The sequence below is a fragment of the Chinchilla lanigera genome, unplaced genomic scaffold, assembly GCF_000276665.1.
Source record: "Chinchilla lanigera isolate Chin_1 unplaced genomic scaffold, ChiLan1.0 scaffold00060, whole genome shotgun sequence".
NCBI classification, from domain to species: Eukaryota; Metazoa; Chordata; class Mammalia; order Rodentia; family Chinchillidae; genus Chinchilla; species Chinchilla lanigera.
In genome coordinates, this window is record NW_004955461.1 from 3,761,824 (window position 1) to 3,906,002 (window position 144,179).

The following is a 144,179-nucleotide window of genomic DNA, read 5'->3' on the forward strand; positions in this document are numbered from 1 at the left end:
GTAGAAGAAGTTATGTTTAATATTTAAAATTAAGAAGAAATTAATTCCTGAAATGTGCATTTTTCCGAATTCACAAGCCAAAGCCAGAAATTGTAGTAGGAAAATGGGGAAGTGATCAGGCTATTTATAGATACTGACATATATATATACGTGACAGTCTGCAAAGGTACGCTTGAGCTCAGCAGAAATCATAGCAACAAACACTAAACAACAACATGACTGTGCTTTATGTGTATTAGAATGGTAAGGAATGGAAATAGTGGGACTCTCAGCTTTGTCAATATGGACAAAGTAATTTCTAATCATTACTGACAAAATAACAATTACGATTCTGAACAGCAACTATACAGTGTTAGGCAAAGTAAGTTTTTTTTCCTTTAACCCTCCCAATCCAAACCGGTGGTTCTAGATAAGAGGAATTCTTTATAAGGAACTATGTGCAAGCCTATTTTTTAGAGTGCTATATTTGGCAACAAGGAACTGAAGTCAATCAACATGAATCTCTAAGGAAACAAATGACAGATGCCTGTGAAGGAGCCATGGGCATTAGTAAGCAACACAAAGTAGATGTGTGTGACCACATAGACAGATTATCCCCGAAAGAGGATTGAGTTAGAAAAGGAAGATGAGTTAGAATGTAGTACAATTTCTGTAAATTAAAACACATATGTTTTATAAAACATAGATGATAGGAAATAGGAAGGTAGATCTTTTGCAAATGAGAAAGGGACCAAGAGCTGAAAGGAGGGGGAAGGGAAGAGAGGAAGATTTTAAAAAGAATTGAGAGGTGTTATGCACACATATCAACTCTCCATGAGGAATGTGATCATAATGTACTGCACACATGTCTAAATAAAAAAATGCAAAATGTACACTTACATAAAAGAATAGTGGATGTCATATAATGGGGTATTAATATTTAAGGACACATACTAAATGTTTTATTTTGGATGCTATAAACGGCCAAATGGGGCTGGTCACCAAAGTACTGGGGGAAAAAGTGCATTATCACCATTACCTGAAGGGCTAGGTCATGCCATTATGCTTCGGATGATTAGTTCAACTCTGCTTTTAAAATTTACCTTAAAAATAAAAAGAAAAGATCAAAGTTTGGCATATAAGCATTGCTATAATATAAAAAGTAGAAGCATTTCAAATTGTATTTCAAATTGTCTTCATATCATATATTACAATGTGCTAAAGACAATAACAAAGATTAAACATTTTTGACATGATGTTAAGTAGAAACATTATTCATTAACACTCTTGCATCTTTCTTTTAGTTTCAATCAATGTTCAAGAGGAATTTCAACTCTTATTGCCCCTGAATTGACTTCAGGTTGTAGTCATACCATTTGGAGATGTGTGTATTGGAGATGTGTGTATTTATAAGTAATAGACACATATACATGGGATATATATATGCAAAGGAGGCAGATGAAATGCACAAAAGAGTAAGTTGATTGTTTAAATGGGTATCTGAATGGTTTGCGCTATGACAGCAAAATTTTCACATCTGTGACTCAGTTCTGTCATTACTTATAAAGATTGTGCAAATTAACTGTTCTTGCTTTTATCAGGACATATCCTCTTCACAGACATTTTAGACTTCTCTCCAAGTTCTTCAGCTTGCTTTTGCCTTTGCTATTTGGTAAGACTGGTATCTCATTTCTCTAAAAGGGATTTTCAGTAACACTTTCCAAAGTGTTTCTCCGATGAAAGTCGTGTGTGAAGTAAGATCTTGGTTTTCTTTTCCACATAGAGTCAGCTGGATATCCAATATTTTCACATAGGTAGTAGGAGTTACTTTCTCAAATTGGAGGAAATATCACCATGAAAATGGAAGAGGTGATTTAAAATTAAAATTGTTTTCAGACTTTCTGGGCAAATAATCACACTAGGTGAGCTCAAAATCATATATATGTGTGAAATTAGCCTTTATTTACCTGAGAATTCGTTTTGTGGTATTTATTGAAAGATTCTTGAATGTGGAGGAAGCCATTAGCCTGAGAATTCGTTTTGTGGTATTTATTGAAAGATTCTTGAATGTGGAGGAAGCCATTAGCCTAATCACATTAATCATTTCCTTAGTTGAAAGATGAATAAATGTTTGGAATCAGTCTTCCCAAAAGAAACTGTAGGCCTCATATGCACATATGGTCAAGTATTAGTTTTATATTTAATGCTTTGCAAAATAAAGATTAGAGACACAGAAAAAGACAGACAGGGAGAATTATAGAAATGACATCCTGAAAATCCCCCCCAGTAGAAGTTTTAATGTGTAAAAACAGGAGAAAGTAGATGTCCAAGTTCCAGAAGAGAGAGAAAGAATTCATCCTCTACCTTTAGGTTTTGTTCAAGCCCCTAACATGTTGTATGGTGCCCACCCACACTTGTGAGAACAAATCATTTACCTTGATTACATTATAATCAGATTCAGATTATAATCTCTCTGGACATGCCTTCACCATTCTACACAAGTACAGTTCTTTAGCAAGTATCTGAACGTTGTTTACCCAGTCAGATTATTAATCCAATCCAACTGGCAATTAAGATTGGCTAGCACATCTTCTAATGTCCTGTTTAAAATTTATTATTTCATAGGGACTTGCTTTTATGATACTTCCCAGACAGATTGATACTCTCTGCTGTATTGTGGAGTATTTTACTTTTAAACAGTTTTAGTTCTTTCTGATGTAAAGAAATAGCACTGATTTTTTGCATGAGGATATACTAGGCATCCTTGTTGAGCTATTAACTCTATTGTCTTGCTTGTTTTGCCACTACTTTTTTAAGGTAGAAAAATATCAGTTTTAAAGATTATGTCTTCCCTTCCAATCCTAATTCCATGATATTTAGTTCTTTGCCTTTTAACGTAATTGGTGGTAAAAACTAGGCATTTATGTCCTAATTTGATGACAGAAGATTTATTGCCAAAATTTATCAATCATTTTCTTTGTTGTAGTTCATTTATTATATAATAATGCTAATCAAATTGAGGACATTCCTTTTACTCCTAGTGCATGTTTGTGTAACATTTTAATTTAATTATCAGTGATGTTAAAGGATGTTTTTTCATATTTGATTGCATCAAATATTGTTTTCTTTAGTCTCCATAATTTAACTACTGTGCGCTAATTTCACTGATAAGTTTTTTGATCCTCATACATGATTATAGTCTCATTTTGATGCATATTTAGCTGACATATTTTGAATTTATAAAACTACACAAATAAATCCAAAAGGCAAAAATTATAAATATAGCTAAAGCCAGACATGGGAGAATGTTCATGTAAGGAGATTTTACACACTGCTGGCTCATTGATGCACATATTCTAATAACTCATAAATCCCTTTCTTGGATATCCATCTCAAGAGATATACATAGAGTTTTATATATGATTCTGCTTGAAGCTGTTCACTGTAGCTTATTTGTATTTACAGAGAACTACAAGCCTCTGGGATATCCAAATGGCACTTGGGGAATAAATAAGGAAAATACTGTAGCTATACAACATGGAAAAGTTCTAAAGAGTTAAAAGTAAAGGATAAGGAAGGATTCTGGGGGAACTGCAGAACAGGAAGTACCTTCCATACAGCCAGCAGCTTTCATACAGTTCATAGGAGATAGGATGGGCAAAGTGATCTTGTCCTCCAAACACTGGAGACCATGTTTCGACTGCTGATTGTGGCTTCTGATCACAGAAATGCAGACAGCTACGCTTAAGACATTGTTATATATCTTTCCCATTGTTTCAAGGCCCTCCTTTCTGGCTCATATGACTTCCAGAAAGTTTAAAGGGCTAGTGCCTTTATCCATCTATTTATTTTTCTCTTTTTCCCCTATGAGGAACCAGGTATTGGAAAGCAGGATATTTAAAAGCAATTTTACATAAGGGAAAACTTATAAAGTCACTCTGCATGGCTAAGGATAGGACAAACTGAGAAAAGACCTGCGATTAATATCTCAAATATACACCTCATGCTGTCTTTGGTACAGCTGGCCTATAACAATGCAAACAGAAAGAAAAAGAAAACAAAAATAACAAAAAATCAGCACACAGAAAAGCATATGGTGTGTGTGTTTAGTTATTTTTCTCTCATTGCTGAGACAAAATACTCTACACCCAACATGAAAGAGGGAAAGGTTTAATTTGCTTACAGTTTGTGGAGGTCTAAGTCCATAATCAGCTGGCTCCAAGGCAGAGTGACACATGGCAGAGGGCAACAGTCATGGCAGTGGAAAACAGAACAAGCAGCAAGATGGAGAGAGGAAACAAGCCTCTTCTGGTCCCTTATATCATATCCAGTCTACTGTGATTACAGTGATGGTGCCAAACTAAGACATTCCCAGAAATAAAATCTGAAGAAATTCAGTACCGTGAGACTTGCCTTACAAGAAATGCTCAGGAAAGATGTGCATGTAGAAATGCAGGGTAAGTAGGAGTAATTCAGGCCATGTGAAGAAATAAAATTCTCAGTCAAAATAAGTACATAGGCAAGCTTAAAGATAGCCTTATTATAACAATGATGTCCAATTTCACTTATTGTGTGTGTTCTACATAATTGAAGAGACTAACTTTTAAAAAATAATTGGTCTAAAAGCTAAGAGTGTATGTTGGTTTACAACTCCACATTTTGTTTCCTACACAATTCAGGACACTGAAGCATTAGAAATTCATTCCTTTATCTTTCAGGACATATAATATATGACAATGTACATTTCTGGCATTAATAACTGAAAGGGGTGGAGGCAAAAGTCTTAAAAAGGTAGAGATTTGGGGTGTCATTGCAATTAAGCTGGCATAAATTTAATTAAATGCACTAGAACTTTAGGATATTAAAGTATAATCCTCTTGGTAAATAGTAAACACCTAAACAATGTATACAAGAAGAAATAAAGGAATTTAAACATTCACTACAAAAATAATCAAACAACTCAAAACTAAGAAGACAGTGGTGCAGTCCAAGGTCAAGGCACCTGCATGTTGGGGGTCTGATGAAGGCTGCTCTCCGCTACCCAGTTGGTGCCTTGTTTCTGAGTTCTCCAAAGAAGGTGAACGCTGTGTCTCTAAAAGGTAGAAGGGGATGAACGTTGTGTCCTTACAGGCTGAAGAAAAGAAAGGAACACTCACTCCTTCCAGCACTTTTAAAAGGACCCTAATCTTACCTATGAGGCTTTATCCTTATGAGTGAAACAACTCTAAAGTCTCCATTTCCAAATATAATCACATTAGCAATATAATTACAACATTTAATTCTGGGGGATTTTCCAACCATTATAACTTCTTAGATATAGTTCTTTATAGTAGTTTCATATATTTAATGGTTACTTAAAGGGTTTGCTGCATATCTTTGTCATGGTCTGTGTTCAGATCACATTATACCATTCACCTGTACTACACAACCTTCACCCATACACTTACACTTTCCCCTCTCAGAAAGTTCGCTTGTTTTTACATATTGCACAGTAACATGTGTTACACATGTCATAATATAATATGATTAATTTTCCTTTAAATAGCTTTATCATCTACAGAGATTTAGGTATGAAAAGAGTACATTTATCCAAGTAGTTAACATTTAGGCATTTATTTAATCTAGATATCCTTCTGGTATATTTTCACTCCACATTAATGGCTTCTTATCACATGTCTTGTGTAGAAATGTTGATTATATCCTTGCAGCTTTTTTATGTCTGAAATATCACATGGACATTTCACTTAGGCCTTTTCACTCAGTATATTTGACTTATATTTTGCACTTTAAAGATACTGTTCCATTGTCCTTGATCTGCACATTTTCTTAAAGGTGCCTGGAGGGGAAAGCAGTACACGTGGCTCATGGTCCCTGCATTCTGGGCCCTTCCCCTCAGTGAGCTCCGGCTTGGAAGAGCTGTGAGTCTTCATTAAGAAGAATGTGTGTGCAATGGAAGATTCCAATGTGCTGTCCTGGAAGCAAATTCCTTTCCTTTGGTCCTCTCAATACATAGTTCTACCATGCTCCAAGTGAGGTTTTTATTTTTAAATATATATTATGTTTTCATTTTTTCAGTATTCTAACAAGCCAGAATTTCATCTGGGGCTCAACAAAGGAATATGTTTCCAATGTTTGTGGAAATGATTGTTTTGCTGACCTGCCTGAAAGGTGGCACATAAAAATTTATTAGCCTGCTTCTTAAGGGATTTTCCATGGAAGTATTGAAAATGCAGGCTTTTCTGCTTCACATGCTGAACCTGAGTGTATCTCTACTTTCTCTCTCTTTCTCCTCCTCAATTCACGTGCACACACACACACACACACAGAAATTCATTTGCAAGAATGACCTAGAACTTTCTATCATCCTTTTGTACAAAGATTAGGGAATAAAGGCCTGAATTTGCTCAATTAATACTGAGGGTGGGAACTGAAACCAGTTTAATCTGTTATTACACATTATATTCAGAAGTAATTATTTTATTTGACTCTTATGTAAGTGTATGTGTGTATATGTGAATACTTGCATGTAGGTGTGTTTTAAAATATAGGTGCCAGTACTACACTATTTAAGTGTGGCAAAGCCAAGAGATCAAGAAATAAAACTTATTGTGATGCCAATGTCTGCCAGGTGTGCTGGTGCAGGCCCATGATCCTAGCATTATGGGAAGTTGAGGTAGAAGGAGTAAAAGTTTGAGTCTAGCCTGGGTAACTTAGTCAATAAAGAAGACCCTGCCTGAAAAAGAAATTTGAAGAGGCATAAGGATGTACTTCAATGAAGAGACCCTGATCTCCATGCCCACTACCAGGAAAAACAGAGTATCTTGTAGAACCTACAAAAGGAGCAACAGAAGTCATGGGGGCCACAAAGACAGTCAGCAAGGTTGATCAGTAGGCAGAGGGAGAAGCAGAAACTCTGTCAGGAGTCTTTTTTTAATTGTTTCTATGAGTAGGAGGCAGGTTGGTGGATTGTTAGCCACTTTGAATAATTTCAGTTGTTTTGGAATTTAAGAGCTGCCCCTACTGAATTTGTAACTGGCTTGAGAGTGACTAGGCCAGGGAAATAGAGGCCTGGATTGTAAGAACTGGATAAAGGATATGGTTGGGGGGTGGGCTCTAGATTGATTGGTTTTGATATAAGATGTACCCATAGGCAATTTGTTTGCTATGTTGAGGAATTAGAAAACTTGGGGAGTAAGAAAGTGCCCTAAATATCAAAGCATCAAAAATATAGAATAAAATATTGGAACTGATTATATATCTATATCTATATATAGATATCTGATTATATATCTATATATCCATATCTATATATATCTGTATATCCATATCTATATATATCTATATCTATATATCCATGTCTCTATATATCTATATATAGATATATATGCATAGATATAGATATATATATACACACACACACATTTGTAGGTATACATAGTTTTAGTTATATATGTATTTAGGATTAAAAGGTTGATTTTTTTCCAAAAGTGAAACAGCTCTCTTAACATGAGATTTAAATATGGGAGGCAGAAGAAGCAGGATCATAAATTGAAATCCAGCCTGAGTGACTTAACAACTTACCCAGAGATCCTGTCTCAAAAGGAAAATAATCTAGAAATATAGTTCAGTGTAAAGACCCTGAGTTCAGTCCTGAGCCCAAAACATGTGTGATTGGGGTGGGTAAGGGGTCCATCTTCATTTTCTCACATATGGATTTCCATTTTTTCCATTGCTGGCTGCTGAAAAGGCTATTTTTCTCCCATTGGATGGTCTTGGAACACTTGTTGAAAATCAGTTCACCATACATGCATGGTTATGTTTTTGGACTCTTAATTTAATTTTATTGATCTATAGGTCTTCACTTATTCCAGTACTACACTGTATTGATTACCTTTGTTTTGTGGTAAGTTTAGAAATCAGCAAGCATAATTCAACATCATTTTTCATACCCTTGAATTCTTTGTAAGTCCTTGTGAGCTTTAGAATCAAGTTAACAAATTATATAAAAAATCATCTAGGATTTTAATAAGAATTGGACTTGTTTTCTTGACAATATTAAGCTTTCTAACCCATAAACATGGGATTTCTTCCCAATAAATTAAACCTATTATGTTTTCTTTCAATTTGTTTGAAATTTTAAGGCATAGGCTTTACAAACATTTCGTTAAATTTATTTCTACATATTTTATTATATTGATGCTATTATAAATGGAGTTTTTGATCATTTCATTTTCAAATTATTTGCACATTAAATATCTAGAAATAATTAATTTCTGTATCTTGATCTTGTACCTTGCAATCTTATTAGATTTATGTATTGATTCTAACAGTTTTGTAGATGGTTCTCCAGTATGCTTTATATGCAAGATCAAACCACTTACAGATAGAGATATCTTTATTTATTTCATACTAGTGTATTTTATTTAATTTTCTTGCTTAATTGCTTTGGTTAACACCTTCAGTACAATGTTGAGTAGACATTGCAGGATAAGGCATCTTGTCTTCTGATTTTAGAAGGAAAGAACTCATGTTAGTTGAAATCATTTTGTAGACCTCCATCAAGTTAGGTATGTGCTGTTGTTTCATTTTTGGAGTGTTAAATTTAAAAAGGGTATTGGGTTTTAGAAGTTTTTCTGTATCTCTTTTATGCTGTCATTTATATAGAGTAGTATTCATTAAGTGATAAGTGAATTTTATATATGACTTAATGGACACATAAAATTAAAGTTAAATGAAGATATTCTTCATTAAAGTTCAAAAGAGAAAAATAAATGTTTATACCTAAATGGTTGTACTTCCTTAAATTTTACTTCACTTTATTGATAGTATATATAAATGGATTTAAATTTTGGAAATTTATACCTGTTCATTGAATAAAGCATCCTATAATAAATGTGAAACATCAACATATGCAAAATAACATTTGTTATTTTTTTGAAATAGGGGATACTTAACACGAAACCATTATGAAAGCAACAGTTTTCACCTCAATCCCACTCAAACTTACAAAGAGATGTTGACACTAAGATTCTGTTAAACCAGTTGACAGAAGGCTTGAATTCCAGCAGTAATAAGGTTATTGGCTTAGAAAAGAATGTGCTCCAGCTGCTATGATGAAATGTGGAACTTATGAAGAAACCTGGTAAAAGTATTTATTTTAACATACATTGTTGTTCACCCTTTCTTTACGGGGAGATGGCTTCTATCATTGTCCAAACAGAAAAGCACTTTGCTTATCTTAAGTAGCTAGCTGATATGAGATGAATCCAATTACAGTTTGAACTGCCTGCATTTTGCAGTCTAGAAAGACATGTCGCTCACAGTAGCACGGAGCATGGCCAGGGGAAGAAGTCTCTGTTTGCACTGGATAAAACCAAGACATTGTTTGAAGGGCTCGGCTGGTATCCATGTATCACTAGTGTTATAGGAAATGCGTATTTACTTTGTTTTCCATCCTTTTTCTTTTACTTTTTCTTTCCTCCTCTCTATCTCACTCATGCCTACTTTACCTCCCATTTTCCTTCCTTCTTTCTATATTTCACCTATCCTTTGATTTCCTTCTCTTTTTAAAACTTTTTCTGTCAACATTTAGCATCCCTAGCTTTGGGCTATACACCATGGGCAAGAAAAAGAAGAAAACCTTAATATTATCTTTTACTCTTGTTTTTCTACTTAGAAACAACAAGTATATACACAAGAGGAGAAATGACATCAGATACATATGTCCTCAACTAGAAAGTAGACACTAACTGGAAGGGGAATGGAGTGCATGGTAGAGAATGAGCGGTGAGGAATCAGAGCTGGGAAGGACTGCTAATCACTGAGGAGGAGGACAGCTGTACTTTTGAAAACAGGGACCTGGATTTGAGGAGGAACCTTCCCCTTTTCCTTTGCATGCTGCCTAAAAAGAATCTCAACTAAGTGAAATATTCTACTTTGTGAACTGGTAACTAGGGATAGAAATTCCCACTGTAAACAGGGTCACTGTATAATTTACTTTCTCTACTAAGAGGGTTTTTGGAGAGTGAAAGACGGTGGTCTTAATAATTGCACCAGGAAACAAGCATAAGCAGAGACTGCAGGGCACACCAAGATGAATGAATAACTTAAAGAACTATGATGGCTGATTTTTAAAAAATTGTTCTTTGGGACGTAGGGCTGGGGATCAAGAACTAGAATTGTATTTTTTGCCTTTCTATAAAAATATATAAAATTGTGTTATAGAATACATAGCATTATGTTTTGTACTTGTTTGGTTATATTTTTAAAAATTGGGTTCTATGAGAAATGATACTCTCTCAGAAGGCACCTTCTCTGCAGAGAGACCTTAAATGAATTACAGGCTGGTGAGCACAGGAAATACTACAAAGACCCTGTGGTGGGAATATTTTTAACATGTCCAAGAGAAGACAGAGACCAAAATCAGTGAAGAGAAGTGAATGAGGAAGAGAGTGATGGGCAGAACTAACTCACCCAAATCTGCTTTCTTTCCTCCCTTCAGCAAGCAATAAAACAGAAAAAGAGAATAAATGTATAGTATACCTTTCTACATCCAGAGTCCAGTGTTGCTCTTAAAGACTATATCCTGAGTGAGCTTGTTGAATTAAGTCTGCCTCAGTTTCATCAACATTATGGTGAAGAGGATAATATAACATACTTCAAGGCACCCTGAAGCCTAATTGCCTTCATACATGTAAGTTCAAATTGATAGCTGAGCATAGAGCATGTGTTTAAGTATCTCAAAACATTAGTACTTGATATTTTATTCATCAAATTAAAGAAAGCAGCTTTATCTAAAGAAGAAGCAAGACAAATCTTGTAGTTGATTTCATACCTGCCTTTGAATGCTTCTCCCACCACTGGCTCATTTTAGCACAGATATCCTTAATTTTAAAAGATAGTTTACATTCTGTATGAATACTCATTATTTTAGTAACCTGCCGTGAAGTTGCCCAAGGACAGACTACCACTACCAGCATCCCTTTTTGTTGGAGACAGAACATCTCTCAGCCACTAACTTGCCCTGGCTGGGATCAAACTTGTGATCCTCCTATGTCAGCCTCCCAAGTGGTTGGGATTGCAGGCATTCACCTGAATTCAATTTTTTTATGATTACACAGTACTGGTTTAGGTGTCTGAATTCTATAATTTGTAGGCATGGGTCTCAAGTGTGCCCCGGAAATATGTGGGATCTACCCAGAATTTTGTCTTTCAAATAAGAAACTCAAGACTTTCTTTGAAAAATAGTATAAGCAAAAGCAGAGGCAGCAACAACAGCCATAATAATAAATTGCTGCCAACATTCATTGGCCATGACCTTTGTGCCAGCCATCTACCTCACTGAGACCTTTGCTTTTTTGGATTTTTTGAGACAAGGTCTCGCTATGCAGTTTGGGCTGGTCTTGAGCTCACTTTGTAGCCCAGGCCGGTCTCGAACTCGAGAGGATCCTCCTGCCTCAGCCTCCCAAGTGCTAGGATTACAGGCGTGCACCACCACGCCTGGCTCTCACTGAGAACTTTCAAGATTTTACATTACTTGATTCTCAAAACAACCACATGAGCTTTGAGAGTTTTGGTAGTACAGATAAGACATGGGTATGACTGGATAGAATCCAAACCTAAGGCAGCCTCCAGTAGTGTGTGCAATGCTGCTTCAGCTGGGCAGAGGTGACCTAGGCCCTAGAATGTAGGGCCACAGCAGATATTTCAGACAGAGTCATCAAAGTCTCCTTTATCCCTTTAACTTACAAATCCTGCAGAAGTGACTTTTGCCTGATAAGTGAGAAGTCTGTCTTACAGTGATCTTTACTTTCCTAGTGCTTATGCCACTCACTGGGAATCAATCAGATGAATCAAGGCAGGAAAGAGCATCCTTCTCAGGTCACTGAACTGCCACAGATGACATTAAACCGGGATTGCGTGAGTGATATTCCTGTGACCCAATATGTGCAGTGAGCTGTTAATAAGATCTAACCTATTTCCAGAGCATGGCTTTCTATCCTGAGAATCTGTGCCTTGCTCAGCGATGGCAGGAACAGTACTCCTAATTCTAGTGCCAGCCTGAACTTGCTGCTGGTTAGGTGGCATCTAGCGCTCACCTCATTAGACCTTTACTGGATCCAGCAAGTTCATGGAAAGCCATGACAGAAAAAGAATGGCTTTGGACTTGCTACTGTGTAATTCTACTCTGCTGGCTATTTGGAGGTGACTAGCACACCTCGACTATTGAATTTCAGGAAAGTAAGGGCATTAAAACCAATCCAAGAAGGTGGCCCCATGTAATAGTGACAAGCAAGGAAGTGTGTTCTCTAAGGTCACTGGAGGTGGATTTGTGTCTCACTTTTGGAAGTTAACATCTACAGGACTGGCTACTCAAAATTTTTCCTTTGGTATCTAGAAATAGTGCTCAGGAAAGGACCAATTGGATCAATCTTCATTCTACATGTGGAAAGAATGAACTCACATACTAGAACCTCTTTATTGGTTGACTTAAACCCCACTCATAACCCCTTCTTCTCTAGCCACCTGCTAGGAAAGACAGTTATGTGATACATATTTGTCTAATGAAATAAAAGAAGACTTACTTTTGATGGGTTTCTAAAAACATTTATATCATACTGATAAAAATTCCTATATTTAGCTTCATTATACACACATATACAAAATTGTTCTCATTTACAGGAACATAGGTAAGTTTTATATCTAAACAACCAGTGTAAATGTAAATATGAGTAAGTACATTCATACATGAAAGTGATTATGAAAATTCTTGGCAGATAGTTAACACCACAAGAATATTATACTGGGATTACCATATATCATCATTACTATTAACTTTATTATTATTTTAAGTATGAAAATAAGACCTAAATGATGACAGTGGAGTGAAAAATGAAAAATGGCATTTATGACTCAGTTACCATTGTGAAATACATGACTTTGAACTTCTTGAAATATTAAACAAATAGCTTCCTGTATTTCCAAGCTACTGTAGTTAGCTATTGTGTTATCTCTGGTCAAATCAAATGTAGTCCTATATGATAGACGCAGCATAACATCTCTTAGTGCTTGTTTGTGTATCTAGTTTAGTCTGAACTAGTGGCTGACACTGAGACTCATGTGATAACATCTCCACCAAATGGTCAGCCATTCTCTGCCTGGACACATCCAGTGACTGGAAACTCAGCACCTCCAAGCCAGCCTTGTCTATCTTTGAGCAAATCTGACACCTAGAAAGACATTCTTTTCTGCTGAGGTCAATCTGTTTCCTGGATTTCAAGCATTGTCCACTTCAAAGAAAGAGCGTTTGTTGTCATGTGGTTAGTTTGAATGTGTGTGTTGGATACTGATGTGATGTGAAACACTGACATTCCTTTTTCACTCTTTACATGTGTTTGTCCACACCCTCCCCCATCTGTTCTGTACCATGACAGTACTGGGATGTCTCAGACAATTTCTTTCTACTTTCAGAGACCCAGCCCTAAGCTCAAGATAGTTTCTGTCCTGACGTTTAGAGGAGACTGATCTTTGTTTCCTTATGTAACTAAGCAAATATGCTTGCTTAATATCAATGTATAAATAGCCGTTAGTATTTTCTTCTCTAGTTAAGTTTTATAAATATCAATTGTTTTAATGCTGAGCAATAATATGAAGGTGAAAAATATGTTTATTCCATGGTGACTGACCCAATTCAAACTGACTTCCCTACAAATGAGAGAACTTGCATATAATTAAAAGAAACAATGTAATCTCAGAACAAGAGTCCAATGCTTAACTGTAGGAATTCATCTTCAGATGCACATTTGTAGTTACATTCATGATTGGGCATTAGTCCCCCCTCTTTCCTGTGACCCTTCATAAGAAATTGCTTCCCATAAATATGTATTGTATGAAAGAGTTCTGTATAGATATGGCTTTTATGGCACCCCATAATTGATGGATACCAGACTGTGAAGCACAAAGGCAGTTAGTCAGCTCCCCCACAAAAGTGTGCTGAACAAAGAGAGGGTGGAAAGTGTCCTGGGGAGATAGTAAAAACAGCAGTCTACTTCTTTTTGACAAGCGTATTGTGTTTTACAGGACTAATTGCTTGAATATTCTTTAGCATCGGTGCTTCTGGGCTGGTATAAAGTCTTGTCATTACCATGAGATCCTGTGTGGGTGTACAGAAAAGAAGTGGTAAGATAGGAAGAAATAAGAAAAGATCTCAAGGATTCCTTGAGGAAATGAGGCTAAGGTTTAGAGAACAAGCTCTACTGGACTTTCCACCCTGACAAATTCCATAAAAGACAATTAGGTTATCCTTTGGATGGACTCTCATAGAGGTGACACGGGGTGATGTTCGCTGCCAGGAATTGCTAGGCTTGCCTTGATGACTCTTTGTTCTTTACAAATATCATCAGAACTGGAACAGTGGTGTGTCTTCCTTCACGTGAGTAAATAGGGGCTGAGACATCAGGCAGGTCTCTGTCAAGGAGAAGAGCCTAAAAAGAATCTGTTCCCATCCTTTCCACATCCTGCTCCTAAATATGAAGGAATACCAAGATAACGTTGGTGCACTGCACTCCCATGCGCCAAATCCCAGGGAAGTTATAGATTTCATGGGAAAATAGAGTGGGTCAGAGCTTTACATTTGTAACAGTCAGCAAATGGGAAAGAACATGGGTTCCCCAGACAAACCTCTGATTTTCCCATTCCCTTCCCCAAAACTAAGTAATCATATAACTTTAGGTAAGTTCTAAAGGCTCCAATCTAAATTTTCTCCTCTGTCAGCAGATAATGAATGACATTTTCCTTTAGGTTGTTAAAAGAATAAACAATGATAATCTTAAGACTCTTAAACATTGGTGGCCATATAGTAAGTGTTTAATTAATATTATGTATTGTTATGTACGTGATATTTAACAAAGACCTCCGCTGTATCCAAAACAGTGCTAACATCTGGAAGCAAAATGCTGATCCAAACATACCAAACCCCAGAGTTCATTGAGCACCTAGTGTGGAGAAAATGTAATTTAAACAAATAATAATAACATGGTGCTATAAGGTTTCTTAAAGGTTAATCACGGCATATCTTGGAAATCAAAGAAGGGACATTGAGTCCCTTTAGGGTCTACTAGGACTTTCTGGAAGAAGTGATGTGTAGAAGGTTGCAAGTTGATATAAATCATTATGGTTTGTGCCTACATGTTCCCCTAAAGCCTCATGAAGTCATGGGGGTGTTCCGAAGTGAATCTAGAGTTTGTGACCATTTCGTGGTCCAATGCTGGGATAATGGGTGTGAGTGCTATACCTGCCCTAGGGTAGGTAACCTGCATACAATATAAGGCTCATCCCCTCTCTTCTTCTCCCTTTGTTTGTTGATTTGCTCTTTTCCTCCACCATGAACTCTTGTCCCTCTGCCATGTGCCACCCCACCTTAGAGCTAAGTGATTATATACTAAAACTTCTACAAACTCTGAGATGAATAAACCTTTCCTCTCTTAACTTCTGGCTATTGGGTATTTCATCTCAGCAGTGAGACAAGTAACTAAGGCAGAGGTGCTTGCATGCTGGACATGTGGAAGGTAAGTATTTCAGGCAGAGGTATTTCAAGCTTCCTTAGGAACCAGTAAGCAAGAGGAGATTACAGTAAGATGCAGCCGTAGAGGTATGTTAAGGAACAAAATGCAGTTCAGGGGTAGAGGCAAATCTTGTGTGGAAGAAAAGGCAAGAGAGAAGCCCGGATAAGTCAGGACAATGTCTGTCCCAATGTCACTGTGGAAATGCTTTTATGAGGAACTTGCTGATCAAATTTCTATTTTATAATGAAAGAGGAGAGGGGAGCAAATGAACAGTCCCTGTCTTTGTTCTCAGTTATCATGTCCTGTAAAGCTAGAAGAACATCTTTCCCATGCTTATTTCTAGAGGTCTTGGGCTCTAGGCCTTAGAGAGATAACAGGAGCTCATATCCAAACAGTCCTGGGCTCTAGGCCTTACAGAAATAATGGGAGCTCATACCCAAACAGGGAGGTTTGGGGTAGTGAGTGTTTCTTTCCACTCTCCATACCGCAGTGTCTGGCATTAGCAAGATAGCTGCTGCTCACTGCTTCTGGGCACAGGTTGTCTGAGGTCTGCTGTCCTCGCTTCTTCAGAAGCAGTAGCTGGGTTCACCAAAGACAGTGCTGGCCAGTGCTGAAGAGACCTTCTCACCCTCACTCTGCCCTGACTTGTGACAAGCACTAATTCCCTCTGCACAGTACTTCATAATTCCAATTTTCAAATTGTTTATGCTTCATTATATATATTTTTCCAAAAATGCTGTAAACATTCAGCAAATGTTTGTTGAATCTGCTTTGTTTAAAGAAATAAAAACAAAAACAATGACCCTGGGTTCAGGGCACCACAGCTTTAATTTTACCTCTGTCACTAACTAGATGTGACCTTACACGAACATTCCAAGATTCACATGCATTTGCTTCCTTAGAATGTAACTAGATGACTTATAAGGCTCTCTTCTCCCTTTTGTAGTCTAAATTTCATCTCTCAGTTTTAAAAACAAAGAAAGAAATGTCTAGAAGCACAGAGGGATTTTTATACTGTCCCCTTGTCGATTAATTATCCCAGGCACATCTAGAAGGAATCTTCATTGTTATCTAAATTAGCAAAATGATTCCACAGTACAAATCATAACGTGTTTTATTTTGAATGGTTAAGAATGAAAGCGCAGCATGATCCAGCTTTATGAGTTCAGTTGACATTAAAGTAAATATTTCAGTTCTTCCCTCAATCCCTTACCCTCTCCCCAGTTTGAGTCCATCAAGTGGATGAAGTAGCTTGCTCTAAAATTAGCTAGTGAGTCCCTTTCATCTTTTATTCTTTTGAAATGGGAATTAAATGCAAGCCTCAAGGAACTAAAAATCTAGTTTTTCTTCCACAAACTTGTGGAATGCCTGGACTTTTGCCTTTACCAGATCAACACACGAGTTTCTCAAGTGGCATACCACTTTTATCTCAAACCACCTCTTCTGAGGGAGGTTATTGAAAATGGATTGGACGAGATTGTGCGCTTCCAACCACATCACGTTTCTCTCTAGGGTTTCACATATCAGCTCATTGTAGCCAGCACATGTGGAGAGTCCTGTGTTGCCCTCATTGTGGGCTTATGCTGGAAAGAACATGAAGAACAGAACTGACAGAGCCAGCTGTGCATTCCTGGGCCAGGGCATGTGAGACTCTAATATGCACTTTCAAATGTAAATGCTGAGCCAGTCTGTTCTGTGGCTACCACAGAAGAGCCACCAATCAGGGCAGAGGAAAGGAAGCCAGCTTCTAAGCTCTGCCGCACATCTACACAACAGCTGCAGTTACTTGCACAGGGTGCAGGGAACAAAGCCTGTGTAGCAGAGGCACAATGTGATTTTAGGAACCCACTAGTCCAGTTCAGAATGAATTACTATGACATTATCAAGCAAGTGTGAAATGGTTCTCTAGAAAGTCTTTTTCTACTTAATGACCTTCTCATACATTCAGCAGCCCTGCTTGCCAAGCCGCTGGACACGGAACAGACACCTGTCCCCGTCACCAGTTCCTAGGGAGCACCATGAACCTTAGCATCAGCTATGAGTGACACTTGCAAAGCCTTTAATATCTAACCACTGGACTTGGAAATATGCGTTCAAAGATCAAATACTGATGCAGAACCATAAAGAAAGTACTATTTAAGAAACCTGTTTTGTCATCTGTTAATATGCACACACAATTCAATTATTATGGTTAGCATATGCACACTAATTTTAAATTTGTTTTAATTTTTATTTTTATTGGTACATGTTTGGTGTAGATAATGATTACATTCATCATAGAGAGTTGGTACATATATATAACATATCTTAATTTTTTAACATCTCCTTCCCTTTCTCTTCCTCCCCCTAAGTATAAATGTAAAAAATAAAGATAAAACACTTTAGGAAGGAATTTTTAGACATGGAAATTTTGAGAACTATGGTTACATAGACAAGGAGTTGAATGTTCCATCTGCCAATTATTCTCCTTGTACAGTCCCAGTGTGTTCTTCAATTTCTTTATTATAAATCACAGAGAGTTACTTTTAGTACTAGAGATAGCTCGTGAAAAGCACTAAGCACATTGACTAGCAAATAGCAGACACTTCATACATAACATAATTGTGATGACATCTCAGTTTGTTCTCTGGTTACATAAGGAAGTTGACCCAGGTGATCACTGAGACACTAAAGGCCATAATCTTAGAGAGCTCAGAAAAATGCAAATGTAAAAGCTGCTTTCCACCAGACACTGTTGCAAGGGGTACCATTCCTGTAAAGTCCACAGGACAGCCCTCCTAGTTGGCCCATGCTTGTTTAGTTGTTTGTCCTATCCAGACCTTTGAGTCATTCTCTCATGACCTCACCTTTTGTTCCTGGGAGGATGTTCACTATTATACATGTTCACTGAGGCAGCCGTGCATGAGTGGAACAGGACAGACCTTCTTAGGACCCAGTGGTGAGTGACATTGGATTTCATGGGGAGCATATCCAGCACCCCTATTCCAAGGCATTGGATAGATCCACTCCTCCTTTATACGGAGAGGCTGAATGTATAGCAAAGAACTCAGTCATTAATAGTCACACTCCACCCAAACTGGGATGTTTTAAATTATGGAGGAGGAAAGGATAAGGCTGAACACATTTATGTTATGTAACTTTTTTTCCAAAAGGATTAGCTGTACTGGAGACACACAGCTGTTCTTTCCACAAGTCTCTTCAGAGCAAGCTGCAGACAATGCTAAGAACAGAAAGCTTAAGACTAAATTCTACATTCCTCTCTTCCTGGCTGAAAATCGCTCTGCAAATTCCTGCCTTGAACAGGAAATATTCAACTGAGGAAGGGGGCTCATTGTCAGGTCTAATGGGTGCTTATCTCTCTCCTTGTATCTAACCATGACCTCCTTCCCTGTGGTTCTATAGCTAATCCACTTACTCACTTGCTTCCTAGGCCATTCATAGGTTCATCTCAGTTTCTTTCTGCTTTGTTTCTTCCCAGAGATATGTGGATTGTGATACTATAGTGTTAACATTTTAAAGCATGTTACACAGTATAGATGTTTCCGATGTCACATATCAACATTATATTTCCAGCTTTGCAATCATTTTCTTAATGATTCCCCTCTTCCAGTTGTTTAAGCCCTAGAACTCAGGAGTTAGGATGTCTCCTTAGGAAGCACACTAAAGCTTTCTTTTCAGGAGCTACAGCTGCCCATTCTTAGTTCTTGTGGCTTGAGGACTGATCTGTCCTACTTCCCATCATAGAAATTTGATCAGGTATAACAGACTTTATTCCAAATTTCTGGCTACATGGACCACTTCAGGATTAAACAAATGCCCCGGTGTGTATCAATCCAATGATACACAGACATGAAGTGCAGACTGGAGTGAGAATAAATAAATGGGGAAAAAGTTACCCATTTCTCATTGAAGTTTCCAAAAGGGAAGAACATAAGCCCATAGTTACTGGAAACTCTCATACTATTGATCCAGAAAGCTCACCTGATAATGAAGATAAATAACCAAGAACTGAACAGAGATAAATTCCTCAATACAACGTTCATTCAGGAAGCAATGACTCAGTGATAATAACTGCCATGTACTGTCCTCAGAAGCTGTATCAGTAAGGATTTACTTAACAAACAGATATAACACAAGATATACAAATGTATAAGAAATGACAAGATTGGCTTATGATGGTCAGCCACAGAATTGGATGCGGAAGTGCACAGAGGGTGTCTATATGCTTGAGACTGAAGGATTCAGTCCAAGGTCTGGAGCTCACTGCAGTGTTCCATGCAAGTCCGTATCAGCAGGCTGATGGGTCTGTAACAGAATGCTAAAGAGTCTACACCAAAAAGCTACAGGGTCCCAGACAGAAGCTAAACAGTCTGCACTAGGAGCCAGGAGACAACATTCAAGCTGAAGGCAAAGACTGGAACTCCTCAGAAGAACAAGGAATCATTCCCTCCTCATTTCCCTTTTATTGTGTGCAGGCTACCCACCCAGGGGGGAAGGGGTCCTTTACACCCATACCATCTCCATGCCGTCCTCTTGCACAGGGTTAGATGTTTACAAAGTAAGGACCCTGGCCCCCCACTGAATCACTTAGTTAAACTTCTAACCTTCTCAAGTTGTCACAATGAACAACATCCTAGAGAAGCAAGGGCATGTCTTCTACATCCTAGGATACAGGGATGCTGAGTTACTTAGTTAAGCTTCTAGACTTCTTATGGTGAAACAATATATCAACCATTACAGCAGTGGTACTTCAGCAGTGAGAAAAATCAATAACATCCATGCCTTCAAATCCTTGTACCCTAGAGGTAGAAGATTTCATATAGAGAGTAGACAGATTTTATATGAAGCATCAGAAAATATAGATAGATAATATATTGATGTCACATATTTTATGTAAATTGATATACATGTACACTGTTTATATAAAATGACTGCTATAATAGCAAAGAAAAAGCAAAAAAGGAGAACAATTTGGTGAAGACTCTTTCAATTCTTCTTTGGCAAAGAGGCTGGTGGGAGGTAATTGGATTATGGGTATATATCAGAATTAGAATATACAGGATTTTCCAACTAATTGTATGACAGATGTGAGTCCAAAAGAAAAGTTAAACTTTGTTTCTTCTTTTTTTAAATTTCTGTTCTTTATTAGGACATGGGTGCAGTACACCATGGTTATATTTATTGTGGGGAGTTAGTACATATACTCAATATACCTTAATACTTCTTGGGGGTCTCTTAATCCTCTTCTCCCTCCCTCTTTCTTCTAACTCTTTGCCCCATTCCCTTTGCAAAAACTTTATTTTCATTTTTTCTCTAACTCCTTATTTCTATACTTTTCCCTCCTTTCCTCTCCTCTTCCTTCCTCTCTGGTTCCCTCATCCATTTGAAATGGATTTCCCGACTTCCTATTTATCCATCTTCTATTTCTCTCTCTCTCTGTCTCTGTCTCTGTCTCTCTCTCTCAATTTTAAAGTTGTGCATCTGATTTATTCCACTTAATGTTTATGGTCTCAAGGTGCATCTATTTACCGACAAATGCTTCAAATTTATCTTTCTTTGTGGCAGAGTAGTACTCCATTGTGTATGAATACCACATTTTTAATCCACTCTTCTGTTGATGGACATGTAGTACATTTCTAAGATTTAGCTAGTATAAATTGAGCTGCTGCGCATGTATCCATGTACTGTGATGACTTTAACTTTTTTTGGAAGATACTGTCTTGGGAATAGTCGAGTCAAAGATAATTTCTATTTTTAGATTTTGAAGAACCCCCACACTATGATTTCTGTATTGGTTGTACTACTTACATTCCCATGAAGAATGCAGAAGAGTTATTTTCCCCAACATCCTCCTCAGCATTTGTCACCATTTTATTTGATTTCTTGGTGGCAGCCATTCCTAATTTGGGTCATGAGCTTAGAGTGAAGGGGAGTTGCTGTTTACTAAGATCATATACACCACAGAAGAATCAAGTTTGGATTAGGTTTAGCAATTGTAACTTCTTTTCTGATCATGTCTGCTGCTTACTCAGCATTCAAAATTGCTGGCCATTTCTTCTTCTTAAATATCTCCTGTACTATTCATATCCACCACACCCTCCTACTTTTTACCTATTTCTTCTCTGGCTGCCTATATTATGTCTGCTTGAATGGATTCTTTTCCTTTAATAACCTCTCATTAATGACCTGGATTCTCTTAGTTTTTAATGGTTTTGAAATTTCCTTCATGTACAAGGTTTGATATCAGGACTCTCCTGACAGCTATATATTTCTATCTCCCGTCCATTGTACCTTGGACATCTACTCCTACAAGTCCTACAGGCAGCTCAAACAGAACACTTTACTGAACAAGTTCACCATTTGAATATGCTTGTCTTCTCTTTTTACCTGTCTTTATAAAAGACACGATTCTTCAGCCAGTGGCCAGATCATCTGAGCTGTCCTTTTCCACTTACCATATTCATCTAAAACTAGAAAATCCAACCAATTCTATGTCCTTAAGGGATTGAATCTGTTTTTTTATTTCATTCTCTCCTTTCTTCCATAATAAAGTATTCAATGATCTCATCTCCTGGATTACCCACTTCTCATACAACTTCCATGTTGTTTTCAGAATGATATTTTAAAGAAACGGATCTGAACAAACCATTCCATTACTCAGAAGTATTGAGTGACCCTTTACATCTTTGGGGACCAAGTATGAAGTTGAAATTACTTATGATCTATTACTTATGAGTGAAAGTATCTCAGCACGACTGCTACCTACTGTTGGAGGGACCAAGACCTGGCATTTGTGTCAGAGCTCTCTTCTCCTTATAGAATTGGCCTTTATATAAGTTTGCTGAAAAGAAAGTGATGGTTTCCTACCTCTCATATGAATAACAAGGGATTTGTGTCTTTAATTGAGTTACATCATATTACAATAAAAGTGCTCCATATGCCAGCTGAAGGTACAGTATCAGCCTCACACTGTTCCTTACAGGGCCTCCGTGAGCAGTATCTCTGCTTTGCTGCTGATATCCCTGCCCCTGACATAGCAAATTCTGGTGATGGTGTGAATAAGGATAAATGCAGTTTCTAAACTGTAACTTACATAGGTCTAATTAATTCCATCCTTTGGTCACATTCTTACTATGCAGAACTGGAGGATGACCTTTCAAGATAGCCATTATTCAGTGTGAAATTTGGGCGCAGTTGTTCTTTCCATCATTGCTAGAGAATAACTTGACAAAGACTCTTTTCTTTCTTCTTTGAGTGCTTAAGCAAAGGCTTTGCAATGATTTGATAAATGAGTGAGACCTAACAGAGTATGGGAGGATAGCATTTGGACATGGGAGTGGGTAGAGAGTTACTGATGTCAACAATTGGCAGGAAATAATCTTCAGTATTATCTTCCACTATTTTTTTACAGCTAAGATTAGTTTTAGAATTATGTGTGAAAAATAATAACAAATTAATTTTGTACTTAACAACCAAATAACACATAAATGTAGTATACAATGTACCATTTATATTTTATCCAGTGGTAAGATTTTCCCACTGATACTTTAAATATTAAATTTTTCCTTTTATAAGAACTAAGCTGATTAAATCAAGTGAAATTTTATCCTTAATTTTAAAGGGCTAAGGCCATGATTTCCTGTTTGGTTATGCCTATAGGCTAAGTTTCTGGAAAGGTCTTTAAGATGACTATGTCTCTATTTGTGTGTGTATATGTGTGTCTATATGAATATATGGGAATGTATTTGTGTGTGCAGGAGTAAAGGGGAATGATGCTTCGAGCATTGCTTATAAGAGATAAAAATCAGATGAACTTTAAGTTTCCCTGGATCTTGAGAGTTTAATGAAACCTAAATTCCATTTTATCTCTCAAATCAGTAATGAATTCCTGGAGGGGTACCCTATACTTCTAAATACTGTTTATCTTTATGGGCAGAAGGTCAGAATATGACACTATTTTAAATGACTATTATAAGGATGAATGCCAATGCCTGTGACAAAAGAATTGCAATGGCCTTTTGCAGATGCCAAATGTCACTGTGTCCTCTAGGCTCTGCCTAACATCTGTGGGAGAAAGTGAGCATATCATTTGAGGGAGTAGAGCCAGACCAAGCCACTGCAATGTCAAATAGCATGCCTGACGAACAACCTTGCCTCATAGTTTGAGGAAGACAGGATGTAAGCTTCTCTCTATATCTGCCCTCAGTGCTCAGTGGAAAATGGACACTGTGAGCAAAATGGTAAACCATCCACAGTTAAGAGGGCTCTAAAAGAACAGTGTAGTATTCAAGAGAACAGAGATTCTGGTCTGAAATAGACCAGGGTTTTACTAGCTTTACTACTGGTCAGATGTTTCCTTTAGCAAGTTACCTTTAGTTGGGTTTCTTCATCTGGAAAAGCAGCCATGCAGTGATTTATTCAGCAATACTGAATATCTACTGTGTATCAGAAACTATGTCAGGTTCTGCACATTCCAGGATGAATAAAGCAGGGAACAGATGCATAAGCCAATCCTTATAATATAGGTATCCTATGTATCACAGTACACAAGAGCACTAGCTACCTATTCTATAGTTATCTGCACAAAAGGGTTTTCCATATTACAAAAGATATTGTAATGCAGGGCTATGATTTTATTCATCTTGATACTTCCAGTTACTTTTTCACCATTTGTTGATTGATTGTGATTCAATTCTGAAATCTCTGCTCTCTATGCATATGCCACATTTCTACTATGCTCATGATAATTTACTCACTTCTCTGAAGGAATATTATAACTCCCTCCTCTGAATAATTGTGGTTCAATAATGCAGTGCCACCAAATATGTTCAAATCCTTAGCCCCATTATCTGTGAATGTGACCTTGTTCAGAAACAATCTTTGACGCTATAACCAAATTGGTGTGAGGTCATACAAGATGTGGGTAGACCCCCAACCCAATAACTGGCAGAGGAGAGAGACTGGACAGAGATTGCCATGTGATAACAGAAGCAAAGGATGGGTAGAGGCCTCTCTCTTTCAAGATGGATTTTTTTCTCCAGGGAGTAGGTACCAGGAATCAAACTCAGGACCTTGCACTTGCCAGGCAAGCACTGTGCCACTAAGATATATCTGTGACTCTCCCATTCAAGAATGGCTAGAAAACACAAGAAGTTAGTGGAATCAAGGAAGGATCTTCCACTAGAAGCTTGAGGAAGAGCTTATCCCTGAGCTAACTCAATTTCTTCTAGCCTTCTGATCTGTATGAATAAATTTCTTATTTTAAACTGCTCCATTTGCAGTGTTTTTTGTTTTTTTTTTTTTTTTTTTTGTCTTTTCTTTTGGTACCAGGAATCGAACTCCCGACCTTGCGCTTGCTGGGCAGGCACTTTGCCTCTGAGCTAAATCCCCAGCCCCTGCAGCATCTTTTTATAGAAGTCTTAGGGAAACAAAACATCATTTCTCTCATTTGAACTGCATTAATCTCATCTTTAGGTGATGAAAGCCTACCTCTTCTTTGAGTTCCATCTCAAATATCACACTGAAGCTCATTTCACAGCAGCCTACCTATTGCAGAACCAAGTATCGCATGTCTTTCTTTTTTTTAAATTTACTGATATATATTGAAATCTTGGGGAATTGGCACATATGCATATGACATTTTAATAGTTTTTCCTTTCCCTCTCTGCCTTGTCCCAGACCCCTCCTTATCTCCACAAAATCTACCTTTCTGTCTCTTACTATTTTTCCTTTTTTTTCTCTTTAAATTATTTATATTTTGCATTTCTCATATAAAAAGAACCATATGATATTTAACCTTCTGTTTCTCACTAAGGTCTTAAGATGCGTATGTTTTTTGTATGAATAAGTATGAAAGACAACATATTAAAGTCGTATATGCATACCCATGTTTATAGCAGCATAGTTCATAATAGCTAAATTATGGAAGAGGCATATGAACCTATGAGTAAATGAATGGATTAAGAAAATGTGCCATATATACCCAATGGGGTACTTCCAAGCCATAAATCAACCCATATCACTTTTTATATCCCATATGTCTCCTTGCATTTATTTCATGTGTTTTTTACAATAATAATAATTAAAGAAAAACTAACAAACTTTCAAAATTATCTAAAATTATATCCACAGTAAACTTCTTGAGCTAGAAATATAAGTATTATCCTTATTCTACAATTAAGAAAGTGGCTGTACAAAAGGATTAACGATATAAATAAGGACACATAGCAGCTTTATATTCCAAACAAGGTGGGGCATCTGGCCTTCCTGGGTTTCCTCTGATGTTCTACCCACTTCTTTTGTTAGTCTTTACTCTTGGAAGGTTTGAACTCTGGGGTCATGCTCAGCTAATGGCAGAAACAGTGTGTGCAGTCATAATGCCCTTGAATTGTATGGATTTTTAATGGCTGGCCCCTTCTCAGGTTCCAGGATAGGCCTAGAAGTTAAAACTCATTGAAATCATTATGTCTGGCAAATAATATATACCCCGTGAGTTCTATTTGAGTAGATATGCTGAACTTACTGTTATTTCCATTCTAATCCTCCAGCCCTGCTCTACCTAAAACATCTGACCAGGCTAGCATCAGAGACTTCTTTCAGGAGAGAACCCAGTTACAATCCCCTGTAAGTAGAGGAAAAGAGGAATGGAGGACTCTCCCATTACATCCCTGCTGAGAGAAATGCTTACCTCCTCCCACCACACTGTCTATCAAAGAAACCTCAGCAGAGAACAGCAGCTAACCAGACAGTCTGTGTCTGTAATAGGGAGCCCATGCTGTCCCATTGTCCTTGAGCAGTCACCACTAAATAGCAAAAGAAGTGGCTGCCACATTTCAGAGGGAAAAGGGTCTTGAAGTTCTAGAAGTATTTGCAGCCTCTCCTGCTTCCATTCTCTGCTATAGAACAGTTGGAGAAGGATTAGGGACCAAAACAACTTTGTGCGCTGGCGCACATCATAGAAGACACCTGCTATCAGCAATCTCACAGATGAATCAATGCCTTTTTTCCAATTGGAAGCATCACAGATTGAAGTTAATCTCTTTGCCTATTGCTGTATTTTGAAAGCATCATAACTTTATCCATAGAATAACTGAAGTTTTAGCAAGATATTCTGCCTGATTCCTACTTTTTGAATCATTGATACACTCAGTTCACCCACTGGCCTGAGCGTGGACCCTACAAGAATGGCACATTTGTTCCCTCTTCCTAGGTCAGTCCAGTCTACATCTTCTGCTTTGTGTCTCACATATATCCTTACAAACTGCTGAAAGTTTGGTTTGGAGCAGTTCCCAGCACATGCTGATATCAATCTACACGTTTGCAGAGTGCTCTTCTCAGGCCCCACTGGAGGAGCATTAATGTGAACACAGTATTTGGATGGCTGCCTAGGAAGAGTGAACTGCATCCAGCATTCACCACATCAAACCTTGGCTTGTCATGTTAGACGCTAGCGACACTCAGAAAGTAAATTCTTAATTTTTCCCAGTAGAAACCACCAACTGCCCCCATCAGATACGAAGATGAAACAAGGGATTTTATTTTGGATTATGGTCTTGGTCAAATCCTTCCTGTCAAGGACTGGCATGTCATTTCGCCTTGCTTCCTCCAACTCACCATTCAGAGCTCTATTGACTGACAGTATCCCCCAAGAAAGCTTTCCTTACCCTTGGCCAGCACACGGTGTTGTGAGTGCTGACTCTTACACTTAATTCTGTAAACTCCACTGACTTGCAATTACTGCACCTATTTGCTTTTCTGACACTGTTGTGAGATTATGAGCAAAATGAGTTTTTTTAATCAGACCTGAATGTGCAAGCACCGCATTGTTTCACTAGTGTAAAACCTGAAAGAGTTAATTTAAACTAGGAGGTATGATAAACATTGTGAAATGATAGGAAAGTACTCAAGTGTAAAGGGCTACAGGGATGTGGGAAAAGATAAGGGAAAGAAGGAAAGTTTTGTAAGTATGTATATACAGGATAGTTATCATAGTTGTTCTACTGTTTTCTATTTCTTTGCTGAAAGAAACTGTCAGTGAGTCCTTGATTGATCAATATTGCATGTCTCTATCTGTTTTCCTGAGAAACCACTTTGAAGATATCAATATGTAATAGAACAAGCATTGTTAATTCCCTACCACTTTGTTTGTAACTCTGTATTGTCTGTACTGTTCTTTTGCTATTTTGGAAAAGGTTGTCTGTCTGTTAATGTTTTCCTCCTTTTATTTTTAAAATAAAAATAAAATGAGTTTTGTTGGTCTATCCAGGGCTATTTTTTGTTGGCCTCTCCAGGGCAGCTGAGAGCCTTCATATCTGATGTATTGTACCAGTCCCCCAACTGCTCTGGATGTTTTGGCACAGAACTTTGACAACTTTCTCTACAAGGTTCTGTTTGGACTAATAAAGCAACTTCTTATAGTTCCTGGGCTTTTGACAGCATGCATTATCAGTAACATTGCCTTAAATGAGGACAGGTTCTGTGGTTCAATTTATGTTCCAGAGCTCCCCTCAGAGAACCAGGCTGAGGTTAGACATTATCTGACTCTGCATTCCCAGATAATTCCTTTACTTCCTCTGTTTGGTTCTTCCCTACTGGCTTCTCCTGGATGTGTACATTCAGTCAACCACATCTATATAAATATCTGTATCAAGCTCCATTTCCAGGGAAGCTGAGCTAAATGAGCTAGATAATCTCATTTATTTCTCCTAACTCAAGAGGTAAGAATTATTCTAGTTGGTGAAATGGAAGTTTAGAAAAAGTAAATAATTTTGCAAGATGATCTAACAGTTACCTGCCACACACCCTGTGCTTCAATAATAGATATTGAATGAAATCATGATCTAAACTCCCCATTCATTCATCCAATTATCTTGACTCCCAAGGCCAGGCATTGGTCAATGGTAGAATGGGCAATCTGAAATCAACCATGATTTGGAAGCCAAATAGGCTCTCTGGGGAAATTTTTTTAAAGAAATCCAAACTGATTATGGAAATGATCATTAATAAATGAGTAAAATATGATACCAGCGAATTCTGGAAAAGAGAATAATATTAAAACTCTGACAGAAGATAGAGACATGGCCATAGGCACTGCAAACCACAAATGGCATTTGAGATTTCATGAAAGTCACAGCCAAGTCTGGAGAAGTCCCAGCCATGGAAAGCATGCCTAGGAAACTGAAATAGTATACAGATATTCCTCATTTAACAACCTGCTTGTTTAATGACTGTTCAAACTTACTGTACAGCTGAGGTGTACTATTCATACAATCTGCCACTTGGACTTACAAGCTGGATTTTTTGTAGAATACTGTACATCTTGATTATAGAGTCTCAATGTCTTGTTTTTTGTATGGTGTACTTCATCGATTCTCTACTGTAATCTGTAGTGATTGTACTGTACGTTATAATACTGTGTTCTGTTATGTGTTATAGTACTGCATGTAAGAATTATGCAAATAAAATTAAATTTAGTAAGTTGAAGTTTCCCTTGACTGTTTCTTTGTTCTGAATACTGTAGCACACATACTGTATAGAATTCCTCATTTAGTGACCAATTCACTTAACACAGGAACATTCAGTTGCAGAAATGGAACTCAGTCGTCAAATGAAGAAGGTCTATATCGGCATCAGACAAATCAAAAGAGATTGTGATTTTGTAAATGTCAGAGAACAAAACGAAGTTATCACTGTAGCAGCGGTGTTTAGTAGAATATATGCCAGTAGTAGGTGACAACAAATAGTTGTAAAACATACAACTTAATGAATGAAGCTTGTGTGATGAATTGAGACTGGGCATGGTCATGAGTTAAGGCAAGATTCTACTTACCAAAGCCCAATGACCCTTTACACAGATTCCTGAGCTGACCTGATTACTGAAGAGCTTCTTAGCTCCTGCATAAGGTCTGAAAGCTAGATCCACTTGGTGGATTCTATTCCAGCAAGTGAAGACTCTGCCTAGAGGCCTGGGCTAAGGAACTAAAGGAGCAGTTCCAACAACACATGAATTCTTTCTCTGGAACTCATCATAGTATATCTAACAATCTAAATGATGAGCCTGATGACGTCACAGAATGTTTTTGCTTCTTTATGATGGGTGATGAGTTACCTTGGGCCCTTTGCATAAAACAAATAGACTCAGCATTTCTCAACTAGCTGCAGATCCCAGATACATAGTCCTCTCCCATGGGATTAACCTTGTCAGCAACGTTGGTGTGGACTATGGCTACCTGGACCCCTGAGTGCTCAGCTCCTCTCAGCTTTGCTGAAGTCTTTCTGTATTTGATGGAACACTAGTCTCACGTTAACCCAAAGTTGGATTAGCAGCAGTCCCTCTGAACCTTTGCATTCATACAAATTCTCTATAGTGCTCTCTCTCATAACACTTATTTTCCTACATTAATACTCTCTCCTCTACCCTACCCATTTTCTTTCACTGTCACTATTGTCTGTCTTTTATCTCCCACTAGATATTCAAATCCTTAGGAAGACTGAAGTCATTTTGCCCTCCAACTGACACACTTGAAGCGCTGCATAAAATAATTCACTGTTTATTGGATGAGCAAATAATACAAAAATGCAAGAAGTTGTAGGTATGTAGTAATAGGACAGACCTACAAATTTTTTCCCATTGCTTTCTCTGAAGGTTATGACTTGTGTTTAGGGATATAGATGTCTTGGAATTAAAGAAATAGTTTAATAGAGATTCAGAAATGGAACAAAATTATTAAAGATAGAGGTGAAAACCAATAACGTGAACATCCAGAATTGATTAGGTTTATAAAACCTAATTATCTGATATGGTAATTATTTTAGCATTTCAGCTCATTTCCTTCAAAATTTTGTTGTTGGAATTCCCACAAACTAGGTGGTTTTCAAAAGAGTTGAATTATATGGAGCATAAGGTGAGGAAAAGTAAGAATAAAGCATTGGCTCAAGGTCAGATTTGTGGTGTCCTTAGTCACCCCAGTCAACATAATTGAAAATTTACTGGAAATTATGAAACAAATCATGTGTCACAAGGTATGCGACCACAATTAGTCCACAAATATTATTGTTGGTATCATGAATAAATATCCTGATCCTGGAGAAAAGCATATGAATTGAGATTTAGTCACATTCTTTGGAACCTTAAGTGAACTATGTGTGAAGAGACCAATTCTTTCTTGTGACCACAAAGGCCAAAGCCAGTGTCCCAAAATTAGTGTTTTTGCTGACATTGCTACAGCATTTCCTATGACTGCAGGATAGTTCTAAGGGCTTTTCACCCAGTAGTTCTTTATATCTTCATGGCCATCTGTTGTAAATCCTCCATTTTGCACAAAATGGGTGAAGAAATGTGCCCAAGGTCTCACAGCTCCTGGCAGGCAGGACCATGACTAACCCTGGGATGTGATGTTGAACAGACTACAAAATACTAATTTTGAGGGACTGTGGTTAGCTCCTAAGAACAGCTTACCTAGCTAAAATGTTAGTAGAAATTGTCACTCTCTCTCTCCAAGGATCCACAACCCTCTAGTGCTCTATTACATAGCTTTAGAGATGCGATCAACTTTCTTAGAGGATTTGGATACAAGTATGGCTTGGAAACACATGGATACAGCTGGGGAAAGCATTCCATTTTGACCATGGTTCCATGCTTTGGCTGAGATTATGAACTGAAAGTTTTACAGAATAGAATGTTTCTTCAAGATTGTGCTTCTTTATTCCATAAGAACATTACACTTATTGAACACTGATGAATACATGTAACAGGAAGTATATTAATTAAGCTGAGTTCTAATCTGTAAGGAATCAGGCACAGACACCAGATAAAAGCATGCTAAAAGGCAGAAGGGAACTTAGTTTAATGGAAGAATTTAATGGGCCAGCATGAGAAGACTGGTATGATATATGATCTGAGAGATAGGCAGGGATCATAAACTGTACACTTATTGACCAAAATAAGGAATTTGATGGAAAGTTCTGTAGGGGGTGTGTGTATGTATGTTGTGCACATGTATGAATATGTTTTAATAAACTCTTATACTCTGCATCTATTTCTATTTTTGATAAGTATGCAAATGTACAATAAATAATTCAACAAAAATGTATATGCTAATACTCCCTAAGAAGAGACATATTAAATACTATTCTCAGGGCTGGGGATTTAGCTCAGCGGCAAAAGCGCCTGCCTGGCAAGCTCAAGGTCGTGAGTTCGGTTCCCGGTACCGGAGAAAAATAAATAAATAAATAAATAAATACTATTCTCACTCCATTCTATTTCATGATTCCATTATTATACTTCTATTTCTCAGTTTTATTCCTCAATATATAATCTTTGAATTCAGTGGCTATAGTTACAATGTTTATCTTCATATAATACAAAGCATATATACGAGTTTTCAAACAATTATGAAACTATCTAAGGGTTTTTACATATTTGCATACAGAATACTACATTACATCATCTCCTATAACTATTTTTCCTCAATATTATCTTTGTAAATATTTGTGAGATGTACTGATATTCATATATATGTGTAGTCTATTATGTAGATATGCAACAATTTTTTCTCTATTGTAATAACTATTGGTACATTTATTGTTGTTGTTTTGATTCTTTAATTAATTAAATTTATTGGTACATTTTAGATATATATATATATAATAATCATAATCATCATACGGAATTTGTACCTGTATGTGATATATCTTGATTCTTCTTTTTCTCCAGTTCCCCTTCCATCCCTTCAACTACTCTTGCCCTCCTTATTTACAAAAGCTTTGTTTCCAATTTTCCTTGCTTTTTTGGCCTTATCTTCTGCCTTCCTTTCCTCCCCCTTCACCTCCCTAGGTCTCCTTCCCATTTGAACATTTACTTCCTATTTTACAATATATATTATACACTTCAGTCTTTATTTAAACTTTCAGTTTCTCACACCAAAGAAACTATGCAATATTTACACATGTGTGTTCGATTTCTTCACTTAAGAGTATGGTCTCTCATAAGTGAAATAAATCGGACCCACATGTGTAAACATCATATTGTCTCCTTGGTGTAGGAACCTGAAAGACTAGGTAAAACTCAAAACGTGCAAAAGATGATAGGAAAGGGAAAGAAATTGTTCCAAGGAAGGAAAGACTGGGATGAGGGAAAGAATAAAAAAAGAAGGAAGACAAAACATAAATATATATATGAATAGCTGTGATGACTGTATTGCTGTTGTCTGATGGTGTATTGAAATTAATACTTAATGCTCACAATGTTTTATGTTCTGATCGACTTTGCCTGCTTGTGTCTGGTGGTCTGAGCAACTGATTTGAAGGTAACAGTATGCAATGGAATTACAATGGTGAGCTCCTACCATCTTGTCTAGTGAAACTCTGTATTATCTCTAATGTTTTATTGAAGAATTATTTTCTTATTCTCTTCAATGGTTTGAGCAATCTTTCATTCCTACATCTGATAATCTGAGCAATGTAGTTGAGGATAGTGTTACACAAAGTAATAATCAGTGTTGATTTGTATTAATTTGTCTTGAGGCCCTGTATCACTTTGAATGTTCTTGTTTTGATTTGTTTATGTTAGTGATACTGGTATGCTGCTACTGTTCTATTTTTTTGTTTGTTTCTCGTGTACTACTCTCTTTAAAATTAAAAAAAAATATGTATAAATAAGAGTATGGTCTCAACTTTACCTAGAAATATCTCGTTTATCCTTCTTTATGGCTGAATAATGCTCCATTGTATAAAAGAACAACTTCTTATTTATCCACTCAAACTGATGACCATTTGGCTGTTTCCAAGACTAGCAGTTACAAACTTTGCTGCTATAAACATAGGAGTGCATATATCATGGTGATATGTTGTTTTTAATTCTTTTGGAAAGGTACCAAGGAGAGGAATAGCTGAGTTAAACTGATTCTCTAGTTTTAGTTTTCTGAGGATCTCCACACTGATTTCCACATTGGTTGCACCAGTCCACACTCCCACTAACAGTGGAGAAGTGTTCCTTTTTCCTCACAGCCCTACTAGTATTTGTTAGTGGTTGATTTCTTGATAACAACCATTGTTCTGGAGTGGGATCTTAGCATTGTTTTAATTTGCAAATTTAAATGACTAGTGATGGTAAACATTTTTTTCATATAGTTATTTGCCATTTCTATTTCTTTGTTTGAGGAGGATCTATTCATTTCAGATGCCTACTTGTGGAATCAGTTTTTTAACTGGGGCTTATAATTTTTTGTGTTGTTTACATATTTTAGATATTTGTCTGAGGAGCAACTGACAAAATTTTTTCCCACTTTGTGAGTTGTCTCTTCATTCTGTTAGTGATTTCTTTTGCTGCAAAATCACCTAGAAAAATCAGAAAAGAATGAAAAAATATTTTATTAGTTATTCCACAGAAAAAGGAATTATATCTAGAACACATAAAGAATTGAAAAAAATCAGACCCCTGTTTTCAGACTCAATCCAAAATTGGGCATCTGAGATGAATATGCACTTCTCAAGTGAAGAAATACAAATGGCAAATAAATGCATGAAAAAATATTCAACATCATTAGTCACTCAAGAGATGCAAATTAAAACATCAACATTTCGTCTCTAGAAAGAATGGCTAGTATCAAAAAGACAATGAATAACAAAAGCTGGGTGGGGACATGGGGAGAGGAAATGCTGCTCCACTGTTGGTGGGAGTGTAGAGTGCTGCAACTACACACAAAGAATTGGAAATCAATATGGAGATTACTCAAAAAGCTAGGCTAAAGGTCTCATTCAATCCAGCTATTCTCCTTCTATGTATTTTCCCAGAAGAATTAAAAATCATACCACAGCAATATATGTGCACCCATATTTATAGCAGCACAATTTTTAATAGCTAAATCTTGAAAACAACCCAAACACCCATCTACTGAGTAATAGAGAAAACAAATGTGGTCTTTTCGTGCAATGGAATACTACTCAGCCTTAAACAAGGATAAACTTGAGACTTTTATGAGTAAATCGATGCAACTTGAGACCATGATCATAAATGAAATAAATCAGACCTACATGTGTAAATATCGTATTGTCTGCCTGGTTTGCAAATTGAAAAAGTAAATACATTCCAAAATGTGCAATGGATATTGTGAAATGGGAAGAAGTTGTTCAGAATAGGATGTGGGAAAGGGGAAAGGAAGGAAAGGAAAAGGATAAAAAATGCCAGTTACATTTACTGCTAGTAATATTTAGTTCATTGAAAAGAAAAGTTTGTGCTAATATTGTTTACAGAATTTTTATGCCCATTTCTCTGCTTCTGAGTAATTACTGTGAAGATAACAATATGTAATGTAATTACTACTTATTATTCTCCTCTTATTCTGTTATGAAATTGTTCTACATTTTTTTATAAAAATAAAAAAGAAATACATTCTTATTTTAAAAAAATGAGATCATGGTTTTTGATTCTTTGTAATATTTCTTTGTGTTTGAGGTTTTATTCATAAAAATTTTATTACATCTATGTCTTCAAGAGTTTACCTATTCTATCTTCTAGCAGATGTAGTGTTTCTATTTTGATATATAGTTTTTTGATCCATTTTCATTTTAGTTTACTAAATAGTGAGAGATATGGGTCTACTTTTAGTCTTTGTCATGTGGAAAGTCAGTTTTCCAGCATGATTTACTTAAGAGTCTTTCTTCCGGTGAATGTGTTTAGCTCCTTTGCTGAGGATAAGGTCACTTAATGTGTCTCGAGTTATTGGAGTTATTTTGCATCTTATAATCTGTTCCATTGATATTGGGTCTGTTTTTTGTTTTTACCTGTACCATGATGTTTTTATCACAGTGGTCTTGTATTATAATTTCAAGTCAGGGATTGTGATGCCCCTTGCCTTGTCTATGTTGCCTAGAATTACTTTTGCTATTCTAGGTCTCTTCTGGTTCCAAATGAAATTTAGGATTGTTTTCTCTCTACAAAGTGTGCTACTGGTATTTTGACTGGGATTGCATCTGTTTAATAATTTTGCTTCACAATTTTAGAAATATGGCCATTTTCTTTATGTTGGTTCTAGTTACCCAAGAACAAGTGATATTTTCCATTTTCTGGTATCCTCTTCAATCTCCTTTTTTAGCGTACTGTTGTTTTCAAAATAAAGATTTTTTTCTTCCTTTCTTAGATTGATTCCTAAGTATTTCACTTTTTTTGATGCTATTGTGAGAGGTGTAGTTTCCCTAATTTCTCTCAGTTAGTATTTTATTTGTTTACAGGAATGCTATTGATATTTGACTGGTGGCTTTGTATCCACCTATGCTATTTATTTTAGTTATTAAATCTAGAAGTCTTTTGGTAGAGTTTATGTGGTCTTCTACATAGAGTATCATGTCATCAGCAAATAATGATAATTAAAGTTATCTAGTTGCTCTGGCTAATGTTTCCACAACTATATTGAATAAGAGTCATAGCATACATCCTTGTCTTGTTTCTGACTTTAGCATGAAATATTTCAATTGTAGACCATTTAGTAAGATGTTGGCCATTGGTTTGTCATAGATGACTTTTATCAGATTGAGATAAAGAAAATCTATTTATTTTTCAAATAAAATGTTCACTATTGCAAAACACTACTTCAATGAATGTGGCAGTATGTGTCCCATTGGTTGAAAGGTATTCTTAAATATTTTCAATATGCATAAATATAGTAATTCACCTGGGACTACTTTGAGGAACAAGACTTTCTTCAATAGCAGAAGGATGCATATCTAAGCTCACCAATAATACATTAGTCTGTGTACCATTAACTTTTTTCTCTGTCTGACTTATCAATTACTGAGAAAACATAAACACAATTCTACATTTGTGAGTGGGAAATTATGACGTCAACTCTGTCAATTTTTGCTCATATTTTGCTGTTTATATTTTATAATGTTAGATTAATTGAGATTTTAAATTTTTATATAACTAGTGATTTTCTCCCCTTACCACTCCATTGTCATTCACTCTGTCAGAGAGATATTTTAAGTAGGGAAGGCTATGATCCAAAGGTTTTATCATTACCCTGGCTGTGGGACGGAGAAGGGAATGTAGGAAGGAAGGAACAAAAGATTGTGATTAAACAGGAATCACCTGAAAGCATCTAGTAAAGAGATAATGAAACCTTGAACTAAGTTTTGTTTTCCTAAGTGAGGATGGCCTTAGATTTGTGATATGTTTCCAGTAGTCAAGATTTTCTCATTAGCTGAATATGAATGTGAGAAAAAAGAACTTTCGACTTGAGCAACTGACTGGAAGGAGGAGTGTCTTTGTCTTCTAAAATGAAGGTTTGACACAGTATTTTCCAGAAGTAACTGCACTGAGATCCCCAGGCTCTTTCCAACCTTGTCATCTCACAGGTGGACTCTATTGTTATCTTCAACCTGGTGTACGCTTTCTGACTTCTTTAGTTAGTATAATGTGGAACCATCAAAATGATTCCAGCCAATTTCTGAGGGTCTTTCTGGTTCTCGGTTCGATAAATCTGCCTGGAAACACAACCACCATGCTGTCAAATTTCATATTTGTGAAAAATGTATCAAATAGCTTGCAAATAATTGCTATTTTCAGTTTTCAACCTTTGGGGTTGTTTGCTGCAATAGACAACCAGAAAAGATATATGAAAAAATGCCTTTCAGAAAGAGCATTAGATAAAGAGAGTTGCCTTTGGACTTTATTAAATTTGAGACCCAGGATAGTCATTTTTTAAAAAGATTTCAACTGTGTTCAGTTGAACAAATGTCTAGAGTTTTATGGTATCATTAAACCTACAAGTGAAAATTTTGGAATTACTGGCATGCAGATGTTATTTAAATATTCAGGACGAGGTAAATTTATCATAGGAGTCTATTAGTAAGAAAGAAAATAATGTCATTGATTGCTATTTTTAGACTTAGGTTATTGTGATTATTGTAAGGTAATCTAGATTACCTTCGATTACCTGTGATTATTGATTCTCTAACCCATTGATTTTTCTACTCAATAAATATTTCAGCGCATTTTGTATATTTTTAACTCTGTTATGTTTCAGGCATGTTTCTGCCTATATGGGTTCATGTTTGCTACGGTTGTTGTATGAATTGGTTTCACTTCAAACTCACTTCATATAATAAGTTGGGTACTTCTAGACTTTTTTTCAATAATAACTCTACTTTCTATCACATTTTTACAAAGAGATTTACATTTTATTTTTATCTAGACTTGTCTATGTGTCTTATGCCTATCATGAATATGTGTACTAAATTTAGTTTAAGACCTCCTAGATGGTCCCACTGACCTGCTGATACATTTCATTCGTGAATGTATGTATCAACCCATTGAGCACCTGTCATTCAGTTTGGTAGAAGTAAGAGGATTCCTGTAGCTGCTGGAGAAGGAACACAAGGAGGTTGTGGACCAGAGGCATCCAGAGAGCTTCTTTGGGTTTGACTCTTTATGCTTTGATATTTCTCATAAATGTTCTAACTAAGAATGTAAAGATCAGTGAACTCAAGTGCACTTGAAAGAAGTGAATTCAATAGCACTAAGGGGTAAAATTCCCCAGCTTTCTGTAAGACCGGATCACTCCTAAGAAATCCAGTCTTTGGCCAGGTGTCATGTGCAGATGTCTTATAAAAGAATTCAGTTTAGTTTAATGTTTGGTACAACTAATGCTAATTGGAAGGATAAATGTCAGAATGCAAAGATATACCTTAGAAGTCCCAGGAAGCATTAGATGAATGAACTGTATTTTATATTCTTTTCACCATTTACCCTCATGTGTAGATGTACTGAACTCCATAATTTAGAAAAATAATTTTAAAAAGCTGAACACTTAGTCAAAGTTGTTAAAAATGATATCTATCTAGCATTTGCTATTATTCTTTAGGTATACTCTTTTATTAACTATCTAAAATAAGCCTGCAAGACAAAAGATGACAATGTTCTCATTCAAATGTAATACCTGTCTCCTGTACAACGTTCAAGCCAGGATTTAACAAACATAGCCCCTATGGCTTCAGAGGAGGGGCTTCTCACTCTCTTCTTCTAAAGGAAACCTTGAATCTTAGCACTCTCATCCTGGAAGGAAAGCCAAACACTCGGACATGAAGAGATTTTTTTTTTTCCAAGTCCAGTAAATAGCAGAGTCAGGATTTAAACTTGGTTCCATCTGGTTCCAAATCCAGGGATTTACCCATTCCCCCACTCCATATCAGCCATTTTTAATCCTCATCACTGTAAGCAGGAGTCATGTTCTTCCCCAGCAATACTGCTGGCCAGGACAGCAGGAGCTTCTGTCCACTCCAAAATACTGAGTGGAGACATTCCACCATTTCTTTACATCTGAGATATTCCCTTCTAGAAGAAAAATTGGAGATTTCGAAGAGTTACTTTGTTGCCCAGTGCTGGGTCTTTCTTATGGGATAGGCCAGCATGCAAATCATATACTCTTCTTGATGGGCAAGTTAACATTTCTGTGAGAAGAACACTGCAACCCTGCCGCTGTGCCTGTGTGGAGATTGGTCAGTGGAAGTCAGCAGAAAAGGAAAAGAGATTGTTATTTTGGTCACAATTCCAAACTGCTAATATTACTTTTTCAGTAACAATTTTTTCCCTTTACCTTATATCTTTTTCTGTGTTTCAGTTATTTCAACATACAGCGAAAGAGAAAGGCAACACCAGTTGTAGAGAAAAGTGTGGATTGGCCATTTCTAGAAAAACTTATCCCTCAGTATTTTCTAAAGTAGTAGAAAACTCATTTTCAAGACTCCAACTCTCTGCTTCCAGATATGTTGCATCTTCTAAGCTTCTTCTATACAGAAATTGTGGAGTCTGGAGAGGCAACTGGGAGAAAGTATTAATTACACAGACTGTACTACAAACTGCAATTTGATTACCATTCAGTTACAATCAAAACTCAAACATTTATGGATTACCTTAACCAATTTTCACCTACAAAGCTTATTGGACACTTCTGGAACAGATATAATGATCTGAACATTGACTTAAATCACAGTGCTAGCAAATCTGAGTGTGTTGGGAGAAAGTGTCAGGAATTGGATGAGGCACCGTATCAATGCCACCATCACTCATTTTAATTTCCATGAAATAGTTGATTTCCTTCATACCCGACATAATTCCTTCTAGGGTTCCTGAGCCTGAACGAATGTGCATGACCACTCCATGGCAAACACGCATCTGTCCAAAGAGAAGATGAGGAGCTAGTGAAATTAGACCGTGGCTCTCTAATTCCCCTTAAAAGCTGCCAGTGAATGAGAGCATCAGCTGTACCATATTGGGTTAAGTAGGCCTCTCTACACCAGGCGATGAGGCACATCCTGTAATAGGGATGACTCAGCATCAACAGGTGTCTGCTGGCTTTGCCAACCAACCGCCTGTTGCAATGGACTAGAGCAGCAGCACATTCTTGATACCTTGCAAGGACTGGGAAAAATAGCAGGTCTGTGTCTCTTCACAGAGGGCAGGGATTTGATTGAGGGCAGATGTGCAGGGCAGACCCGAGTGCATAAATGCATGTCCTCAAAGCCAGTACTGCCAACTGCCACACCAGCAGCCTGTTGGTTTTCACTCTCTAGTTCCATGGAATCTCTGAGTCAACATCAACTGTCAATGAAACTACTTATAGCAACACCATACAAATGCCAGAAATGTTACAAATCAGCTTTTCAAAATTCTTTTTTATTTTAACTGTGTATATAGTACCCCATAAACAACCTTGCATGCTATACAAGTTTTGATGTTATGATGTATATTATACAGAGAAATAAACCGAGGCTCAAAAACAATGAATTCTCAAAGTTACATAGTTCATCCAAGAAGAAGCAGGGAAGATCTGAGTTGCTTAGTTTTCAACCATGTATTTTTTCCTAATACTCTGAACTGCTAAATACATGATTAACATTTAATTTTCAGAGACTTTTGGGAGAATAGTTGAATTAAACTCTTCTGGAATTGATAGAATTGAAGAACAATAATCTCTTGATTTATTCACTTGGAGCAGTTAAAGAAAAAGAGATACAGATTACCTTACTCATACAGATATTGTTCTGGTCATCTATTAGCCATACACATTTCTCAGCTAGTATTGTGGAAATTACTTATGGTGTCTCAAATAATATGTATTAGTATGATCATATCCTTGTTCCTCCATCTTTAACTATAAAACATAATTACATTGCTTAGTTTTAGAAGTATATATATGTATATATAGCAAAATAGATATATAGATATATATATATATCTTTATATATATATGTATAGTTGGAGAGAAAGAGAGAAAGATTCCTATAGACCACAGGATAGATATATAGGTATAGAAATAGACGATGATATAAATATAGATTATAAAGATAGATACAGATAGATATAGATATAGATATAGACATAGATCCTGATAGGAGATCCAGAAATGCTTCTGTGACTCCATAATCATGAGAGCCCCCATATCATTTTATCTTTCTATTCTGCCATTCTACACTTCCATCTTCTCACAGTTTAAGCTGTTTAATTTTATCTTCACAATTCAGTCCCAATAAAAATATTCACGTAATATCCAATATAAAAGAGAAAGGATGCAGAAAAGATCATACCTATCTCCTTTATAGATATTTCCTGGTAGTTACACATAGGGGTTCTTATAACCTATTAGGCAGTGCTTACATGACCACACCTGTCTACAAGAGGCTTAAAGATGGGTCTACAACTTGGAAACCATAGGTCACACTACTATTGGAAAGGTTTATAACAGGGAGAGTTGGGGAGATTAGATCTTGGTCTACAAATAATGGTGGCTACACATCCTCTGGAGACTCAGTCTGTGTGAAATCAAATGGAAAATATAACACTGAAAAGTATAGGCAACACACAGTGAAAAGCATTTCCAAAAGCAGCAACACTGAGGCTAATTTCTTAGTGCTTTCAAAATATGATTCTCTGAAATAAATATTTTATGTTTTATTTCTTAACTCTCATTTACAAAGGCTCTTTAAGAGAGTCACTATTTACCTGGCAATTTTACCAGTAAAGAAACTAAGATATAAGCATATTAAATCCATTACCTAAGGCTTCACAACAAGAACACTACAGAGCTGGGATCCATATCAATGTCATTGTTATCAACTATTGCCTTGCATTAGCTTGAAGACAATCACATTTCTGTTATCAGAGAAACTCAATATGAGTCCTGTTTAATTTATAAAACCACAAGAAATGAAGTGACACGTGTGTTTTTTGTTTTTTCTTTGGTACCAGGAATTGAACTCAGGACCCTGAGCTTTCCAGGCAGGTGCTGTGCCTCTGAGCTGTATCCCTGGCAAGTGACATGTTTATGCTCACACAAACAACAAGTGGTCAAATGCTGCTTTTGACACAGTGCTTTCCATTATGCGCTCGTATGTGTGTATATATAAATATATATATATATATGCATTAATAATGTGACAGTCAATTTACAAACAAACAAACAAACCCTAAGAGCACAATAATTAAGGAAGAGAGGGAGACAAGATCTGCACAGGTCCTATGTTTGGCTATTTCTTGAGGCAGTGCTGGCTTTCTTTGTCTTCACTGAATTTGAACACATCATTGAGTGAATCACCGTGTTGCTGACATGCATGAAGCAGATCAAGTATTTTATTTGATTGATTACTCAATGACAGAATCATAAAGGTTCGGTTTGGTTGTCATTGTGAAACCAGGCAAAAAGAGGTTCATTGAGACACATAAACATGCCAGCATTACTCAAAATATAGTTCTCATTCATGCACAGAGAGAAGCGCATAAAAACGTCTGGGTTAGATATAGAGAAGAATATGGATTGTTTGGAAAGAGAAAGTATAGGATCTTTGCCTGAACACCAAGCTACCTGTTACATGGTAATTATTTTCAAATTTTGACTCATATGAAGAGTGGATTTGATATTATTTTCTGCTTTTAAGGGAGGAGATCTATATCTATATCTATACTATCTATTTCTACATCTGCAGCTATATCTATATAAGGGAGGGTATATATATGAAACCGTGATACTTAAGACTTGACTTTGCTATTCGGTAACTGTAGACACAAAGCTCTCACCATGATACCACAATTCCTTTCAGTAAATCAGATCACGCCTCATTCTCAGCTCATGACTGGAAAAAAAAGCTTATTCTTAGTGTTATCAGAATGTCACCCAAAAGATTCATAAGATCAGAGGCAGGGTTTTGGATAGGTGACTGGGTCAGGGGATCACTATACTCATCAGTGGATTAATCTGCTTATTAGTTCTGAGCGGGATGTGCTGTTAAGGGGTTGGGCTTGGGTGGAAGAGGAGGGCCATGGAGGAAAAACCTGGAAGGCTGTATTTCCTTACCAAGCTCCTTCTATCTCTCTCTGCTTCCTGGCTGCCAGGGCATGAACAGCTGTCCTTCCTTCAGGTCCTTCCATCGCAGCATTTCTGCATTGGAGCCAACTGGACATGGAATGAAATTCTTGAAACTATAGCCTAAACTATAGACCACAATAAGTCTCTCCTCTTTTAAATTTTGGGTGTCAGGTATTCTGTCCCAGGGAAGAAGAAAGTGACAAAGACATAGTGAAGCTTGAGTCTTCCAAAGTGATCCTCTGTTGAAAAGAGGAAGAAAAACACACTGAGTCCTAATGTAGTGTATTTCATTTTATATAACATAATCCCATTTAGTTATCCCACAACTCTAGATCATATATGTGATAACTCCCTACTTTACAGAGAAGAACATGGGGCTTCACAAGTGTTGCCCTATCTCTCATTATAATCTTTCACAAATTAACATTTCTGAAGATTTTTGGAGTAAATTTTTCTTGATGACTTGAGAAAGATAATTAATCCAGGAAACAAGAGCATTACTGAACTAAAGGCAGTGATGCAAACTGTGGAATACAAAGAAAAAGAGGGACATAAATACAAAGTAAGAAGTATACCTTAAAAATGTCTAATGCATGGAAGCATTTTATGAAACATATACATGTGTGATGGGCACATGAGTGTAGCAAAGGGTCAGAGAATATCGTAGAAGACAGTGGTTCACTTGACAATGTTTTTAAGAGAAGATATTTACAACATGGCTTACGTATCTGTAACTGGTTGACTAAAAATTATTAGTCTATCTATTTTGTTAGAGTACTAAGAAAAATCCAACTAGTTATACAAACTAGCTTTTCCCTCCTTTCTCATATTTTTGAACATTTCACTTGGATTCAGAAGTCCTACAAGCACTTATGTGTTAGGACCTTGCTGCAGTTTGCATCTAGATATCCCCCCAAAACCACTTGCAGCCATGGGTGTGTGTGGGCTTCTAGAGTTTATGATTGATTCATGGTCCAGTGTTGGGAATATAAGTGTGAGTGACACCGCCATTCCAGAGTGAGCAGCCTGCATACAATATAAGGGAGGGAAAGAAGCTTGCTCGCTGCTCCTCCCTTTTTGCTCTTGTTGCTTCTTGCTGTCCTCTGCGTCCATGAACTGTTGCCCTCTGCCACGTGCCACCCTGCCTTGGACCCAGCCAAGTATGGACTGAAACCTTCATAAACTGTCAGCTAAATAAACCTTTCCTTCCTTAATTTTAAGTGTCCGGTATTTTGTCTCAGCAACAAGACAGAAAAGTAACCAAGACAGCCATGTCCAACAGAAATGAAATTTAATCTCTTTCAATGGCTTGAACATATCATCCATTGTTGCTGCAGTTGAAAATGTTGACGTTAAAAATGGGTAATTGAGAATGGCAAGTGCCCATCACCCCAGCTATTTAGGAGACTGAGCTGAGAGAATTGTTTAAGCCCAGGAGTTTGAGAAGAACCAGAGAAAAAAGAATGTGTCATAAAAATGCTGCTTTTGCTTAATTTTTATTAATCAAGCAATCTATATTCATCATAGACAATAGTACTCAGTAGAACCAAATGAAGATAAATATAATGAGAAAAGAGTATACACACTCTAAATGTGACTGTCAAAAGATCGTAAAACTTGGGATATCAAAAAAAAAGCATTCATATTCACTTATTGACCCTTTAGTATTATTAAATCTGTTTTTCAAACTCAGCATTTCTGATATTTTGGGCCAGATAATTCTTCTCACATATAGGGCATAAAGTGTGGTCTTTGATCTTTCTGGCACCAAGGACCAGTTTCATGGAACACAATTTTTCCACAAATGAGGATGGTGGTGGTTTAAAGATGATTCAAGCACATTACTGGGCTATAAATACAGATGATCCTTTGCTTGCTAACCTACTTCTCACCTTATGGTGTTTGATGAAGTCTATAACCTAAGAGGTTCATGATATTATGTTTTATTTTTCCATTCCTTGTTTTTTAGAAAGAGATAGACTTGAATATATGCACAACTATGTTTACATATGGGCTGTTTACATTGTGGGCTGTGGACCCCAATTAGTATATTTAGCAATATCCCTGATTTTTATTCACTAAATGTCAGTAGCACGACTACCATGCTATAAAATGGAAACTGTTGGTAGACATTGTAAAACATGCCTTATGAGCCAAAACCCTTATTTGCAAACACTGGGTCGAAGTGCATCGTGTATAATTTTCTCAGAACACCAAAAAGTAACTGTTATTTTACCTTATTTTACAGGTAAAGAAACTGTTAGTAAAGAAAGCTTGGTAAGTTGGTGGTTCCTTCAGCAATTAAAGAGAATAATAAAGATGTAGACATAGCTGTGCATATATCCAAGTCTATCTCTCTCTAAAAACCCAAGAATGGAAAAATAAAACATAGTATCGTGAAACTTGCCTTTATCATTACCTTAAATACACATATGTTAGCCACATGTAGGAATACTCATTATTGATTACAAAATTCTTTGAGGAACATTTATGTCACTTCTTGCTTTGAGTATTACAAACATTCCAGTTAGCATTTTGCTGTATTGAGTGCATTTCTTTCTTCTTTGTTCCATCACTTAAAAGTTCATCAAGGAATGCAATATTCCCAGTGTAACATTTCCAGATGAAAAGGTGGTGATAATAATACAACAGGATAGATATCAGCCATAAGCAAGTATAATCTCAGGAAAACTGGTATACAGTATTAGTCATTTTCCTGTCCTTAGAACAAAAATACCTGACACCCAGAATTTAAAGGAAAAGGGGTTTATTTTGACTCATGTTTTCAGTCTGTTGTTGCCTGGGTCTAAGGCAGAAAGAGCATGGCAGAAGGGCAAGGCAGATGAAGGGGGCTTAATGGTTGGCAGCCAGGAAGTAAAGTGAAGATAGAAGCTCAAAAAAATGCACTTTTTCAGATCACTTCTGCAATGAGCCACCTCCAACCAGGCCCTATCTCCTAACAGAACATTCAGCTAATAGCTAATAGTCTAATAAACTCATGGATGGATAAACTCACTGATGAGTATAGGCCCCTATGATTTTATCACCCTCCAAACACACGAGAATTTGGAGGACAGCCTAGATCTACATCATAATATTCCACTCTGTGTTGGCTTTCAAAGTCTTAACCACAGTGCTGAGAAGTCCAAAATCTTCTCTGAGACTAAAGGCAAGTGGTAAGTTCTGAGTTCCTGATAAATCAAAAAGAAAATTCTGTGCACCCAACATAAGTGGTGCCCATAAACATTCCCATTCTGTAAGGGAGAAATAGAGGAATAGAAAAGATTCAGACATAGGCAAGATTTAAGCACAGCATGGAAAACATTAAATCCTGTCACTTATATTCAGTACCCAGACCAGACTGTGGTATGATGTGAGCTCCTAAGGACTTCTGTGATATCAGCCCTTTGACATTGGCAGTTGCAGCTCACATAGCCTTTCCCTTAAAAAGCATGTGATCCCTGCCTGCTATTTGCCTCAGTAAAAGTTCCAGTCTTAGCCTCTCCAATTCCTAGAGACCCCATTGTACTTCTGGCACCACTCTCATCTCACAGCTTCACGTATCACCAAGACAGAGTCACCAAGCAGAGACTGTGACCATGACATACACTTTTGCTTCTTATAGGACTTCCTCTGAAATATAAGTGAACCCTCTGTGACACCATAACTTGCATTCTGCATGACTGAAAAACCAGAAGCACATGGATGATATCAAGGTCAGCTACAAGCTTAAGTAGTTACCAAGCCTCATTAAACTAGGATGTAGTAACTTCTGAGTGGCTGTATGGATGAACTTGAGGATATACATCACTATGTGTTCCTAAATGAACAGGCATCCCATAGACCAATGATGATGAGCCTTTTAGAGACTGAGTGGCCAAACTGCAACCCAAAAGTCACATATTTATCACAGGGTGCCAACACTACAATTAAATCTGAATACTGAGATTTTAATTTAGAAAAAGACACACTCATATATTAAAGAAACAACCAGTACCAGAGCTTTTAATGATACAAAAAGCCCACTGTGACACATGTCACAACTTTGCCACCATTACCATATACTGTCCAATAAAAGTTTTATAGGTTTTCACCCTTGAGTCTGTAATGGGTGGATTCTGGCTGATTTCTGGGGTGTTCTGAAGCCATCTTTCTTCTTGTCCTTGTGCACAGTACTTGGTTTATTTTTAAGGCTAATCTACTTTAGCCACCATGCTCTCCTTCACTACATCTTTGTGGGTGATTCCTTCTAGAGAAACTGCTAACTTGTTAAATCATTCTGTTCTGCCATTTGTCTCTGGTTCTTACTGTAGATATGACTAAAAGCAGACAGAAATACCTATGGCACAACCTGAATGTTAGGCTATCTTGAAATATCTTCCACAAGATTGATTAATGATTACTTAATTGTTCACTCTTAATCTCAGTCCCATGTAAAAGTTCAGGACATGAGAAAAATGAAGACAAAATTTCTGCCAAGGTGTAACATACATGTTCTCTAGTCCAGCTGCCAGTGATGTCCTTGTTCAAAACTGAAACAACCTGATCCTGGACTCTACTGTCTACATTCTTATCAGAATTCTCCTATTCTGATATTCTGGTATGCTCCCGTCAACATCAGCTTAGAGTTTTCTAAGGCTTCTCTACCCAACATCTCCAATCTCCAATTTTCCCAAACTCCTCCCAGGAACCAGTTCCAAAGTATTCAATAAAATCCCCACTCCTTGTAGCAATATCTGTACCAGTCACTTTCCCTTTTATGCAACAAGATATCTAACACACAAAATTTAAAAGAAGAGAGGTTGCTTTAATTCATGGTTTCATTCCATGGTCATCTGGCTCTAAGGCAGAAACAAGATACCAGAGAGAGATGGCAGAGGAGGTGGTGCTCAATCAGTGGTAGCCAGGAAACAAAGACAGAAGGTAAGACCCTAGAACAATACATTTTTTCTGGTCCCATTGCCATTTATCCTCATCCAACCAGGCCCTACCTCCTCACAGTGAATTCAGCTACTACACTCATCAATGAGTGCATCTACTAATGGGTACAGCAGCTCCATATGACCATCACACTCCAATCACAAGAGACTTTTATAGAACCTTTTGGATCTCAACAATAACTGGCATGTATTTTTATCCATGTTTAAATCACTCTTCCAAAATTAGCATATACTACAAGAATTTTTTTCTACTATTTAGACTTTTTTTCTCTCTCCAAAGAGAACATAAAATTTTCCATAAATTCATCATGATCTTCCCAGAAAAGAGAACAATTTCTTCCCAAATAAGGAGTGTGGGAATCTACACTATAATTTTCAGACTCCAGACTCATGATTAAATACTGCTTCCTTTCAGAAGTTTCCAGAGATTTCCTGTTTCAGATAGGCTGAATTTATACATTCTATTTGCCTTTTTAAATTTACCATTTGTTGGGACAGACAACCTTATTTCTATTTTCAGGAGTCATTTTTATTATCTAATAATTATTGAATGCTCTATACTAGGCAGCATCCCAGATGTTAAAAATACAGTATACATAAAGTTTACCAGGCTCTAGTAGTCTGTGTACAAAATTCAGGTTTTAAAACATAAAATATTAAGTGTTCCTCTTCTACCAGTCTATTCTCACAAGACCTCAGTTGTTTGAGCTTTCAAGCCTCCATTGCCCTCTGCATAGAGTGATATATCTGCTCTCTTCCATCACCCCCTTCTTAAGGATAATATCTATGCATTAAAAAGCCAGCCAAAGCTTCTTTACTTCTGTGAACATATCAGTGTTGCCAAAGCACTATAATTTTGTCTTCTAATTGGTCCACATCCAGTAAGACATTTCTCATCCCCTGCTACAATGATTTGTTTACTTGTCTTCCTTGAGGATCAGAGACAGTGATCTTCATCTTTATGTTCCCTGAGGCCAGTGTCATTTTCAGTGTCATAGCAAAGGCCTCAGTGCACACTTCATAAATAAATGAGAGGAAGAAGGGCAATGTGTGAATATCCTTGGCTTTGCTCATTTACAGCTTTCAACATTCCTCCAAAGGACAGGGAGAGCAGAAAAGTCACTGAAGAATATTTGAGTCAGTATTAGAAAACTTACTGGATGGTAGGGACTATCTTGATTTTTCTTAGAGAGGAATTACATTCTAATGCCTCAGAGGACAAACAGAGATGCAGTCTATTCAACAGCATGGACTATGAAATTTAAGATGCACATGAAAGCTCAAGAAGTCTCCCTGCTGGTCATTGAATAGCATCTACATAGTTTTGAGCTTCCAGAAGAGTCTGCTTGGATAATGCCCATGAAGTTAAAAAATATGTGGTTAAGAGGAAATAAAGAAGCAAAAAGAAAGATATGAAGCTGATCAATACTCAATGTTCAAGTCATCTTGCAATTTTCATGTTTTATTGCCCTTGCCTACAACAGCGTAAGAAGCTTTCAGGCCAGCAACATGTAATTGATTCATCTATTTAACCTCATTGTTTTTCTCATTGCCTGATAGACCAAGTCCCTATTTAATGGTTGTGGAGTTTCATTATGGGTCTCATTTCTCTACAGGAATGTTCTGTGGCTACAGGACGACTAGACCAAAAGCTACCTTGGGTACTCTCAGTGTCTCCGATTTATGAAAAATGATCTACTTCCAAGTATGGGCTGGATGTAACTCATACTGACTTGTAAAAATCAGTTTTTAAATATAAATGAATGTTGTGAATCACCTGTAGAACCCAAACACCTTGAAATTGACCAAGGGGAGAGTGTTTAGAGGACAGAATTTCTCCAATATTATAAAGCAGGGAAATTCCTTATTCTTCACAGACTGCCATCTCCCCATCTCACCAGTGCCTCTTTCGGAGTCCCAGGGTCCATATTTAGGTTTACATAATCCTCTACTGGAGCCAAATCCTTATTAGCTCCAGGAACAGAAAACTAATATAGGTAATAATTAAGAGTTTAGGAAACAGAAAAGAAAAAACTCGTGTCTAAAATTGGGTTTAGTAAGGTACTTTTCTATGAGATGTATCAATTCAGGGTGTGTGGATAAAGAATACACACTTTAAACTGCGAATATATTCTGAGGATGAGTTTTTAAGTAGCTAGAAGCCCCAGTTTTATTATCTGTAACTCAAGCAAACCATTTCTTGAGCATACATTGTAAGCATATAGGAACATGTGTTGTTTTAGATCTGATGTTCATAGAGGCAGCTTTACCTTGAGTTTTGAGAGCATACGTTTTTAGAAAGGTAAATGCTATTATTTAGAAATGTTGTTTACTACCGTTTCAAATGTTGTAGAAGAGGAGGTAAGTGTGCTAACTACCCAGGAAGTATCTAGGGCAGCTCTGTAACTAAAAAATGTTCATTTTTTCCTGTAGTGAAATATATGAAGATTGCCACTCAACAAGACTAAGAAAGACTACAAATAACCCCAAGTGAATTCTGTTCAGATTTAGACAATGAATTAATCCACATCAAATTACAACAATACTTTCCATTTCCAGAAGCATATGTATTTTCAGTTGTAATTTGAGATCTGGGATGTACATTATGAATATTATTGTCAGTTGGCTACATTCAGTGCAATTATTTTGTACTGGATATTTTCTCGAGGATTCTGAATCAAAGAATCAAACTTTCTCCTAAATCACTACAATATTTTAAATACTTTACTTCTATCTCTTATTTTGGCTTTCACAAACAAAATTGATATAAATAATCTTTGTGGAACTCAAAAACCAAAGACAATTACGTACTGTAAACATGTACTAATGAAAAATTTAAAAAATAACCAGACAGATATGCTTAGTAAAAAGAACATTCATCTCTTAATGAGTCACTGAAATGTATTTTCAACTTTAGTAAAAAGTAATTTGGAGACTCATCATCAGCCCAAACTTCATGAAAAACTTTGTCTCCTTTTTCAAGGAACAAGAATTTACATTATGCGTTCTCCTCATCCTCAGGAAAAGACTAAAAGTATGCATTTATGATTCAAAGTGCCAAAACTTGAGATGACTTTTTCACATATTTCTATCATAAAATTTTTTGTTTCTTGTCATAAATTTAAATGAACAATTCCACTTTTACTAAAAAGATATCAGCCCAAATTTCTACATTCTGATTCTGTGAAACTTGATATCTGTTTTATGGTTTCTTAACAGGATGATTGCCAGGGCACTTCTAGAGTGGATATGATTATATTTGTTGATTGGGTTTGTTAATAATATACTTGCATTTGACCTCTACTAACACGAACATTAAAAAGTACATTGCAGACATTAATGATCCCAGATAGTCTGCCCATTAGAACATTAAGAAGCAGATCTGATTAAAGGGACTTGTACTCTGTACTTTACAAGCAAAATTACTCATACTTCTTTGGATTAATTGAATGTTAAGGACTACAGACATTAAGCTCTTACAGGCAGGCAGTTTTCTCCCATAGTTCTCTTGAGCAATAACAAGAACAAAAAAAAGCAAAAAAGAAAACTAAGTACTTAACTATTTTTAACTTGAAAACCTTGCTCAATCCTACTGACATGCCAGACACTTTGCTAAGCATTTTGCATATTATTTTTTAATTCACCTGACAACTCAGAACTGCGTACATATTTTTAGTTTTTGCATAGATGAAGAAACTTTGAGCCTTAGCTATTTAAAAGCAGAAGATTCAGCTGGGGGTGGTGGTATACACCTGTAATCCTAGCACTCAGGAAGCTGAGGGAGGAAGATTGCTGTGAGTTTGAGGCCAACCTGGGCTACAAAGTGACTTCAAGACTAGCCCAAAGTACATAGTGAAATCATGTCTCAAAAAGACAAAAAAGAAAAAAAAGAAAGAATAGAAAACTCCTAGATGTTAAGAAGTTATTTATTTTTTAAAAAGTATTGAATAAAAGCAATAGGAAGCTGAGCATGGTGGGGCATGCTTACATTTCCAACCCTCAGGACACTGAGGGAGGAGGATCCTTTAAGTTCAAGACCAGCCTGGGCTACAAAGTGAGTTCAAGGGCAATCTGAACTGCATGGTGAGACCCTGACTCAAAAAGACAAAAATAAATAAATAAGTAAACAAACAAGAGCAGAAAGGAACAATGTGTAATTAGCCCTATGTTTCAGACATTAGAGACAGTATCTTGACATTTAGAGCTGCCCAGAAAATTGATATCCATAATTCCACAGATGGGGACATGAAGTTTCAACAGACTAAGTCAACCAAGATCACAAATCCAATAAATGAGAAACTGAGACTTAGCTCCTTGAGTCTTGACTCCAGAGCCTAGTACTTTCCACTACCCGAGGCTGACTGCTGAATCAGTTACAGTGAGCAGTTAGTCATCTTCAGCTTCTAGTAGCACACATTCTAGGTTAAATCACAATATTTAAATCCACCACTAATATAGGGTGAAGTCAAGATCAAGTAAAATGTGTTGGAGATGTGTACTCCTATCTTTGAGAGTAAGTACTTCTCCCCATTTTGTTCTTTTTGTTTCCCAGAGAGTTCAGTTATATTGGTTCTGGACTCTCTGTACCTTCTTCCCTGTGATTGCTGAATTTGGAAGGAAGAAGTGTGGGCGTGCAAAACAGCCTGGCAGTGGTTTTCTCCTTGGGATATGTCTTGGTGAGGGAGAGCCTGCATTACATTCTGCACATTTGGCCAATTGTTTTTACCTCTCACTGCTTGTGAGGAGACTGGTGCAGAGTGAGTAACTCTTGAGTTCAAGGTTTGCATGCTCATTTGCTCCTAAGTAGCAGCACTTTCCCATATCAGCCCTATCAATAACAAAGGTGATGTTGTAGACTTGTATTTGCTTTGTTCAGATGTGTTATTTCCCTTCATTTGGGTTAGGAAGAAAGACACGTAGTACTTTATTATCTTAAAACCAACAGAGACCATTCAGTCACAGAATCTACAACAAATAAAGTTCAATGATTAAAAAATATAGTAGGAGAAATCTTTTGGGGAATTGAGAACTTCAAACTGGACCTTCATAAGTGGTTAATGAAAAAGAGGTACATGTTCTGTACACCACTTGGAAAGGAGAAGAGAACAGCTCCTTCATCAGAAACACAAGAACCAAGCTTTGAAGTAACACAGTCACACTTTTAAACTTTGGCTCAGACATGCTGATTCAATTCTATACGTCAGAAATGAGCCTCCTTTTTCTAATGTTTAAAATTAGACATTTAGTCATTCAAATATATGTAACTATGCACCACAGAATATCTCTTTAAACAACAGACCATATATACAATGGTATCCCACAAGATTATAGTGAAGCTGAACAATCCCTTTGCCTACCAACATTACCGCTATCACAGCATCATGCTGGTGGTGTAAGAAAACTCTTACACTGCCAATCATATAAAGGCACTGAACATAGTATATAAAATACATGCTACCTGACAATGAAAATAAAAAACTATCATTGATATATAGCTATTACTGATATTACACATATAATGAATATATACATATTATATATTTAATGTTGTGACCATAATCCTGTTAGGTAGATTTCAATGAATTAAGAAATGCCTAGCAGGTCAATAGAACCTGCTCCAGCTTGTATCTAGGTTAGTCATGGAGATTTCGCCTTGGGTTCTATATATGGCCTCACAACCATTCTTTTTCAGCAGTGCACCCTTGCTCCATTACTCAGCCAACCTGAGCAGAGAAATTTTATTCCATCAGGGTACTCCTGCATTTCATTCCTACTTTGTAGCCTGCTAAGAACTGAATTCCTCTCAACCATGAGCTAAGTTAAACATTTCATCCTTTAAATTTTGAGTGTCAAATTTTGTGTCTAGGAACAGGAAGGCTCTGCAACACAGAAAATTAGTACTAGAAATGGGATTACCCATACCTGTTGTCCTGAAGATTCTGGACCATCTACTATCCTGCTTGGTCTGGGTTGTTGTAGTTTCCCACTGACCTTAATAATGGACATGGTAATACTAGATGACACCCTGAAAAATCTCCTTCTCTCCATATTTATATACGGATATGTACATATCTCCTCCCCTTATATCTTGTTTCCTCAGAGTCATGAGGAGTGCAAAATGATCAAGGGGAAGCCTTAGCTTTTGGTTCAGCAGAATCACTTTTTTGTCTTCCAATAGAAGCATTTCCCCTCTGGAACTAAGACTTCTAGGACAATCAAACAAAAAGTTGTGGGAACAGGAAGCAAAATGGTGAGTAATATCATTTCAAATTTCTGTCCTTGATTTCTGAACACATGAATCCTAGTTATGTAAAAAACAGTACCACTTATTAGATATTGACTAAAAGCATATATAAGCTTTGGGAGAACCTTGCCCCACACCTAACTGGTGCTGTTATTGCATCTCTAAAAAGCCATAACACCAATCTATCACTCTAACCAACCCAAATAGATAGAACAAGAAAGAACCAGTGAATTTCATGAGCATGAGCCCATTGCAGCACTTCTTTCACTGTAAAGTATTCCATCATCAGGAGCAATGTTGTGTCAAAAACCATGATGGCTGTGAAGCATTTCATCAGCACAGAGATGATAGTCTGGCAGAAACATTGACTACATGGAAGGTAAATTCATACTCAGAATAAGTGTGTATTCTAGTAAGGGCAGGGTGTTTCCACAATAGAAGTGCAACATAATCAACCTGCCAAAATGTCACAAGCTGATCACCCTAGAAAATAAAGTTTTATTGGGAAAAAGTAGTTTTCTCTTCTCCTGGCAGATTAGACATGCATTATTGTCTGTAGCCGCATCAACTTTGGTGACTGGAAGTCAATATTATTGCTGCCATGCATAACTTCCATTCCAGCCACATAAAAAGTGGGATCTTTGTTATGACTGTATCTGATCAAATGTTTTAGAAACCTTTGGAACTACTTTATGGTAGGAATTTTGAAACATTTAGAAAAACAACCTAAAGAAGCCCTAAAAGCTATAAACAGAGCCTGATAGGTTATTCTGGTTGAATCTCAGAAGAGAGAGATGCTTAAAGGAATCCAATCAGTAAGGTCAAAGCATAGTAGATTTCAGTCAGGTACAAGAACTCCCTTGGCAGTTGAATTTAAGACTATGTGATAATGCAACTACAGCCACTGAGATTGTACAGAAGAGTGAGACTAAGGGCAGTAAACTAATTAATCTTGCACTGGAAATTTCAACATAGCCCAACATTCAGTCTGTGGCATGGATGCTATTCTCTGCTTTTAGCCAGATTTATAGAGAGAATTTGTGGCAAAAGGAAGAGCCAAAAAATTTTTAAAAACTTAAAATTTTCGCTCAGAAAACATCATGTGTAATTTGGAGCTAAAGGAGGTATGAGTGTTGAAGAGATTAACACCATTAGAAAGAAACCAAGTGCTTTGTACAGAGACAAGAGGACAGCTCAGAAATTAAGAAGACCCCAACTATCACAGGCTTAAGAGTGCAAAAGTGTGAGCCATTCATTTGTGAAGAGAGTTTGAGACAACTGTTAAAGAGGGTCAGCTGCTATTAGACAACACTAGGAAGATCAACATAAGGTTAATTAGAATTAGGGAGAAAGTAGAAGATAATACACATAGAATAGTAAATATGTTTACAGAAATTATAATAGAAGATGACCCAAGAGACAGTTGAACATGTAAGCTGACACAGCATACCACCATGATGAAAACCAAAAAAGAAGCTCCTCACAACACATTTTAATTAAAATACCTGATATCTAGTAAAACAAAACAAAGCAAAAACAAAACAACAAAAAACCCACAGAATTTTAAAAACTGTCAGAGGAAAGCAAAACATCACATTTAAAGGTAAACCCACTGCAATTACAACAGACAGCTCAACAGAAACTTTTTCACAACTAGATCATATTTTGTACAATTTGAATTCCATTATCTGATATTAAATAGCTAACAAGCAGTGGTTCAAGACATCTGATGGGACAGTCATGCATTTATCACTGATTGATTAAGCTGATGGATATGTGATAAAGGCCAGAAGAATTTGGAGTGAAATATTCCAAGTCCTAAAGGCAAACAACTTCTAACCCAGACTAACATACCCATCAAAACATTTTCTCAAATTAGAGAAAAGTTTATTCCATTAAAAAAGAATAATACAATAGATTTATAACAACAAAACTAGTACTTCTGAAAATACTCAAGAATATCTGAGACAGGTATAACAAAGTCAACACAGCCAAAATTTCATATGGAATGAATACATTAAATGAGGTGAATAGATAAAGAGCAACAAAAAGGAATAGACACATAAGGAATCATCCACAGAGAATGTACACTATGATAAGAATTAATCAACACTTCTCAGTAATAACTCTCAATGTTAATGGCATCAATTCCTCAATTAAAAGATATGGATTGAAAGACTGGATCAATAAACAGAATCCAACACTCTGTTGCTCTCATAAAACATCTAATCCAAACTGATATTCATAAATTAAAAATCAAAGCATGGAAAATAATATTTTATGCATCAGGAACCTAAAAACAAGCAAGGATAACAATTTTACTCTCAGACATGGTAAATTTCAAGCTAAAACTGATCAAAGAGACAAAGAAAATCACTACACACTAAAGAAATGATCCAACAAGACATAAAACTTGTAGACATATATGCACCAAATAATAGGGCACCTATTTTCATTAAAAAATATTATTAGAAAAAGAGATCAAGTAAGAGTTAACACATTCACAGTAGCTGATCTCAGTACTCCACATCCACAGAGATAGGTTAACTAAAGAAAGTATCACTATAGAAATACAGTAATACCTCAGTTTTTGAACACTTCTTTTTCAAACTATTTGACTTGCAAACAGAAGCATTCAGCAAAATTTGCTCACAACTGTGAACTCTGCATTGGTTGACAGACACAGCTACAGCCATCTTCCCCACTGTTTACTATCAGACCATTGTGCAGTGAAACTAGATATCAATCACAAAATGATGCACAGGAATTTTAGAAACACATGGAAGATTAATAACACACTCCTGATCACCCAAGTGGTCACAGAAAAAATCCAGGAAGAAATTTAAAAATTTCAAGATGCAAATGACAATTCTAGAAAATACACTGGAATTTATGGAACACAATGAAAGCAGACTAAAGAAGGAAGATTATTACATTCAAAGCTCATATAAGAAAAAAGAGTGAACTCAGATAATCTCATGATGAATCTTAACTTAAAAAATAACAAAAATCTAAACTCAAACCAAAAGTATGGAGGAAAGTAAAAAACTCAGAGGAGAAATTAATGAAATTGAGACTAAAAATCAATTCAGATAATCAATAAGTTGAAGCACTACATCTTTGAAAGAATAAATAAAATAGATAAAACTATACCCAAACTTATAAAAGGATTCACATCAATGCAATTAGAGAATGAAATGAAAAAGATAAAATCACAACACTCTTTCAAAATCCAGACAATAATTAGTAACTACTATTCCAATAAGTTATAAAATCTTTATAATTGATCTCCAGATATGTGTAAATTATCAAAAGTAAGCCAAGAACACATAAAAATTATGAATATTCCAATAATAAGCAATGAAAGTGAAGCAGAAAAAAACTAATTAAAAATGCCCCAGGACTTGATGGACTCACTGCTGAATTCTACAAAACATGTAAGGACGTTGTAACACCAATATTTCTCAAACTCTTCAATGAAATTAAAAGGGAAGGCATGCTTCCAAACTTATTTTTGGAAGTCAGCATAGCTTATTACAAAATTATACAAAAACTTAATTTAAAAAGAAAACTACAGGCAAATCTTCTTAATGAACTTTGATCCAAAATATCTCAATAAGATATTGGCAAATACAATGCAACACATCACTAAAAGGCTCAAACATCATGATTAAGTAAATTTCATTTCAGGGTTACAAAGATGTTTCAACGTACACAAATCACATACATAATATATTACATAAACAGGTATAAGAATAAAAACATACGATCATATCAATAGATGCAGATAAAGTTTCTCACAAATCCAACACAAATTCATGAAAAATATCTATCTATGTAGAGCAATGATATAGATGTAGATATAGATATAGATGATATAGATATAGTTATATAGATAGATGTATAGATAAACCTGAAGGAAGTAGATATAAATGAATCTTACATGAATCTTGTAAAGCCATTTATAATAAACCTATGTCAACTTTATTTCATTAAAAAATAAAAAAACTAGCAGCTTACTTGCACATGCTCCTAGGTTTCTACATGGAGATACAGCCTAAGGAACTATGCATGTATGGTTCACAACCCATTCCACTTTGGAATTCTTCTTCTTCTGTGCTTCCACAAGTTGAGAATTTTGCCTCACTGTGCCCTTTTGCCATGATGTTCCCTGTCTTTTAACCAGTTGAGTACAAACTGAATACCCTCAAACCATGAACTAAATTAAACCATTCCTCCTTTAACTTGTGTCACATATTGGTCCAACTATAGGACAGCTGGCTAATACAACTATATTTCTGTTTTGGTTATTATTTTAAAGTGTACTTTTTCTTTTACAATGTTTACTGTAAGTGTGTGCCATATTAAATCAGAAGCAATTGAGTATACCTCACATTCATCTATTGTCTTATTCTTTCTTGTCATTGATTTAATCTACTATTTTGTTCATCATAGCCCTAGGAGCAATGGTATATGGTGTGTATGTATTCCATACAACCTATGTATATATGTCATCCATTAATGTATGTGTAAGTATACTCCATGAAGTTTGCAATTTTGCCTAACTATTTCTTGGACCATGTCCCCAGTATTAAAAGTGATGCGGGGGCTGGGGATTCAGCTTGGGGCTGGGGATTTAGCTCAGGGGCACAGCACCTGCCTGGCAAGCACAAGGTTGTGAGTTCAATCCCTTGTACTGGAAAAGAACAAAAAAAGCAAAAAACAAAAAAAGGTGATGTGATTCTATATACAGTGCTTATTCTTAAAAATAATATCTGTAATTATGAAAATTTATGTACCCCGCTGTATACAAAGAAATTCCTGCAGTGCAATACCTCACGAACTCTACTGATATTGCAACATGATTTTTTTCATAAACTTTATTAGAATAAATTTGGATTTACAGAAAAAACTCCAAAGATATCACAGAGTTCCCACATATTCTTCACCCAGTTCTGCACATTATTGACATCTTACCTCACCATGATGTATGTCAAAATAATTTGGACTTCACATTTTTCTTTTAATTCAATCTTTCTGTTCCAGGACCCAATCCAGAGTACCATTTACATTTACTTGTTATGATGCCAGGTTTTCCTCTAGTCTGTGGAACTTTCTCCATCCGTCCTTGCTTTGCCTGTTTTTTGTGGAGCATTTCCTTTCTTGTCAAGAGGCAGTACAGCCTAGTTACAAGTAGAGAATTTGGAGCTAGACTGAGGCAGTCATGATTCTGTCACTTAGTATAATGACCAGGGAAAAGAGAAATAGCTCTTCTTGGCCTCAATTTTCTCAGATTTGAAATTAGAATAACAATACCTACTTTGCATATTTGTTATAAGTTTGCAAAATATTAACACTCCAGAGAAACAAAACTAGAGAAAGAAAGAAAACAAGGATATTTATTGTAAATAATTGGTTCAGGCAACTATGGAGTCTGGTAAGTCCCAAGATCTGCAGTGAGACAACCAGGTGAGACCCAAGAGAGCTCATGTGACTATAGACAAATGTCTGGCAGGACCAAGACCCAGGAAAGTCAATGTGCAAGTTCAAGTTCAAAGGTTGGAGGAACTCATTGTCTTAGTTCAAAGACAGTCAGAGAAAGAGATTCCTCCATTACTTGGGGAAGTAATAGTGAATCAGCCATTGTGCTCTAGTCAAGAATTGAACAGATTGGATATGGCCCTCCAAATTTGGAGAAGAATAGTTACTTTACTTATTCCTCTGATTTAAATATTATGCATCTTATCCAAAAACACCTTCACAGGAATACCCAGAATGCTGTTTGACCATTAACCTATGTACATTCTGACCCAGTTGAATTGATAGATGAAATTAAACATTACACTAAGTACAAACCCATGCTCAAGGGACATTCCAGAAACAATAACCATTGGGATTGTTGTGCTTCAGTGACTGGCAGAAGGCACAAAGCTTAAATCAGGATCTTGGACATTGTTCAAAAGAGCTGAAATCATCACTACAGAGTGAAGAACACTGAGGAAGAGAAACCCTAAGTAGCCAAAATGAAAAGGTACCAAGGGTCACACATAATCCGATCTGGAGACTGTTAGAATCTGCTTTCTCCTGTTCCCTTCTGGATGAGGATTTGTAGCTGAAGACCTGGAAGGAAGTGCTGGTGTCTCATCTTTTCTCAACATTCTCATCAGGACAGAAAAGAAAGGGTCTATACAGGTCACTCAATGAATTGCTCACTCAGTTTAAGGTGTTTGTTGCTTAATAGGAAGTACAATATAATATCAATAATACTAATAATAGTAATAATGATAACTTACATTTGTTTGGTATTTGCTATTTGCCAACTACTATGTTAAGAATTGTCGTGTCTTTTAATCTTCAGAAAGAACAGCAAGAGGAAGGTACTGCTATTATCTATAGAAAAACAATGCTTAGAAAAGTAAGCTAAATCATTTTAACAGTGAACCCAAGACTGCTATTTATCATGTGCCTTCTGGAGATAAGACATTATCCCATATACAGTACTTTATGTAAGTTAACTCACAGAGGTTTTACAAATTTATTTGATAAAATTTAGGGAATCTCATTGTACAGATTAAAAACATGAATCTTAGAGACATCTTTCGCAAGGTCATAATACTCAAAAAGGAGATGTTTGGACTGTCCCGTGTCTGTTCAACCTCGGGACCTTTAATCTTGGTACACATATCACTGATGTTTCTCTATCTTTACTCATAGGCAGCAACAGAAAAGGCAAAGAGATTTGTACTCTCAGAATAGATCTGCTTGTAATATATGGGCACATTTTGAGTAAGTCACTTCCTGTCTGGGTCTCAACTTCATCTAGGTAAACTGAGGTGAGTTAGAACTAGACCTGCCAGTGGGTCTTCCTCTATTTGCAGTACAAAGCAGTGGGGAAGATCAGAGGGTGTGGTATTTGAGACGTGAATCCCATTACTCCTCTCTTTACTCCTACTAAAAGATATCTAGTCTTGGTCAGTTTACCTAATTGGGCAACACTAAAACTATACATTGAACTCATTTTGTGCTAGAGATAATGTTTCTCTGCAATGAACACATGGGCCACATTTATGCCCTGGCAGATTTTATAACTTAGTGGAAGAGCAAAGTATGTTCATTCTTACTCTCTGAATAATAATAGCAGCGAAGCACACCTATGATGCACAGAAGTTTAATAAAATGAAATAGAATGGAATTCCATGCCACAGTCCATTTCCAGCACTCACCATCTTAGTGAAGTTGAAATGCGGTCCCAGGGCATGGTCCTGGAACCTCAGATAGCTGCTTAAAAACTATTCCTCAGTTATTCTTTTCTGGTGCGTGACCCGAGAGGTTTCTTCCCTGCTCCTCAGTTTTCCCAAGAGTGGATCCCATGGCTAAGTTAATTACCATTATTTTCTCAGAAGAATGCCTGCAGCCTCGTTGAGTCCATGGGTTGAAACAGACATGTGTGTTAGATTGTGTGCATGAGAACACTGAGTACTGCTTTGGGCCTTAATAAAATGTGGGACTGTTGTAGCCATAGAGACCGCAAAACCCTTGAAGCAGGAGCCGGGGCTAGAAGTGAAGTGTACAGCAGAACTATAGTGAAATTCCAGGATGGAAGGCGGGTGAGCAGGTACAGCCTGAATTTCTTTCTCACTGGCTTGCTAGACTCAGCCAGAGGAAGCACATTTCCCTAAGCTTGTTTTTCTAATCTGTGAAGCTCCCATCTCTGTTGGTGCACTTTAGGAACTGGTGCTCACCTTCACTGCAGTGCCTGTCATATTATATTACATTTATTCCCTGCAATCTGGTCACTTTTGTCCATACCTCTGGTCTCCACCCTAGTCTATGATATTGTCCTTCTAGGTTTGAGCCATATCAACTGTCCCCCTTTATTAGTCTCTCTGCTTCAGTCCTTGCTCTCCCACCTGATTCACCATCTCTCCTGCTGACAAAGGAATCTTCTAAAATTGCACACACAATCTTATAACTCCCACTTCCCACAGTTAAATTGTTTCCTGCTGGTTCTCAAAGAGCAAACTTCCCAGTGTGGCTTGTCCCACTCTACAGTTCTTACACCCTCATCCCAGCCGCAGTGGCCTCATTTCCTCCTGACTGCAGAGCCCTCATCCAATCTGTTCCCGCTGCCTGAGACACCTTGCTAATTCCCATCTTCTGGGCCCATCCTTTGACTCATTCTTTATATTTTTGCCCATATGTCACTAATGAAGCATTTCCTGCTATTTAAGACTAGATGATAGTTCCCATTTCCCTTCTAAATTTACCATACTTTGCCACTTTAGAGGTGTATTTATGTTAACATTCAGAATATCCATCTTTCTCATTTGACACTTTCTGTTGCATAACAGAAATCTCAAATTTATAATAAACATTCACAATGAATGTCTATTGAATGAATAAATGAAAGAAGAATGAATGAATTTATCAATCCCTCCTTTCTTGGAACCTAGAGATCTGGCCTTTTAATTAAAGGTCCAGCCTTTACTGAAGAATGTAAAACTTAAAATGGTGCTTTTTACAAATGTGAGCTGAAAGACGTCATCTTGCAAGCAGTGGTACCCAGTGAACTTCAAGTTTCACCCAAATAGGATGCTTTTGTTACACTGAGATGCTGATTCCCCAATCTGTCAAGGAGAGAGGTGGCCATAGCACACCTTGTTTCTGTACAATCCATCCATTCATCATTAATCAAAAAACCCCAAATTCTGGACAAAACCTTTCTATTTTCAGTGCGTTTTAAAATGCTTCATGCATCTAAACTCTGTCCACAGCCCTTGCTGCCGTTTGTCTCTCTTGTTAATCAAGGACATATGTGTGCTCACTTTAGTGGGGCCTCATATGTTCCATGAGCTACTGGGATGAGAGAAAACCAGTGCTTGGATAGTCTAAGAAAAATGGGGACAGAGGGATTGTGAAATGTTAATTGAAATAAAACATGTGCTGAAGGACATAGGGTCACCCACATGGGTGGAACAGTAAATAGAAGGGTTTTGTCCAGCATTTTATAGTCTGTGTCCTCACAGGCAGTAGTCATCAGGCTACTCAGGAGGCCCCTTCCAGAAGTTACCCTTCAGGAAAGGACCCAGTCAGTACTGACATGGAGAAATCAGCCCGCTAGCCTTCTTTCTTAATTCACCTTTAATGCACCATTCTGAGAGAGAGTTCCTTCAGAAGTGAAACTGTGGAAGACAGACAATTCAAGAGCCCTGAGGACAAAAGTTTAAAGAGAATGCCCTCCATCTAGCTGGTGATCTGAAAATCAGGGAAATTTCTTCCCACTTGGAAACCGTCAAAATTATCTCCTTGCTAGTGTCTCTGCATAATCAATTTCTAGTGATTGTGTGATTGTTTGAAGACATCAAAGAGATTCTCAGATATATTATCCTCAGTAAATCCCCACAGTATCGTAATCTTGCACCCATTTTGTGTAGGTATCATGTGAAACTGGGGTAAGTGACAGCTCAGGTTCTTCTACATAGAAAAGGAAATAGAACCAGATATGCTGTTGTAAGCTCCAGTGTTTCATTCATTTTTCCCTTATGATCACACACTGCTTTCGCATTAGTGTCATCATGTGAATGAGTCAGATGTGCTCAGAAGCCCAATGGCTCTTTCCTAGATCTCTACACAAGCCCTTAAGCTGGGGGGAATGGAACAATGTGGCATGTGAAGGAGACGAAGGACTGAGGGGTTGTCAGAGTCCATTGCTATAGGGCAACACAGCAGACGCTGTGTTCCACGGCCCTGCACTGGCTGCCTACCGGCTTCCCGGGTGCATGTCCAGACACCTGCAGACATCTAATTTGTCTCTCTGCCTCCAGGTTTGTCTCTCCATTTCTGCATCTATGACCAAGTAACCAATTTGAAGATAACAATATGTAACACTCCAACCGTGGTTAGTTTCCTACCACCTTGCTTGAAATTCTGTATTGCTTTTACTGTTTTCGTGCTCTCTTGTTTATGCCTTTGTATTTGTAAATTTGTTTTTGTTCATTTTTCCTTAAAATTAAAAAAGACACAATAAAAGGTTGTCAATTTAAAATTGTAAAAGGAAAAACAAAAACAAATACAACCAAATTGAATCATATTTCTGAAACACAAATTTGGATTGTGTCATATCTCTCTTTGAAATTTTTGGTGGGTTTTCGTTATCTTCAGGATAAAGGGCAAATCCTCAGCAGGCTAAATTAGTTCCCAAAGCTCACCCACTTTCCACATTATGCCTTTATTTACAAAGGGGACACTCACTTAGGCCTGGGAACACAAGGATAGCACTGGGGAAATACGCATCTTATACACTGTCCTCTAGAACTCCCAGTCTGGAAAGGGGTTCTGGTATCCCAGAGTTTCTATTCTGGCCATTTAGAGATTACTAATTTCTCCTAGCACATCTCTTTCTTTCTGAGTCCTTGTGTGTGGACATGTTATTCCCACTCTCTACAATGTCATATGCATAACCAGATCTCCATTCCCAAACTACCAATCACTAATATGTCCCCAATTTTCTACCTAGTGACTACTCCTCTAAAACAAATTCAAGTTGCTCTCTTGAGTCTGACAAGCCTCTACAACTCTCAAGATGTTAGTTTTTTCCAGTGTCTACACTTTAGTTAAAAGATGACTCACTTTGTATTATAAATATCTCTCTCCAATGCCACTGTGAACATGGTAATGAGAGGGACCCCAGATTTCTCTATTCCCAGCGCTTACCACAGAACAAAGCACCAGCTGCAAAGTATTTTTAGCTCCTCAGAGCACAGGCTTGCTTCTTGCACTATGAACTAGTCATTGTTCTTGCTGCACTGGCTGCAAATCCTGCTTCTTCTTCCTCCCCACATCTCTCTTCAGCCTTCTCCTGCATGTCTGGTACTTGAGTCAGGTTCCAAAACAATCTGTGACCATCTGTCCTTCCTCATTTTTCAGAGGCAATCTTTCCATGGAAGGGTTGCCTCACTCTGTGGAGTGTCCTCTGGCTTCTAGCCCACTGGCCAGGCTCACAACAATTACTCAAGGAACAGCTGTAGCTTTTGAAAAATGATGTGAACTTGTAGTTAAAAATTGCCAGGAGTATATAACTTTGACCCTTTGTGGTAGCATGGACATATTCCATTATTAAAATTCATTACACCTAGAAATGTTTATTTCTATTAAGTATAGCTAATATTGCCCACACTAAAGATTTCTGAGGGGAACACCAATGTTTTCTGCATACTTATGTTTTCAGCTTCCAGCAGACATCTTTTATGTAGTTATTGCTCAATAAATATATTGTAAGAATATGTGAATAATAATGATGTACCATTTATTGAATGCATACCAGATGCAAGGCAGTAAATTTAATGCTTTGCATCTGTATGTTCTCATTTAATGTGTAAAATAAACCTGTGAAATATATTCACTTTACAAATAAGAAACTTAAGTCTTGGGAAGCTTAACTAAATTGGCCATGGTCACGTGTCTGGAGAAGGACACTGGAATTCTAAGAGAGATCCAGACAACTGTGAATTTTCATGCTTCTATCCTCTATGCTGTGTTTAAGAAGCCAGTAATTTACACATGAAAAATAGTTTTCGGATAGGATTCAGCACAATTTCCCTCTGTAGGGGAAAAAATACAAATCTTGGCTCTGTGTCACTTCACTGCACATAGCTCATGCCCAATTTCCCTATTCTACAATCTATAACCAACTAATTCAGTTAAGAGTCAAACAAACTCAATCTATACAAGACTGAGGAGGTTCCTGGAATGTGGGATTTTCAGCTAAAACCAGGAAAGTCCCAGACAAACCAGGATGAGCTTGTCACTCTAAATCCAGAGCGGAGCCCCCATATGTGATACAATAGAACTCAAGTGCTCTGTGTAAAAGCTGTTTGATCACTTGCTTGTACTAAAAAAATGTTAGTGTGTAGTGCATCTGCCTGTGTGTTTTTATGTACACAAACACTACCTACTAACCACAGGAGGAAATGGAGCACATTTTCTTGTGTTATTTCTTTCAAACTCCAAAAAAGAATTTGGGGCAGATCAGAACAAGACAGTGATGCTCTAAGGTGAAGTTTGAGGCAGGCAGCCTTTCGTACTGCAGGCTAGGAAAGCCAGAAGCACAGACATGAGCACACTGTCTATCTTGTTACCCAGATTCACAGTCTCATGGGCCCCAAACTGTTCATGTTCTCCACAATCCCATCCCTATTCAGTCCATGCTAGAGACACACATTCGTGACTTCCACATATTCATCCATTAGCCATCATCAAACATATGCATATCCAAATTGATGGTGGATTCGTAGATTATTCACACATTAGCACATATTTACACACAAATGCAAAGATTGCAAAAGTGCCATACGCACCCTTCCACACACACTTTAAACATATACTTTAAACTCATTTCCATGCATACACACTTGATGCAATTTAGCATTCATTTTCACAAAAAGCAACACATGCAGAATGTATCACCCAGCGATACTTGAGGGTACATACATGCACACACATTTTCATATGCGCATGTGCCTGGCCCTGACCTTTCAACCTGTTAAACACTCTCCCAAGTCCATATCTGCAGTCACATTCAAACATATAAAGTATACACTGATCCACATATTTATATGCTTATTTGCATATTAAGCACTTACACTCGTATAAACATGCATGCATACACATAAAACGTACCCTGAGCAAGCTGCTTGAATTTCTTCATGGCAAGGCAGAGAATAAGTACAAACTTTAAGAAAAATACAAATAAATGCAGTGGGCACACACACAGAGGTACACATGCATTTTAACTCTACCTTGGATATGTACCTTAGTCCTAACACATGTGCATTTTCTATCTACGCTTCCTCAGTTGAATAACCATTAATGGGATCTACAAACACAAAGAGTACTGTGTCAAACAATCCTTCCTATCCTTTACATTGTAGCAAATACCAAAGGGAGGCTGTAGGCCTACTCCTTTTTGTTCCTGTCATCTTCCAGGAAAATAGGGAGCTTACGCCCAGGCCACTTACACACGATGCTTTGAAAAGCATTGCTGCCGATGAGGCCCCAGAATTAGCAAGGTTCAGGAGGAAACTGACCATGGAGGAATGTTTTTCTACTTAGCCAAAAAGATCCGGCTCCTTTGAACACAGACTTTCTGCTGAGATGTCCTAATGCATTCCACATTTGACCATTAAATCCTAATTGGAGGCTTGCTGAGGAAGGTATGGGGGCCCCAGTCTAGCAGCATTTCCTGGGTCACATCCCTGCAAGACCCAGCCTGGCCCCTGCCCTTGTATGACCTGCCCTTTTGAACTCTTAATCCTTCCACTGGTCACAAAGAATTAGGAGCTCAATTTACTCCTGAAACCTCAGGAATGTCCCCTTTGGTCTTCCTCCTCTCATCTGCCACCTCCACCCCTCACCCCCGCCCCGCTGCACACATAGACACACTGCCTTATTCTTTCCTTTCCTCCACCTCCTCAGTGAGGAGGCAGAATGTCTTACAGAGGCTTAAATGAAAGGCTCCAAAAAGCTGAGACTTTTATGATGAAACAATTGTGCTTGGCAAACGTCAGGCCTTGTATTTGATAATATTTATGACCTTTTTCATTAGTCTGCCATTTTCCTTAGAAATTATGATCTGGCACCGTCAACCTAACCAGGTCAGGTTTAGACATCATCGGCGGTGTGTGTATGAGAAGAAGCTCTCCCTCCGCGTCTCAAACGACTCTGTCACATCAGATTGGGGGCAAGTCCCACCAGGTACGAATGAGCCACCAGAGAGAAGATAAGGATGAAACAGCCTTGAAATAATCACTCTGGAAGGCCTGGAGGACTGGGAAGGAGCGCAATCTTCCACTCTGCTGCTTCCTGACTGTTCTCCCTTGTACCAGCTTTTGTGCATCCCTGGGCTGCAATGTTCTGCTAGAAAGTGGCAGTAATAATGCCTGCCCTCTAACAGAGCTGCTGAAAGAATCAAATGAACGAATGCAGTGAAAGTGCTTTGAACAAGTGAAACATTAATCCAAAATCGTTAACACTGAATGGATGAGGGGACTCTCTTCACCAACACTAACTTCAAAGTGGACTAAGAAAGCGAGACAATGGTTCGCCTGAAATGCAATGAAACTTACTTCTCACAGTCAATGCCTAAAAAATACAGGGAGACAAACTTCAAGTCTATGTAAGGAACAAATTCTTAAGGGTCAGAATGCTAAGAGGAAGAAACCAGGTGCCTCAGAGGCAGGGACTTCCTCAGCCCCAAGGACATTTGCCATTGCCTCCTGAGCATATCAGTCTCTGTGTCACCTCCGGTTGCAGCAACTGCATCCTCATGCCTCACAGATTAGCTCTGCCTCGACCAGCCCTCTCCAGTCACTGAGCCTATCTTGAGAAGCCCAAGACATGAAGTAGGGACCTAATACTCCTATCTAGTTAGACATTGAGTTAACAAGCCTGGACATGGAGCCTGATGTTGTCGTCAGGACTACTGAGCAAAACTTGTCTTAAAGAAAGTGCAGCCATTAAGAGTATGAGTGTTGTATTAGTCTCCTAATTTCACACTCTTGCTGCACCTCTTAATAGCTTAGCCACACAAGTATATTCTCCAAGTCTCTGTTTTCCTATCTTTAAAATGGGGATACAGATAAGGCCTGTTGCATAAAATCACTGTGGAATTAAATGAAGTGATCTGTTTAACATCTGTAGCTCAGTCACTAGCATTGACAAAGCTTTCAGTAATGTTACCACAGTAGGTCATTACCGTGATGATAGCGAAGATAGTGGAGTTAGGGACAAGGCTGCTCAACTGAATTTTTCTGGATTCATGACAGCTCACATCATGCCTTTTCCCTGTGATCAATGAGCATAATTTAGTCCTGGGTTTCTCTGCAGGATATAGTCCATTCCTGGAATGCCCCAACTTCATTCTTTTTTTACTGAATCCCAAGATTTTTGTCTTAGGAATTTTCCAGAAGACTGGATCCAGACAATGCACATTTATCTCACTGCACAAGGTGCTATCTGATTCTTTTGTGTAGATCCACATGGTTATTATCCATGTGAGTTATTGCTGAATCCATACCACATGCTTTTTAATCCTCATACTGACTTCAAGACACAAAACTGAGGTGGTGGGACTCTTCGGGAATGAACAAAGCACACAATAGGATGTAAATGGAGGTAGGTCAAGGCTCATAACACTGTGTTGTCAGCCTACAGTAATCGGCAAATCATAAAATATCTCTGTTCCTTTCAAGTGTATGTTATAAAAACTGAGACATATCAAACACACAAGCACACAAGCAATGCATTTTCAAGCAGTAATAAGTACAATGAAATTTTGAAAAGTACAGATTGGTGTAAGAAAATAGTCAGTTTAATATCTTAGGTGGAATCAAGAAAGACAGCTCTGAAGGATGAGAAGACACACAGCTGTAGAGGAGAGTTGCACAGGTAGAGAGAAGGATCCTGAGACATGAAAGAGGTTGGTCAATTGAAGGGCCTGAAAAAAAGACTAATGTATACTGAGTGTACTGTGGGAGTTTGCTCAACGGATCAGTTCTAGGGAGCATTGCATACCAGCGTACAGAATTGCTAAAGGAGGGACTCTTAGCAGAAGACAGGCAGGATCCGATTCATACGTGGCCATGTGTTGCATCATCGTGTAGGATTGCAATCAGCAGCATTGGTTATAGGGAAGTAGTGGCATTCCTCTAACTTCTTTGTTGGTTTAACAAAAAAGAAAGGGGAGCTGTTCATTTGTGGTTATCGGGTGCTGCTTTATTTCATGAATTGAAAGAGTCCAGAGGCCAAGCGCGAGTACTAGTGCTCAGCAGAGGCTATTGGCCCTTCCCTGGAACCTACAAGGCCAGATTCTTGTTCTCAGCAGTGTCACAATCCCAGAACATCAAATAATGTATGGCAGACAGTAGATGTGAAATAAAAAGAATTTTAAATTAATTTTATAAGATCAAAGAACAACCTCAGTCACCATTGTTAATGGGTAGCTGCTTTCATTTTTTATTCCAGCAAGACACTCTTCAAAACTTCAGGACCTCAGATCACCTTATTCCACTTTATTCAGGTCTCAGAGGCTTCCATCTTAGATATATTCCTGCTGCTCAATTTGGGAAAATGAAGCCTCAAACTAGCACCCTTCTGGATACTTGTTTGTAATCTAGCCAGACATCGAAACTGCTTGCTTTCTAGACATAAGTGTGAGAGAAGTTTAATTAGACATACACAACATTATGGCTTCTCTCAGGTTTCCAGTAGTATTCAAAACTGAATGAGAAAGTATTAAGAATTTAAATCCAGGACTCATCATCGCACCTATGTGAATAGTGTTTATGATCTCATGAGAACTAGCACTCCCAGCTTGAAACAATATTTTAAAGCAATAACATGACATTATTTCATGCTGATTTTTAATATTTTTCTGCATCCTGAAGCATTTCAAATATATTCTTTATTTTATGTTTATATGAAAGTGATAATTCTAATAGATGGCAGTTTTTGTCAGTTTTGGTTTTTTTATCTTTTTGAGACTGGGTCTCACTATGCAGTTCAAACTGGCCTTGAACTCACTTTGTAGCCCAGTCTGACCTTGAACTCTTACCAATTCTCCTGCCTCAGGCTTCTGAGTGCTGGGATTGCAGCTGTGCTCTACCACGCCCTGACTGCTCAGTGTCTTCAAAATAAAACAAGCTTACAAAATTATTTATGTAACATTTTCTTAACTTTCATAATCTTAGAGTTTGGGGTGCATTAAAACCAGGAAAATGCTAGAAAGATAAAGAAAACAACAAGCAGGGTTACATTTGTCCAGGTCATGGATGCAAATCCTCACACACCCACAAGCTGGGTCTGTATACATCATGATATCCAAGATCACATTTAGAATCTGCAGCTTACTTGTCAGGTAGAATATAATTTTACCCATTCCATAGTGAATAGCTGAAGAAGCCGAGGTTTGCAGTCAGTTTATTCCAGGCTGAAGTTACATCTTCTTAGTCAGTACACGCTACTAATGATTTTAGAATTTTTGGGGATGTGTGAGTACTGGAAATCAAACTCAGGACCTTGAGTTTGACAGGCAGGCACTGTGTTCCTGGCTGCTATAATTATTGAATTAATAAGTTAGTTAATGAATGAATGATCTAAGTAGATGTATAAAAGACCTAAAACTAGGAAAATCTGAATTTAAATTTTGATTAGATTCAGAGTTTGATAGGTTGTATTATGTTCTTCCTGGGTGTTGTCTCCCTTGTTACCTGTAGGGAGGTTGGACATCCTGTTCATTGCCAGCAGGAAGACAGTTGATAATACGTTCAAAAGAGACTAAGTCATTGAGCCGCTGACTTTGGACGTCTCCTATGAGGACAGCACCTCCTAAATGAGGTCTTCTTGTGTACCCTGGATCCTGTAACATAAAGACAGATGAAACAGATTGAAAACTGACCCATAAAATAATAAATGTTTGTGGGTAAAAACCCTGAAATAGTTTTGGTTGTTCATTTCTTTCTCACAAACTTGAAAAAAAAAATCTGACCAGTGCAACATCCATTTAATCTTAGCCACTTAACCACTTCAAGCTCAAATTGCCTCATCTGTAAAATGGGGATAATCTACATTTGCTTTTCAAAGTAAATATTGAAATTGGAATAAAAAGTAGCTCTACTGCACCAGACTCACAGTGCAGCAGGAAAAAGGAAAATCTCAAGTAATTTCATTCATTTTCAATGAAGAAGCTTTTCTTAAACTCTTGCACTCTAATGTACTGGCTTTATTTATTACTGTTTTTCCAAACTACCTATTCTCATTCAAGTCCAGTCTGTTTATTGAGCATCTGTTTTGGACTACATTCTTTACAGGCATTGTACCTATACAGCTATATATTTTCATTTGCACTTTTCATTTGAAATTCAACAGTGTGAAACCAAAACAATATATTCTATGCAGGACAAGTGCACAGGTTTGAGCCTAAAGATATATCTGCTCCCAAAGAGAGTGTAGATTCCTACCAGTATTTTAGTTAAAGCTTTTCAATATTTTATGAAAGTTCACATAATCAGACATAATTATCAACCCTAAAAAAAACCAATCTAGATATTAACACTATAGCACACAGTCTTGTTTGAGTGAGTATTAATGTTGAAATGTAGAGAAAAATATTCTAAAAGATGTATCCAGTCAGCAAATTAAGAAGCAGTAGTCGGGGCTGGAGATTTAGCTCAGCGGCACAGCGCCTGCCTGGCAAGCGCAAAATCATGAGTTTGATTCCCCGACCGGAAAAAAAAAAAAAAAAAAAGCAGTAATTCTTAATGTATGGTTGTCTGAACACTCATGTGAGAAATACCTGAGAATGTTTATTACCAGGCAGGTCCTTTGGCTCTACCAGGACTTACCTGGCTAGAATATTTGATTAGTCAGTTAAAGAAACCATATCTCTGAGTCTCCAACATTATTTCAGGAACTTTAATTAAATACTGTTATATTACCTCATTCACAGTATCATTAATATAGTATGTATGATTTGTATAAAATGTACAGTCCTAAGTGCTGAATTTGATAAGATTTTGACTCATTTGAAGACACCTGGTGGTCACCATCAAAAGCCCAAAGTGTAGAACAATTTCCTCCTAAGAAATTTCCCTACTGTTCCTTTCTAGTTGTCAATTGCTTCTCATAAGAACCTGCTTTCTGATTCTGTGTTTACAGGTTATGATTTCCTGGCATTGATCATCACACAAATGGGATTACACAGAATGTGGTTGTGTACATAAGTGTATAAGTATAGTTTACTGGGCTCTCAATAGATTCTTATATTAGCTTTTGTGGACATCTGTTTTTTTTTCTCTCATGCTACTATCTGAGAGTCATATGATAAGCATATATTTAAACTTATATGATCTGTTGTAATGGTTCATACATTGTGTCAACTTGAAAAGTTTAGAAGCTTAACTAAGCAACTCAGCAGGCAGCCAGGGTCCTCACTTTGTAAACATCTGCATCCTGTGTGAGGGGAAGGCAGAGAGATAGTGTGAATGCTATGGAGGGCGGCGGTAGCTTGCACACAATTTAAGGGAGGAAAAGAGGCTTGCTCTCCCCCACTTTTTCTCTTGTTGCTTTTGCTGTCTTCTGCCACCTTGAACTATTGCCCCTGTGCCATGCCACCCTGCCTTGGAGCCAACTGATTACAGACTGAAACCTGCACAAACTGTGAGCTAAATAAACCTTTCCTTCCTTAATTTTGGATATTGGGTATGTTGTCTCAGCAACGAGAGAAAAGTAAGACATCTGCCAAAGAGCTTTTTATTTCCACTAGCAGTGATAAGAGTTGTAATTTTTTGACACATTCTCTAACTCTTGGTATTTACAGTATTTGTATTTTCCCTGTACTAGTGAGCATGGAGTAGTTTCACATGTTAGTTTTAATGTGTATTGCTCTGTAGAGTAGTGATGTTGATTTATCTGCTGGTTAATGACACATTGCTGGCTTTTTCTGTATCTCCTTTTATGAAATGTTAGTTCAAGTAATTGCTTCCATTTCTTCCATGTTCACTGTACTTTGAGAAACATGTTCCAAAGGTGATATTTCAACTTCATAAAAAAGCCCTAGTTTTTGACTGGCTCTGCTGTGAATTAGTTATGTGACATTGGGGCTGGGTTGGGGTATTTGGTCTCTCAATTATAGCATGAGAATATAAAGCTAATTTCTTCATTTGTTTAAATTTCCCTTTTGTGGAAAGGGAACCAAAGCAACACATAATAAAACAAACACCTACTTGAGAAAAACTTTTCTTGGGGAGATCTGTAGAACTCACACAAGTCTGACTTGCAACATGTTGCTCATTCCTGCATTAACACATGAAGCTTCAATAATTAAGGGCTATTTCTGAGTAAATACAGAAGCAATTATAGTGAGAATATTATTGAAATAAAGACTTTCTCACCTTTACATTTACTCTTTTCCCTATCCCCATTCCAATAGTCATTGCTCATTAGTTGCTGTGGTAGAAAATGACAGTCCTACCATGGTATAGCTCAGTGGCACAGCGTCTGCCTGGCAAGTGTAAGGTCCTGAGTTCGATTGCCAGTAAAAAAAAAAAAAAGAAAAGAAGAGAAAATGATGATCCCTATGGGCCTGCCAAGACAGAAATAAGGAAGCAGAGCTGTGAAGATGTGAGTTTTGTCCAACAGTTGAGCTCCAGGATGGTGATAAGAAGATAAGAAGAAGCCAGATGGAATGAAATAGTTTCTCTCTCTTTCTCCTTGATAGCTTCCTAGAGATTGTTCACATCTCAACAGGACGTAGAATCAGTTGCTTTACTCTAGAGACCGAAAGGAGACTTGTATATGCAAGAAAACACCGGTGGCAGATATAGTAAATACCAAGTAAGATCATCCCTCACATCACACTATAGGATGTCTGGTACTCTAAAATCCACCCTGGGAAGAAAGCTTGAGATGATACTTCTAATTGCATTAGTTTTGTTTTCCCATCCACAATCCCAAAAGTTAAAACAAGGTAAAAATTGAATATAAAAAATTAAATATATATTTCATTCTCATGTAGTTTTTGCATGAAAATTTGTACCTCCTAAACCCCAAAAATATTTCAACAGTGACTTAAAGTAACACATCTAGCGCAGGCAAGACCCTGCAAAACTGAGGCAACATGTAATCTACAGAAGTCTGCCTGAGTTACTCTGACCAAAAATTATTCCCTTAGACATTCTTATCCATGTTTTCACTGTTTAAAGAAAATTCAGAGACAAAAGTGACAGGTCCATTGTAGACCCTTTTTTTCTATACAACTCTGTATTTTTAGTTTTTTGTAGGATCTCCATACTGATTTCCATGCTGGCTGTGCTAATTTACATTCCCACTGGCAGTGTACGAGGGAAAGTTTTTCCCTGAATCCTCGTCAGTATTGATTGTGAAGAAGAACAAGATCATGTCATTTGCAGAAAAATAAGTGGAATTGGAGAACACCATGTTAAGCAAAACAAGCCCAGCTCACAAAGACAAGTACCACATGTTTGCTCTCATATGTGAAATCTAGAGGGAAGAGAAGACCTGATGTGAAAATAAAAGGGAGATTATTAGAAAAGAGAAAGAGGATCAGAGAAGCAGAGAGAGGGGAAGGGAAGTAATGGAGGAATAAATAATGATCAAAAAATGGTGTGTGTGAGTATATATGTGTGTGTGTGAATATATATATATGCACCAATGAGCTGAAATAAAACCTATTATTCTGTATAACTAATATGCACTAACAAAAAGGGTTATGTGTTGAAGATTCATCTAATCATGGCATTTATTCTCAAAAACTCCTTCCACTGTCTTCAGAAATTCCTGAATTATAGGAAACCCTAAAATATATTATTAATAATCACAGCAGCAAACCTATAAAACACTGTGCCATTCCTTTGAGAGGGACAAACACAAGTCAAATGTGATGCTTTTTTACAGTAATCTGAAGGTTGCTCAAAATCCTTTGTAACTCAGATCTACAGGGAATTGTTGCTAATCAGTCTGAAGCATCATTCAAATTAAAACCTCTCTGGGGTTCCTTTTGCAGATACTTAGCTTAGATGGTCAGACTCTGACTCTCCCAGTGAAGAATATTCTGCCCAGGATTTTGTAATGAGGTCTGTTTCTGCTCTCCCTTTTTGCATTTGGCAAAATTTTTTCTCTCTGTCCAAATTTATCACTCTACTTTTGATAATTAGTGCACCTCTCTTTCCAGCATATATTTTCAAACAAAGTATAAGAAAACCCTCTTATTGTATTATACTCTTTCACATCTCTCAGGATTATGTATAGCTTTTGTTCTCATCCCATCTTTTCTCTGGTACCTTTCTTATCATCATTACCATCACTAGCTCCAAAGCTCTCCTTATAGACTATGCACTTTAAAGTAAAGTTAGTTACCTAAGAACATTAGACAGATAGCTCTGGTTGTCTCAGCTTTCCAGTCACTGTTTCTACTTCTTCGTCCTCAAGCTAGCAGCCTACACAATGCCTGGCTCACAGCCCTTTGCTAATGGGGCTTTTGTTAACCTTTGCCAATGGAAACTGCCAATTGGAGCCCGGGAGGTGAAAGGAAGAAGCATGTCTCCCTCTTTTGGCAGCTGTGCTGGATGGCATGTGGAGGGACCTCCTCAGGTACCAAGGTGCTCACAGGACCAGTGTCAGGGTGCATTGACTACATTCTGAATAACACTGCTCATTTTCTCTTCTGCAACACTTGGGGTAGTCCTGTAAGTGTCCCACATTTCTCTCTCCACTTCCTGTAATGCATTGTTCACAGTTTCCTGGGTCAAATTAGTTGCTTTATAAGAGAAGAGACTCCTGTTTTCCTAACACAGAGGAGAACAGTGATCAGGAAGATTCATATTAATGAGCTGTCACCAAAGGGCTCTAAGTAGTTGAAATCATGATTATGAATCATATCCTGGGAGCAAACCTCAGCAGATTCTTTCTTTTGTGGTTGCCACCATCAAATACTAAGCACTGATTATACTCTAGAACAGGGGTAAAAATAGCCAGATAGTAAACATCGTGAATGAGTAGCACAGTCTATGTTGCAAGCATTCTACTCTGGTATATCATAAAAACAGCCATAGGCAATTAGTAATGGCTGTGTTCCAATAAAACTTTATTTACAAAAATAAACAGCAAACTGGATTGGACTATGAATTTTACCCTTTGTTTTCACAAAGTTGAAAACTTAAGAGAGTTTAGAATTGATCATCTCTAAGAGGAGACAGTAAGTCATTTCAATCATTCATCACTGTTCATTCACTCAAATTTCAATTCATCCATTTATTTTTCCTACTTTAGGTAAATGGCATAAAATGATGAGGAAAATAGATATATTTCAAAGAAATAATATTAAATTTTCTAGCTTAAGGCATGAGGAAATCTAATTTGCAACACTTCTGAAATTGCTCCTTGATCGCTGAATGCCAAGGCTTTTCCTATGAACATTTCCCCAGTCGTTCTCACAGGACCACCTGTCTTTGTGTAATCCTGGCATGCCTTTAACTTCTACTTAAGTTCATGCAATGAAAGGACATTCATTAGACAGATGAGCATTAGCTTTCCAATCCAAGTGCAAGGCTTTAATCAGCCCTGAGAAACACTAAAACACACAGAGGACCTAAACTGCATTATCTCCTGAAAAAAATATATCCACTCCTTCCTATAAATAACAATTCCCTTGTTCTTATCATGGGAGAAACACAAAAGATACCACTAGAATGCTTTTATGTATCCCCTAAATAATGCCTATAATTAAATGTACCACGTACATGATTGAATAAAAGTCCATTTACTTTCCAGCCTCCTCCAAATTACACTGTGATTAAGAAGATCAAAGCAACAGGTTCTTTTGAGTGTTGAGATTTTTTTTCCTCTGGCACTGGCGTTAGTCTACCAAGAATACAGTGAGGTCGTCCATCGTTCTGAATAATAATAATGACAAGCTTCCCCAAGTTTCAGTTCCAAAAACATTTACAAAATAATTATTTCCATAATTCAAGTTTATTTTCATTTTTTTTTTTTTACATTTTATGGGAGAGAATTTCAAAGTTGCAAAGTTACAGGGTTACAAGAAGAATTTCTGTACCTCCATTGACTCAGATGTCCTGTTCAATTTTCCACAAACTGTCTTAAGACCCATCCTTTTTGTTTTAATTGTTATTTTTATTAGCATGTGCTTGCAGTACGTAATGTTTATGTTCCTTGTGTGGAGCGCATCCTTAAGGTATGAATAACACATCTTAATTCCTTTTTTATCCCATTTCCTTTTTGCTGTCACTCCCCTTCTGTCTGTCAATGCCCTTCCCACTTGAAGAAGTTCTGCCTCCCTGCTTTCTATCTTTTGCTTTGCTCTTTAGCTATAATTTGGATTCCTTCTATGAGAGAAATCATGTGATATTTAAGCTGATGACAACACAATCTAGTCCAGTGTCACACCTCACTCAGATCTTCATGCCCCATACATCTCTTTATGTTAGACCTGTTCCTTCGTCCTTTCCTTAACTTTCTCGAACCTGACATTTTTGAAGAAGACAGACCAATTGTCATATAGAATGCCTCTCTGTTTAGTATGTCTTGTCTTTGCCCATGATGAGATCCAGGTCATACTTTTGGGCTGGAATATCACATCATTGGTACTGTGATCTGTGATCTTACTGCTTCACATCTGCTGGCACATGGTGCCAACCTGTATCATTATTGGTGCTATTCATTTTGATTCATTGGTGTTGGCCAGGATTTTTATCACTTCTTTGAACTTCGCAATTAAAAATATTTTGAGAGCAGATTCTTTGACACTATGCAAAATCCTATTCCACATCTTATTTTCAGATTCTAGATTTAGCATTCACTGATATTTCTTAACAAAATTAATTCTTTCTGTGGTTTTGCCAGGGCTCACTAGAGAAACAGGTTTAATGTAAGATATACAAATATATAAAAATTTACAAGACTGGCTTACAAGGGCCATCCACAGAGTCAGGTGTGGAAGAATGCAAAAGGGCTGTCTGTGAGCTGAAAATCCAAAGGCATGGAGCTCAGTGTAGTGTCCCATGTGAGTTCATATCAGCAGGCCAAAGGGCCATGCTAGAGGCTGAAGGTCCTGCGCTGGGGGCTGAAGATTTGGAGCCGGAAGCCAGGAGATGATGTCCCAGGTGGAGATGAAGACAAGTTCCTCTGAAGAAACAGAAGTGAACCTTCCTTCTTTGTTTCTCCTTTAAACCATTCATGTGACAAGCCGCGCTGGGGTGGGTCTTCTCCATTTAACTGGGTGTTTCTTATTCAAGTTGACACAATCAGTTAACTGTCACAGATGTCAAATGACTTTTAAAACAATCATTAAACCTAAAAATGTGTTAGGTTACTGTAATTTTGAAGTACCCATCTTCTCACTATTCATTTATTTCACTGAGGACACATAGATTCCTATTTTACTCAATGAGCTATAATCCTTTCCTCTCATCATTTATATTGATATGCAAGTTGCCCCAGATTTGCTCAGTTTGAGTCCCTCCAAAGAGGTGGGGAAACCTGTCCAAAGTAACACAGTTGGTACACGCTGTAGCCAGGAATAAAAACTAGATTTCTGACCACTCTGATTCTAAAGTATGAATTTAGGCTTTAGAAAACATCAAATCAAACATTTCATGCTCCTGTGAATATTTAGAATTAACCATTCTACACTGCCTCCTCTTTAATTTACAGACTAGATAGGATCTTGTTATGTAAGCAAAAGCTTTTGCCACAAATCATATACTATTTGTTATGATTTGCATGTTTGTGTCCCTCATAAATTTATATTTAAAACCTTAACCCTTAATGTAATGGTACTTGGAGCTAGGGCCTATGGGAGGCAATTAGGGTTAGTGAAAGTCATAATGGTGGGAACCCCATGATTGTCATTTCCAAGAAAAGAGCAAGAGTTCTCTCTCTCTCTCCTCCCCCCTATGTGAGAAAATGGTAAAAAGTCAGCCATGTGCAAGTCAGGATGAGAGGCTTCACCAGGAACTGAATCTGTTGGCACCTTGGATCTCGGATTCCAGCTTCCAGAGCTGTGTGAAATAAATATCTACTGCTTACATTACCCAGCCTGGGGTCTTCTGTCAAAGCAGCCCTTGCTGACTAAAATGCTCTTTTAAAGAACTAGTACTGCTCCATTACCTATTTCACTTTCCACAGTTATTCTTACCATAATGAGTTGAGTTCTATAAAGGTTAAATGGAAAATTCCAGACCTAAATAATTCATAACTCATGAATTGCATGCCATTTCCTTGTAGTAGTGTTGTTTCATGAAATCTTGTGCTATCCTGCTCCACCCATCCCACTATGTCCCATTCAGGATATGAATCATACTTTTGTCTCTACTAAGTGTGTGTGTGTGTAAGAGAGAGACTACCTTCAAACAACGTTTATTACAAACATGTTGTTATAATTGTTTTGTTTTACTACTATTGTTATTAATATACTATTAGGTTTAGTTTAAAAATTAAACTTTGCATAGATATTATGTATAAGAATAGATAGATGATAGATAGATACATGATAGATAGATACATAGATAGATAGATACATGATACATACATAGATACATAGAAAGATAGATAGATGATAGATAGATAGAATATAATTTGATGATATTTGAGGTTTCAGACATTACCTGGCATTTTAAGAATATATCCCTCATGGATAAGGGGAAAATATTGTATTGACACAGTAAAAATAGTAATTTAACATAAATTAGCATCGTGGGAAGGAACCACAATTGATTCTTCAAAGATCATCAAGAAATGCCCTGTTCATATTTTTAAAGCAATGGCACAAGCTCTTGATGCAGCACTTTGAAGTTTACAAAAAATTTTCTGGCACAGTGTTACTCTAGAAAGGCAAGACTGGTAGCATTTGTACATTTTCCTTCTGAAAGCTTGAGAATTCTAGATTGTCTTAAAGCTCCCAGTGTAAGTCTGTCAGACACATATTAGGGAGGAGGATACTGAAGATAGTGACAAGAAGTAGGATAATAATGGCACATGGGTAACTTCCCCAGTGTTGTTCTTCTCTGCTCTCATGGACTAATTAATGTATTCCCACTTGCACTCGCTAAAAGATGAACTGCTATTTTGGGCAGCTACTACTCTGATGAGAGTAAGCAATTCCCTGGGAAGCTGGGATAAGCTGGACCTGATTACGGGAGATTATAAGAAGCTCTGGCTTCAGTTCTCAAGGTTGGCTGGGTCCAGATGTCCCACATATCTGTATGCTCAGCTCTTGTTACTGGTCAAAAGTCTCAGGTTACTTCTTCAGTGACAAGAAGGGCAATTGAGGACTTTGGTCAATGGTTACCCCTCTGAAATCTTACTAAAGGTCAGAAGTTGAAAGGACAGAATCTGTAACTGGACAAGCTGTGTCCAAATGCAGTTGCTGTTACTTCCTATTCCTGATGTCTTCGATAAGTGACTTAATCAGTTTGAGACGTATTTTCTTGTTATCACTTGAATATGTAGACACTATGAAAGCAATATCTAATTACAATAATTACAAGAGCCAAGTGCAGAAATTCACAGTACGATGTTCAAAAGGTATAAGGGGAAAATAATGTATTAAGCAACTACAAATCTGGGTGGGTCATGGATTCTCAAATGAACTGAAAACACTTGCAAGAATTTAAAAGTTATTTGGGAAACTCAAAGTGGAAGTTCTGGTTCGTGGGTCCTCACAAACATAAAAGAGCAGGAAAGAGAATCTGTATCATAGTGAATTTATGTCAGTTATAATTCAGAACATTTGAGTTATGAGCTATAATAGGCTACTGACTTTTATTAGAAGTATATTATTACAAATAAGACAAACAGATCCCAAAATCTATTTCAGGACCTATAGTATCTACTCCATAGAGAAAATGTAAAAATATGCTATCTTCATCACAGTACACAATTTTTTCTTCTTGCGCAGTCCTCCTTTGGAGGGACAAGACCACATTCTAGAGAGGGTCCAATTGATAGAATTTCATATACATCACTGCTCTAAACAAAACTCATTGTTTCTTTGTTATCAAGAACTGGTTTCTGACAGTGTGTCAATAGCAAATAGAGAAGGACTATAAGGACCATGAGCCCAAAAGCAGATACTCTGTGAACAAGGTTATTTGAGGTGCATTCCCTTCTGCTGAGCTTGGTGTCTTGAAAAGGCAATTCTGCTTCACTAAAGCAGGACCCTCCTGGTCCTGTGAGAAATGAGAACGTATTCTGCAATGCCTGTACCAAGAAGGACGGTGGCCACTTTAAGTGCTGAAGCCTGTGTCCCCATACACTACTTATGAAGAGCCTTACTTTTGGCCTCATGCCATTTTCCAGTTTCACTTCCACTGAAAAGTGGCCTGAACCCTGTGATCTTTTCTATCAACACTTGTGGCTAAAATTAAACTGCAGAGACCTGGTAATGTATAAGCCCAAATGCTTTCTAAAACCCCCTTGGCCCTTCTGGGAGAGCATCCCTATCAAGAAGGGCAGGAAAGACAATTCACTTAAATGAGACTTGTCTCTGAGAGGGAAGTGAAAGAGATATCCTAGATGATGTGGGATTAAAAGAATAAGCTCTGACCTCAAGAAATTTATGCTCTATTTGGAAGTCCTCACCTTACATAAGAATTGTGCTATGGTGCATTCTAGTTATTTAATAGAGTAACTAAAGATGGTGACAATAACAATACCTATTGTTAAAGGGCTGAATTTTCATGTACTTCTCCCTGTTACAGACACTATATTAGTTGATCCTCTTAGCATCTCTATGCAGCCCATTATTTTCCCACTTGGACGATGAAGAAACTAAAGCTCAGATAAACAAAGTGTGTTGGTCAAACTGAAGGGTTCCAGAAATGATGTAAGCCTTCTACTCATTTCAAAACACTGTGTCATCCTCGCAAATAGAATGTTGTTTCAGGACAAGGAAGGAAGCATTGAGTTCTGACTGCTAACAGTGGCAATTTTGTGATGCTTACAAGTATTTCCTGGTGGCCTAAATTTAAAAAAAATACCATTTTACAATTTGTCTTTATTCATCTCTCTACAGTGCAGTACTCATATTAATTAATATAGCCTTCCAAATGGCTAGGAAATTCCCAATATTTTCCTTTATCTATATAAACATTTATTTATAATTCTACTGAGTCATTTCTTTTTTCAAATGCTTTTCCATTCCTTATATGTACTCACTGCTTACAAAATTTGAAATTAGTCCCATGTGGTAAGTCATTAGAAATTCCCTTTTATCCAGTTAGAGAGGTGAACCCAAGAAAAGAAAAGTAAGCCCCTTGTTTGGTCAGATTCCAAGACACTAAAGTAAACATGAAATTCCAATGTGGAAGTGGTTTACTTTTTAAGATGCTCATAGCCACCATCAAGTATTCTCACAACTTCCTGCAAAATATTTACAAACTCTTGAAGACAGAGCCAGAAACATTTGTGTCATTGTTTATCATGACTAAAAATGGTCTTTGCTCAGGTCCAGGTGAAAAGGAAGTTTGTAATCTATTTAAAATATAGATGAGGAGATCTATTAATCCCTCAATAACAAGGTATGTAATTCATGAGTTCAATCTGTATCTCTGTGCTGAGTTTATATTATAAAACATGAAGTCATTAATTATTTGCTAAAGAAATGAATGTCAAGAAGTGCTTTCTTTTATGCTATATAAATTGCCTAGAAGTGTGAGATATAAGACACAGTAAATAAAAATGCCATTTTGAATTTTGTAATAATTGACTTGCATCCAAAACATCAGTATGCTATGGGTTACAGGTGACTGAACTAATACTAAAGAGCTTAAGTTCAACCCTGGCTCACATCACTGACCTCAGGGGGGAAAAAAAACCCCTGATTTTTCTGAGCCCTAGTTTCCCCTTTTAACTCCCTGTGATAATGCAGAAAGTTTGGATATTTCTGAGATCCCTTCTAGGATCCAAACACATATTAATCTTTTTGTGCCTTGCAATAGAATATTGATAGTCTGACATATTTTAATCATAGTTCCTCAGAGTTTATACTTTTAAAGAATTACTAATCATGCCAATTGAAAGTGATTTTTTTTCAGTTTTAGTCTATAATGCTTCTTGAGCCCATATTACACTAGTAGGCAGTCACTATGTCTAATTCTAAGAAAATTCAACAGTGCTAATTTCCTACCTGGAACACACTCCACCCAGAGTCACACCCTTCTTTGTGTCCTTACAGACAGCCAATGTTGGATGTCTAAGTCTTACTCCAACAAAGGTAGTGCTGGAAATGACTTGTCCTGGAAGAATTAATAACCGTGCAAGAATTGAGACCACTGCTATATGATGATCTCCAGTGCTTTTGTTCCACAAGGTGGCTTAGCTTAAGGCAGAGAGTGAGCTCTTGTCCTTGTGATTTATGAGCTGGATGCTTTCTATGCTTGAGAAGTCACCTGATTATTGGAAGGTTGAGGAGGGAGAGCAAGCAATAACTTTGCCCGCTCAAAGGCCGTTCAAATATAGGTTAATGCCACGAAGAACTGTCATTAAATGTCAAGGAATATGTGTTTCCATTGTTTGATGCTATTTAATCTGCCTATAAATATGAGCTCTAAGGTATAAAGAAATGAAAATGCCATTTGTGATGGTCTAATCCCTACCTTTTATTAGAAAGTGCTATAGATTCCAGAGCAATGGCCTGGTATTAGAAGATGCAAGGTAAGCCAGGCTCAGCCTCTGACACTGACATGTTTCTTCACTTGTCTGTAGCTCCGTTTCCAAAGCACCAATACTGAGGATGAACAAGAATGAAACTATTTTCCAGTGCATTGCTAGTATGTGGCAATGTTTCACCATTTCTTATCTCATTCCATCCCCCTGTCATCATGAAGGTATTATTGTCCTTCAACTTACTCATCAGAAAACAAGACTGGGAAAGATTTGCTAATGTCTTCAAGTTAATACTGGTGAACATGAATTTAGTATTTGGGTCTCTCTGATTCATGGCTTATTTTATGACAGTATGCTACCTCTTAAAATTGAAAGGTAAAATTTCTCTGTTTTTAAATTAAAGTTTGTCCTTCTCAGAGTAAAGTGAGAACAAGAAATAAAAAGGCTGATATTATGTTCATGAATTTCGGGTGTCTTTGAATGATGCTAGGGAAAAGTAGAGGGAGGAAGATAGCAAACTGGTAAAGTATGTGCCAAACCTGTTTATAGTTAAACCAGAAAAATGCATTTTCAATACAACCTTATTTACTTTTTATTATATATGCAATAGGTGTTTGTTACTAAAACATATGGATAATTAATAGATAAAAAGACCAAAATAAGACCTTCTTATATTACCAATAATCTATTATTTTCTAGCTCTGGAGTAAGGACTATATATGTTTCTATCCATTCACATTTATCCTTTTGTGGTAAGAGCTCCTTTAGTTGAGCTGCATTGATTCAAATGTGCTAGAAAACTAGAGATAGACTAGACTAGTCTGTCATATGACAGGAATTGAATAAGTATTTTTGAATGAATGAAAACAAGTATTAATTAGAGGACTTAGTCCCTTTTAGATAAGACCCAACATATAGGATGATTGCTATTCATTCAAGGTCCATCCTAAGCCACAGAATGTATTAAGAAGAGAACTTAAGGTTAAATTTTACGACTTTAAGGAATTTGAATTCTACTAAACCACAGAGGATTTTTAAAAAGAAAAAAATGTAACTACACATTCTTAAGAATGCTTGCACTTCTTAGTCTCAATAAATGTCAAAGACTTAGGCATTTAGACATGAGATCAAAGAATCTATTACAACTAATCTTGTTGATTCTACTAAAATGGAGATGTTGTGTTTCTCTGTTTACCTTTTGAGAATGAGAAACCAGTACAGACCTACACTCTTTGGGGAGTCTTGTCTTAACAGTCTCAATGAAACAATGAGCAAAGGTGTATATAAAATAGAGGGGGATTTGTGTTCTGGCTGTCACTTTTCTCAGCTACTAAATGAAGTCTGTGAAGTGCATAGGATGTTTCAAGAAGTTTAGTTTGAGAGCTAGAGGTCTTCTCTCCCTACCTCTGATTCCAAATTTACTCCACACTACATCATGGAGCAAGACATGTAACCAAATTTAATGGATTAAACTGGATCAACATCACCTAAACTCCAAACATATAGGCATTGTTTATACCACTTTTCCATATTCACTTATCAGCAAGCAACCAAATCTATGGCCCTTTTACCTGACCTTCTTATCACTAGCTGCCTTCTCTGCTAAGAGTAATACCTGTTCAACCACTCAGGATCTTTTAGTCATGTTTATACAATATACTGTATATGCAATTATTAGTTTAATATACTGTGTACACAATTTAGTTGTGTAGTTTAGTATACTGTATGCACAATTATTAAATTGGAGTGTGGTTATAAAAATAACTTTGCATATTACTAGACATTTTTATTACCATCCTTTTGGATTCAGAGGAGTAGATGACACAGTTAAGGGCCACTCCAAAGTCTGGATTATCATGAGGGATCATTAGTAAGTTCTAAGATTTCAACATTTCTTTACATTCAACAATTTTTCATTACTAATTTTAGTCAATATCATCAAAGAAAAAATAAGAAATCATCAATTTTTGCCTATCTATCCACCTATCCATCATCTATCATCCATCTATCTACTCTTTATCAGCTCAAAACCTGTCTACTGATACACTTTTTAATCCATTATCATCTCTGCCAATTGATATTTTTTAACACAGAAGACTCTGCCACCCTCTTCCTCAAAAAATTTAGTAATGCTTCAGAATCTGCAAATACTCATCTGAATATCTTAGCACAATTGTCAAGCCCTTTAAAAATTTGGCCTTTTGAAATAGAACAATTTTCCATCCTCATATTTATTAAACACTCTAGGGAAAGGTTATCTCAGGGTTCTTCTGAATGTATGCTATCCTTATCTAACCTTTGTCTTGGTTCATGATATTCTGTCCTTCTTTCACCTTCTGGAATCCCATTCATCCTCAAAGAGTATTTGCATGGGTTGGTGAACATATGTATGGAAACCCTTCTATGGTATTTACACCTTTGCTTATTTCTGTGTGTATGTCTGTGTGCATGTGTGTGTGTGTGTGTGTGTGTGTGCATGTGTACATTTAAGCAGACAATTTATGACCCAATGGTAAATATTTAATATGCAAGGCATTGTTGATATCTTATAAAATTAGTTTATTTCTTGTTATCATTTTATAGCTGTGTAGCCTTAAAAACATCAGGTAACCATTGAAAAATATATTTTCCCCAAATTAGGTAGCATTGTTCCCATAGATCTTCCCTAAGCTCTTAGAGCAATTGTCTATCCACGGGATCCTATAACAACTGAAAGAAATTCTGCATCTCCTAGTGTTTTCTTTCTTGAAGGCAAAAATAAAATCATGTTATAATTGTTTGGTTACTAGTTGTCTGTAGTACTCAAAAACACATGTAGGACTGTATGAATGAATTAAGTCTATTTCAGAATCATAGTTATTAAATGAAGTCACATAATGCATCCAAGAAGGCTACTAAAGGCTTCTAGTAGATATTAGTCCAGAAAAAAGTTTTAAAATATGAAATGTAGTAAATGTGGAATAGAGTAGTAGAAATAATTAGAAACAAAAGACAAAGCTTTCCCAAAAAGTTAACATTGAATATTAGTCTTTTACTTAATGACAGTAACCTCAAATCCCTATTATTAACGGAGTGAATCAAGTAGAATAATAAATTGTATTTGAAAAAAAATGAATCTTCAAATATTTTTAACCTGAAGATAAATTGTATATCCTTTTAGAAGTTCTAGAAGCACAGATTAATGCAAAGGATAACATGGCACAGTTTGAATGGTGTAGTATCTTCTCTCTAGGAAAAAACTCATATTAATGTCTGCTTTGCACTCTGCTTTTTGCACATATGCATGGATAAATTTACATGTGTATTGACGTTTGCAGCACACAAACACATACATATTCACACACACATTCACATCCATTGCTATTAACTGAACATGATTAATACTGCAATCAAGAAAATATTTTCTCAGTGCTCAAATGTGAAGGGGAACTGGTTGGGGGAGGAAAGGAAGGGAAAAGAAAATAGCTAGAGAAGAAGGAAAAAATGGAAACAAAGTTTTTGTAAATAAGGAAGAGAATGGGAAAAAATAAAAATTGAGTTATATCATATACAAGTACACAGTCCCCATGATGAATGTGCTCATTATGTATATTGAAAATGGACCAATAAATTTCATTAATTTAAAAAAAGAAAAATATTTTCTCATTTCTGTCTTATTTTCTCCTCTTTCTCTCTATCTTTCTCCCTGTCTCTCTCTGTCTCTCTCTGTCTCTGTGTCTCTGTCTCTGTCTGTCTGTCTCTCTTTATGTGTTTCTCTTTCTCTCTGCACAGGAGCACTTCTTCACACAAATCTATCCTTTCAGTAGCCACATTTAATTTCTTCTCAGAAAATGCTGCAGTGTCCTCCCAGCTCATTAGTCTCTGGAGGTTCTCCACATTTTTCAGAGACTTGGACTTAATATTTTTCTAAATTCTTCTTTCTGGTCTCCTAGGTTGAAAGCATAACCCAATTAGAACCAACTTCTTCTGAGAATGCTGGATGTGAGCCTAGAAGTTACTGTAATACATCTTATACTAAGTTGTATGAGTAGTCATCTGCAAGATGCGTATGGCAGGTGAGAGAAGGGAAACAGTGATGAAAACTACAGAGAAAACCTTGGAATCTGACTGATTATGAAAGTGTCTTTAAAATATATATTTATATGATTTAGGGAATATCATAAAAGATGACATAGGGGAAAAGATGCTTTATCTGTTTGTAGCGGATTGACAACTGGTGGTCAACTTATAACACCCAGCTGAACTGAGTAAGTGTGGTGCTGGGAGGGGGAGGCCCACCTGAGGATTGTTGCCAGCAGCATAAAAGGCAGAACTGGAGAAGGAGCAGAAGAAGGCTGTTGGGAACTGAGTTAGGCTGTTGGAAGGAGGTAGAAGCTGTTGGGAGCCTGTGGAAGTGAAGAGAAGCTGTTAGAAGCTGTTGATTGTCTTAGAAGACATCACCATACTGACTTTCCTGATGAACTAGGATGTTTTCATCCTCCAAAGAGCTTGGGACCTTGCTGTCACTGAGAATGGCTTCAGTTCACTTTGGGGAAGCTCTGGTTCTCACTCAACATCATTTCTTGGCCCTAGAGGGGAAGATGGTGCACTGCTCAGTCTCCTGGAGAAGCTTGTCTAGTTGGCTATCCTAATGGGAACTCAGCCATCTTGAACATCAGAGGAGCTCGGGACCTCACTGTTGATGAGGACATCTGTGGTCCTTTTTGTGGGAGCTCTGGTTCTTACTGTGAGTGTTTCTTCCTGGCTCCAGTGCAGATCCCTCAGCCTGCTAACACAGATCCTTCATCCCACTGGCACAGACTATCTAGCTTCCATCACTGACCTTTGGGCCTTCCCAGCACAGATCCTTGCAACAGGCATGTATGAGACATTGTCATGGACTCTAGGCCTCCAGCTGGACTCATGTGAGGCATTATTATGGGCTTTAGGTCTTTAGATGAATTCATGCAGGACATTATTGAGTGATTCAGGCCCTCAGCTGGATGCTTTGGTCTTTAGTATGTGGACAGATTTTCTGCACTCTTTTGTATATGATTCTTTGGCTGACTATTATAAATAATCTTATAAAATATGTGTCCTGTATTATATTTTTCCCCTTGCAATATCCCCCAAACCACACAATGTCTTTTTAAAAGTGAGCAAGGTTGTTGTTAGTCAGATAAAATGATCAGGTATTTTCAGAACAAGGCCCAGCATGTATAAACACATGGAAATGTGGTGTAGTTTTACATAGTTTAGTTTGTCTGAGAGGTGACCTAGACTTGAACAAGTGATGTCAGTGTATGTTGATGAAATAGTTCCAAATCTTCAAAACCTTCAGTGATATAGTTAAGTGCCTGGAAACTTTCTTAACTGTTAGGAGAAGCCATGAAACAATCTTGAACAGAATAGTAACCTGACTCTATTCTTCACAAGGTTTACCTTGGGGAACATGGGTTGAGAGACAAAAACAGAGAGAGGAATTGGGACACTTTTGCATTAACTTGAAAAAAGGTAGTATGAAATTATGGTAAATTTTTATTAGGGAATATGATCTGAAATTCTAAGGAGATACATTAAAGTTTATTTCATGCATTCTAAATACTTATTTTAATATCAACAATTTATTTGGTTTTGCTAAATATTCCTCAGAGAGAGATGTGTGTGTGTGTGCGTGTGTGTGTGTGTGTGTGTGTGTGTGTGTGTTTTACTGAAGATCAAAAACCTGGGGATGCCTTGCCACTGAGCTACATTCTCACAATCTTTTATTAAAGATTTATTTAGAGACAGGGTCTCACTAAGTTGCCCAGGCAAGACTTGAATTTACGACCCTCTTGCTTGAGACTCCTAAAGTTCTACAATTATAGCTATACATCCTAAATATTCATAGGATATAGTAAGATGCATGATTAAGAATACAGATTCTGAAGCCAGGCTTAACATGGGTATGTAGAAAGCTCTGCCACTTATTAGCTGACCAATCTTTGTTGACTACTCCACATCTCTGTGCCTTAGATTTCCTTGTCTGAAAAATGGGGATGATGTGTTTTATGGTGCTGCTGTGACAATTCAATAAACATACACAAGTGGAGAACATAGAACAATGCCTGGCACATAGAAAGCATTTAACAAAGATGAGTCATGATTATTTTACTCTGAATTCATTATTACATCCAATCTTTACAAAAGGTGCACATCAGTAATCATCACCACTGTTATGTTATAGATGTTCCCCAAAACCTCATGTGGTCATAGGTGGGGTTTTTTCAGAGGTGGCTGAATCTAGAGTGTGTGATTGGTTTATGGTGCAGTGCTAGGATTAAGGGTGGTAGGATTAATGTTGGGTGATCACTAAATCAACCCACTGATTGTTGGCACTGGCCGAATCCCAGTAGCCTAGATAGAGTCTAAAAGAGGCAGAGAAAAGCTACTAAGGTCCCTTGTTTGCATTGCTATCTTCTGCCCACCATGAACTGTTTTTTTGTTTTTTGTTTTTTGTTTTTCTTTTTTTTTTTTTTTTGATGTCTGCTTTCCATGCTACCATACCTTGGAGCCAGATGGTGATGTAATGAAACCTCTACAAACTGTGAGCTAACTAAACCTTTCCTCTTTTAACTTGTGGATGTCAGGTATTTTGTCTCAGCAATGATAAAAGTAATTAACACAAATGTATTTTGATATTTTGAGATGGAGAGAGTGAGTCTCTGAAAAGTTATATGATTTGTCATCTATACAGATAGTTAGGAGCAGAGTTAGGATGAAATGAAATTAAATTATTTGCCTCTAAAGCTATTTAATCCTAACATATGACCGTCGTCCTGCCTATGGTAATGACTCTGAGTGAAGTTCCTGCTTACCAGTTAGAATGACTATATCCTGCATAAAACTTTCCTGGCATTCAACATTACTCCTAATCATATTGACATGCCTTTTTTGAAGTATTAGAATGAATACACCATAGCTACCTTTTGGAGGCTCATCTTCAGTTTACTTGAAAATAGATGGTTCAAATAAAAGTCTCTTAAGAACTAGAGGCTTTAGAAGTAGTCAGGCGCTGGGAGCTGGTATCATCAAGAGTAATAACCTGATAGAATTAGTGTTTTCAGTGCTTCTTTGTTATCAGTGACAATAATGATTTTGTTATCATTTCTTAACAATTTTCCCTTTTACAGAATCAGTGGTCTAGCGGAGTCCACCCTCATCTGTCCCCTCCCAGTATGGCAAGCAGAATCTCTCCTGGGCAATATCTGAAGCCTCAGTGAACACGACCTTCCTCTCCCCCCGCTCTTGTGGAAGCTGGGCCGAACCCCAGACAGTCTCAGGAACTCTGGCGAGCTTCCCCTGCCCTTCCCACACATACCTGGGAGCCAACTGAATGCAAGAAAGGTTGGAAGCATCTGGGACCCCACTTTGCCACCACTCACCAGCACAGGAGCTACACTGAGCACTGTGGATCTTCAGACACTCACCCTGCCACTCACACACAATCAGGAGAATGAAGCTGAACTTCAGGAAGCCTCTGGATCTTCAAAATTGACAAAACAAAGGAGGAAAATGCAATCCCAGACCTCCACACCACCCAAAAGAAGGCCAAGAGACATCAACACAGAAAAGCCTGGAAGTCATACATCTGAAATTTCTGAAATGATAGCAACTGAAGTAAAGAAACTCCATCAGGCCATAGAAGACATCAGATCAGAAATAATGTCTCAGGTGAGAAAAGAAATGACAACAATAATGAAAGAAATGTTCAGCATATCCAAAGATGACACTGACAAGAAAATAGAAGAGCATAGACAACTCATGGAGACCTTCAGGGAAAAATATAGATAAGAACTAGAAGGTATGAAACAGATACAAACAGATATCCAGGAAATTAAAAATTCCACTGAAAGCTTGCAAAATCAACTGAATGAAGCTGAAGATAGGCTTTCAGACCTCAAAGACAGCATTGCCATTAGTGAATGTGAAAGGAGGGATCTCTTAGAAACAACAAGGAACCAAGAAATAACAATTGAACAACTGCAAGACAAGGCAAAGTAAAACAGTGTCAGTGTAATAGGTATTAATGAAACAGCAGATGTCAACAGAAATGACATAAAAAGACTATTTTAAGAAATAATAGCAGAAAAATTCCCAGGCATGGAAAAAGAATAGGGCATCTAGATAAGTGAAGCATATAAAACTCCAGTTAATCATTACCAAAATAAATCTACACCCAGACATGCAGTGATCAGGATCCTGGAAACTCAACAAAAGCTCAGAATATTAAAAGCTGTTGGAGAAAAGAAACAGATCACCTATAAAAGTAAGCCTATCAGAATCACGGGAGACTTCTCAACACAAACCATCAAGGCAAGCAGAGCTTGGAGTGACGTATTTCAGGTACTAAAAGAAAACAACTTCCAACACAGATTTATGTACCCTGCGAAACTATCCTTCAAATTTAATGGAGAAACAAAATATTTTCATGATAAAGAACAAGTGCAGAAATTCATGAGCACAAAGCCAATTCTATACAGAGTACTAAAAGGTATTCTAGAAAAAGATAAAACAGACGGCAACTTCAAGAACAAAAACACCAAGCAACCACCAAACAGAGCAAGCAATTAAACAGAGGTAAAAAGGAGGATCCAGCAGCAGGAAAATAACATGACAAAGATAAGCCAGTACATATCAGTTATAACCATCAATGTAAATGGTCTCAATGCACCAACCAAAAGAAGCTGACTAGCACTCAAGTGGATCAGGAAACAAAATCCAACTATCGGCAGTATACAAGAAACACATTTAACTCAAAAGGAAATTCATAGACTGAAAACTAAAGGATGGAAAACAATCCTCCACCAACAGGAACCCAGAAAAAAGTGGGTGTAGCTGTTTGCAGACAATGTGAACTTCAAACAAAGAAAAATCAAAAGAGATAAAGAAGATCACTACGCACTTGTGAGGGGAAAGCTTCAAGAGGAAGAAATAAAAATCGTAAACATTTATATACCAAATGTAGGAGCACCCACCTATAGAAGACAAATTTTAACAGACATAAAAAATGAAATAAGTAGCAACACAATCATAAAAGGGGACTTTAACACACCATTGTCACAAAGATAGATCAACTAGACAAAACATTGGGAAAGAAATAACAGAATTTAACCAAACCTGTGAACATATGGACTTGGTAGACCTTTACAGAGTATTCCACACAAGAGCATCAGAACACACATTCTTCTCAGCTGCGCATGGGATGTTCTCTAAAATAGACCATATATTAGTGCATAGAACATGTTTATGTAAATGCAAAAGAATTGGAATTATCCCATCTATACTGTCAGACCATAGTGCAATGAAATTGGAAATTAATGACAAAAGAAAACACAAAAACTCCATAGACAGTTCGAAATTAAATAACATCCTCCTGAACACCCAATGGGTCACAGATGACATCAAAGTAGAGATTAAACACTATTTACAATCAAACAAAAATGGAGATACAACCTACAGGAACCTGTGGGATGCAATGAAAGCAGTCCTCAGAGGGAAATTTGTAACGATGAACTCCCACCTCAGGAAAACAGAACAAGCACAAGTATACAATCTTATGTTGCACCTCAAGTTCCTAGAAAAAGTAGAGCAAGTCAAACCCAGAGCCCAAAGAAGGCAGGAAATTATAAAGCTCAGAGCAGAAATTAATGCAATGGAGACAAAAAAAAATACAAAGAATTAATGAATCAAAGAGTTAGTTCTTTGAAGAATAAATAAAATAGATAAACCCCTAGCCAACCTTATTTAAAAAAGAAAGAAAAAACTGAAATACACTCAATAAGGAAGGAAAGCATTGGAATTGCTACAGCTCCTGAAGAAAGTCAGAAGATCATCCATACCTACTTTGAAATCTTTACTCTCAGAGTAAAAACATAGAGGAAATGGACAAATTTCTAGATAAATATGAAGTACCAAAACTGAATGAACAAGATATAAAAATCCTGAATAACTCCATGTCAGGCAGTGAAATTGATAATATAATTAAAAACTTGCAAATGAAGAAAAGCCCAGGTCTGGGTGGATTCACAGCTGAATTTGACAAGCAATTTAGGCAAGATTTAACACCAATTCTTCTCAAACTCTTTAATAAAATTGAAAGGGAAGGAATTCTTCCCAACTCATTCCTGGAGGCAAGTATTATCCAGATACCAAAACCAGAAAAGGACCCAACCAAGAAAGAGAACTACAGGCCAATTTCCCTAATGAATATACCTGTAAAAATTCTCAATAAAATACTAGCAAACAAAATACCACAAGTCATCAAGAAGATTATACACCACAACCAAATGGGGCTCATACCAGGAATGCAAGGATGGTTCAATATATGCAAATCAATCAATGTAATACAGCATGTCAATAGAGCCAAGGACAAAAATCACATGATCATCTCCATCGATACAGAAAAAGCTTTTGACAAACTCCAACACTCATTCATCATGAAAACCCTACAGAAAATAGGAATAGATGGCCTTTACCTCAAGCTGATCAAAGCCATCTATGATAAATCAACAACTAACATCATACTAAATGGTCAAAAATTGAAAGCTTTCACTTTAAAATCAGGAACAAGTCAAGGATATCCACTATCACCACTCCTATTCAATATAGTTCTGGAAATATTAGGTAGAGCAATTAGACAAGAGAGAGAAACAAAAGGAATAAGGATAGGAAAGGAAGAAGTGAAATTATCATTATTCACAGATGACATGATACTCTACATAGAAGACTCCAAAAACTCCACCAAAAGGCTCATGGACTTAATAACCAAATTCAGTAGCATAGCTGGATACAAAGTGAACTCTCCAAAATCAATAGTATTCCTGTACACAAGTAACAAACAGACTGAGAGAGAAATTAGGGAAACCACACCTTTCACAATAGTATCTAAAACGATGAAGTACTTAGGAATCAATCTAACAAAAGAAGTAAAAGATCTGTACAGTGAAAATTATAGTACTCTGAAAAAAGAAATCAAAGAGGATATCAGAAAATGGAAAGATATTCCTTGCTCATGGATAGGAAGAACCAACATTGTGAAAATGGCCATACTCTCAACATTGCTGTACAGATTCAATGCAATCCCAATTAAAATACCATTATTATACCTCATAGATCTAGAGAAAACATTCCTAAAGTTCATCTGGAATCAGAAGAGGCCTAGAAAAGCAAAAGCAATCTTGGAAAACAAAGAAAAGGCAGGAGGAATCACAATTCCTTACTTAAAATTATATTACAAAGCTACTGTGATAAAATCAGCAGGTTACAGGCACAAAAACAGACCTGAAGATCAATGGAACAGACTAGAAGATGCAGATACAACTATAAATACATTCAGTCACCTTATCTTTGATAAAGGGGCCAAATATGTTCAATGGATGGAAGATAGCCTTTCAATAAATTATGCTGGTAAAACTGGCTTTCCACATGCTGAATACTAAAACTAGACCCATGTCTTTCACCAGGTACTAAATGAAAGTTAAAATGGATCAAAGATCTAAATATTAAAACAGAAACACTAAATGTATAGGAAGAGAAAGTAGGTAAAAATCTTGATAACATTGGGGTAGGCAGAGAGCGCATTAACAAATACCAAACTGTGCAGGAAATAATTCAAAGAATCAGCAACTAGGATCTCCTCTTATTGAAAAGTTTTTGCACATCTAAAAAAATCACTAACAGAGTAAAAAGAAAATCCACTAATTGGGAAAGAATTTTAGCCAACTGTTCCTCAAATTACTTCTATCTAGGACATATAAAGAATTAAAAAAAAATCAGGCCCCCCAAATTCAAGGACCCAATCCAAAAATGGGCATCTGAGATGAATACACACTTCTCTAATGAAGACATACTAATGGCTAATAAATACATGAAAAAATGTTCAACATCAGTTGTCATTCAAGAAATGAAATTAAAACAATACTGAGATTCCATCTCACCCCAGAAAGGATGGCTATCATTAAGAAATCAACTAATAACAAATGCTAGAGAGGCTGTGGGGAGAAAGGAACCCTACTCCACTGCTGGTGGAAGTGTAGATTAGTGAAACCACTGTGGAAATCAATTTGGAGATTCCTCATAAAAATAGGATTCAAAGTCCCATTTCACCCAGCTATTCCCCTGTGGGTATTTTCCCAAAAGAATTAAAGACATCATACCAAATGATATATGTGCACCCTTTTTTGTAGCAGCAAAATTTATTATAGCTAAATCTTGGAAACAACCCAGATGCTCATGCACAGAGGAATGGATAAAAAAGATGTAGTGTTTTTATACAATGGAGTATTACTCAGCTATTAAAAAAGATAAGCTCGAGGCTTTTGTAGATAAATGGATGCAACCAGAGACCATACTCATAAGTGAAATAAATTGGACCCAGATGGGTAAACATCATATTGTCCCCTTAATGTAGGAGCCTGAAAGACTAGATAAAACTCAAAACATACAATAGATGATAGGAAAGGGAAAGAAATTGCTCAAAGGAAGGAATGACTGGGATGAGGGAAAAAGAAAAAAGAAAGAAGGAATGCAAAATATAAATATAGATAAGAATAGCTGCAATAATGGTATTGCTGATATCTGATGGTGTATTGAAATGAACAGTTAATGATTACAATTTGTTGTGTTCTGATTGACTTTGCATGCTTGTGTCTGGTCCTCTGAGCAACAGATTTGAAGGTAATAATATGCAATGGAATTACAATAGTGAACTCCTACCATCTTGTCTAGTGAAACACTGTATTATCTCAACTGTTTTATCAAAAAAATTATTCTCTTATTCCCTTTAATGGTTTGAGCAATCTTTCACTCTTAGCTCTGGTAATCTGAGCAATGTAATTGAGGATAGTGATATGTAATGTAACAACCAATATTAATTCATATTATTTTGTCCTGAGACTGTATCACTCTGAATGTTCTTGCTTTGTTTATGTTTATGATACTGGTATGCTGCTGCTGTTCTATTTTTTGTTTATTTGTTTCTCATTTACTACTCTCTTCAAAATAAAATAAAATAAATTATCCCTTTTGCTAATCAATTGAATAATAAAGGCAAAACACAGTGCAGAAAGTAAGGTCAAATCATGAGAATCAAACCATACTTTTCAGATTGTACTTCATCCCACAATTTCCACTGTAGGATCAAAGCCCAAAACACTGTGCACTGCATGAGAACAGCATTCTGAAAAGGAAAGAAGGTAGACTGGATTTCCTGGAGCTCAGCTACATCCTGCTTAGAGTTCCCATTCTTTTACATCAGAGTGTATAAGACTAAGACCTGCATCCTTCCACAGCCTACCTCATAGAACTCCATCAATAGCATATCTTTAATAAATATTTGTTGAATAAAAGAATAAACAATAAACAAAAACAGTGATGACATAATTTCTCCCAGGGGTGATGGGAAAATCTGAAAACAAATTCTGGTGAGGCTGTGCACCAGTGTGAATATAATGAAGGACAATGAATTGTACACTTAAAAGAATTATTTTTCACTACTAGGGATTGAATCCAGGCCTTTGCCTATACCAAGCAAGTGTTCCACCACTAAGTTACAAGCACAATTCAAAAGTGATTAAAATGACAAATTTCAGATTTCATGTCAACAAATTTTATGTGATATATACATTAATTATCACATCAAAAGTGAATAAGCAAATTAGTATATGAATAAAAACAAGTATCACTGAGATGAAGAGACAGATGGACACACACAAATGAACCAATGAACAAATGATTGCAGTTCCCTTGTGTTTCCAAGGATTATGTAATTTCCATAGAATGCCAAATGCATGCCTCAGTCTCACACAGCAGAGGACTCTGACATGCTAAAAGGAAAAGAATAAACTACATTGTTTTATTTCGCTGAACAGCTGTTGATGGTGAGCTATAAAATTTGTCCTAATGTAATGGCCATTGTGGAGAAGCTCTGACATGTTGCAAAACATACTAGTGCCAAATAGCTGTGACTCTCTCACAGCTAAGCTGTCCTGTCACACAACACTACTGAAGCGTTGGGAGGATTACCCAATTTACTTCCAAATTGGTAATTTTGGTGGCTGGAACATGTACAGTGAAAAAAGGAAAGCTGATTGAATAATATTCCCTCTTGAGGAAAAGAATTTTCCCAATAAAGACACAAAAGACAACAATATATACTCTAAAGTTGAAAATAAATCACAATGTGTTTATATAATTAAAAGAGAGATAAGACAATTTAAATTCATCTTATAGTCTCATTTCACTCTTTGGAGATTAAGTGGGAAAGTAGCTGTTGCAGAGCATGTTTGCTATCTTATATTTATGTTCAAAACCCAGGTCACCAGGAACAGATGAAGGGGTGCTCAGATTTTCATGAAAAGGTCAAAAAGTAAAGGGTCAATATTTCTCCTAGGAAACAATAACAAATGAATATTGAGCCTTGGAGTGAGTTTGACCCGTAACCTTCTTCTTGGAGAGTTTTCCGCAGACATGAAGCCTAGGAGAGGCAATAGACATAAGGGATGAACATGGCACCAAATCATATGAGTTCAGATGCAGGCTGGAGCCACTTTCCAGGGTTACTCAAGCCATACAGATTTCCTGAGAATCACTTTTACTTTTGTTTTGTAAGGTGACTGGAAAAGTAATCCCAATATTTTAGAAATTAAGTACAATAAATTGAATATAATACTTAATGCATACTAGATGCATTAAATAGCCTGTGAACAATAAAGAAACGAGATATAGCAATTATTTTCGACTATTGACTGAGAAGTTCACTTCAAATATATAGCTATTCTTTATTTATATGAAGGGAGAGGGTGCAGTGAACTTAAAATTATTCTTAGTTCTGTCGTTTAAAAAAAAAATCTCTTCCTTTAGTTACAGTTCAGAATTCAAAGTGAATTTAATTTGGTGAACTTGGAAGTTGACTAAAGTGTTATTGTACCAATAAGAAGGACTTTAGTGCTTTTACATAGAAACTGAAATGTCCTCAATACAAACTAGAAGCCTATTCCAGGAGGATCTACATTTCTGCTCTGTGTTCTGCCCTTCAGTGTAAATCCCAAGTAATTTAAAAATTATTAGCATGGAGTCCTAAGTGCCATTGATGGTTCTGGTGTTAGTTTTCTTGTTACCAGACAAAATAGACAACACTCACAAATTAAAGGATGAGAGGCTTAATTTAACTCTGGGATTCAAAGGGTTCAGTCCATAGTTGGCTTGTTCCGAGGCAGAAGCATCATGGCAGAAGGTGTGACAGAATGAGGGTGCTAGTCCGTAGTGCCTGGGAAACTGAGCAGGGGAACAGTGTCAGAGAGCAAGAGGCCAGGGAAGAGGTAGAAGCCCCAAGGCCACAGTGCTATCGATCAGCTGGACACACCCAGAACAGTGGTCCACCAATCACCCGGGCAGCTGCCAAGCTGATTGAGCTGACAGTTAAGCTGAACTCTCACAGTACTATTCAACTAGAATCGTGTCCTTTTCATTGGGGCCTCTGCAGTGGAGTTAATAGTGAAAGAGAAAAGCCTTCAGAGCCCACAGAAACTGAAGAGGTAAAGAAAATAGTGAGGTGACCACATTATCACTTATGCAATCCCACAATATCAGAGTAACCTTGATTCTTCTCTTTTACACCAACCCATGAAACTCATGTCTCCACAAATTCTTTTGGAGATTACCTCTGGGTGCCACTGGTATCTACCCAGTTTTCTCACATGCCCACTAATTATATCTAAATCTAATTTGTTTATCACCTGGACTATATGAGCAGATCCTAACTGATCTGTGGCCTCTTGCTTTGATCCTTTCTAAATCATTTTACAACCTGTTGCATCCTAGAAAAATCTTCTGTTTCTCATTTTCTTTGAGGTATCATCAAAGTCTTCCAATGAAAGTCCACATGAGAAGCCACCATTCTGGGCCTCTAGTGCCTCTCTAGTCATCCCTAACAAACGCCATTTTCATAGATAGTTCCAGCTATTGCAGATATTTGTCTGTTCCTCAAAGTTATTATCAGCTGACCTGACACCTGGTCTTCACATCATTGCTCTTTCCTGGCTAGAATACTTTTTGTCTTTTCTCTTTCCCCTCCCCCTCACTGGTGTTTATGAGTTAATCTAGATATCACAACTGGTAAGAGACTATTCTTTTCTCTAGATCATCCTTTCTCCACTTGTAAAGTACATGACATAATCCTGTATGTCTTTACATCAACAGTGTTATTCAGTCTCCTTTGATAATATTTTATTGCCATGATCTATTCAACTGCCTATCTCCATCAGTTAAACTGTGAGCCATGTGAATGCAGAGGTTCTGATATTCTGCTTCCTCATAGGCTCTCCAACATGGAGCTTAAAGCATAAGTACAACATCTGTGCATCCTTGTGCAAATAAATTGACAACAGAACAGTCTTGCACATAGTGCTTACTATTTCTTAACCTTGAAAACCTCGCTGAACTTCTTTGAACCTTATTATTTCCAACAGAAAAATAAATAAATAAATTTCCAACAGAAAAAAATTTTCTACTCTCCATTGCTTGATGGAGAGGGTTCTGTGCAGACGGGTATGGGAAACATGAAAAGTGACATGATTTTGACAACCTGGCATTGATGGTTGATTTCCATCCTCCTGTGAGATATAGCAACTTCAGTTTGAGAAAAAAAAAAATAGGACAGGGACTCTAAATTCTTTGCACCATAGTTTAAAAAAATGGCTAGCTAACTGATTTCTTTAAAAAAATTCTTTGAATTCAACTTTGATTTCTGTCAGTGCTAGTAGATTTCACCTTCCAAGAAGAACCATTTGTTTTTGAAAACAAGTTGTACTCTGTGTTGTGCTGTTACTTAACTCACCAGCACCATCTGCTCTGCTGTTATGCCCAATTTGAATCTGGAAGAAAACGATTCTGCCTGTGAATCCTAAGGAAAATAATGGGCTCCAAGAAAATGCAAGAAGATGAAGGATACCTATGGTCAGTTGATCCAGTGATTTTTATCTCAGTTCCTGTTTTGTCCAGTCAGCTTGAGGATGTGAGTTGGCTTGGAGCCAAGGTGAGTCAATTTCTCATACCCTGGGCCCTGTGCTGGCTGTCCTGGCATGCAGTTGTAGGACAGCATGAAACAGAGATGACGACTGTGTTTGGCTGTTCGAAGAATCCTCTGGATTTCAGTGAAAAGGCAATGTGTCTCATATCAGAAGTATTGGAACTTGGCAGATGGAAAATTTGGTACTTCATTTTCCTCTGGGTATTTATAATTGCCCAGAAATTCACCTCTAGAATTTGTATCGTTTTTGTGCAGAGAGAGAGAGATGAAGGAATGAATGAATTGAAAGTGTACTATGTAAGTCAACTTTGTCTATTTGTGCAGATGATCTAAAAAGGAAGAAGCAGATAACCAGTGAGAGAGAATACCTACACGATATTTTAAACTAATGAGAGAAGTTGTCTTACAAATATTCCCAAGCCAGACTAATTGAAGCATTGTTCACTCGTTTCCCAAAAAAGGATTTATTTCCTGGAAACTAACAATGCAATAAAAGCTGACCCTCCATTTCCTAAATAATAACAAATTTGAACTTCAGCATCTGTGTCACTGGGGTAAATTATGCCAAACAGCCAAAAGAGTCGTAACCAGCACACATAGAGGCTGTTTTCAGTCCATCAAAGCTGTTCTTCTGAAATAACTGGTGCTCTTAGCTAGCAGCTTGCCTTCTGCTCACGTACTGGTTGTTCTGCATTCTCAGACCAGATTCCTCCCTCTCTCTCACTCCTGCTGGGTTCAGAAAGAGATATCTTTCCACAGAGATTCCTAGGGAAGTCAATGCCTCTGCCAGGCTAATTCTCATGCTTAATGAAGATATGTCTTGAGCAGAAAAATGAGTTGTGTTCTCTATTGTAAATCTTAAAGTAGAATAATCTGATTGATCCTGCACTAGTAATGACTGTGAGAAATAACCTAGGCCAACACAGACTACACTAGATAGTAGAGTTTGAGTCAAGAGTCTGGTCTAGCAAAAGTCCATTGTGAGAACCTGGGAGGAAATCTTTACCCATTAGGGATATGTTTTCTTGAATAGTGATGAATAGCTCAATTAGATCTTCCTTTTGGACGTCACTGTACATGAGGTGGGGCATACATGAGGAGCAAGTGGGTCACCAGACCACCAGATTAAATGATTTGATTTGGGGCTATTTTATCGATGGTAATGTCACCAGCATTTTCCTATTTCCCCCAAGATACTGGGTATTGGTCTAGAGCTGAAACACCTACAAAGGTCTGAGAGACATGCAAATAGGCATATTCTCCACTGGAAAAGACTTCTCATGATTCTTAAGGATGGTTTATGCTTCTTTGATAGTAAAATCTTCTGTTATCAATTTATAAACTACTTTTTCTCCTAAACAACTAAAATTTAGCAATACTTTCCAACTTTTCTCAGTTGTTCTAAATATTACATAGGAAGAATAATGTTAACAATAGCATTACTTATGGTCACCTATGTCCTATGTGGCTGTTGATACTCAATGGAAATTATCTTTAATTCATTCAGAACTCTTAAGTTACCTCCAGTTCCTCTTATGTACAAGTTAGTGGTTTACAGGTGATTATTTTCAATCAAGAAACTGTGTCACCTTTGCTTTGTTCTAGGTGATGAGGGTTTGTCTTGAGAATATACATAAGCATGGAAAAGCATCAAATATCTCCTAATAGTTGAAGAAGCAGAAATATTTATAGTTCTCTAATCACTGAGGCAAAAACCCAACACATACAGTGTAAGAAGAAGAGGTCTAATTTTATTCATAGTTTCAAGGCATTCAAACCCAGTTCAGGTATCTCCAAGGCAGAAATGTCACGGTGGAAAGGCATGGCAAAAGAAAGCTGCTTACCTCATTGTAGGAAGGAAGCAGAGGGAAACCATCAGTGGATTAGTTAACCAATCTGCTGATGAGTATAGAATCCCCACAGCTCAATTACCTCCGAGTCCCCAGCTCTGCATACATGAGACCTTTGCAGGTGTTTTACCTCTAGAGCAATAACCATTATCTTGGGGGAAATAGGAAAACACTGATAACATTATCATGGATACAGTACACTGATAACATTATCATGGATACAGTAGCCCTAAATCAAATCATTTAATCTGATGTTTTGGTGACCCAGTTGCTCCTCATCTATGCCCCACCCTCATGTTCAATGACATCCAAAAAGATCTAATTGAGCTATTCATCACCTTTCAAGAAAACATATCCCTAATGGGTAAAGATTTCCTCCCAGGTTTTCACAATGGACTTTTGCTAGACCAGACTCTTGACTCGAACTCTACTTTCTAGTGTAGTCTATATTGGTCTAGGTTATTTAATCCCTATAGAATAAGCCACAGTGACTTATCATTGAGGACACTTCAGCTAATGTTTTGTTTGCTTATTTTCTGGAAAGGTTCTTGAAGATGTATTGCAGCCTGTTAAAGTTGAAACAGAGCCACATTTGAATCTAAATCCATTGTTTTCCTAGTTTTCTTTTACCAACATGGTTTTTGTCTCCTTGATTTTGCAATGGTTTTTCATTGAAATATTTATAGCCCTGTTTCTTATTCTTAATTCACTGAAAATTGGTTGCAGTCTTTTTTCATCATAAGGTGGTGGGACAGAAATGGCAATAAAGAGAAAGTAGAAAATATACAAGAAATGGAGAACTAAAGTGTGTCTTAAAGGGAAAAATATTTCTAGACCCTAGATATCATCTACTTTCCTATTGGTAAAAGGAAAGAGAGAGACACTGAGAAAAACACTCACACAGAGAGAGGAAAAAGACCAGTATTATACATTTGAGGGATAATGATCAATCAGTCTCATTGTGGAGGAGACAAAGTCTACTCTTATAGAAATGCTCTTTTCTTTTGCTTTTGGAATAAGAGCTGACTGGATAGTCAACAGTTAGTAAAAAATGAAAATCATAAAACTTGATGCATATCTCTTAAATAATTAAGTTTAACTTAATGTTACTCAAATACATATTTGTTTCTTAATAGCTTAACCAGAGTTAAGCTCATTCATGTTGTTTCTATTAATTAAAGTGTTGTGTTGCCTTAATTTTTCTAAGTTTTAAAAATTTTATTTTTCTGTTTTTGCAGTGCTGGAGATCAAACTCAGAACCTCACACATGCTGGGCAATTTTTCTACTACTGAGCTATGTGATGCATTTCTTCCAGAAATATTATACACCATCGATGAGTTTTGTTCAGCTAAAATGAAAGTCAAACTGGAAAGGTTTTGTTTGTTTTGTTTTGTGTTATTGGATTGGGAACTGAGCTCAGAGCCCCTTTTTATAAATTCTTAGTTTGAACAGAGTCTCACTAACTCATTGTTATTGTTTAGGTCTAGAATATTCCCACCAAAGCTCATGTATTCAGAGGTAAGGCATCTTAAAGATAGTGGTGGCACTATACTCATCAGTGGATTAATCCACTGAAGAGTTCAGAGCTGAACACTATGTTAGAAAGTGGGGTCTGTCTGGAAGAGTTGGGTCACTGGAAGAATGACCTAGAAGAGGATGTCCCTCGCTAACTGTTCCCTTCACTCTTCTTGCCTCCTGGCTGCCGTGTTAGGAGCTGCTGTCTTTTTCCTAATCCCTTCCCCCATGCTGTTTCTGCCTTTGACTCAGCCAATCACGGACTGTAAACATGAGCCAAAACTAAGCCTCTCCTCCTTTAATGTGTGAGTGTTCAGTATACTGCCCTAGTGACGGGACAGTAAATAAGACAGTAAGTTTTTCCTCCTGCCTCAGACTCCCAGAGTGCTGCGGTTATAGGCATACATCACCATGATTGGTACTTGAAAATTCTTGAAAAATAAGTTGATCTTTCACCATACCTTCTCCATCCTATGAAATGATTTCACCCAATTCTAAACTGATTACACCATTCAGTTCCTTCTGCAAGCAAAGAGTACACATTGAAACTTTCTGAAACATTCTGCTTAGTTTTGTTGGCAGCACAGAATAAATAATCCTCTTTCTATATTCATCCTTCTTTGTGTTATATAATATTTATTTCAAATACATAATTACTATAACAAGTACAGCTATTATAAACAGGTTGGGAGCAGACACAACTGAGTCTTCATAAGGATGCAATTCAACTGGAGCAGGGGAAACATGTGAATACACAACAAAGAGAAGCCTGTTGCTGTGTAGGTGGGGAAGGCAATGGCACCAGTCAGTAATCTACAGAAAGAATGTAGAGCTTCAATTAACTCATCAATTCAGCCGCCTGGAAACTGGATAAAGAGCTTCGAATATAGTTGACTTTGTGTGTTCTAAAGAGCTATTCTACGTTTTCCAAGAATAAGCAACAAGAACACATATTGTGTAGCTGAGAAAATCCAACTAGAAATAAGCTCATACACCACTCCTCCTTCAGTGAACCCGTGAATATTTACAAGGTCAACTTGGTGGCAGGCACAAGAAAATCAACTTGCTATCTTTATAAATGAATTATAAAATTATTAAAATATTTTAAATTATATAAGTTTATATGACTCCATAGCAAAACATCTGCCTGCATTTCAGATATTCCCCTGGAATTCTTGGGGATTGTGTGGGGAATATAACATACTCTTCAACTCAATGATCACTTGCTTTTAAGTGGAAAAACCAAAGCAGGCCAAAACCTTAGGAAGGAACACATACACACACACACACACACACACACACACACACCACACACACACACACACACACACACACACACACACACATGTTTTTTAGGGGCACTGGGCTGTGTTATTTCAAGAAATCTAAATAATAAAGTTCTAAGCCTCAACGTAAAAGTTAAATTCTAAGCTTTTCGCCCTCTTGTGTATATACTATGTGTAATTTCTTTTTATTGAGTGTAGGCAAGTCCTACGCTATGATTGCTACATTATTTAAGACCATCATAGCAAATGAAGAGAAATTCTCCTACTGACTTCAAAGAAGTAGACCATCATGTTGCAAGAAAGAAATACAGCTAGAGCATGAGGATGGCTGCTAGAAGCTAAAGGTAGCCTGTAGGCAACAGGAAATTAATGTGTTGGATACTTGAAGGTAATTCCAACCCCACTACTCTACACTGGGTGAGGTGGTTACATTAATGAGGTAATCTTAGGTTCAAATACTCATGTTTTAATGAACTCACAAAAACATTTTGTTAGTCATAGGGAAAACCAAGAAGCATTTAAAAACCTACTACTACCTCCTAGAAATAAGTACAGTATTGGTAGTGCACATTGGCAATACCAGTTTACCAAACATGAAGCCATGATTCCAAAGCTTTGTTAATGGAACAGATATTTGATTACATACATATACATAACAGAAAATACTGATTTCTGAATCAATGCCAGTCTTGAGTATCTGGGATTCAATTACAATTTCTAGGATCTTAATAACACAGACTCACTCTGAAGTTTTGCTAGACTCCAATATCCTTAAAACATTTTTGATGAGTTAAGTGTAAATGAATAAAAACCATATGTATAAAGATTTCTTGAAATACATGTTGGTTTCAAAATTAAGTGAAAAGGGACCTGGCAAACATTTGATTTGGGATCTGCCAAAACCAAAGTATTTGAAAGAAAAAACTCAAGAAATTTGGAGAATCCCAAAGTCTGCTAAGGTTTTTCTCTCCTTTAAGGAACAAATGAGGAGAGAGGGAAAAAATGACAAAGTAGTAAGTGAAGCAACTCAGCTTCTCCAGGACAAAGTGTGTAGAATCCAGAAAACAACAATTCAGAGAAAAGCCAAAGTGAGTGGAAGGTACACAGGAACTAAGAGAGAACTGACAGAGGAGAAAAAAAGAAGCAAAAGTGATACAGAAGACATAATTCACCAATGCCAACCAGGGACCAAGCACAGCCACAGAAAGCAGCTGTGTAGCTTAGCGCAGGAAAATAGTGAAGTCAACAGCTTTTCTGCTCACAGAGAAATGAGATCTGATCTAGACATGGAGAATTTCACGCATTCAGAGGCAGCAGTGAGAACAGGAGCTACTGTTAGCCAAGCGATCCCCAGAGTCAATGATTGGTGAGTGACTGTGGAGTGACACCCCAGAATACAGCAGAGCAGAGCAGAAAGGGGCAGGTGGGGGTTGCCATTTTATATAGGAAAGAACTCACTGCTTGAGCTTCAGTTGGGAACAGTCCATAATGGCTCTACTGGCAGCTTCCCAGTGAAAGAGGGAAGGGCTGACCAATCAAAACAGACTTCCGGTAGTTAGCCCACTGAGGGGGAATTTCACTGAGAGATCGGGGCGGGGACACCCAAGATTCCTCTCTCCTGAGGAAGTGGCTGTGGTGGCAGCTGTGGCAGCAGTGGTGAATTCTTCCTACCATTCCTACCTCTAGACCCAACACTGCTCTGGGCACAGACTGCCCTTCCAGTCTGAACAAAGACGCACACTTCCTGGAGTTTTGCTTTTAACATGAACCTGAGGAAAGGAGCCATGAATCCAGAGCAATTGAATTTTTTGTTTTTGTTGTTTTTTCTATTCTTTACTTGACTGTTTTTTCTATTCTTTATTTGACTGTATTGTTCTCTCACGTTTCAATTTTCATTTAACTTTTTAAAAATTTTTTCTTTTATTTTTCTCCTTCTATATATTACTCCCTGCACGTTTATCTCATTATTTAATACTATTTCATTTTAAGAACCTATCTGTGTATCTGTACTTTCCCTGTACTTCATTGTGTGTTTGGTTTTCTGTTTTATTTTGTTTTTGTCCTCCCAATACAGTTCTTAGAAGGTAAAGAAACTCTCTTTATTCATTTATAACCCCCTTACTTTTACCCATATCTCCTTGTCTGACCTCTTTCCCCTGAGTTTTTCTCATTCTCAATGTTACTTTTCTACATTCTTTCCCTTTTAAGTTGACTGCTTTAAACCATTTCTCTAATATTTACATCAAATACAGAACATTTCCCCATGCCCATGTCTCACTACGAATTTTGTACATTGTATTCCCTGTTATCCCTTTCTAAATATATAACAACATATCCTTAACATCAATAGGACCCTTTACCCCTCTCCTATTTCCCTCTTCACATATTAGAGGGCAGAGGAAATAGAGAAGAATTTTTTTTTTGTTTTGTTTTTTCTTTCTAGTTCTATTCCTCTTCTCTTCTCTCCTTTGGCATTACACAAACCCATGGACTTTGCATTGTTGATTCTATAAAACTACTGTTGAATGCTGTTTTTTACCAGTAGGAGAGACACATCCAATAAATTTGGTGCACAGTAACTGTGGGTTAAGGCTTGGGTTGTTATAATGTTTACACTACAGCTATGGATTTCTTCTCTAGAATGAAGAAGGACCCTAAAGAAGGTCTGTGGCATGTAATTTCTCAACTAACCCTGATAGATTTCACTGCAACTGCTTGTTAAAACTGTATTTAAACTGATTCCACAGGAATAATCCTGACTCAGAGGTCAACTGAGGGCCAGTGGACTAATTTGATGAAACCGCCATTATACCCAGGGACAGCAAGTGTTCTTAACCTAAGATCATAGACTCTATAAAACTCTGCAAGAACCTCTGCCACGTGGCAGAAAGAGGCCTGAGTCTGAATTAACCCCAGTTTTGCAGCTGAGTGACCATAGGAGTAATTGGGGTATGATCATATAGAATCTCTGGCAAAGAGGTGACTTGCAAATCACATGTGCAGTGGCTCATTGGAATATCTAATTGGGGTTCCCAATGGACATTTTACTGGCTTAAGTTTTTTTATGTTGTGTTTCCTGAGTTATTTGCTAATGCATTTACCTACATAGGTGCAAAAATCCTCAACAAGATTTTTAGCAAGTAGATTGCAGAATATTAGTAAAAATAGGATACACCATGATCAAGTAGGTTTCCTCCCAGAGATTCAAGGATGGTTCAACATATAGTAAGTCTATAAATGTAGCACATCACATAAACAGGAGCAAGATCAAAATTACATGATCATATCAATAGATGCAGAAAAGGATTTTGATAAAATCCAACATCACTTCGTGATAAAAACCCTGAAGGAAACAGTTATAGAAGGGCCATACCTGAATATGATAAAAGAAATCTATCACAAGCCAATTGTAGGCATCATACTAAATGTGAAACCAAATAAAGCATTCTCCCAAAGGTACAAGACAAGACAAATATGTCTAGCATCACTTCTGCTCTTCACCATAGTTCTTGAAACATTAGCCAGAACAACTAGGCAAGATAAAGATTTGAAAGGAGTATGTAGAAGAAAGGAAGAACTCAGATTATCCTTATTTGCTGTTGACACAATGCTCTATATGGAAGACCCAAATAACTAAACCAAGAAATTCTTGAAATTCGTAACTGATTTCAGCAAATTAGCAGGATACAAGATCAACACACAAAAATCATTATTATTTTATACCAACAATTAATAGGGTTAAAGGGAAATTATGAAAACAATACCATTCACAGTCACTTCAAGAAAAATAAAATATTTAGGAATTAACAAAACCAAAGAAATGAAAGACCTCTATGAAGAAAACTACAGTACTGTGAGGGAGTCATCAGAAAATGAAAAGATGTCTCTTTTGCTTGGATACGCAGAACCCATACTGTCAAAATGGCCATACTTCCAAAACTGTCATACAGTTTCAGTGTACTACCAATTAAAATACCAATGGTATGCTTTATAGATCTAGAGAGAAAATCCTAAAGTTCATATGGAACCAGAGGAGACCCTGAATACCAAAAGTAATCTTGCACAGTAAGAGCAAAGTAATTGACATAGAATACGACTCCAAGCTGTGCTACAAAACAATAGTGATTAAAAAAAAAATGGAATGATACTGGAACAACAAAAAGAAATGACATGGATCATTGGAAGAAAATTTAGGCTACAGAAACCTCCCCAGACATATGCAACTATTTAATCTTTGACAAAAACTCCAAAGCATATGTTGGAAGAAAGATAGCCTACACTGTTGGTGGAAATGCAAATAAGTACAACCATTATGGAAATCAGTGTGGAGATTTCTCAAAGCACTAAAATTAGAAATTTTATATAACCCATTATCTCCAGGCTAGATGTCTTCCCCAAGGAGTTTAAGTAATCACACTACAGAAATACTTGTTTATCAGTGTTTATGACACCATAATTATAATAGCTAAATCCTGGGAGTGGCCTGTGTACCCATGAACAGATGACTGGATAAACTGATATCTATACATGATGGAATACTACGTGGCTATGAATGATGACCAGTACGAGGCATTTCTATGAAAATATACCTGGAAAACATAATGTTGAGTGAAATAAATCAGACACACAACTTTGAATACTATATGATATCTTTCATTTGAATAAGGCAAAGTACAAATAAAAGGAAAAAAGATGGATAGAAATGTACAAGGGGACATATTTCACACCATAAAAAAATGGTCCAAGGAAATGAGGAGAGGGGGAAGGAGGAGGGAAAGGGGAGATGAGAGAAACAAAGATGTGCCATGCACAAAACCCTGATAACCCCAATCAATGTAAACATAAGCCATAACACGTGCTAAGACAAATAGTATCAACAGGTGTGAAAAAGGTGATTGGGGAACCAGAGGCCAGAGTGGGGAGGTGAGAGAAGGGGTTAAGGGATTTAAAAAAAAAAAAACTGTAATATGTTTGTGGAACCACTCCCCAAGAAGATTATAAACTGCATGAATTACAAATAGGTACTAATGAAATAAACAGAAAAATTACAAATTCAGCTGAAAAAACTCTATAAATGGTTAAGCATGGACATTCTTGCTAAAACATTAAATATTTATAAATAACTTGCTGTTTTTACATGCACAATGACACATACACAGATATATACACAGGTACACCGTACCATTACATTTGGGCTTAGGCCATGTTCAGATTTCACTGGATATCAGCAACAGCTGGGCTTTCTAGGCATTAGCAATACAAACAATATATGAAGATACTCAGGTTCTTGCCACACAGAGCAAAACTTTTGCTGGAGAGGAAATATTCAACACTGGCAAATCTTATTACCTACTATTTGTAAAACTCTTCATTGGTATCCCATTACCCACCCCAATCACACTGAAGCCCTTTATTTTCTATGCTTTCAGTGAGCTTCTTGGTATCCCTATCTTTTAAATTTTGATTTCTCAATTCCACTGTATGTGTCCTGGGGCTCCATCAACCCTACATTAATTCCCATCACACTGCTTATGAACAGTATTTCCACCTTTTGCATTCATGCTAACACTCTCTTCCTGGTCCTTTCTCTCTAGAATTCCTCTCCATTACCTCCTGCAAATGTCCTGGTCATTCAAAATCCAAACTCCAAAGACATCTGCTCACGAGCTCTTTCATTACCTACAGGGATTGAAAAAAGCATAGTTTGAGCATTTTTCAAAAATTCTTCCACATCTCTATACTGCCTGCAATCAGTTAAAATATCTTAGCATTATGAGTACAAGGATATTGCCAGAGAAATCTCAACAATCAGACCTTCTCTCTTACCAGTTCCTACTATTTTGATAAATGGATTTGAACAACCATGTAAAAATCAAATGCAATATTAATTTCTTCACTATCTATCTGGATTGCTAAAATAACATGGCTTGTTCTACTTGGCCATCTGCATTTTTAAAATATTAAAATAGGTAGCAAAGCTGAAATAGAGAAAGAAGCCCAAAAGTAAAGAACTCAGATACTCAGAATGCTAAGGACATATCATGAAAAATGAACTGCATAGAACTGAATTCTTTTTGCCACATCTTGCTGCAATAATCCTGACATCTGATTAATGAGGTATAGTGACTGAGACAGTAAAAATCGTGACTTGTGTGTTTGCTCCAGTGCTTATAAGTATGAAAATCACTCCTCCTTGACATGCAAAGTTCAACAAATAATTAGGCTTTCCCTGGCCAATCCAAGCCCACTATGCCAAAGAGCTCCCTGCTTTCATAGTTTTCTCCCTTCCTGCTCCCCCCACAGATATTCTGACCCAAACATACACTTGTGTACTATTGGATATATTACATTTGTTCATACCTCTATCCTCTGAAGCTGTTTCTCACTTTTTTTGAAAGATCTTTTAGTCAACCTGCTACAACTTTTCATACCTTAAACACTCAGCTCGAAAATTTTCTTTAGTACACATTTCTTGAGCCTACAGCCAGAGTTGTATTTTTTCTCATTTGCTTCCTCAGTAGCTTGACCATAGTATTGGATACTGTATAACATACTGGCTTCTGTTTTCAAGCTAACATTTTTCTCATCCAGAGGAGTATGCCCTTATTGAGAATAGAGCTATGTCTTATTTTATTCACCTCTTTTACCTGAGGTTGATATATACAATTAACAACCATACAACCAATAATCAATAAGTAATTTTTATTTAAGTATCATGTATCTGTATTTTGTGTCCTGTGTTCTCTGATCAGGGCTGCACTGACAGTTAAGTAGAGCTGACTCATCAGGAGAATAACCTTATGCAGAATGACAGACAGGAGCAGGAAAACTGGACCAGATAGAGAATGTGAGAGTAAAGTATACTCCTTCCTTTAAGAAACTTACAATCTAGACTGACTATTAATTTTAACAGGCAAAGCTAATGGTAGATAATCAAAACACAGTACTGGGTACATTTGTTCAAGTAATAAAGGGCCCAGAAGTCATCGGTTAATATGTTCTAGCTACTGTATACTAAAAGCTTTAATCATCAGTCAGTTCCGGCTACAACTTTCCCTTCTCTGGTCCGCTGCAGATTCACTTCCTGCTGTGGGAGGACAACATGATTGATTCATTCCCTATTTTTGCATGTCCTTTTCTGAAAACTCAAATTGCTGACCCTCTGGGATTGGAAAAAGGCCAGGAGAAACAGAATAAGCACAAGGGTTCACACATGATTAATGTTGACGTGAACTGGTGTCACACTCCCTGGACCTGGTTGCTGTTTACAGCTGACTCTTTTACTAGGGTTTAATGCATTCCTAGGTGTATTTCCTCAATTAGGTTCTCCTCTACCTGCAGCTTCCTGGAGGACAATGAAACCCTTAGCTCACCCAGTCACACACTTTCTCTGTGGACTGAGGACCCATTTTTCTCTAGACCATCTCTAACATTTTTGTCACAGACAGTGGCAGTGGAGTAGGGCATAATAATAAAGCTTCACAGTTCTAACACTGACATTTGACCTGCTTTAAATATTAGGCTCACTGCATTTGTGATCTTGGACATGTTACTAAATATTTCCATGATTAACAATATTCATCTATTAAAAGTGGGAATAATTATTTATCGGCAACAGGGTAGTGGTAAAGACTAAGATCACATATGCTAACTAAACACTAAGCATTCAGGAGTTATCTACTATTCAGTAGTTTTGTGGATGTACTATTCCTAATTGAAATAATCATTTCTATCTGAAAATAGAAAACATCTAGATAAAGAGAGCCTTCTCCTTGTGATGGTACAAATGACCAGCATTGTGTACTTTCACTTGTCTTAGTTACTTTTCTCTCATTGCTGAGACAAAATACACAACCCAAAATTAAAAAAAGAAGGTTTACTTAGCTCAGAGTTTGTGAAGATTTCAGTCTGTACTCAGCTGGCTCCAAGGCAGAGTGGCACATGGCAGAGGGCAACAGCTCATGGCAGTGGAAGACAGCAAAAATGACTAGAGCAAAAGGGAGGAGCAGCAACAGGCAGCCTCTTTCTCTCCCTCACACCCATGAATCAATCACAAACTCTAGAAGCCTGCCCCTTGACTGCATGGGCTTTGGGGGGACAACCAGACACAAACCATAACATACTGTTTAGTTCACTTCTTCAAGTTTCAACTTAAGTTAGAAATTGAGTTACACTTTGTGTTGCCTCTTCAGTCATTTTTTACCCAGCGGTTCTTAGAATGCTCATTCTTCACAGAGCCAGAATACACAAAACCCAGTTTAATCACAGAATTCCATTTAAAGCACCTTCTAATGTCACAACTGTGAATATCCCACTGCCTGAAGCAGCCCTTTAGCCAAGTCCAACATCAATACAGCAGGGAAGCGTATAATACCAACTCTAATACAAGTGCTTGAAAGTCATGTGGCAGAGGTTTTGGGTGTGTTATTTCATTACAGGAAGGATGTACAGAATGGAGAGCTAAAATATAACCTACCACATATCCATTGCACTGACTGAAGAGTGCTTAGTAAGTAGTCACTTCTGTATTATCTTCTATTTATAGAATGTCTTCTTCTACCCAAAGAAATAGCCAAAGATGAATACACTTTCCACAGTAAGTTATTGGCTAGCTGGAAATTCCAAGGTCAGGCACAGCCTCATGACACTGCTGCTTGCCCTTTATGAATACATGCCAGTTAAGAGATGATGGCAGAAGCTGGGCATCATGCTGCAAGGGTGAATGAATAACATGTTCAGAAAATTAGTACAAAAACTGAATCATGACACAAAGAGGTATATACAGGAAGTACTACACAAAATGGGGACCCAAACTATCCAAAAACTAGGAAAGTGTGAGGATGGGACAGTAAGAAGTCACCAAGAAGGAGACATAAAAAATTTTTCTAGATATTTCAAATGCCCTGAAGCCACTAATATGGAAAGAGCTGACCACATAAATAAAGTAATCAGATTTGCTGTTTACTGAGCACCTACTATATCTCTGACTTTCCACTATATATATGTATTCTATGTATAGTCTATATATATTCCACTATATATATATATTCCACTATATATATTCCACTATATATATTCCACAATATATATATTCTATATATAGAGAATATATTCTATATATTTCATGTATAGAATGTACATATATATAGAATATATATTATATATATATAGAATATATATAGAATACATATATTCTATATATATTCTACATCTATATTCCACTATATATATATATATATTCTTCAATGAATTCTGATTTTCCTCAATCTAAACCTTGTAAAAGTGACACATATTCAACTAACTATTGGTTATTTTTAATTTTATGGAGGTAGTTATTTGAAAACAGCTCTAAATGATTAAATTTATGATCTTGTACATTTATTATTGCCCTATACTGCCTACTAAGTTTATTCACAAATGATCTATCATTATTTTCAACAAGCCCTGAAAGAAAAGAGAGCAAACAAATAGAGCACTTACTGTAGCCGTGCATCATTCCATTCAGATCCCTATGCTACTGCTAATTGTCCTTCCTTTCTCTTTTTGGTACTGGCACTCAAACTCAGGACCTTGAGCTTGTCAGGCAGGTACTGTGTCACTAAGGTGTATCCCCAGCCCCTGTTCTTCATTGGCACGGTCACTCAAGTTAGGAGTAGCTAGGTTAGGTCAGATAATGTTGTAGTCAGGGTTTACAAGGAAAACAATACAGGACACATAATTTATAGGATTATTTTATAATAGTCACCCAAAGACTCATATACAGAAAGAGTGCAGGAAATCTGCACTGAAGACCAAAAGAATCCCGCCAAGGGCCTGGATCCCATGGCAATGTCCTGAATGAGTTCAGCTGAAGACCTGGAGCCCATAACAATGTCCCCAGTCCACCTGGAGGCCTAGAGCCCATGACAATGTCTCATGAAAGTCTGTTTCACAGGTCTGCACTAGGAAGGCCCAAAGGTCAGTGGTGGATGCTAGAAAATCTGTGCCAGCAGGATGAAGGATCTGTGGCAGAGGGGGAGGGATCTGCACTGGAGCCTTTACTCAAAGTAAAGACCATACCTCCCCTGAAAAGTACCGCAGTCATCCTCAGCAATAATGAGATCCAGAGCTCCTCCAACAATGAGAACAGCAGAGTTCATAGCAGGAGAGCCAGCAGAATAATCTCCTCCAGAAGAACAACAGCCCTCAACAGCCTCCTAACCGTGCCTCTTCTTCTCCAGTTCTTTTTATTTATTGGCAACAGTCCTCAGGTGGGTGTTTCACATCCAGGACCACACAAGTTCAGTTCAGCTGGGTGTTACAAGTTGACCACCAGTTGTCAGTCCACCACAGACAATAAAGAATGTATAATTTTCCTTATTCCAAATTATCAACTGCTGTGATGAGAATATTCCAGTTGAATGACTCAAAGGTTAAAGACTGTGTCAACTCTATTCTCATACATTAGGAGATCCCATGTGTGGCTGAGTAATGTAAATATCCCCTCTCTCCTTTATAACAGGTATGCATTGACTCTATTTACTATCTGAAATTCACAGGGAGGCAGAGAGTACTATCACAGAAACCTAAACACAATCTTCTTCATGTTTCCTTCCAGTGTGCATTCTAGGCCTTGTACATCATTGATCAATAATTATTCATTTGTGTGATTTCCTATATAAACTTAGAGGGTTATTTTTTTAATCAACATATCATGAGTAGGGCCAGGGATATAGCTCAGTGGCACAGCACCTGCCTGGCAAGCTTGAGGTCATGAGTTCAATTCCAGATATATATATAAAAAAAAAAAATTTCATGAGTAAGAATTCATCACTGGTATTTGTAGGGAACCTCATTGGTCTCTCATTGTACCCTGGAGAGAAATGGTGGTGGGTATGAGAAAAATAAGGACAAGAGACAAGAGCTGGGTGAGGTGGAGCTACCTCTTACCTGGTGGGTGAGAGGACTGACTTCAACAGTAGGGGCATTTATTTTACACTTCTGCAAAGTTAGTATCAGGAGAGGTAATGTTGCCTAGTGACAAAGGACTGTAATTGTCCAGGTAGGATGCTTTACTCAATACTGAGATACCTTGACTGCCTGAGGCACTCTGGGTCTGTCCTTCCCACACATATATGACCAATTACCAGCTCTAGCAGCTCCCAATGGGTGTTTATTTCTATTTCCTCTGCCTCTTCATCACTTTAAAACCTTCACCAGAATTCAAGAAAAGAGGTTATTTTTAATTCCATTAATGTTTTATGATTATATTTCTATTTAGTTTCTGAAATTTACCCAAAGATTTAATTCATCTTTGGGAGCATGGTGTTTTATCATTTTTTTTGAAAAGCTAGCTAGTAGTTTAGTGAAGTGAGACACTTTTAATAGATTATTTCTTCTGGTATTTAATGGGACCCTGGAGAACAAAAACAGCTTCCAGGGAACTCATTTCCAAAGTGTTTGTATATTGGGGGAATTGGGTTCATAATTAATTCTTTCATCCCCTGGGAGATTTCTAGAAAATTATCTTCCCCCAAAATGAATTTATTTTTCCCCTTAGTGGCACATTTTAATTTGAAGTTTCCAGAGGCAATTTACTTCAGGGTTAAAGTTTTCTGTGACTTTGAGGTCAGACAGACACATGTGAACGTTCCTTTTGGGTTACCCTGTATATTTGGATAACACAAACAATCTGAACATTAACTTTCTGATTTGTAAAACGACAATGAGAATATTGAATTCAAAGGGTGTTGAGATTAAATTACATGAAATGTAGAAGAAAAACACCTTATGACTCAAATAGAGGGATGTTTTCCAGGTATAAAGATTGAGAGGTGGCAGCAAACAAGCAATACTGGAAATCAAAATCTCCTGATGTGATTTGCATCTCCTATATTGGTGGAATCCCTTCTCAAGGGCGATTTAACTTTCAGGGTAAGTTAAAGCGACCTGTCCATCTGCATTGGCTGGTGTTCTTGTATGTGGTATGAGCTCACTAGTGTTATTCCTTCCTTCACTGATCTCTTTCGCTGGGATGGAAAAGTGATCTGCGGTCACCACTTCACCTGATTACAGGAGTTTAAGCTTACTGTCTTGACATGCTGTTGTTTCCATCCTGGAACAGAGCCGATAATGAGTGTGAGAGAGGGCTGAAATGTTATGAGGGTTAGCTACTTAAATGGCCAGACTCCTGAGGCTACTGATACAACCTTTTAGGTGGATGCCGCAGTGCACTGTTTAGGTTTCCTCTCGGGACGGAGGCACTCATTGCCCCAGCCTTCAGATGTGCTGGTGGGAGTGGCTCACAATGAGTCCCTTTCTGGGAATTGTCCTCCGCAGGAAACTGCTTTATTCAAAATTAAGTCCATATCCAGGGACTGTTTGTGGTGTGGCTACAAAGGTCTTGCCCTCTTTCTTCAACAGAAAAACAAAATTGCATAAGATGAATCATTAACAGTTGGTATTTATATCACCTTTGTTTTGTTCACCTTCTTGCAATGATTCCCTTGGGATTCATGCATGAGACTACATTTACTGGCTATAAAATATTTGAAAAAAAAGTCAGTGGAGTGCAGAAATAGTCCAAGGATTCAAAGGACTAGGTTGAAGAATTCTAAGATCATGAGTTTCCCAAATGGGAAGGTGGGTAGCATCTGGGAAGGCAGCCAGGCCACTATGTTAGGCACTTTATTTCCATCACTTAAGTTAGGTGCTTCAATTCCTAGGTTAAGTATAAATTCCCCTGTATACCATATGTTATGGCTTGTTTCTAGATGGCCCCTCAAAGTCTCTTGTAGTCATAGGTGGTGCTTTTCAAAGATGGCTGCATCTAGAATGTATGCTTCTGGCATTAAGGATGTGATGCTAGGATTGACTCATGGTGAATCATGGGATTAAGGCTGCCCACTCTGGGTGCTACCTACCCTAAAGATGGGTATCCTGCATACAATATAAGGGACACAAAAATGCCTGCTGTTGTCACTTACAGTTTCACTGCTTTGCAGTCTTCCTGCCTTTTTCCTACCATGAACTCTTTCTCCTCTCCATTGCCCCTTTGCCTTGTCACCCTGCCTTGGAGTCAGCCCACTCTGAACCGAAACACGTACAGACTGTAAGTGAAATAAACCTTTCCTCCTTTAATTTGGGTGTCAAGTATTTTGTCTCAGCAATGAGAAAACTAACTTAAGCACCATAGTTCAGGAGTCTGTTTTCAAACTCTTTTCTCTGAATTGCTCCTACTTATTTAAAAAATTACTTTCATGAATCATTTCTCCCAGAGAGTCCTCCATAACTCTCAATAACTTTTATTTCATTTCTTTTTATGGTACTTATGACTTACAAGCATAACTCTGTTGATACATTTACTTCATTTTATTATAATTTCAGTACTAGTAGATTCTTATGCTCATAAACTTTAATCCCTACATCTGTCACTGATGCTTATACACAGTATATGCTCAACCAGTATTTGTTAAATTGAATTAAAATATAAAAAGGTGAATTTTTATATTATCATGTATAATACTGAACTAAAGGAGATGAACAAAGGTAACATTTCTGTCTTTACCAAATAACAAGGAATTGAGATTATTGTTTAACACTCTGGAATCCTGGATTTTCATTCTAAAATTATAATATGGGGAGATGTAAGGCTTTAGACACAATGAAGAATTTCTCTATTGGATATATGCAAAGACATTGATCTGCTCAGCCCAGCAACTATCACCTTTAGAATGCAGTAGCCAAGCTCTGGCACATGAAGTCCTTTTGAAAATCACCCATAGAATTATGAGCCAATATAAGCTCTAAACTCTCGCTGCACCTCCATATTATATATAGAGAAAATCTCTACCTTTTTCCATTGGAGTGTGCCCTTACCAAATTCTTCAAAACATTTACATTTTTTATATTTAAACATTCTTAGGCCATTTTCCATTTATAGTATTACTCATTTCAATGATGCTGAATTTTAAAAGTCTGGACTTGGTTACACAGCTCTAGCTTTTCATCCCAAGTCCTGTTCTGTATGAGTGGGTACTTTTAAATAATCTTATTAGGGAAAAGAATAGATCAAGTGGTTTGAATTATAATTTCCCAACATATTTCTAGTTCAAATAAAACTGTCTTTGGTTTTAATGTGGTTATCTTTGTGCTATGGCAGGAAATAAGAAGGGACACATTTTGGAGCTAAATATGGTAGGTACAAAACCACAATATTTTGGAGAGATATCCTAGTGTAACTATATTCTTCAGATCAAGGACTAAAGTTAAAGCAGTGAAGTTATCATTCCAAGGTCACATTCATAGTTAAGAGAAAATACATGACTAGGCTGTGGAAGTTATTATTTTGTTTTATATTAAAGAAATAACTACAATTCAGTAGAAACTTATTTTTATCCAAAGCCAGAACATCTTGATTCAAATTCTGGCTTTTTCAGAGTAATACCCAAGTATTATGGGGACCTAGCCATCCTATTTTCTCATCTACAAATGCAGCTTTCATATACATTTCAAGATGCATAATAAGTGCTCAGCAAATATTTTCTGAATGTGAAATGGCATTACCAGTGTGGTTTTACTGAAATCAAAATTTTAAACATCTTATATTCGGTGCAGCTGCAAGAGAGATGTGTAATATTTAAATCACCAGATAAAATTCCAATTCTCCCGTCAACTGATGCAAACCAGCAAACCTCAAAAATTATTTACCCTTAGTTTCCTTATGATCTGAATTTTCCTCATGAGAAAACACATCTTGAGGTCCTCCAAAGGACCGAATCAATCTATAGCTACATGCATCCTATCAAGCTGTGAAGCCACTTACTCATCAGCCAGAATAATGCCAAACAATAGGAATTGTTATTTGCAAGATGTTCCTGAACCAAATGACAAGTTGTTCCTTGTCTGTCTAGGAGGATCATAGAAATGCTACTTTATTAAAGTAAGTCCAAAAATCTGTGGATGATTTTTATTGATTTAGTGCAGGAGTGTGTGGCTTGGGGCAGATCATGAAATACTGATTCCATTCTTGGATGCTTTTCACAATCCCGCTGCCCTTGGGCCAACAAGAATTGCCTGATTGGCTGTGCTGCAGCAGTGGGAGAATTCTACTCATGTAACTATTTCAGCAGAAGAAATCTGCTTCTTGTTTCTTGATATTCTGTTTGAGAATTCAAGGCGAGTTGTTTTCCTCTGCTGGAGAAGTAGTCCACTATTTGATGTTATGAGGCTCTAAATAGAACACAACCTGGAGTCTTCTGGGAAATAGGGAACATGACTTTTCTTGTGAACAAATGAAAGAGGAGAGGAAAAAGGAGAGAGAGAGGGAATGATCATATTCAACTTACTAGGAAACAGTCATTGACTTAATTCTCTTATTTGTTGAAATATAAGATATATGCACTAAAGTGTACAAACGTAGAGTACCTCATGATGAAGTTGGATTTATGCCTACCTGTGTGTAATCTTTTCATAGTTTAAACATAACTTTTCTGGGCTGAGTCTCTTTCCCTTATGCACCTTCCATCATACTTTCCCCTTTATCACATACTTCTATACCCAGGTACCCACCATTTGACTTCTGTCAATATTTTTATATTAATAAAATATCAATGTAATTTATATTGTTCCTGGAATGTATATAAATGGAATTACATAAAATGTACTCTCTGTATCTGCCTTATTTTTTTCAGTTTTGTGTCTGGGAGAGGAATCTATGTTATTATTGTGGCTAGCAGTGCTTTATTTATATTGATGTGCAGTATGTAGTACAATTTATTTATCATTTTACCTGTTTGTTCAGATTGTGTCCATGTAGAAACTATTGCTTTTAAAGCTAATAGAAACATTTTTGTTCATATCTTTTGGTTGATGCATGTATTTCCTTCTCTTGGGACTGCATCTAGGCATAAACTGCTGAGTCATAAAGTAGGAACATATGTACTTTAGGAGATGTGGTTAACAAGGTGTTTCAAAGTAGTTGCATCAGTTTACATGCCCATAAATGTACCAGAAATATTTGCAGGATTCATCTTCAGTGGCACTTGGAATGATCAGTTTTCTCAATTATTCTGTGAACTAATTCAGTGCTATTTATGTTATAAGAGGAAATGTAGCAATGCATTTAACAGTATATACGTTGAGCCCATCTGTTTGAATTTTAATTTCAGGTCTATTCCTTGCCAAGCATATGAATTTGACTAAGCTACAACACCTCCTCCTGCCTCAGTTTTCTCAACTGAAAGATAAATCTACCCTGTATACTTGCCTCATACAGTAATTGTAATGATTGAGTTGGTACTGTATGGCTCTTAGAATAGCACATGACAAGCACCATAATAGCGAGAGAGTTTTGTTAAGAGAAAGTAATACATTCATGTTTGAAAATTCAATATACATTTCTTATATAACTCTAAAGATATCAAAAATATTTCCTTCAAGGTCATTATTTGTTAAGACCTATGCTAAGTGCAACCCACAAAAGTAGAAAAGTGGAAATGTCTGTGTGCATAAGTGAGATAAAGCTTTAGAGACTAAGAGGATACAGACATAAAGAGATGTGTTAGTTTTAGGAGTTCCTTCTTTACTATAAGATAGTCAGGGCACACTAAGCCAAAGAGTGCTGTGGTCTTATACAATGGAGTGGAAATGAGTTGAGGGAAGATGCAAAATATTAGCTGCCTGTTATAGAGCTTTGCTGTAGGAGTCCGATACTCTGTTAGCCCCTTTATAAATGTTTCCCTGTCAGGCTCCAAACTCTTAACAGAATCTCATCATCATGATCACTTTATATTCTGAGTAGACTAAAGAATTTGGGAGAGAAGTAACTTTCCTAAGGCCAGGGAATTAATAAATGGTCCATTTGGGATTTAAAACCCAATATGCCTGACCCTTCATTATTTCAGGACTGAGTTGGGACCATATCCCACTCACCAAACCATGGATGCTGTAAATTGGATCTACAATATTCTCACATCAGTCTAAGGAAGGCGTGATCCTCATTTTACAGAAGAGAAAACTGATGCAAAATAATTTGCCTGATATGATGAGCTAAAAAGTGGCAGAACCTATGTTCAAATTTATATCTGCAGTTTCCCTTCTTCAGGATTTCATTCTTTCACGTGAAGCTTATAGTAAAACAAACAAACAAAATAAACAACTGTTCAGCAAATCTTTTATGTAAAGGGTCAGAAAATGAATATGCCGAGGTTCTTAGGCTATATGGCATTTGCACAGTTATTCAACTCTATCATAATAGGTGGAAACACATACACACATGGGTATGGATGTGTTCTAATAAAACTTTATTTATAAAAACAAATAGCAAGTCACCTACTTCACCACATTCGTTCTAATATAGAACTTATAGAAACAAAATCACCCTGTCTTTACCAGTTATGTAAGCCTTTGATGCAAAAATTAATTTCATTGTTATGTTATGTTCTGGAGATAAATTCCTAGCAATGGGATTACTAGCTAAGGGTATTTCATGTGAATCTATAGTATTTTCACTTGAATCATTCAATGAGTCCACTATTGCTCTCATCTACCATCCCATGTGATAGTAAGTATTGTTGTTGTTTGTTGTTATTCAGGCTCAAAACTTCTGCCAGTATTCTAGCATGCAGAAGTAACAAAATATTAACGACTGAAATGATGAACAAGTGGAAAATACATACTTGTTGTGGTTTGGATATGACATTGCAACAGCAAACAGAAACACCAAAACACACCCAGGATTTGGAGGCAGATTTATTTAACATCAGATAGGCACTGACTAGGAGTCAATTGCTCCTCAAAATGCCAGGCCCCAAAGGTCCAGGCAGGTAGGTTTTTATGGTATTACAAAGGGGGGGTTGGTACAGAGGTAGAGCACTTGGCTGTCTTTGATTGGTCCTCACAGTGTGCATCATAGTGACCAGCTATCCATCACAGTGACCAGCCATTTCTAAGAGATGGAAGCAATATAGGAACTATTACCTAGGCAACTAAGAAGTGGAAGTATCCTGGCTGGGAGGTCATTTTCTGTTACAATATGAGTGTCTCCCAAAGGTTCAAGTGTTAGAAGCTTGGTTCTCAAATTCATGGTACTGAGAGATAGTAGAACCTCTAATACGTACATAGGACCCAGTGTGAGGATGCTGGGTCACTGAGGCACTGTTCTCAAAAGGGATTGATGGAGTTTCACATGACTCCTTGATACAGTAGTTCCTAAGCCTCTCTGCTGCCTCCCATATACCCTTCTCTGCCCTCTATGGGGCACTCACCAGAGGCTTCACTAGGTTATCTAGGCTTTTAGCCACCAAAAGCATGAGTTACATAAATATCTTCTTTCTCTACATTTACCCTATATCAATTTCCTTACCATATTGAAAACTAACACAATATTAGAAAAGAAAACACTGATGAACAGGGTTCCAAATTTTGGCGTGAATATTACAAACTACTCACTTCGTTCTCAAACATCTAGATCATCTTGTTTTCTGGAAATTATCTGATTCCCCTTTAAGGTATTGAAAGAAATTCATGTCCACAGCCAATTCTGCCAAGTTTTTCATAGAACCTATCTACATATGAACAAATTTAAACATGAAAAATTCCAATGTTTCTTTTGATTTTATTGAAAATCAAAATAAAGTGCAGGGAGGAAAAGAATAGTTTTTTTTAATAATGAAATACTTTGTATCAAATCTAAAGCAATTAATACAAAATTAAAGTTATAATAATAAAAAAAATTAAAATAACTGAAAAAGAGTTTGTACCTTTCATTTTAGGTGTTCCAAATCTATTTTTTCTTGTTTCTCTCACTGCCTTAATTAGGGCTCTTCTCCCATGACATGACCCTAGTAGTATCTGTGTTTTCCTTGTCTTCAGATGTTCCAAATCTAATTATTCTCCAAAACCCAACCAGACATATTTTCCTAGAAATCCTGCTTGGTGATGGTGCTCCACTGCCTGAGGATTCTACCAGCGTGTCAGTGTGTACAGGGCAATCAGAGCCTCCACAGTCTCATCCCACCTACATCTTCTGCCACTTCTCCTACTCTTCCTGTGCAGTCAGCTTTCTCAGTAGCTTCACATAAATGTTTGCCTGTTCTTTACCAGCTCCTACCCTTCTACAAACAAATATGCATACAGTAAGGCATTCCACAACTGCTTCACGATGAACTTAGATCATGAACGTCACATGGATCAGAGATTACTGTGATCATGTAGATCAAAGATTGATTTTATCTCCAGATAATTCACTTATTTCTTTGGTTTGGAAACCACTGGGTTGGCTACCTGTGTTTAGCAACGCCATTGTTTTTTTCATATCTGGCAAACTAAAGTTAATTATTTAAGGTCTTATTTAGACTTTAGTTTCTATTGTACAGTTTTAAACATTTTAAGAGGGCAGGTCTCATTTAAGCATTCTTTAAAAAATCACAGAAAAATTTTAAGAAATAACAGATCGGTTTAGTAATGTGACCAGTATTGGTATCAAGCATGAATATGTACTTAAAACTAAGTTCATCAAAATATGTACACTAAAGTGAGGATTATCTTTCTATATCAAGTGTAACTGAATAAAGGTGAAAAGAATAAATAAATTTTGTCTCCTTTGTAAAGACTCCCCTATGGCACCACATACAGAGCCTAATGATTCCTTGCTCTTTCCTCTCAGAGAACTCTTGTCTCCATACCTTTATTGTCCTATTTGTCTCATGTGGCTGCTCTGTTCTTGTCCTTTTTTCCTCTGTAAGAATTTTCTCTAAACATCGTCTTTGTCATAATGGTAATGGTTAAAGAAGAACAATGGACAGAGCACAGGAAGGGTTTGCTAAGGAGTTATTGTAGGTCCACTCATATTTGACTTAGACATTATGGAGAAATCCTGCAACTCTAAAGGCTGAGGCTGCCCTGTTCTCAAAGACTCTTATGTTCCTTAGAAACACAGTGATCCATTCCCCCTTAGGGTGTCCTACTGGGCTCCAGGTTCACTTCTGTCAGACCAGTTAACACCACATTACTGCTCTTCTGTGCTTTCTCGGATATTCCTCCCCTGAAAAGCATACATTTTTCCTTTCATAGATTTGAATCTTCTTGACCTCTGAATCCACATCACATACCAACTACCTGATGCTCCTGAATTTTTATGTGGTTTAGAACCTCTAATAGCCAACATATGAAACAAGTATAACACAGCACTTAGCACATGGGATTTGAAGTTAGAGGCCTGAGTGGTGTGATCTTGAACTATCTCTTGTGCCTTAGTTTCCTTTCATAGAAAAACTGTAATAATACTAACATATATGTCAAGTTTGTGTCCAGATGAAGTAGGTACTGGCATACTTCTCAGTGTATAATCAACAGTGAATAAACTTTGGCTATTATGATTTTCTTCTTAGGTGTTCCCCATGTTTTCTTGGAGGTCAATCATCTGATAGGATGTATTATCTGGAAGTCAAGTGTAGCATCTTATAGAGATCCCTTCCCAGCCTTCCTCATGGCCCAGGAGGTTTATATTTGTAATCCCATGAAAAGCTATTGGAATTCTTCTGAGTTAATTCCAATCTACCACTTCCAATGTAACTCATGGTGAGAATAAAGACTAAGGCATATTTGTGGTTATGGGGAACCAAGGGGTCCTAAGTCCAGCCATGACGATGATCATCTAGACCAAAGGCCTCAACTCAAGGCTGAACCCAGGTTTTATTCATTCATGAAGAAGAGAGTGGCTTGAGGATGAGTGACTGTGAGAACCATGGGAAATAGGTAAGTGCCATGAGCTGGGTTAAGTAGGAGGCCTGAAATCACCTCTGCCAAAGCAGAGAGAACAATATGCAGAAAGAGTAATCTGTATTACACAGCTGAGAGAGTATCTAATATTTTGGGGCTGGTGTTTCAGCTCTGATGTGTAATCTTTGAAGTCCTAGGAAGTCATAGCCCTTATTCTGAGGCTCGATGCCAGCCAACAGCATGGAGCATTGGTTCACACATCCCACCTCATCCTGGCTCACTCCAGGGAGTAACAGGGGTCGGGGAAATACGCCTGCCGTCTTCAAAGACTACCATCAGCACCTTGGCTAGACTGATATGCATTACTTAAAGCCAACTGAAGGGATAAGGAAAAGCCCTAGCCAGCTCTGTACATATCAATACATGGAAATAGGGTCAGGCTCAGCCAAAATGGAGACAATTACTCGTCTTTCAAGGAGAGTGGCCTTGGTGGCCCTCCACAGCATCTATCCTATTCTAAAACATGACACTAAGGTCCCAACACCATCCTTCCCCTTCCTTTTCTACTCCTAACAGCCTCTTGAGTACCATTAAATCTTGCTGAGTTAGGGCAAACACAGCACTGTACAAACGTAAGATTTTGCTATTATTTCTTTCCTTGACTGGACTTTAAATTCTTTCTTACAGAGATCATTCTGCCACACATACCCAACATTTAGGAACACAAATGACAGACGAAAATGTGTGTTTGAGAATTGGACATGAATCTGTCTGCCCTAAACTGCCAAGTTTCCTGGAACAGAGTAGATCACGTGAAGGAGAAAAAGAGCTCACAGCAGAGGAAGGCTTGAGTGCTGTGTTTTCATTTCCTGAGGGGTGCCTTCTGTCTGCCCAAGGACTTGAAGCTGCTTCTAAATTAACTGTCCTCCTCAGAACACGGGAATACATGGTCTGCACAACTTTTAAGAATGGGAAGTTTATCACTGTGGTTCAAAAGTAGCTTAAAATTTACATAGACAACTTGCTTAACCTCACCCCCAGCAAAAAAAATCCCCAGTCTAAAACAAATTAGAATACATACATTTTTAAAGCTAGGGTCCAGATGCAAAATTCCTTGCCAGTGCTAGCCAGAGCCTTACCATAAGATTGGGGAAAGAAGACAATGAAGACCCCCAGGGCTTCAGGGATGCCCTGCTTGTCTGAACAGCATAGGAGCTATGTACTTCTCAGGACTTGCTCCGTGGTATATTGTGAGTGTCAATTTTGCACTTGATCTGCTGTATTTCTGTAAACTCCATAGGGTGCATAGCATGTCTCATTTGCATTTTTACTCCTTGAATAAGCTGCTTAGCACAGGCTCTTCCAACTCAGAGGCCATCAATATTTTGCGGGGGGGGGAGACACAATCAAACATAAACATTCCTGAGATGGCACAATAACCATAAAGGTTTAACAGAATCTAGCTCTGCCTTTGGGTCTTTATGTGGGCACAACTATTATTATTTGTATAATTTTGTGAGAATTGAATGGGCAATTGTATATGGAAGGGCCTAATATACTGCATGACTCATAATAAGCTTGTTTTAAATCCAGTGTCTTTCTCTCCTTCCACCTGCTTTCCTTCCTTCCTTCTTTCCTTCCTTCCTTCCTTCCTTCCTTCCTTCCTTCCTTCCTTCCTTCCTCCTTTCCTGTTTCCTCTCTTCCTGTCTATCTGCCTGCCTGCCTTTCCTTCCTGCTTTTGTCCTTTTCTCTCTCCCTCCTCTTCTCTCCTCCTTTCATTTTTTTTTCCTTCTTTCATTCACCAGAAACCACTGGGCAGAGACCAAGGTGAAAGCCATGTAAGCTTCTGGTGAGTACAGGAAGTAGACAAATCAGGGGGCAAAGGGAAAAGATATCATTGTGTAAAGTCAGGGTAGGTATAAAATTAGTTAAAAAGAGGCCCAGAGGGTGTTAAAAATAACACTTCCCCATACTGAATTTTCCAAGAAAAACATTGAACTTTCCTGTCTCTGTCTTAGGGCTCAGTTTTCCACTGCAAGGGAAAACAACAGGGGTGAAGGATTTTGCAGGTCAGGCTGGAAGGATGTCATGTTCCTTGGAAGAAATGCAGACATTCACTCTACCCACTTCCTCTCCATCCACTAAAGATTTCAAGTAATTTTTTGTGTCTAAGATTTTTCCCATTTCTTGTACTCTCAAGATCAATGTATGACCACAATCTTCACATTTCTATTCACCAATAAGCAAATTATACATATTTTCTGTTTTATACAAATACCTTCATCAGAAGCCCCTGAGTGACAGAGCAGAACTTTTGCCTTTTTTGAGCCAAAACAGAATTCAGGCAGTACCCTCAGATCACCCATGCCACAGTCAGGGCAGAGAGCAGTGGCACCAAAGGGATACGGTGTCACCTTCAGTACAGTGGGAAAGGGATCTCTGCTTCAAGTCTGGCTGCACAGGCAAGTGGGAGGGGAAGTCCACATGCACCTCTGCTTGTTAGAGAAAAACAAGGGATGCTGGAAAATAAGGAAGGCCTGGGGACGTCAGAGACTCAGAAGGATAAATCATTGAAAAACAAATCATTACCCCAGTAAGTAAAGGAAGAACGAAGATATTAAGAGTTTGTGGACAACCTTCAATTGACCATCAAGTATTTTAAATTTTAAGCCAAACACAGGGAGCTGAGGACATGGGTGGTGATCTCACACTAGTTTTTATTTTTTTTTCACTTCTTTAAAAAAGATAATAAAAAATAAAGGGAAGGAACAAGTGGGATGAGGGAAAGGAGAAAAGAAAAAAGAAGGGGAAAAATATATATGTATAGACATGAATAGCTGGGATAATTGTACTGCTGATTTTTATTGGTTGATTGAAAGAAACAGTTAATGCCTAATTTTTTCCTTTTTTTTTTTTTTTTTTTTTTTTTTTTTTTTTTACTAACTTTCCATGCTTATAGCTGGTAATATGAACAACTAATTTGGAGACATCAAACTAATTTCATACCTCAGCTGTGCTTGTATTGTTTTTTGTTATTTTGTAAATGTCTTTGTGTCTGTTAATATGTCTGTGCTCTTTTATCTTTAAAATAGAAAAAATTCAGCTATGCTATTTTGTTGCACTATTTTTGTGTAATATATGTGAAGTACTGCAACATTAACTCTTAAGGATCACATGATAGATTAGTGATACATATAATCTTCCTTTCTAAAGCAACCACTGTAAAACAATGCCAGGAACTATAATTATCTTGGTTGTGTTGCTATAACAAAGCACCGTAGACAGGGTGTCTTTAAACAACAGCATTTATTTCTTACAGTTCTGAAAGTTGGCAGAATCTAGATCTAGGCAGCGTGAGATTCAGTGTTTACCGGAGCCCTGCTTTCTGGTTCACAGATAGTCATCATGTCAATGTGTCCTTACATAACAGAAGGAAAGACTGAGCTCTGGAATCTCTTTTTACAAAGGCTCCGATCCCATTAATGATCGCTCCACTGTCATGACCTTATCACCTACCAAAGACTTCATCTGTTAATTCCACCACAATTGAGCATTGGGATTTTGATATATGGATTTTGGGAGCCAACAAACATTCAGTCAATAAGAATAGCACAAAAGTCAATAGAGGACTTAAAATGGAATACTGAAACTCTTTGATAAACTCTCAAGGTGGAACAGAGGAAAGAAAAACAGATATGATCGGAAGACTAATGGCAGAATGAAACATTTGAGCTGCAGCGACAAGCATACCTTGTTTTGTCACACTTTGCTTGATTGTGCCTGCTAGAGACCACGTGTTTTACGTGTTGTTTTCACAATCTGAAGGCTTGTGGCAACACTGGGAAAATGTTCTGATAACACTTTTTTCTAACAACTCATATGACCACTAGTATTTTTTAACAATAAATTACACTTAAATTAAAAATAACAAAACATGGTTATGCCAATAAATACTTATGTGTGTCAGAGTTAGAACACAGTATATGAGGCGCCCTCAGCGTACTTAACCCTTTAACTGAGGGAAAGAGTGTCACAAGCAACATAGTTCTGACCTTCTCTTGCCCTTCAATTTCCTGGTCCCCTTTTCCCCCAGGGCAGGTCCCAGACATTAGAATCTCTCTTCCCCAAAACCAGCCATAAAACCCGGAAATATGACTCACCTTCTCCCAGCTTTCTGTGTAAGAACTATCTAAAAGAAAATTTTCCACCTCCCCTCGTATGATAGTAGGTCACAGGAAACTTCCCAGAAGAGATCCCACCATATACCCAGCAGGCAGGAATGTTACCCAGAGAGACCACAAGAATCTGCATAGGCCTCCATGAAATCCAGCCTATTACTATTACATGAGGACCTTTTGTTCAATCACATTTTTAATGGTTGTCCAGTCTTCATTAAAACTAAGCATAAAAACAGATCTTCCCTGAGTCTCCAGGTCTTCATTCTAACGCTTCCTGTGTCATGGAAAATTCTGACTGAATAAATTTGTTCTGGCTTTCTCTTGTTATCCTGCTTTTGTCGTCTTTTACTTCCCATCTAGCCAGGAGTCCTAGAAGAGATGAGGAAACTCTCCCTTCTCTGCATGTGAAATTGGAAAATTATTCTATGCATGACTCCATGACTTTATACATAAAATAAGAATGATAATAGAACCAATCTTGTAGTATCATTAGGAAGCTTAAATGAATTTGTGCATGCAAAATATTTAGAAAATTGCTTGCCACTCAATGTTATGTGTCAGCTGTAATGTTAGCATTACTATTAATATCTCTGGGCTTGCAAGGTTAAAAGGAGACACGTTATGATGAAAAAAATGCTTGGAGGATTTAGAAATGAGTTGATATGGTGCCAAGCTTTCTTATGCTCCTCACTTTATCCTTTTCCAATGCCTAACACTTTGCTGCTAGGTTTAAGGAACAAAGGAGGGGTCAGGTGACTGAATTAGCATTTTCAACCCTTGTTAATTACCAAGGGCATTTGCCTTCCCACACCCACGTGTGTGCTTGCATGGAGACATATGCATTTAGTTCCTATCTGCAGACCTTATACATTTGCGGTCTCCATCATTTAGTCTTTAGACCAGCTGCATGAAAGAGGACTTGTCTGCACCGCTTTAGAGAACACGACACTGGTTCTCAGAGAAATCAAAGACCTCACCCAAACTTGGCCAGCTATATATGACAAAGGTGACATTTCACCCTGGGCCTCTGCGTGAGGCTCAGGGCCTTAACTGTCTCTGGCATAAGATAACCTAAGGAAGACTCCTATGGCTCCAGCTCCCTTGGTGTTTCTATGTATAACCCACAGAGTCAATGGTCTAGAAATAGGCCATCCATCAGAAGGTGCCCTCTGTGAGGCAGGGTCCCTGTGAGCAATGCTCAGTTCCGGTTGAAAGATTCCAATCCTGCAAACTCATTAGCTCCTCTTCTCCAGTACCTTCCATACCCCTAGAAATGTTTCCATAGAGCTCCATCTAGTGCCCTAGGGCACAGCGTGTCATGGGGTAGGAGACTGCAGACAGAGGCCTGGCTTCTCTCAGAAGATTTTTGTCTGCACACAGTCCGGGAGATGATGAAGACTGATGGAAGAACTGGAGGACAGATGCAGCCTGGGAGAGAAATCATTTGACTCTGTATCCACTGATGCTGCTATTTCTTTCCCCTAAAACCTGAAAAGAAATAATTTCATTTAGAATCACATATCAGGCTCACAAAATTTACACCTTCTTATGTAACAACCCAAACTTCAGCTTTCTTCTTCTATTTTTGATGTTTTGTTGCTGCTTGTTTGTTTCATTTATTTGAATTTATCCACATTTATTTGCACTGGTTGTGCTGTCCCCTTATCCTGGGCTATATCCTTCATGTCAGTCTTGCTGGTACCTACTCAAGCTTCAAGAGTCTCTGAGTCTTAAGACCCAGCCAAGTGCTACTCTGTGCCTATGGGCACGCTGCTTGCCCAATCATCTTACAGTTTAATATTGGAACTGGGTGTGGATTTTAAGCTTTTAGATACTGAAAGTAACTTAGAATTCAAATGCAAATCCTCTTATCATACAGATGTGATAATTAAAACCTCGATAAGTAAAGATATTTACACTTTGCACACCACAATATTGGTCTGCAACAAATGGGAGGACTAGTGGGTAAAAAAAATAAAATTTTGCTTCCTTGTGTTCTGTATCATAAGTTTTTATTGTAAAGCAAATAGCAAATATAAAGGTTTATAGTATACTACATCATTATATGGGCTAGCAATCAGTGAGAAATTTTCTTCTGAGCTCTACTATTGTTTGACTTTTGGAAAAGTCCCTGACTAATCTCCAATACTATAAGAGTATTCTATTTGTATATCTACTGTCTCATAGTATTTTGTGGAAATTCAAACTAGAAAATCTGATTAGAATATATAGATTAAAAATGTGTGAAATATAAGCATTAAGCACATATGCAAAACCATCAACAATATTAGCAAATGGAATCCAACAATGCATAAAAGTAATTACACACTGTGACCAAGTCGGATTTATTTCAAGTTTGCAAATCTAATTCAACATTTGGAAATCAAATAGAGAAAACCACGAATGGTATTATTAGGCTAAAATGAAAAATCACATAACTGCAGGTGACATGACTTTGTATGTAAAAGATTTCAAAGAATCAATAAAACAAAGTTACAGGAGATAAGACTACAACAATTACAGCAAGGCAAAAAGATACAAAGTTAATACACAAAAGTTCATTTCTTTACTATGTACCAGCAATGATACTGCTGTGAATAAATGAATAAATATAATTTAGAATTTAAAACATTTTGGCATTTATATCAGCATCTCCAAAACTGAAATAATTGAGTACAAATGTACAAGATCTCTATGAAGAAAACTGCAAAACTTCCTGAATGAGAAACAGTGATTCCTCAGGGCAGATATGCTAAGATTTTACCTTAATTATTAGTCTATGACAGTGATGAAACCTTTTAGAGACCATCTCCCAAACTGCAACCCAAACCCATTTACTTATCACAAAGTGCCAACACTGCAATTAAACCTGAATATTGAGGTTTTAGTTTAGAAAAAACAACATATACATTAACATCTTTTGTCTTAAAAGAAAAACAAGTAACACATGTGTGATAGGTTCACATCAGAAAGAAAGCAAATAAATAAATCAACAGAACACTGTTCCATGTTTATGACTAGAAATATTATTAACATATAAGTTCTTCCCAACTTGATTTATTCATTCAAGGCAATCTCAATCACAAATCCCAGCAAATCATTTTGTGGAGATCATTAAACTGATCCTAGATTTTATATGAAGAAGCAAATTTCCTCAGTCTGTGGACTGTCTTTTCACTTTACTGGTAATTACTTTTGATGCGCACAAGCTTTTTAATAGAATGAGATCCCAGCTGTTGATTCTTTGTATTATTTCCCATGTGATAGGGGTTTTGTTCATGAAAATCTTGCCTATACCTATATCAGACAAAGGACTTGTATCTATAATATATAAAGAATTGAAAAAAATTCAATCCCTCCAAAGTTAAAGACCCAAATAAACAATGATCATCTAAGATGAATATGCACTTCTCAGCGGAAGAAATACAAACAGCAAATAAATATATGAAAAAAATGTTTATATCATTTGGCAGTCAGTAGATGCAAATTAAAACAATGCTGAGATTTCATTTCACTCCAGAAAGAATGGCTATTATCAAGAAGTCAGCCAATAACAAATGCTGGAGGGGGTACAGAAAAAAGGAACCCTTTTCCATTGTTGGTGTGAGTGAAAACTGGTGCAACCACTGTGGAAATTAATGTGGAGATTGACCAAAACCTAAAACTACAAGTCCCATTTGGCCCAATTATTCCTTTCCTGCTATCTTCCCAGAAAAACTAAAAACATCATACCACAGTCATATATGCACACCTGTGTTTACCGTAGCACAGTTTATAATAGCTAAATCTTGTAAACAACCCAAATACCCATCAACCAAGAAATGGATAAAAAATGATGTGTTGTTTTATACAATGAAGTACTGTTCTGCCATAAATAAGGATAAACTTGAGCCGCTTCTAGGTAAATGGATGAACCTTGAGACCGTACTCCTAAGTGAGATAAATAAGACACATATGTGTAAATATCACATTGTTTCTCTGGTGTGAGAAACCTTAAGTGTAAATAAGGACCAAAGACTGTAAGAATTATTGTGAAATAGGAAGAAATGGTTCAAGAGAAAGGGGAGCTAAGGAAAGGGGGAGGGTAAAGGAAGAAAGGGAAAAGAAAAATAATATAAGAAGGGAAAAGTGGAAACCAAGATTTTTAAATGAAAAGGGGTTGAAGGGAGGGAGGGGATTGGGAAAGTAGAGGAATCACGATATATCGTACACAGGAGCAAATTCCCTGTGATGAATATGATCACTCTGTACCTCTAAATTTTACCAATAGAAGTTAAAAAATAAAAAAGACACAAAAGTCAAAACAAAACTGAAGAAGCTCAAAGATAGGACTGAGGCTACCTAACTTTTGGACTTAGCATGATGACCCAGTGATGGAGACAGTGTGCTACTGGCAAACGAATAGACCAATAGTAAGTGAATAGAATAGAAACTGAACTGGACAAATGTATCAACTCATCCTTGTCAAAGGAAGGAGGGCTGTTCAACAGAAAGAATACTCTTTTCAACAGTTGGCAGTGAAAGAAATGGCAAAATGAATTCAGACACAGATCCTCACAACAGGGCTATGTCTGTGGACACAAGGCTTTTTAGCTTTTTCCAGGCTTTAAAGAACTTCACCAAGTGGTCATGGCAATGCATACTTGTAATCCCAGCACTCTGGGAAGCTGAAGTAGGAGGATCACAAGGTCAAGCACAACCTAGACAATGTAGTGACTTAGTGAGACCCTGTATCCAAAACAAAAACAAACAAACACAACTCCTCTGAGTGTGTTACAATTTGTGTCATGTATACTTGCAAGAAAGAAAAGCTGGGTCGTGGGAAGAGTCCCCCTTACTAATAGATTAACTCTTATTTAGATATATATCCCACATTCCTTGTTCCAGCAGCCTCAAAATCCACCCCAAACATGTTTTTTGGATTGCTACTGACATAGTAACTAGGTTCTGAAGCTTCATTGATGAATAATCCCTATTTTCCTGAGTGAGAAACAGTGATTTCTCAATATAAGAGTACTAAGACTTTACCCTAATCATTAGTCTACATGTTACGGCTTGTACCTAGATGTCCTGTCAAAGCCTCATGTGCTCATCGGTGGGGGTTTTGGGAAGTGACTAGTTTTATGATATGTCAATTTGGATTAAGGTTGTGATAATTGGATTAGCATTGTCCTGGGACCACCCAGTATGCTTTTAGCCTTGATGGAATTTAAAGGGACAGAAAAAAATGCAGGCTTGCTGCTTGCTGTTGCTGCCTCCTGCCTGCTCTGCCATGGACTGTTTCTCCTCAGTGATGTCCCTCTGCCGTGCCAGCTTGCCTTGAAGCTAGACAACTTTGGATTGAAACCTCTACAAACTGTGAGCCAAAATAAACGTTTCCTCCTTTAACTTGTGTGTGCTGGGTAGTTTTTCTCAGTAATGAGAAAAGTAAGAAAGATACTATGCAAAGCAGTGAGGAAATAGAATCATATCTTAAGCAAGATAAGCCCTGTTTCTAGAGTCTCAGATATAGTCTTTTCACAATATTCTGACAAAAAGAGACTGATATGGCCTGGGGAAGGGATTCTTTGTGTCAGGTAGATAGCACAAAAGAATGTGCAGGTTCATGACTCTCAATATATCTATCCAGATGTTGCCAATCTATCTCTCAGGGACCCATCCCTTCCAAGTTAGAGCACAGAATTTAACACAGAACACTTGGTGGGGCTCAGAAGTCAACCTTCATTGTAACTCAGTTACTCGCACAGTCAGATCCTGATTTTCAGCAGTGTCTTTGGGTTGCAGATCAGGTGTATTTAACTATAGCTATAGAGAACAATGCAATACATGAGAATGCACTGAATGTTTATAGAGCATTGAGTAGTGGCCCCCAAAGCTGTGTCTACTAGAACCTAAAAACATGCCCTTATTTGGAATTAATGTCTTTAGAAGTAAAATTAATATAAGCACCTTGGGATAAGATCCTATATTTAAGGTCAGCTCTAATAGTTGTCTTTACAAGAATAGAAAATATATGGAAACACAGAAAAGGTATGTGCTGAAGATCAAATCAGTGATTCCCAATAAGCAGATTCCCAAAGCCATATCCAAATATTAATATCTTGAGAGGGACATAGTCTCAGAAAGCCCTGGCATAAGGGAAGACAATTTAAGCAAAAGAGGAAAAGGCAAAAAATTCAACAAAACATGAATCGAGCAAGTTCCCGCAATAGATAATTTAATCTTGTGAGAGGAGTCTGTAAACCTGTGTAGAGACAGGAATCATCTAGTTACATCTAACCTACTCAAGGGTTAGGGTTAGGGTTAGGGTGAGGGTTAGGGTTAGAGTTAGTGTTAGTGTTAGGGTTAGGGTTAGGGTTGGGTTTAGGGTTAGAGTTAGAGTTAGAGATAGAGTTAGGGTTAGAGGTGGAGTTATTAAGACTGTGTCCTTGTAATGTGAATTCCTGGACACTTCCATAGTGTCATGGCTTTATGGTGAGCATTCTCTGGATGTTAGAGAAGTTCTCATGTGTACGAAATCTAAGTTGTGTGCTGTACATTTTTACAAGCTTGTACCAGATATGTTTAAGTATTATGGGGTTTTAAATTGGGCAAAGACCACTACCTGTGTCAGAAAGAGTGATCATTTAGGTAATCACAGTAGTCTATGTAGCATGTGACACATGCCTGCAATTCCAGCTCTCAAGAGGCTGAGGCAGGATGAATGCCATTAGTTTGAGGCAAGGGCACAGTGAGTTAAAGCCGAGCCTCCACTGAATAGTGAGAATCTATCTCACAAATAAAACGAAACAAAAGAAATCCCACACAATAGTCCATGTGGAAAAACAACAGCTGTCTCTCAATATCTATGGGCATTTCACTCAGGGACTCCCTGCAGATGCCAAGATCTGAGGTTATTCAAGTCCACTAAATAAAGTATCTTAGTATTTATTTATAATCATTGTTCAGTTTCATGCTCTTTATGAAATTATCTCTAGGTTACTTATAAAATATAATACAATATATACAAATGCTATGTAAGTAGCTGTTATACTATACTTTTAGGGAATAAGAACAATAAAATATCCATACGTGTCCAGCGTACATGAAATTTTATCTTCTGAATATTTATATTTTAGTACCATTATCAAACTCAGCACCTTGCACTTGCCAGGCTGGAGCTTATGCTGCTGAGCTATATCCCTGACCCCCTATTCTGAATATCTTGACTTGCAAAATAAAGTATAAAGATATGCAACATTGTAATTTTAGAGGGCATTAGGTAATTAAGGAATCGAGATGCACCGAAATAATTCTGAATGGAAATTTATAAGGTAGCTCTGTAAAGTATTTGGCCATATTATTTTACAAATTTAGAAGTAGGTGAATATTTGGTAATTTTGATATCAATGTACAAACTTAAGAATAAAGCATAGTAACCACAATCCCTGTGATAGTAATTATTTTATGTTATTTATTGTATTTTTTTTTATGGCACTGGGGACGAAATCTAGGCCTTGACACATGCTAAACATACAGGCTCTTATTGGGGCTACTTCCTCAGTGGTATGCTTTAGATTAATACAAGTGATGCAGATTGACATATTCATCCTACTAGCTTTTGGAGTAGTGGCTGTTGCCATCTGTATGTTGGTTTTCTCCCTAATAACTGGTCTGATGTAAGGAATTGCTCTTGTAAAATGACCTGTCTTCTCAGTGTCAGCTCACCCTCAGTGACTGGTTATTTCAGGACTGCAACTTCCTGGTCCCTATGCTGCAAGTCAGAACATTGCTGATGACTACCCACAATTTAGAGTACAGTAACAGTCAACTGTTTCCTATTGTAATTGTATGGAAATTCAACCTGTGTCTTTTCCCAGTCATATTTTCCATAGTCTCTAATACGTCTTGTACCTGACCACACTTCCCAGGAAACTGCCTGGGAAAAATACCAGTTTTCTATTTGTTCCCCATAGGGTACGACCTAACTCCATTCCACAGGTAGTCTGAGGAAGTAGACGTTAAAATAAAATATTAGAGCTGAATTAACCACAAGCTAGTTGACAAGGAGGATCATCAGTGATGATAAGTTAACTACAGCAAATTCCTAGCATGGAGTAGAAGTGCTGCTGTTAGAAGTTCTCATTGGAGTTAGGCTGGAATGGGATGCTAGGGACAGAAACACGTAGAGGTATTTTAGAGGCAATATCTGGGGGTTAAGATAGTTGAGGTAACAATCTTAAGGACAACAGAATCAGACAGGTTATGCTACTGGAAATGGGATTGGTGCTTGGTTAATTTTCCAAATTCCACTCACACACAAAAGTATGATTGAAGTTTTTTCTAGAAACTTTATATGATGGGAACTTGCGAAGTTCAGTGATTGCGTCTCACAGGTGTTTTTCTAGAAACCATATAGTTCTCAACATATACATTATCTTGTCTGCAAGTGAGACAACTCAGTTTTATTTTCCATTATTATATATTTCATTTCTTCTTAATAATTTGTTTTATAAAAGGCAAAGTTTTATACCAAAATAATGAATGAATAACTATAGTTAATATATTGTATATCATCATCAAAGTAATTATTCAGCCTATACGACATAAACAAAAATAATTCTCTTTTTTGCCTTTATACAGTAGCTAGGACCTCTAGTACAATTTTGAATACTAGCGGTGAGAGTATTACTCCTGGTTTCCAATCTTAGGAAGAAAAATATTCATTATGTATAAAAATAACTACAGATGTTTTAGAGTTGTCCTTTGTCAGACAGAGGATGGTCCCTTCTCTCCCTTCCTTGATGAGAGTTTCTATCATGAATAGACTGTTGAATTTTGTCATTCTTTAAACATATGTTGAAATCATATTTTCTGCTTTATTCTGGTATTATTACAATCTATACATACTACTGATTTAAACGTTAAGTCATTTGTACTCAGTATAAAAAGTTTACTGATCATAACATAAAATGCTTTTCATAGCTTTATGAAATAAATTTGACAAAGGGCTGGGAATTTAACTCAGTGGCACAGTGCCTGCCTGGCAAGCTCGACGTCGTGAGTTTGATTACCGGTACTGCAAAAAATAAAAAATTTTAAAAATAAATAAATAAATAAATAAATTTGACAACAATTGCTGGTTATTTTTACACTTAAAACCATAAAGAATATTGATCTATAATTTCTATTTTAATAATTTTATAGTTTTATTAATAAGGTTATGCTAGTTTGCAAAGAAAATTAGGAAGTATTCACATTCTACTTTTGGAAAAGCAATTTCATGTGTTTGTGTTAACTGACCAATAAAGAGATCTGAGAAAAATGTGAGTGTGTGTGTCTGTGTGTCTGTGTGAAAGTGTGCTTGTGTGTGTGCTTAGTAGACATAAAGTTACACATGGTTTCTATTTCATCTTTTGGAAACTTGAACCTAGTGTGCTTTTCAAGGTTAATTAGTCTATTTGATTTTATTTGTCACATTAATTGATATAAATCTGTCAAAAATAATCTTTTAATATCTAGAACTCTAGTAATGTGTCTTATTCATGTTTCAATTATTGTTTTTCTTTATCTGCTAGCTAAGTTTTATTGGTTTTAATGATTTGTTACAGTCATTTAATATTGACTTTTTCTCTGTTATTTTCTCTTTGACTGATTTCTGTTACTTTCTTTGCTGTTAACATTTTTATTTAGAGTGCCCTCCTTATCCCCAATTATTTAGGGGATAATTTATTTAATTCTTGTAGATTGTTTACTTTTCTAATATATGCACTTAAATATGCAAATTACCATTTTTTGCTTTATTTACATCTCTCGTACTTTAGTATATTCTGTTTTTTTTTATTTTATTAATACATGTTGGCAGTACATGATGCCTGCATTCATTTTAGAGAGTGGGTGTATGCATTTAACACATCTTGATTATTTTTATTCCCTTTACCTCCTAACCTGCCTCTCTCTTCCATCTCTAGATGTGTTTCCCATTTTCATTATTATTTTTAATTTTTTATTTCATATATGTGACATATGAGGGTTACATTCACTGTGGGTGGTTGATACATATGCGTGATGGATTCCACCCACACCTTTGGTCTCTTGGTCCTTTTCCACTTGCAGAAGATCTATGTCCTTGTTTCCTTTGATCATTCCTTTATTTTCTCTTTAGGTGTACTTTGGAAACTCAGAAAATGGAAACCATTTGATATTTAAGCTGTGCGCCTAATTTATTTCATTTAACATTATTTTTTCACGCTGTATCCATTTTCCTATAAATGTCTCAAATTTATCCTTCTTTATAGCTGAGTAGCATTCCATTAGGTACAGGTAAAACATTTTCTTTATGAAGGACATATGGACTGCTTTCAAGATTTAGCAATTATTAATTATTGTCCTTGAAACATTGGTATGTATCAGTGTAATATGATGTGTTTAGTTCTCTGGGAAGATAACTAGAAGGAGAATAGCTGGGTTAAACAGAAATTCTATTTATAGTTTTGTTTTGTTTTGTTTTTTAGAAATCTCAACATGATTTCTATAGTAGTTGTACTAGTTTACTTTCCCACCAATAATACAGAAGTGTTCCTTTTCACCACAGCCATGCCAACATTTGCTATCACTTGATTTCTTTATGATTGCTGTTCTTTCTCACATAATATATTTTAGTGTTATTTTAATTTGCGTTTCTTTGATCCAGAGTAGTTATAGATTTTTTTCATATATTTATTGACCATTTGTACTTATACTGAGAAGTTACCTATTCATTTTAATTGCCTACTTTTTCAGGTAAAAGTTTTCTTTATTTGATATAATCCCATGTTGATTATTGTTGTTATTTCTTGTGTAGTTGGAGGTCCATTTTGAAAGTTCTTGCCTATGGCTATCACTTCAAGAGTTTTACCGATTTTATCTTCGGTAGGTCTGTCATTTCCTATTATAATGTTCAGATCTTTGACCCATTTTGAGTTAAATTTAGTACATGCTGAGAAGTATCGGTCCAGCTTCAATCTTCTGCGTATAGATGGCCGTTTTTCCCAGTACCGCTTACTAACGAGGCTATCATTACTTCAATGTAAGTTTTTGGCCCCTTTGTCAAAAATCAAATACCTGAATTTATCTACGGTTATTTCTGCATCATCTCTTCCGTTCTGTTGATTTACATATGTGCTTTTGCACCAGTATAAGGCTTTATTTTATTACTGTAGCTTTGTAGTACAACTTCAGGTCAGGTTGCAATGCCCATTTTTTGTTGCCCAGGATTGCTTTGGTATTCTGGGTCTCTTCTGGTTCCATATAAATTTTGAGATTGTTTTCTCTAATTCTGTAAGGAATGTTACAGGTATTCCTAATTAGAATTCATTACTTGATACAACAGTGTTGGAAGGACAGCCTTTTTAAACAATGTTGGTTCTGCCTATCCAGGAACAAGGGATATCTTTCCATTTTCTGATGTACCTCTTTAGTCTTCTTTCTCAGAGTACTGCAGTTTTTGTGCACTTCCTTGATTAGGTTAATTACTAATTATTTAATTCTTTGTCATGCTATTGTGAATACTATTGTTTACCTAGTTTATTTCCCAGTAAGTTCATTATTGATGTATGGAACACTATCAATTTTTATGTGTTAATTTTGTATCTTATTATATTTCTGAATTTGGTTACTAATTTGAAGATTTGTATAGTAGAATTCTTTAGATATTCTATACAGAGGATCATATCACTTCCAAATAATGATAATTTGACTTCTTCTTTTCTTATAGACATGCCCTTTATTTCTTTTTCTTTCCTGAATGCTCTGGCTAACATTTTGAGTACTATGTTAAGCAGACACAGTGATTATTTTCTTGTTTCTGATTTTATAGGAAAAGCTTAGTGTTTCTCCACTTAATATGATTTTGGCCATTTGTTAGTCATAAAGGGCTTTTATCAGATCCGGGTAAGATCCTTCTATTCCTATTTTCTTCAGGGTTTTTATCATAAACGGTTCCTGAGTTTTGTTAAAAGGTTTTCCTGCATCTATTGATATGATCATGTGGTTACTGTCCTTTCTTCTGTTTATGTGGTGAATTGTATTTATTAACCTGTGTCTGTTGAACCATCCTTGCAACTGTGGAATGAAATCTACTTGGTCATGATGTCTGATTCTTTTTCTTTGTTTTCTATTTGCATTCTATTTCTTGGGTTTTGTTTTTTGTTTTTTGTTTTTTGTTTTTTATACCGGGAATAGAACTCAGGACCTTGTGCTTGCCACGCAAGAACTTGTGCCACTGAGCTATATTCCCAGCCTTGCATTCTACTTCTTGCATTCCATTCTATTTGAGGATCTTTGCACTTATATCCAGCAATTTGATTGTAGTTTCATTTTTTCTTTTTCTTCTGTAGTTGTGTCTTTGTCTGGTTGGGGAATCAGAGTGATGCTGATCTACTGAAATGTATTTGGAAGCATTCTTTCCCTTTCCAGTCCATTGAAGAGCTTGAGGTGTATTGGTGTTACAACAGCCTTAAAATTTTATACAATTCAGCAGTGAGCCCGTTGAGTACTAGACTTTCATTATTTGGTATTTTTTATTACTGCCTCAATTTCATTGCTAATTATTAAATTATTCAGTGATTTCACATCTTCTTGATTTAGTTTTGGTAATTTGTGTACATCTAGGAATCTTTCCATTTCTTCAAGAATTTCCAACTTGTTGGAATAAAATTTTTCATGCTCCAGTAGTTACTGTCATCTGAATTTTGATAGTATCAGTTTGATTTCACCTTTTTTCATTTCTAATTTGATATAAATGAGTCTTTTCTCTCTGTCTTTTGGGAAGCTTGGCTGTGTTCATTTACTTGGTTTATTCTTTGGGAGACATTACATAATTAAATCATAATAACTGTTAATAATATTATTCAGATCATGTAAATATTTACTATTTTTTCTGCACTTGATATTAGCCAAAAAACAAGAACCAATTAGTATGTTTCAAAACAACCTAAATATTGCTGAATATGAAGTATGATATCATTTTTTATTATACTATTTTATGTTTTGCCTTGTAATTCCATCAATATTTCCTTCAAATATTTTGAAGCTCTATTATTTAGGTATAGATGTGTTTCTTATATTCTTCTCTTGAACTGACCCTTTAAATTTTGAAATTATTTTCTTTATCTCTGTTATAATTGTTTGTTGATTTTACCCATAAATTTTTTTTCCTAATTTATATGTTTTTCATAGCCACTTCAGGCTTTTTATCCTTACTTTGTAATGACTATAAAGTATTGTGAAGCAAGTTTGCTCCAATGCCTAGAAGTTTAAAACAACAAACGCTTGTCTTCTCACAGCTTTGGACGTCAGGAATT

At 37.0% G+C, this 144,179-nt stretch overlaps 2 long non-coding RNA genes across 4 annotated transcripts in view; both read right to left on the minus strand.

Annotated features, from left to right (window-relative positions):
- Positions 1-38,627: 38,627 nt before the first annotated feature.
- On the minus strand, positions 38,628-107,496 carry LOC102005678. 3 transcript variants are annotated; one of them, XR_263077.1, is made up of 4 exons: positions 107,438-107,496; positions 71,347-71,495; positions 39,134-39,357; positions 38,628-39,021 (listed from the first exon to the last, which is right to left on the minus strand). It is a non-coding gene; the product is annotated as an uncharacterized LOC102005678 (long non-coding RNA). The 3 variants fall into 3 exon arrangements; XR_001236555.1 differs by lacking the exons at positions 71,347-71,495; positions 107,438-107,496 and adding exons at positions 39,642-39,711; positions 39,805-39,937; XR_263076.1 differs by lacking the exons at positions 71,347-71,495; positions 107,438-107,496 and adding an exon at positions 39,948-40,082.
- Positions 107,497-129,966: 22,470 nt separating this feature from the next.
- Positions 129,967-144,179, minus strand: part of LOC102006004 — a 70,634-nt gene continuing 56,421 nt past the window's right edge. Inside the window, exon 2 of the long non-coding RNA XR_263078.2 lies at positions 129,967-132,345. This is a non-coding gene — a long non-coding RNA (uncharacterized LOC102006004). The remainder of the gene's footprint in view (positions 132,346-144,179) is intronic.